The 144,179-nt window shown below is 35.7% G+C and overlaps 2 protein-coding genes across 3 annotated transcripts; both read right to left on the bottom strand.

Moving 5' to 3' along the window:
* Positions 1–16,001: 16,001 nt before the first annotated feature.
* Positions 16,002–18,099, bottom strand: LOC123527527 (G-protein coupled receptor 135-like). Its single transcript, XM_053540710.1, has one exon. The coding sequence runs from the start codon at positions 17,641–17,643 to the stop codon at positions 16,741–16,743; it is 903 nt and encodes a 300-aa protein (XP_053396685.1). The 5' UTR covers positions 17,644–18,099; the 3' UTR covers positions 16,002–16,740.
* A 39,546-nt stretch (positions 18,100–57,645) lies between these two features.
* On the bottom strand, positions 57,646–116,247 carry LOC123552744 (adhesion G-protein coupled receptor G6-like). 2 transcript variants are annotated; one of them, XM_053540708.1, is made up of 30 exons: positions 116,132–116,247; positions 115,771–116,000; positions 114,469–114,540; positions 105,937–106,008; positions 104,970–105,041; positions 104,741–104,812; positions 103,016–103,164; positions 102,559–102,662; positions 98,728–98,917; positions 98,289–98,407; positions 93,214–93,272; positions 88,833–88,990; positions 84,939–85,619; positions 83,482–83,595; positions 73,205–73,346; positions 72,741–72,856; positions 72,191–72,422; positions 71,168–71,339; positions 70,577–70,726; positions 69,843–70,004; positions 66,990–67,127; positions 66,143–66,270; positions 65,232–65,355; positions 64,698–64,842; positions 63,732–63,807; positions 61,363–61,766; positions 61,069–61,125; positions 59,711–59,764; positions 59,087–59,119; positions 57,646–58,651 (listed from the first exon to the last, which is right to left on the bottom strand). In XM_053540708.1, the coding sequence occupies exons 2-30, from the start codon at positions 115,980–115,982 to the stop codon at positions 58,623–58,625; spliced, it is 4,236 nt and encodes a 1,411-aa protein (XP_053396683.1). In that variant the 5' UTR covers positions 115,983–116,000; positions 116,132–116,247; the 3' UTR covers positions 57,646–58,622. The 2 variants fall into 2 exon arrangements, with proteins under 2 accessions (XP_053396683.1, XP_053396684.1); XM_053540709.1 differs by lacking the exons at positions 83,482–83,595; positions 84,939–85,619.
* Between the last annotated feature and the right edge of the window lie 27,932 nt (positions 116,248–144,179).

Raw genomic sequence — 144,179 nt, 5'->3', positions numbered from 1 at the left:
TAAAGCGTCCGCCTCGAGAGCGGGATGTCATGGATTCGATCCCTGGCCGCGTCATACGAAAGACGTAAAAAATGGTACTATCAGCTTCCTCGCTTGGCGATCAGCATTAAGAGGATAGTGCTAGGTCTGGTCAGCCCCGTGTCAGTATAATGTGACTGGGTGGGATATCATGTCACGTGTCAACGGCGTGATATTCCAGTGAGGCATCACTATAAAGTTGCGCATTGTGCTCACTGCTACAAGTAGACACCGTCGTTTATATGACTAAAGAAATGTTGAAAAAGACGTTAAACCCGAACACACACACAAACATACACACACACACACATGATGCGACAGATGGAGTCCTAAAACCTAGTTTAGTGTCTTTACGGAGCCAGGAAATTCGATTCCACAGCATGCAACTGTTTGTTAATATTTATTCCTATCTTCACGTCAATAATCTTAAAATATATCTCACTGAATATATATGCCTATAAAATACAAGTACTCATTGATCATACATGTAACTATCTAGAAAAGCGCGCGTTATTCTACTTTCATTTTCATAACGAGCAAATCAAGGGAATTAATTACATCAAACTTGTTGAAACTACTTTACCATAGGCGTAGGAGCAAGGAAGTGGGGCGGAGGGGGGGGGGGGGGGGGACGGAGGTAGATAGCGCACCCCTCTCTCCAATTCTGTGCTTGAAATAACAGTACAAAAAGGAAACATTTAGATGCACTATTAATATAGGGATTTACTTGATGTGATGTATGTTGCAAAGAAGTAGAACGTTTTTATTTACACAAAATACTTGATGTCAGCAACATCATCAAACTAGTGTAACAGCTTATTAACTGCTGTAACTGCTGGCAGTAGGAGCAGTTAACTGCTGTAACTGTTGGCAGTAGGAGCAGTTGACTGCTACTGCTGTACTGCCAACTTCACGCCAATGATTGATAGAACCAATTGTATACGATGGTGTCGGCCTATTCTGCGCACCTAAGACCAAAAACATCGTTTCATATTTTGACCTCAAATTAAATAAAACAACTTACGGTTACCTGTCATTTTGTTGACTTATTTTCCTTAATATCAAACATGTATTGATTTTCGGATAAGTAGGTCAATTTTAGGGAATTGTGATGACATACCTAGTCTTAGTCACACTTGATTTGTCGGCTAGTTTCTTTTTATGTATTTTTAAGTTAAGAATTTATGAAATACTCAAATCATGTTGATATATATTTCAATGCATCAATAAATGTTTAAATGCCAATCAATATAGATCTAGCTAAGGAAAACAAACTATACCGTGTCCCAGATATTGAAAAGCCGTCATGTTGGATTGTGAATTAAAAGGCATGTCACATTTACTTGATAAACTACGTGAACATTGTACAAATTCTGTTCAATGGAATATTTAAAAAAAAAAAATAATCAAAGGAACATAATTTATGCATTGGTCGGTTGATGCATTTTTTTTAAACTGAATTTCACGTTGTTGACATGGATTTATCGGAGCTTGACTGAACTGTCAAACGTCTTTGAAGGTAAAGTTTTAAAATTTTATAGAAAATAAACGGATTTTTACATAATTTAAGGATAATTAGTCAGTAAATAAGCTTACATGTATTCAGTCAATGTGAAATGACATTTTTTCGACCGTGTAACGCTAAAATTGTAGTCGTCTGATCGCGTTTGATATGTATGATTGTTTGCGGAAATATGCAAATAATGTGCGCAGAATAACCCGACGCGCAGAATAGGCCGAAACGTTGTTTGATCCAGAATTATTTTCATTTGGTATTATCTAAATTACTAAATTATCGGACTGGCAAAATAGATATTGAATACAACGTTATAAGACGTTTGGTTGAAATACGTAGGCCTAATATTTATGGCGTTACGTGCACGATTTTCGTAGTTAATACTCCGCTCTGAGTTCTTTTTGAACTGCTAGTGCTGACAGCAGAAACGAAACCTGCGATATTGTTTTTCAGAGTCTGGCAACTGATACATCCTATAATAGAATTTCTACAGCATTTACAAGTCAGAACAAAGCTGAGCAAAATCTTATTTACTCAGAAACGAAGTCAATATGAGTGAATCATGATTGTCATGAAGACATATATTAAATGTTTTGCTAAATGGCTGCAAAATTCTCAAGGTCCCATTGTACATGCGAACGATGTGGTGATCATAACACTATTTTTTGCATACTTTATTCTTATTATCTGTTAAAAGTTCTAAAATATGATACCAATGATTTTCATCCGAATACATGTAGATACAAAATCACTCGAAACATACTTTACTAGATCTACATGGAATGAGAGTACAGTTTAGGAGAGATGGTGATTAATCATTTTAATTAATACATAAGCTTCAAATTGTTGTCGAAGAAACAGCAATATTAACCAAAGTGTCCGATGAGCAAACTCATTCTCAGATTGCTTCAGAATATATAATCTGGTAAACAGTAGGTTGTTAACAGTGGTGTTAGTACACACGAAACAAAACAGGTTTCAGAATGCCGCCGGTCATATTAAATGACCAAAAGGACGTCATCACTTACAAACCCTTCCCACTTGGAGGTAAGATTACGTGAACTGGATGAAACTCGCTCAACATTACATAAAGGAACAAAAGGAATAATTAAGGCATATTTTATAATAAACTGTAAACGAAAGAATCATTAAAATAATTAATAGACTGTTACAGTTTCTACAAAGACTAAATGTTAGTGGTTTGGCTCGCAACAGTAGATATTAATCAAACACAGATACAACTTTTATTCAAAAACTTAAAATCTAAAACAGTTGAATAATATATGAATACAGCAGGGCTTTCAGCAAATGCAATTGTCCCATTTTTAAACGCGAATATGAGTTTCAGAAAAAACAGGCATGCTACCGTTATTACTGGGTTTGTAGATTTCCTGATCTTTCATCAGCATGCTGAAATTTTCCTGAGTCCGTCTATCAGGTGTTCTATAATAAAAAAGGTAATATTATGATACGAAGCTATTTACAAAAATACTCATACCAGGTTCAATCGAATAATTTAAGTTTAGAGCAAAATTAATGTTGTATTAAATATCTCATTATATTTCGCATACGCGTTATATATGTACACTTACCTAACATATTTTAATATAGCAAGACGGAAACAAATTATTAGTTCCCTACTGGTTAAAAACCAGTTTCGGGGACTATAGGATTGCCCTTTTCCGTCCGTCCGTCCGCAATTTCGTAGGGATTTTAATTGTCTTGACACAATTGTTCCACATGATGATGAAAACAAATGTGCAAAGCTGTAGTTCCTATAGAAAAGGTTGACCTAAAAAAAAATTAACCAACGCCGACAATGAAGTGAAGACAATATCTCGTAGATATTTTTTTTTCTCAAAAATCAGAATAGTTAAAATGTATCTAATTTCAATTTTGATACCATTATGGAAAACACAATGTAATACTTTTTTGCCCCCGGTGTAAAAAATGTAAAACCTAATGCTAAGACAATTCCCTTCAGTATCATTTAGTTTTATGTAGCAAGTGTATGTAATAATCTGAAAATGGAAACGGCTTTTAGAAGTGTTCTTAGACCTTTATGACTGAATATATATGAAAACCAACGACATTAAAGCAATCTGTAAAGCAATCTAATTATTTAATGGAAAATGTTTGTGAAACACTTTAATCAGACAAATCGATGCAGTGATCACAGGAAGACTGGTGTTACAAAATGTTTTTATCAATACATTATTCAACAGTTACAAATGATGTAAACTAGGAGTTTTAATGGAATTTGATAATGCGTCGTTATTTAAAACCTATTTTTAACTATCTGTTATTTAAAACCTATTTTTAACTATCTTACTTATTCAGTTATTACTTTATTCCGTCGCAGATTGTCTTGGCCATTCTCTCAGCCTATGACCCAAATAACACAAGACAGATATAGCTTTGATATAATATTAAAATAGGAGTGAATAACACAAGACAGATATAGCTTTGATATAATATTAAAATAGGAGTGAATCTAAGATTTTTAGAAGAGAGCATACGATAATGAACATTTTATTGGATAAAAAAGTTATGTTTACACTTATCATGTACCTTTGAACAGCAAGAGAAAAACCTTTGTTGCCTTTTAAAGAACGTTGGGGTTATTTTTTAAAGGTAACTCTTCTTGAGTTTACGCGCGCGATCTGACGTCACTTACAAAATAATATAAAAAAAATGGTGTCTTTTGAAAAAGAAGTCGCTAGATGTATGTTATCTCCATGTCAAATATAGTGACAATTTAAAATGCAACGATTTATGTAAAACTTAAGTTCTTCAAACAATTTTCAATTGAAAAAAAGTGTCAGTCAAATTAATTCTCTTTGAAGGAGGAGTCATTAAGTGACATACCAGTAATCCTAACTTAGTAATTATGTAACAGCACTGCAATTGCTTTTAATGTGAAATTCAATATTGCTCTAAAAGGTTTCGTGTGTATTTATGAAACGATCAAACAGGTTTGTATGTATTGATTTGTGAAATACCGTATATATTATGAGCCGCACCATGAGAAAAGCAACACAGTGCATTTGCGACCAGCTTGGATCCAGACCAGCCTGCGCATCCGCGCACTCTGGTCAGGATCCATGCTGTTCGCTAACGGTTTATTATAGAAATTTAGCTGGATAGGGAATGGTTTTGATATGCATTTCTTTAATTGCAATAGGCTTTGAAAGCGAACAGCATGATTCTGACCAGACTGTGCGGATTTTAGCATTTTTCAAATATTAACTGGTTACCTGTTGCAGATAGAGTGAACCAAATTACTCTTTGTCATGTTTTCGAAATTAATTCAAACCTTGCTCCCTCATATATGAGTGATACTTTTTCCCCTGTCAGTGATGTCCATAGTTACTCTACTAGGTTCAGGGTAAAGGTTGGTTCCAACAGTGACAGTGACAACTTTGACGGTCAATGTGATATAGTGTCAGACAGCAAGAGATATGCTATTTCTGTTGTCAAAGGCTTCGGCAAAAAGTCTTTTGCCTATATGGGGTGCACCCTGTGGAACAGTTTGTCTCAATATATCAGAGATTCTAGAACTACCTCTTCTTTTAAATCCAGGGTCAAGGAACATTTTTTAAATTCTATTTAACTTTTACAACATGTGCTATAATTTGTTCAGATAGATAGTCTAGTCATTTAAATGTTTGATTTTTACATGACATGTGCTTTAAACATTTTTAGTATAGACTAGTCATAGCCAAGTCATTTTAATCACGGTTTCACAGCAACTCAGAATAATTCTCATTCATTGATTCTTCCTATGTCATACAACACTACATCTCAAGGACCACAATGGAAATAAGAGTTTATTAAAACTCTCTTTTTGTGTTATCCTTGACATATAATGTTTATTGACATGGCTATATTAATTCATACATTGTTTATTATTTGTTGTATGTATTGATGTCATACTTGCCATGTAATTGGACATTTTATATTGAAATAATTCTATCTATCTATAATACCAAATATTATTGGATTTTCTTGAATAAAAAACTGTATTTTACTGAACCCAGGCATGTTTTAACAGGAGAAAAATCCTGTATAAGCAAGGCAGTTATTACACGATTTTTAATTTTGAAATGCTGTGCCATGGCCGAATTTTATTCTTGCGCAGATTGATTTCTCGTATCTGCTTCTTGTTTCTTCCATAAAACCTCATTTTTGTAGCAATTCAATCCAAAGTATGTTTTGCTGTATTAATAATATCAATCCCACGCACTGCCATCTCCCTTATAGACCATGTGCTTACTCTTCCCTTATAGACCATGTGCTTTCTCCTCCCTTATAGACCACGTGCTTACTCCTCCCTTATAGACCACGTGCTTACTCCTCCCTTATAGACCACGTGCTTTCTCCTCCCTTATAGACCACGTGCTTACTCCTCCCTTATAGACCACGTGCTTACTCCTCCCTTATAGACCATGTGCTTTCTCCTCCCTTATAGACCACGTGCTTACTCCTCCCTTATAGACCACGTGCTTACTCCTCCCTTATAGACCACGTGCTTACTCCTCCCTTAAAGACCATGTGCTTTCTCCTCCCTTATAGACCACGTGCTTACTTACTCCTCCCTTATAGACCACGTGCTTACTTACTCCTCCCTTATAGACCACGTGCTTACTCCTCCCTTATAGACCACGTGCTTACTCCTCCCTTATAGACCACGTGCTTACTCCTCCCTTATAGACCACGTGCTTACTCCTCCCTTATAGACCACGTGCTTACTCCTCCCTTATAGACCATGTGCTTTCTCCTCCCTTATAGACCATGTGCTTACTCGCTTTCTCCCCCTACCCTCTTTCGAATTCAGCGTTAGAAAAAAAGATTTCTGCGATAACCGTGAATGTATAGAACCGCTTTTGTCTCAGTTTTATACTTGCTATGGAAATCAGAGAAAGCATGAAGTCACTTTTATTTCCTGTCCAAATTTCTTAATGTCTGTTTAGATTATTAAAGTCTAAAAGTGTTCTTTCATTAATTCACCTGTCAATTTTTTCATAATTCCAGCTAAATTTCTATAATAACTTGTCCATATTTCAGTTTGGACAGTACCATTAACTTTTAAAAGGGTTGCTTACCAAAAAGATACTAACTGTATGGCGAACGGTGCAGACCATGATCAGACTGCACGGATGTGCAAGCTGATCTTGGTCTGCACTGGTCGCAAAGGTAGAATCACTTACCGCCAGCAGGCTAAGGGTTATGCAGTTAATAAATATTTTGCAAAGCACACAAAGTTCTTTGATTTTAAAGTATAGTTCAAGTGCGTCAGTTTCCAAATTTCTTGTGAAACCTGTGTACATTGCAGGGTTCGTGCTTTGCACTTCTGATGTCATTTCCGTGCTCAACGTAACTAGTAACGCCACGCAAAAGAGCTTCTATGTATCTGAGATATGTAATAATATGACAAACTTAATTTCTAAATGAATGCATCTTTGTATTAAAATTATCAAATATTTTTGTTACATAAAGAAAAGAAAATCAGTGCTACGTTTCTTCTAGACATTTTGAAGTCACGTTAAAAGGGCATTCAAAATTAGTTAAAGGGAATGGTTTTGATATGCATTAAATAACAATTGTCGTTTCATTTGTTAAAGCTCCACAGAATTTACGCACTTGGCTGTAAGATTAGAAGTTATTGACATCATTGTTTTTAGCCACTAAGGGCACTGTATATGAAACAGGAAGTGAATGGCGTGACCTGCTGTGTTGATGCCGACAGATATCTAACACAGCGGTAGAATTTCTGTTATAACAGCATCAGCCTCAGGGTGTGGCGGTTGAGTATTTTTAATTACGAAGTGTCGAGTTGAAATCACAGCTAACAGTCCGGAAGACCGGAAGACAGAAAGGTCAATTGAGAAGATTCTCCAAGATTTTCCATAAATGAGCCGCGCCATGAGATAACCAACGTAGTGCGTTTGCGTCCAGCATGGATCCAGACCAGCCTGCGCATCCGCGTAGTCTGGTCAGGATCCAAGCTGTTCGCTTTTAAAGCCTATTCAAATTGGAGAAACCGTTAGCGAACATCATGGATCCTGACCAATCCGCGCAGTCTGGCGCAGGCTGGTCTGGATCCATGCTGGTCGCAAAACCACTATGTTGGTTTTCTCATGGTGCGGCTCAAATGTTGACAAATACATAAAATACGCACGGTCTGTTGTCTACGCGATAAGAAACAATGAGAAAATGGGAATTATGCACGGTGGAAATTAAATTATCATTTGTACAATTTGCATAGTATTCATTTGCCAAACTGTTTGTTTTAGATAAGAAAAGTGTGATTGAAATAGGCTGGTATGTTTTCCCGTAAGGTACTCTCATATAAATATACCTAGGGATAGGGTATAATATGTAAAATGACATTTACTTTCTAGTCTGGGGCCAGTGGTTGAAATTAAAATAAAAGATATAATAAGACACTTCTAATTAGTGCACAGCCTGAAAGCTCAGATATGATATCGATATTACTCAAATCAAATGAGTTTGGTACATTATAATGGCGTTGGTCGAAAACATTTTACAAATAAATCGGTACCAAATAGGAAAATTACACAGCACAATAACCGGAACAACCCTGAGAATTTATTAAAGCATAAACAACAAGGGGGTCACATAGTTCTTTATGTTTATAAGAAATATGTGTATAGATGTTCAAAGTGGAGGTGGTGGAAGTGTATCAAACACAAACACTTCATATAACTGCAAAAGTTTTTACTCAAATGTTTTTATTACTCAGCGTTCCAAGATGAATCAGTTCCGCAAAAAGATGATGAGCATCGCTTTATAAATAACTTATTTGAACTGATAGAGATTGAGCCAGAGATATTTAAGTACAACAAAAAGTCAATAAAAATACAAAAAAAATGAACATAAAGAAGTATACATGTATATATGCAAATAAGAACTAACTGCACAATAACGAAACTACATGTATAATTAATCAACATAATACATTTTATATAGTATAATATCAAACCCGTACATTAAAGGTAGAACCACAAACAGAATTTCTAATATGTATGAAATTTTGCATACGGTCGTCAAAATATAACCGGTCTTATAGGTCAGATTCTGATCAAGAAATGGTTTTGTTGTAAAAATTGATAAATGATCAGTTACTCCTGTTAGATTTTCGCTGGAGGTTCCTATCCGAGTTACCTAACCAAGAACCTTAAAATTTGAACTAAATAAATATATTTTGTCTCAGGAATATAGGAATTATTGTATTATACCTGTGAAGGATTTACATTGACAAATATGTTTGTTTGTTCGTTTGTTTTGGGGTTAACGCCCTTTTTTCAACAGTATTTCAGTTATGTAACGGCGGGCAGTTAACCTAACCATGAAGTGTTCCTGGATTCTGTATTAGTACAGACCTGTTCTCCGCAAGTAAATGCCAACTTCCCCACATGAATCAGGGGTGGAGGACGCATGATTTCAGACACAATGTCTTTTATCGATTCGTCACGTAGAACATACGCCCTGCCCGGGGATCGAACCACGACCCCGCGTTAGGTACATCTTGCGCTCTCCCTATTGAGCTAAGCGGGCGGGCTACATTGACAAACTTATATTAGCCAAATTTAATTAGAACGCAAGTTTTTAAAATTATTATTACTTCCATTTACCTATCTTGGTCGTGCAACGACTGGATTGGATTGTAAAATAAATGAATTTGGAAGCTACACACTGCTTTAAGAATTGTCTTTTGCTTAAGAAGGTTGTTGACACCAATATATATCAAAAGCAAATGCTTTATTCGGAACGCCATTACATCCGGTTTATCAAACATGCAGAATCTCATCGCAAATTGAAAACTCTTCTTGATCTACAGTGTTTTCTGAACAAAGTTCTACAGTCTAGCCTGAAGTTTTTGTTTATAACCGTGTAGATAATTGGATTAGCCGCATTGTTAAGATAGAACACGTGATTTAACAAGTTTTCGATTAAATATCTCGTTTCAGAGAGATCGCTCCAGTAGCTCGGATTGAGCGTGTAGTAAATACGCATGATAAGAAAAGGCATCCAGGACAAAAAGAACACTGCTGTCACAAAGAATAAAATCTTTGCTGCTTTTAACCTCGACGAAAAATTTCTGTTTTCTGTAACGTTGCAAGTTCTTTCAGAAACCGTTCGATTGACATGTTTGGATTGAAATATGACTTTTGAACTGCTTGCGTGATCAACGTTTGATTTAAATGAAAACAAATGAGCGTTACTCACATTTCACTGTGAGTAAATCAATTATTTACTAATTTCGTGTTCCTATACTACAAAAACAACAACAACAACAGGTTTTAGGTAACAGGCATTAGTATTTGGCAGCATTTCAATCGACATGTATTGGCAGCAAAAATATATATTATATTATATACAAGCGGTACATAAAGCTACTTCTTTGATATTAAGTAGCGAAGTGTCTTTAACACATCAGCACTTGAATGTTATTTTTACGTACATAACTCCATGTATCCGAATAAGAATTGTTCACATTATCCATAAAGGTTATGAATGTTCTGCGTCATTATATAGATCCTGAGGGCGGCAAATGTTCAATAGTAACTGCTTCTCAAACTACTTATTACGTAAAATTCCATTCAAGTTTATTGTTATTTGTTCTGTAGGAGATATAAATAGTAGGAACATGACCAATGCGATGTGTCTGACATCAGTATCTGAAAAAGACTAACTACATATGTTAAATATAATGTCAAAATTAAGCAAAGACACAATATCAAAACGTATGCAGCAGTTCTTTGCAACTGAAAAAGAAACAAACTTCATCATTACTGAAGAGACTGTAGACTTGCTTGATGCTGAAAGAGGGAGGGTGGGAGGGTTAGTATGCAACAAAAACAACTTCGGTGTGTAACTGCCAAATACCTAGCCTCGAGTGATTGACAAAGGCGAAATCCCCAATACATAACGCTATAGAAAATCGCTCAATCGAAACAAAGAAGCGCGAAACTATCAAACCTTGAAAAACATAGACTAGCTTTAAAACCCAAAATAGACTAGCAACCACATACTAGTAACAGCGAAAAACGTAAATAATTTTATTTACTCACATTTCACTGTGAGTAAATCAATTATTTACTAATTTCGTGTTCCTATACTACAAAAACAACAACAACAACAGGTTTTAGGTAACAGGCATTAGTATTTGGCAGCATTTCAATCGAGCAAACAAAGAAGGTAAATGATTTTAATCTAAATATAAACGACTTACTTTATAAGAAGTTACTAAGTTTTTTATAAGTAATTTATAAGATGATGAAAAATAAAAACATGTTAATCGACCGACCAATTTAATCGTTACAAGAGGAAAGCTACTTTAGTGATAAATATTATTTCTATTATTATGGAAAAAAATGATACTTATTGAGTACGTATGTTCTACATTCTCCGCATGGTAGATATGGAAAACGATCTATGCAAAAGATGGAATTTCAGACAACCCCTCATAAAACGAAATGAGACTGAAGATGTGTCATCTAAACCTGTAACAAATGAACATATTTAATCACAAATAAAGCATTCCCTGTTCATTTAACAGTCAACTCGATACTAAGAGACGCCAGAAATCAATCAACGGTTAATGTCAAAGAAAGGCGAATAACACAGATCTGTCAAAGGTCAACGCCATAAACGACACGAACACCGCTCAAAACCGATATCACAGACACGATTTCAATTCAATAGACGGCGAACGCAAAAGGCAACGCAAGTATAATTAACTCAAGTTTCATCGACAAAAGCGACGCTCCCATAATTCAATGATCAACACCATAAACTGCACGATCGCAGTTAAGTCGGTAGTCAACGCCATAAGCGGCACGATCATATTGCAATCGACAGTTACACTACAAACGTCAAGACCACAGTTTAATAAACAGTCAACGCCACAATCACAGTTCAATCAACGGTCAACTCCACAGACTGCACGATCACAGTTAATCGACGGTCAACGCCACAAAAAGCACGATCACAGTTCAGTCAACGTTCTACACCACGAACTGTAGGACCACAGTTCAATCGGGTCGACGTCATTAACAGCGTGACCACAGTATGCCATAGAGGACAGGACCTCAGTTCAATAAAAGGTCAACGCCATAAACAGCACGACCACAGTTTTATCAACGGCCAACGCCACAAAAACGGTACAGCCACAGTTCAATCAACGGTCGACGCCGCAAACTGCACGGCCACATTCAATCAACGGTCGACGCCGCAAAAGGCACGGCCACAGTTCAATCAACGGTCGACGCCACAAAAGGCACGACCACAGAGCAATCAACGGTCAACGCCATAAACGGCACGACCACAGTTCGATCAACGGCCAACGCCACATAACGGCACAGCCACAATTTTATTGATAGTCAGCGCTATAAATGACACGATCACAGTACAGCCCATGATCAACATATAAATCTAAACACTTATCTTTGTTTGTTGAGTCCATCTTCGCATACTCTTTATAAGGTAGAGATACATCTTTAATAAGTAATGATCGATCTTGGAAATTCCTCACAATACACGGTAAATCACAAATCGATCCATCATTGTCCAACACTTGTCCTGCCAAGTGAATCATCTTTAAACTGTATTAATTCCCCGTTGAAATAAATCCAAAGGTACTGATTTGTGTATTGAAATTGAAAAGAGGCTGAATACTTTTAAATCTCACTGAAACAATCATTTTTCTTTGCTATATTAAAGAACACTGCAAACCTAGACTAAAAAATACAAAATTAGTCAATTGATCATTTATTAATCACAAATATATGTACTTGAATATGACATGCTGCTTTATGGGCATACAATTAAAAAGTTAATTGTGCGACAAAAATAAATGCTTATAAAGCATTTCTAAAATGAATCACGATTCAAAGTACACATATGTGTAAGAACGAATATTTCACAAATACTGACTGTACTAAGTTCATAAAGAATTACACACAATTCTTCTGTGCACAACAGAGTTCTGTCCACTTATAACCACCGATCATAACTGTTTCACTGTCTACGAAATTAAAACGTAGAATATCACTGAAACAAGTTCAAAGATTTAAATTTAAGGTTACTGAAAGTCTATCCTGCAATGAGTCTTTAATATAACCGTCTTTTGCGGTTTCAGATCGCCATCTACCATGTCTTTTCCAAAGACGGTCTTTTGTTCCGGAATTTGCACTAAAAGTTGCGCCACCAGAACGAAATGAATGAAGTCCGAATAACTTATGATCTAACCCAAGCTGATTTAGTTTTTCAATAAATAATTCTCTGACTCTAGAATAAGATAATGGCTTATTAGCTTTACGTAATACAAACTGTTTAGTACTACTACAAAACTGAACTGCTCTGAAAAGATACTGACCAGAGCCCTTAATTAAACAAGCTGCACAAAAGTATCTATCCAATAAAGTTACAGGACACGTGATATTTCCTGTCCGTGCCAAAACTACATGCTGACCATCTCTGTATATATCTGTCTTTGATTTTTTCAATTTTGATAGAACAATAATTATCAAAAAATTGAATGTTACATGCTTTTAAATTAAAGCTTCACTGATTCTAAGAAAACCAGCAAATGAAATGACAAAAGTGTAATAAGCCTCAAATCTGCCAGCGTGCAATTTTCAGAAGCGAATTTATTTACTAAAGTCGATAAAATTTCGACAGTTATAGGTTCTTTTTTGATGAGAGGTTTAGAAACTTTCCTCAAGCAGCCTTCTAAACAAAGTTTAAGCCATTCATCAGAAGAAGGATTAGAAATTTCGCCATTAAGTAAATGTGCCCATTTTATAGCGTAGAAAATTGAGTTCAATTTAGATTTGCTGCAAGAAGTATTTGTATTTTGCATAACAGATACTAAATATAAAGCTACCGTGACCGGTGAAGCCGGAAGGGATGAAAATTTACATTTTTTGCACCATGATACGAATTTACTAAAGCAGTTCTTATACTGACATACGGTAGACTTTTCCTTGCTCGATAAAACAGCTTCTTTCACTTCTGAAAACATCCAAGAGGGCAGAGCCGGATTACTACATTTATCCATAACATCATCCCATCTGTTGGATTTAAAAAGTCCTGTTAAAGAAATAAATACAGATAACACAATGCAGCTAATATTTTCACTAAGTAAACATGATACATGTATATAATACAATGGCTAACATTCTCAGTCATAACGCAGTTATCTCCCTTATATGTCACACTCTATCCTGATAACTAATACTTTGCTGGTAAATTTTTCAGAACCAAAAATAGTGTTTTTGAATTTACCTTGAATGTAAATATCAAAACTATTTCTAAAAGCTAAAGTATCTTTAATAAAATCTTTATTTATTGAATTCGGGCCAAACAATAGAGGGAAAAACGGACTAGATGGCCAGTACGGAGCTATCAACGTTCCTTTTGCTCTGCAGAATACTAAATGATTGATAACTTTGGGTATGTAAACTACTGGAGGTACCAACCAATTATTTTCATTTTGCCAGTTTAAAGAAAAGGCATCAACATTTTCTGAAGAAGGGGTCCAGTACAAGGAATTGAACCTTGGTAGTTTGGTATTGTAATCATTTGCGAAACGATCTATAGTGTGTGGGCCAAACATTTGATCAACAAACTGAAAAAATGTATCTGAAACACCATAATCATCATAATCAACCATTTTGCTAAGACTATCAGCAACTGTGTTTTCGTTTCTTCTAATCCACTGTAACTCAAGTGATATGCTATGTGAAATGCATAAAGAATGAATGCCGACAGCTATGTCGTGTAAGTCGAGCTTCATACTACCCTTCTCAAAAATATGTAGACAATTCTGATTATCTGTAAACCAGACCACAGATTTTCCTTTTAACTTATCAATTAAACTTTGCAAGGAATACTTAATAGCCAGCAACTCTCTCGCTGTAGAACTCTGCATTTTTTCATCTTCTGACCAAAAATTTATGGGCAACTGTCTGATTACATTCGACAATGTAAGCTGCACCAGCTGAGCTAGATGCGTCCGAGTACACTAGTACTGAAGGTAGAGGTTCAACAAATAATTTTCTAGCAAACGGTGATTTTAGCTGACGTTGCCAAAAAAGAATCGCCTGAACAACATTGTTTTCTATGACCATTTTCCTGTCCCAAGAATCCCTATTTTCAATGCACCTGTAAAACACTTTAGTCTCAAAAAGAGCGCTACTACCTAACACAGGAGCCATGGAAATGATTTTCCCAGACAACCTCGCTAACTTTCTAGCTGTAGAGCAAGGTAGGTTAGAAATTGTATTATGAATACACTCTAACGTATTTTTAATTCTTCTGTCTGGTATCTTCAGAAAACCTGTTTTTAAATCCCAGACATAACCTACCCATTCTAATACTTGGACGGGTATGAAGACAGACTTTTCAATGTTTATAACAAAACCAGCTTTATACAAAGTTTGTTTAACAAACAAAGCGTCTTTTTGTGCCAGATCGAAGTTTTTGTTTACCCCCAGCCGTCATCAAGAAAAACAACAATTCGTAAACCAGCAGATCTCCAGTATTTGACCAGAGGACGAAGTAATTTTGTAAAAATGAACGGAGCGCTGCTTAAACCAAAAACTAGCACAGAAAAAACGTAATATTTCTTTTTTCCCATTACATTCCAAGAAAAACCTAAGTAAGTATGGTGTATTTGATTAACAGAAAGATGGTGATATCCTGACTTCAGATCAAATTTAAACATATAACCACCAGGGATCAAATACTCCAAAGCAACCTTGTAATCTTCAAACTTTACGTGATCTTTTTTCACATACTGATTTAATACACTAAGGTCTAAAATTAGGCGTTTTTGCCTGAAGAATTTTCAGCTACCGACAGGGGACTGACATTTCTTGGTTTGGAGGAAACCTGGTATATGCAATTTTTAAGAATAAGATCTTGAATAGCAGATTCAACAAAAATTTTGTTTTTTAAAGCAGATTGATTGTTTTTCATCTCAAAAGGAGGTGGGTTTTCTATAAAAGGAATAGTGTAACCATTGTCTATAAAAGTTAAAATTTCAGTACTAGAAGGTTGAATTGTATCTTTCCAAAATGACAAAGATTCTTTCAATCTATCTTTTACAGAAATATCAGAAAGTCTGTCACTATCTTTAAATTCACAAAAAACAGATGATTCATGTAAGTAATCATTATGTTGGTTCAAAATAAATACTTATCATCTGTTGAAAAGTCGTCTGGTTTACTGTTTGGTGGTAAGTTCGGAATTACTTGACTGTGCTGAATCTGAGGTAGCCACTGGTCCCTGTCTGGTATTGCCGACGGGTTCTGGATATCCACTGGCACATCCGTTTGCAAAATGCCCCAATTGCCCGCATCTGTAGCAGACGACTTCACGCTGGAAGTTGCGATCGAAGGTGCGCTTTCCCAAGGGCTGCTTGTCCATGGACGATCTGCTGAACTGCTTTTAAAGGTTGAGGAACGAAAAGTATCAGAAGACATGTTAACAGATTTTTTACTTTCAAGCTTCTTTTTAGCACGCTCCTCTGCGCGCCGGATTTTGCGATCATCATCGGAATTGTCTGCGACATCAAGCTTTTCATATTCTGCGATGGTAGCCCAGCCTGCATCCGAACTATCTGCAATACGGATGACCTTATTCCTGTGGGCAATAGCAGTTTTAAGTTCTTCAGTGAATTTTAGCGCCTTGTCTGCTTGTCTCAAATTAACTGCTCTCTCAATGCTTTCTACATTATCTAACAACGTGATATTGAATTCGTATTGTCTTTTGTTAGCAAAGTTTTTTAAAAGATAAAGAATGATCTTTCTTTACCTTTTTTGCAAATGTGTCCGTCATCCACTCCGCATCTCTTTTCAGGGTGTCGAACTTGTCGTCAAAATAACCTTTCAGCTCATTGAAAATCTCAGATTCTGAATGACGATTTCTATCTGGTGAGCGACGAGAATTTCGGCGTGGTGAATTTTCCTCGGCCGACATTTAGTATGCAACAAAAACAACTTCGGTGTGTAACTGCCAAATACCTAGCCTCGAGTGATTGACAAAGGCGAAATCCCCAATACATAACGCTATAGAAAATCGCTCAATCGAAACAAAGAAGCGCGAAACTATCAAACCTTGAAAAAAATAGACTAGCAACCACATACTAGTAACAGCGAAAAACGTAAATAATTTTATTTATTTTCTCTATTTCTATTGCGGAATACACCATCAAATGATGGTCCATTTTGTTGAGGATTTTGCTGTGCAGACAAGCTGCTTATACCACTACTATTTGGCCCTCTGTTTAGAAATGATGTTTGAGTATCGGTGTTTGAAGATGAAGGTTTTATTCCAGCTAGAACATGAGCATTTGATAATGCCGGTACGACACGCCTGCTCCGATATGCGGTCACAGCCACATTCTTGTATAAACCCGCCAGCAGTATGATCTCAAAAAGAAATCCACACATGATAAATGCCCCAAATGCTGTCAGAAGTGCTGAATTCTGATACTGTTTTCTCAAATGACACTTATAACCAGTAAACGAAGAGCTAAATTCAGATACTTCCGGAGTTGCCCCATAGAATTCTAAGATTGGCAGGCTAATGATCACCGACGCTACTGTCATTGACGCAATTAATTTCACAACGTGTTTGTCAAAAAGAAGAAATTTCACTGGGCGGCAAATTGCTAAATATCTGTCAACAGCAACCAGAAATAACATAAATCCAGACAACGTCAAACTGCAGTGAATAAAATATTCAAAGCATTTGCAAACTCCTGTCCAAGTTTGGTCATAATTGTTGAACAGCTTGAATATGATGTATGGATGCAAAACAACACATGCCGTGAGATCGATGCCAGCTAGATACATGATGAAAATATTGGCCGTTGTTTTGTGACGTCGGTAGGAATACACAACCAACACTAAAACGTTTCCCAATGTTCCAGCAATCATAAATAAACACATCATGATTTCTACCGGAATCATCAGGTTTGCCCACTTCCGGTTGAATTCGTCTGCTGATTCCTTCCAACAGGTGTAATTAGCACGATATTCACATGTAATACTAGTAGTATTTGTTTCCGTCATACTGTCGGGAGACAACGGACTTGGTCAAAAGCTGGAGATGTGATTTGTGTCTTTATGAATGTTCTGTACTTCACTTTGAACTATTTCTTCAGTTTGCACGCTCCATAATTTCCAGACAGGTAAAGCACCACATTATTTCAACTCCCAAACGCTTTCATTCATTCAGTTTTTTCTGTCTATATGAAGAATATATATTAAAGTAGAGTCACATTGAAACCACTCCTGATTAAGCTAGTAAAACGATTTCCATATTATAACGCCATTGTCATTCTAATATCTTTTGTCATTAACCAACAGTTTTTATCGGAATATGATTTGCAATACACAAATAGCATTTATTGCTAGCATTGTATATGTTGATGTTTTAGGCGTGTCTCTGTTATTTGCCTTTTTTTATTTGTTATTATGTCATTTGATATTTAAACTTTCAAATAAATGTCTCTGTACTGAATTCAATTTCAAAGCACCTGGAGTTATTTTCTTGTATTTAAAATCCTGAAAAGAGAAATAGAAGTTTCAGTATATAATACATCTCTCTCAATTAAAACTTTCAATTAATTTCACCATTGTTATTCATTTTAACGGGGTTCTTGCTCGTGCCGTGGGAACTGATGTATCACTTGATTTTACTTCCCCCTTTAGACATTTTGTTTAAACCTACACAGCAATTCTGTCATGCCAGAACAATATCAAAGGACGATAGGTAGGTTCACTTAGGTAATCAAATTTATGTAGATAATAGATGTTTTACAGATAGCTATTTCCTTAGCAACGGGAGTAAATATTCGCGCATGCGCACTCTACGTAGGGCAAAAAGACATGACCGCACAATATAAACTTCGTTAAAGTAATATCGCATTTCAATCTATTTGATCAATAATGAGTCTGTTTTATAGTAAATTACCACCGCAAGACAAAGGAAAATATATGTAGATCATTGCAAACCCACAACTGCCTTGTTCAAAATGAGATACTTTAACCAATGCGCATTATAATTGATGATTTTGGATTCATAATGAACAGTCAATAAACTATTTTTCAGCAATTTTGATCTTTAATCTCGACAAATTTAGGTAAAGAAAAATGAAAAAAAAAAAAGAAGATATTTTCCATGAATTGAAAAAGCTTGTGTTTGATTTCCTAACATATGATCTCACAGAACTTACCACCTGGCGCAATTAGCTTATATGATACTAATAATATAATTAAAAGTCGAAATTGAAAATAAAATGTTCAATTAAGAGAAGTTGAAGTATGGATTTCAATATTTTTTTCAACTGGATTACATATTACATTTTGTAACTCGGTAGAAAATGAAAGTCATGTTTTAATAAATTGTAATATTTATGATGATTTACGTACTAGTCTTTTTCATAAAGCTGTTTCTGTTGAACAGAACTTTTTATATACGTCAGATTTAGATAAGATGAAATTTATTTTTACCAATCATTCATTGATAAGAATTTGTGCCAAAACCTGCCAAAAACCTGCCATAATATTTTAAGTAGGAGAGCATTTTTTTGTGTAAATAATGTCTTTTAATTCTATATTTGTAAATTCGTTATTTTACTGCCTCCCAAGAAGTACTAGCTAATCAGTTCGCCAACTGCGTGCATGTGGCAATATGTTTAATAATAACTGTCTTTTTTAGCATTTTTCCAAATTTCTCTTAATTGTGCATTATCATTTTTTTTAATTCTGTATATTAGTACTATATATAGTTTTAATGAAGATACTCTTTTCTTTTACAATGATCAGCTATTACTGCTTGATTTTATATCATAGAAAACTGTTAATTTTTTTGTTCAGTTGTGATATTTATTCTTAATATAGTCTCTTATAATTCATTATCGGAATGGCACTGTATTTCGGTTAACTTGTTTTAGTATAATTGTTAGTATGATGTACATAATACATTGATGAGACATTAATAAAGATTCAAACTACTAGTATTAATTCAAACTGATGTACCCTTCCCCCAACCACACACGCACATATATAAAGTCCCCATGCTAAATTTAACAAACACGGCCTAAGCCCAGCTTTTGATTTTGTATCCAATTATACCAAAATGGGGATCAGTTCAATCCGTATTCAAAAAGATTATTATCATCTTAAAATTGTTATTTTTATATCAATTGATTCTTTAAATTTTAAAGATTTTATTTGACAATATCAAAGTAGTTTGAATGGTGAATGCAGCGGTCACACTTAATAGAGAGGGCGGGTAGCGGGGAGGGGTGTTCTACACTTACATTCTTTATCTGTTGATAAACGATGTTCTATTTTTTGTGGAATTCAAGTTTATCATAATTATTCTATCAATTAAAGGTTAATGTGACTTCTGTGCACGATACATTTTCGATATGAAAATAATCCAGCATGTAAATATAAGAGATAAAAATTAGAGATATATATTAGGTATTTTCCTTCCATATGTAATTAAAGTCCTTGATTTGATCCAGATCTTACGAACTTAGATGTTTTATAACTAAATTTACATCGTTTAAAAAAGTTCCAAAGTTTTAACACATTATAGATATCACGTTAAATGTTTATTTTTGATTTACAAAACAGCCCCGCCACGTGATATATTGATCCGAGTGCTTTCTTATTATGGCATTATAACATAGATATTCGTTTCTATTGATTTAGAATGTCTGATCACCATCCCCACATTCACATTGATCCATTTCCACCTTTGTAATCCAACGCTTTCCCGTATTTTTCTCACAAAAGAGTTTTTAGGGTTTTAGTGCGCGGATTACAAATAACATTTACTCTTTCACCACTTGTACATAATTTTATCTTATCTTAATCTCTGTTCATTGTACTACATACTGTTTATGCCACTAAGAATTAATTTGTTCATAATACATTATTTTTATTCATGTCTTTCAATTCACTGTATATATTAGGATGATTTTTTCATGATCAACAATTAGGTAAAATTTGTCGTCTTATCGGTAAAATTATCCCCCTTGAAATCACCTGGTAGTGCGATATCGATTTTCATCTGGTTGATATTTTCCAATAGAAACAAAGAAGGAAAAAAAGTTTGAACAAATATTGTTTTAATTAGAATGAACACATAATATTTATTATCCTATTGAAGTGTTCGTCATTCTTTTCTCTTTACAAAGATATAAAAATTATTTATCTAAAATGAAGAATTAATGCTTCCCTTGGCGATTAAAAAACATCACTATCAGTCTCTGTTTACGGCATATAGTTACTGAATAAAATAAGCAAAAACCTGTGATACGTATCTTATTTTTTTCCCTGTAGCCACTTTATTCATATTTTGAGAATATTTATTATCCTATTGAAGTATTCTACAGACAATAAACTTTTTATATATGTTTTTATTTTGAAATTATTTTAATGTCTTCTTGCTTCCCTAGACGTTTAAAAGTTGGTGTTTTTGTATTATTTCTTTATTTGCCGTGTCCGTGGTATTTCCGGACGCGCGCGGAAACGCACGAACTCGCCCGAAGTTTAGCTGCCGATGATACAGAAAATATGATTGTTACAATAGAGTATTAAGTGATAATAACAGTGCGGGAATAATTTCAGTTATGTTAAGGCGAACAATATGTTTTTCAAATGTTCATTACATAGCAAAATTAATTTTGACAAGTTAAAATATGATTAATAACAATAATAACAAACGCATTTCACATCTATTTATAATAACTGAAAATGAAATTGTCAAGTTTGTAAGCACTTTTAAAAAATATTTTTTTTTCCTGCTTTCTATTTTTTAAGATAATAGTAGTTTCATGTACATGTATGTTATGCTCGCCAAATATACATGATTTTGTGTATTTATATTTGTTTTTATGTCTCAGTTTCTTTAATGTAAAATATAAAGAAGATAATATAGTGTTGATCATATTTTCATATACTATGCCAAAGAAGTATAAAACACTTTTTTTATAGCTCTTTGTGCAAAATAAAAGAATAAATAACGTAGTGTCTTCTTTTTTCCGCTCCTTATTTTACATTATTGAAAAACAGAATTAAACCAAGTTGATGACTATATTTGCTGTTGTTGTTTTACCGGTACTTAAAATTGGTGTAAAATAAATCACCTTTCCCACTACGTTTTTACAGGAGATCTCTAATCTATAATCCTTGTTTTTTTATGATCGGCACCTCCCGTGATGCGATAAGCGGAGATAGCCGAACCATAACGATCTAAAAAATATCCGATAGTGATCGATATTTAGCTAGACGGTCGAAGGGAGACAACAAGGTATAGCGTTGATCTCAATAAACAAGGAAAGATAATAGAATCGATTTTTGCCCAATTCTTCAGTATGACATTATTATGTTAGAGGACCATATGTTAGACTGGCTATAGCCAAATATGTTATCCTCTTTAAATAAAGTTATTATTATTATTATTATTATTATTCTGTATAACCTATTCACTTAGTTTACACTTAAACGTAACCGTTATTTCAGTTTGCCAAAGGTTGCGAAATCTAATTTGGAATACATTAACACGTATTTCCCTAATGGATAGAATACATGAAATGTCCATTAATTGAAACAAGTAATGATGCATTGTAACAGAAATTGATCAACACTCGTAATTGACAGAAACTATTGTCAGCCTGGCCAAATAATATTTGAGATCCGGAAGCAATAAATGATGAGAGAATGTATCTAAAGCAAATTGAAAAGGTATGTTTACGACACGCGTTGCTTAGTAAGGGGTTCAAAATATTTCATGAGAATTTTTTTGCGAAAGGAAGTGAATGCTGTATACTTGCTGAGGCTTTCTGGTTCTTCTTAATTTTTTAGCGTAATGCATAATACCGATTTCTTCTTTTACCGTTGAGGCTACAAAGTCACCTGATGCACTAAGCTGTCGGCATGGTTTAAAGAACAACAAAACACAACGAATGAACTAGAATTATAGTTCTTAATGATATATTATTTGATGATATGAAAAAACCGGTAAACAGTATCTATGTAATAGTACCATATGGTGGCTTTAATAATGTACTACACATGTTTACAGTGTAATAGTTAATCGGGATTTGCCGAGTCTAATATTGAAATAACTTGTAGCCCGACCCTTTTGCTTTTCTAATATGTATATCACTGTAAAATATTATATTGTGTTCTGTTCAAAAGACAACCAAATATGGTTCAGTCTATAAGTACACAAATAGGAGATTGTACCGCAACTAAAAAAAAACTGGAAGTTTTTATTATTAAACGCCTGTTTAGATATAACATTTAGTTGTTAATTAAACGTATCAAAGAAATAGTTTATTTAATTATTTAACAAAATAAAATATATTTGGTAATTCAAATCAATATCTAATGATGAAATATGTCAGCGAAATATAGGTATAGTACGACTTTAAGCAAAAATGAAATTCTCATAACTTACGTTTTCTTTATTCTATTTCTGTAACCTTTTTTCAATGCCATTCAGATATAATTACAATGTTATTGCTTTTTAACTGTAGTCAAACTTTGAAATGCAGTCCACTTTTCTCACACAAGAGTTTTTAGATTTGGTGCGCGGATTACAATCATATATATTTATTCTTTAATTAACTACTTGTACATATTTTTATCTTCTGATATTGCCTAGATTTTTTTTCATTGTACTACATACTGTTTATACCACTAAGGATTAATTTGTTCATAATTCTTTAATCTAATTAATGTCTTTCACTTCACGTTCTATGTTATATATTGAGGATATAATTTTTTGAATTTGATTTTTGTTAGATGACCGGGTATAGCAAAATTTTTTTGCATACCAGACGGGGATTTTCGGTATTTTTAGCGGTGCTGGAAAATAAGATGACTCGTGCTGTAAATGACGTATTTCGAACTACATATATGTAGAAGATTTATTACCTGCGGCCTGAAGGCCGCAGGTATATTGGAATGCAACAAGTAGTATAGCACATGGGGAATGGGTGATTTCACGTGACTTTTTACCGATATGCGATTGGCTTATCGCATTTATGGAACGCCGTTTTCGCAATATAGCTAGCACTCTATATGACATATAGAGAAATGTTTGTGACCTGAATTGCTCATTCATTATTTCATATAATCTATTCAAATTTTCAGCGATGATCAATATTGATACCTTGTTGTGCATAAGGGTTTTTATATTGATTGCTCTTCAGTTTCCTAGATTATTGTCCTGTGTTGTCAAGCAAGTCCAGGTGAAGGCATGAATGACATCTGTGAAAGCTCTAGTAAAGTATTTCAATAGTCAAGGAATGCGACCAGTTGAGCTAAATGTTATGTTACACATGAAAGGGAAATATAGTTATTTTTGCTCAAAACAATAACTTTCAGAATTAAGAAATACATAGTTCATATATCTGCTTGTAAATCATGTAGAATGGAGTAATATTTCTTACATTAAAGCGTAATGGTATATTAAAAAATAAAACAAGTACGTTATTCACCCATAATTAAGTTACTATCAACAATTTCTGGTATGTATAACTTCTGGCCGCAGGAAATCTTCCGACTTGTATAGTAATTTATATTTTAGTTCAAAGAACGGAATAAAAATCCAGTACCTTGACAGTTTCTTTTTGTTCCTGATAGTATATTTCTCGATTAAAAAAACAACAACAACAAAAAAAAAAACGTTATTTTATCAAAAAAAATCATAACGTTACGCTGCAACTGATAAAACAAAACCGGAACTAAACATTGTTATTTGTCTTTGTAACGTCATGACGTCCTTCCTGTTTACGGACGTTTGTTTCCAGCGCTTTGTTTAAATATACTGCTATAAGAAATAGTTCTGAAAAGATAGCCGTTTGATTGATTTTTATTTAATTATTAATTCCCATCTGTACCTACAATCAGTGAAAGAATCTTATAGTGTTATCCCCTTTAATTAAACAAAGTTATAATAATATTATCATCATCATATAGTTTAATTTTGAGGTCAGCGATGTTTTTGTACTTTTAATAATGGAACGGTCCGTTATTTAGGTAATATTATTCTGTACGATAGTGGTTCTTATCTAAATGATGTCGATTTCCCTAATTGGCAGACGAGTCTATAAATTGAACTTTCAAACGTCAAAATCAAACTATAGCTGCGAGTAAGACCACTGGTTTACGCATTACATATAATTTTAAGCATTTCACAAAAATATATATATATATATATATATATATATTAAGACGATAGTGCAGATATTTAGATTCTCGAATTGCATACTGAAAAAATAACCAAATAGTGTGAACACGGAAAACTTAAAGCTGCGTTATCTATCCTTATATCTATCTTATTATCCACATGAAGACTAAATGATATATATTTATCCTTCAAAGAAATAAATTTATTATAAGAACGAATGAAAAGTCTGTGAGAACAGTTATAATTATCCTTCTTTATATAACAAATTTAATAAATTTAATAAAATTAAATTTGAAACAGTAAAAAAATACATTAACATAGCTTACCTTTGTTATCCAATAGTCACGGAAGTCAAATGGGTATGACAAAATATTTTCTATTCGTATTTGCTGAAACTATCGCGCTGTCGCGTTGTCATGGAAACCGCTCCAGATATTGCAGAAAATTGGTGGACTACACTCGCGCAATGGTACATTTCGGAATTCAGCCAGTTTAATCTACTTTTTAACGTACTTATTATCCCTGCCAATCAGTTTCATTCGTATTTGCTCAGTTAGTTAAACGGCTACTCACCGACAGATAGAGCGAAATTTTCAGTAAAGTTTGGAATAGAATGTGTATACATGACACTAAAATGATAGATTGACTGGATGTAAGTGATAGTCATTTGTAAAACAGCAAGAAAAATGTTGATTTTCACCATTATTTCAAAAGCGTTATAACTGTTTACTTCCTTCTGCACAATGTTTTTGGAAATTTATTACTAGTAATAGGATACCTTGCAAAATTTATGCCGCACTGGCCACTTTCACAGCAGCCACATTTTATTGACTGAGAGAGGAAATATTTCACCTAAAAATGTAAACGGGTTGCTTTAATCATCATTCTAATATGTTTGTCTCTGTTCAAACACGACTGCGCTAGAATGACGTCTCGTTAACGTGCGGTGACGTCAATGTTTTTGTTGCGACCATGAAAGAGCGCTGCTATATTTTATCTACTGTTTTAGGTTAAAGGCATATTAGAATCGAAATAGTGTATAGCTAAAGAGTGTTTTAACACTATAAATTATTACTTAAATATACCTTGGTCAAATTTGGAATACATAATGTACGGAAGATGATTTCTGCCATTTCGCATTTTCGCCCCGTGATCCCGCCGAGCGAGAATTAACAAGTTTAAATGGCGAGGGCGCGGGGGGAAAACTCACTATTTAGCGGGGGCGCTGAGCGAAAACACGATAATCAGCGGTGTCGCGGGCGAAAAGTTGACATTTAGTAAATCTAATGGCGGTTGAAAGGCGCTTATTATCGTGTTTTCGCCCCTCGCCCCCGCCATTTTAGTTACTATATCTCGACTATTCGCTCCGTAACCCCGACAATTAGCGAGTTTTCGTGCCCCGCTCCGGCCACTGTAATGCTTAAATTTCGCAATTTCGCCCCGCGACCTTGCAAATTAGCGGGTTGTCGCCCCGCATCTCTGCCTTTTTATTATTTTCGACTTTCGCAGCGCGAAATTTTGCATTTTCGCAAATCATTTTTATAAACAATAAAGAGTATTCATAGATCTGACAAAAAATGTAAAATCATGAGACACCTTTGAGCTTTTTCTTTTCGGGTTTAGCGCCGTTTTCTACAGTAGGTCTTTTATTCAACGGTTTCTGGATTCTATACCCTATTATAAGGCAAGATAATCGACGATCCTTTATATATCAATTTCTTGGTTTCATTCGGAGATATTTTGCATATAATGTTAACATGTTAAAACATTAACTATGTGAATATTATACATGCATTTGTGCGTTTAGTCAGGTATAAACCTCATTGCGTCTGCCAAATTTCAAGAACTGTGCTAGCGAATCTTAGATAATTTTCAATAAGTCCTTTAGTTGTCTATACCCGCCACTAACGCACAAAAATATTTACAGAACCTTTCTGTCACAAATAGGAAGTGTATGAAATTAATGATAAATGCCCGACATTCCTGCCTGTTACAACATAGTCAATACGACCTGCTCCTGTTAATTTGTTTACTGGTTTAAGTTTAAAGTAGCCTTATAATGCTGTTTGGGCGGCTGCATTCTTTGTATGTGGCTCTTCTATTTGGGTTTTGTCTTCCTTTTTAAAACCCAATGCAAAATGAATCACATTCGCATGCTGACTCGGGTTTGATATTTATCCTAAAAATAATGATTTTAGTTGTTCCTGCAAGTTTATTTTGAAATTTAGGTTGCCGTAAGAATGCCGCCTTTTTGTTCGAATATACATGTATGTTGTATGTTTAGCACGTGCGGTCTCGCAAAGAAGTGCGTCAATATTATTGTTGTTTATGCGAAAATAATTGTTTTCCTTTTCTTTATTTATACAAATCACATGGTGAGTAAAAATAGTTTTTAATGACTTTGAATATATGACATATTATGTTACTTGTCTAACATTCACACCTAACCTACTCGGATATAGAACTACTGTGAATGTAATGATCACATTACAAGGAAATGTTCGAGAAGAAAGCTTGAAATAGCATTTTCTTTTTAAAGCTCATCGTGCAGTAGGTAGGCGTACAGAACATTTATGTATAATATTCACACGGAGAAAATATTCCGATTCAGGTGACATTTGGCCAATATTTTCCTTATTACGTGTCGGATTTTCTGCACAAAAAGACTGCAATCAGTTCTCAGTACTTTTCTCAAATACTTCATTATCTATAAGGTTGGTCAATGAAAATCAGTTAGGCGAATTACCGAATAGTACGGCGTTCTCGACTGGGAATATATGAATATAAGTGACGAAATGTACAAAGGTATAATATTCTTCGCTTCCTGCCTTCAAGACGCAAGGGTCAGACAAGGAGGTGTTTGAATTTTCCACCGTAACAGATTAACGTTGCACACTCTTCTAAACAGTATAAACAAAATAATACCCCGCTGAAATACTAGACTTTATTCATATAAAACATAAGTTTATTCATAAGGTGTCCAAAATAGGATCATCAACGGCATAACTTTTAAAGGCAAGAGTAGGCAAATTACAAAAATATTGCATGTGTGTCTGATCATTTGCGCCCTAATACCCCAGTCACACATACGGTGCGGAAAGCTACGTCTAGCCACGGATAAAAACGTAGTAATCCGTATCTATCCGTATTGATACGTACCTGAGACGTACCTAAAAGTAGTAGTCCGTATCAATTCGTACCAATCCGTACGCCTCAGGTACGGATCGATACGGGTTACTACGTTTCTATCCGTAGCTAGACGTAGCTATCTGCGCCGTATGTGTGACTGTGGTATAATGGAAGTCTTCCGTAAGACGTAGAATCTATTACCATTTACGGTCCAGGCGTGTGTAACAAAGGAGAGTGACGACCTACCGTTTGGCGACATACATGCGCGAAGAAACAGTTCCATCCTATTTTATCTAAATCTTACATTCTATCACGACCCGATTCATTTTTCCAAATAGGAGCGTAGGCTGAAAATTGTGTATTATCATTTTAACAATACATTTTTCTGACGTCACAATTATTACGCCATAGCTTGAAAAATCCTTGGTAACGTGCTTAGAATCGAATTAATTTTTATAGTTCAACCATCGTTTTTATCCAATGACAAGCGAGGGATTTTCAAAAATGTAACCAACTTATTTTCATATTGTTTCATAACTGAAGCATCTGATCCACTTAATCATGAAGTAGTTCAAAATTAATGAGTATTCATTGTTCCGCCTATTATGGATTTCCCACATTCTAGGAGGCGGAGCAATTACCAAAGCAGGGACTGCATACAAGTAATGTGTCTATGTAATAAACGGACCAAATAGATAAATGAGCTGTGCCATGAGAAAACCAACATAGTGGGTTTGCGACCAGCATGGATCCAGACCAGCCTGCGCATCCGTACAGTCTGGTCAGGATCCATGCTGTTCGCTAACAGTTTCTCTAATTACAATAGGCTTTGAAAGCGAACAGCATGGATCCTGACCAGACGTCTGGCGCGGCTCAAATATTTTAAAGCAAGCTGTACTTTCATAGTTCAAGTTTGACCTTTCTGCACCTTTCACTACCTCTACTGGTCTAAAAATAAACCAGGGTGCACTTAAATTCTACTTTGTCTTGTTTTATTTATACATGTAGCTGCTTGAATTGTACTGTTAGATCATTACGAGTTAAACCTGCATATAATATTTCAATTGAATAAGAACATAAAATTGTGTTCCACAAACTACTCGATAAGACTGATGTATTTATGTTATAAACTAAATTAAAATCCAGCACTGGATCAACCACTGTTTTGCTAAAGGTTGGCACTAAAATGACCTTGTATAAAGTTGTAGTAAACATGTACTTCTCCACCATGAGTGAAGATAAGACTAGCCAATGAATTAACAGAAGGCGTGGTTAGTTTACTTCAGAGAACTTTTTGCAGTTTTGACCTGTCAGTTAAATGAAACGGGGCGTTAAACTATAAGCCGGTTATAGATACACTTACTGAACTTCTAAATGCATTAAGTTTTGCCTTCACTACGCTACGCTCCGTTTCAGCAAACTTAATTGCATTAGAAGTTCAATAAATGATCTATAACCTATACATAGCAAAGCCATTGCGCCCTCTTGAAATTATTACGCCCGACGTATTACTGCCCATCGTGTATAAATAGAGCTCCAACACGGGTTTGCCATAAATTATGTCTTAAGCAAAATCAGTTTGTACGTCACAATTAATACAGCATATTGTCAAACGTCATAGCTGCGCGCTGGAAAAGGAACAATGAAAAGGCGCAATCGTCAAGAACGTAGATCTATAATCCTTATTATCTGTTAGAGTCTTTAAAAGTGATTTCTCTTGAATAAAATCATTGTTTCTTGTGACGAGTGAGGCACAGCGTGTAAACTAAACGACAAATCACATTTTCGGAATGTATTCTTAAATAACCGCAACTATTTACATACCTGAACGCAAGTGCACAGTTAAAGTGCTCTTATTACATGAAATGCCTTAATTTTCTCTTACAAATGTTTTATCAAGTAAAAGCTATAACAGTTTTCTTTTCTTGTAATGTGAGAGTATTTGGTAAATTAGTTGTGAGAGTTTGGAAAATCTCAGTGCTAAATTTAAACGAATGATTGTACTGTTTATCTAATAGTTTTTATTACTTGCGGCCTGAAGGCCACAGGTATATTGGAATGCAACAAGTAGTGTAGCACATGGGGACTGGGTGATTTCATGTGACTTTTTACCGATATGCGATTGGCTTATCACATTTATGGAACGCCGTTTTTGCAATATAGCTGGTACTCTATATGATATAAAGAGAAATATTTGTGACCTGAATTCCTCATTCATTATTTCATATAATTTATTCAATCTTTCAGCAATGATCAATATTGATACCTTGTTGTGCACAAGGGTTTTTGTGTTAATTGCTCTTCAATTTCCTGGATTATGGTCCTGTGTTGTCAAATAAGTCCAGGTGAAGGCATAATTCACATTTGTGAAAGCTCTAGTAAAGTATTTCAATAGTCAAAGAATGTGACCAGTTAAGCTAAAAGTTGATATACATGACAGGGAAATATAGTTATTTTTGCTCAAAACAATAACTTTCAGAATTAGGGAATACGTAGTTCGTAGATCTACTTAGAAATTATGTTGAATGGAGTTATATTTCCTACATTAAAGCGAAATGGTATAATAATAATAATAATAAAAAAAGCAAGTACGTTATTCACCCATAAGATACTGGCAACAATTTCTGGTCTGTATAACTTCTGGCCGCAGGAAATCTTTCGACTTGTTCTTAACGGAATGGATCAAAATACGGGAAGCTAGCGTCGATATATTTGAATCTTATTTTACATGAAATGTGCGGGGGAAAACACATACAGTTTCCTGCCTTGAAAAGGTAAAAACAACCAGGATATATAAAAAACATGTATTTCCAACTATCAAAAATAGAGGCATAAAATTCAGTTTAAAAGACGGAATTACGAAATCTAATTACAATAGTAAGATTTATAGACAAAGTCATAAAATGTAAAAGAAACAAAGTGCGCGCTCCATAACTGCTCCTAGTTTGATATGTCATAGAGAATTGTCTCTTATACGATGCATTTTAATCAACAGTTCCAGCTTTGTAGACATACGTTGAGTTGAATGAAAATGTTTGTGTCTATGCTGAAATAAAATATGAAATTTGAATAAACGATTATGAGTTAAAGACTTCGCCTTCTGAATAGGCATTTAAAAGAATAAGAGGATAAAAATGTCTTACATCGGCGAAAGATTTTTGAAATGTTTCTAGAAACAACTAGAACTGTCACAGGAGTGACGAATACCCCACAATACGGTCTTGTCACAGAGGAATGACAACCATGAGAAAGACATGGCCAAAGGAGGGTGCATTTAAATCGTACTTGACCTGTATTTTACGATGTTACACCTGTGTACCAAAATTTATTTAAATCTGTAAAGCCTTTCGTGAGTTATTGTCCGGCAACTCTGAATTTCGCAAATTTTAAGTTTGAAAGAGGACATAACTACATAATAAATTGGTGGTTTGTAGCCAAAGTCGAACTTTCACTGGCGTGTTTAATGACTCAAATAGCGGATGAATATTGCACAATAGCTTGAGTCTGTGTTAAAAATATCAAATTTGGTCTTCTAGGACCATTCTAGCATGAAGTGCAAGCAAAAAATCCAGGTTGCCAAAATCACCCCAAAACTCGAATTTCTTACAGGTCCCCCCTCCCTGGCGAGAAATGACGATTTTTAAGGGTACAGTTTCTGGCCGTTTCTGTACTTATATGTGAAAGTGGGTGAGTGCTTGGTCTTCTAGGACCATCCTAGCATAAGTGCAAGCAAAAAATCCGGGTTGCCAAAATCACCCCAAAACTCGAATTTCTTACAGGTCCCGACCAGGCGAGAAATGCCGATTTTTAAGGGTACCGTTTCTGGCCGTTTCTGTACTTATACGTGAAAGAGGGTGAATGCTTGGTCTTCTAGGACCATCCTAGCATGAAGTGCAAGCAAAAAATCCGGGTGGCCAAAATCACCCCAAAACCCGAATTTCTTACAGGTCCCGACCTGTCGAGAAATGACGATTTTTAAGGATACCGTTTCTGGCCGTTTCTGTACTTATACGTGAAAGTGGGTGAGTGCTTGGTCTTCTAGGACCATCCTAGCATGCAGTGCAAGCAAAAAATAAAATCTGGGTTGCCAAAATCACCCCAAAACTCGAACTTCTTACAGGTCCCGACCTGGCGAGAAATGCCGATTTTTAAGGGTACCGTTTCTGGCCGTTTCTGTACTTATACGTGAAAGTGGGTTAGTGCTTGGTCTTCTAGGACCATCCTAGCATGAAGTGCAAGCAAAAAATCCGGGTTGCCAAATTCACCCCAAAACTCAAATTTCTTACAGGTCCCGACCCGGCGAGAAACGACGATTTTTAAGAGTACCGTTTCTGGCCGTTTCTGCACATATACGTGAAAGTGGGTGAGTGCTTGGTCTTCTAGGACCATCCTAGCATGAAGTGCAAGCAAAAAATCCGGGTTGCCAAAATCACCCTAGACTGGCATCAGTCGTTAGAGTCATTGAATGTAAAGCACCTAGCACCTGGCCATAAAATCAATCCTCTCTGATACCACTTTCTAAAAAAATTTACAATATCTCTTGCCTCTGTCCTAGAGAGAAAATGTTTTTCTGAGTAAAAATTTAGTGTCAGTGTGAAGAAATTAATATTATTACAGACTATTTGATCTCAACAGACTTTGTAAGTCTAAAATCACCCCAAAACTCCAATTTCTTACAGGTCCCGACCTGGCGAGAAATGCCGATTTTTAAGGGTACAGTTTCTGGCCGTTTCTGTACTTATACGTGAAAGTGGGTGAGTGCTTGGTCTTCTAGGACCATCCTAGCATGAAGTGCAAGCAAAAATCCGGGTTGCCAAAATAACCCCAAAACTCGAATTTTTTACAGGTCCCGACATGGCGAGAAATGCCGATTTTTAAGGGTACCGTTTCTGGCCGTTTCTGTACTTATACGTGAAAGTGGGTGAGTGCTTGGTCTTCTAGGACCATCCTAGCATGAAGTGCAAGCAAAAAATCCGGGTTGCCAAAATCACCCCAAAACTCGAATTTCTTACAGGTCCCGACCAGGCGAGAAATGCCGATGTTTAAGGGTACCGTTTCTGGTCGTTTCTGTACTTATACGTGAAAGTGGGTGAGTGTTTGGTCTTCTAGGACCATCCTAGCATGAAGTGCAAGCAAAAAATCCGGGTTGCCAAAATCACCCCAAAACTTGAATTTCTTACAGGTTCCGACCCGGCAAGAAATGCCGATTTTTAAGAGTACCGTTTCTGGCCGTTTCTGTACTTATACGTGAAAGTGGGTGAGTGCTTGTTCTTTTAGGACCATCCTAGCATGAAGTGTAAGCAAAAAATCCGGGTTGCCAAAATCACCCCAAAACTCGAATTTCTTACAGGTCCCGACCTGGCGAGAAATGCCGATTTTTAAGGGTACTGTTTCTGGCCGTTTCTGTACTTATACGTGAAAGTGGGTGAGTGCTTGACCTTCTAGGACCATCCAAGCATGAAGTGCAAGTTAATTGGTGCTTGGGCATCTAGGACCATCCTAGCATCAATTGCATGCCAAAAACCGGGGTCCGAAATTTCGACCCAAAACTGCTATTTTTCCTGACCCCCCTCGTAGGAAATTTCGCCGATTTGGGAGGGTCCTATTCCCGTCAGTTTCACTGCCTATATCGAAAAGTTAATTGGTGCTTGGGCATCTAGGACCATCCTAGCATCAATTGCATGCCAAAAACCGGGGTCCGAAATTTCGACCCAAAACTGCTATTTTTCCTGACCCCCCTCGTAGGAAATTTCGCCGATTTGGGAGGGTCCTATTCCCGTCAGTTTCACTGCCTATATCGAAAAGTTAATTGGTGCTTGGGCATCTAGGACCATCCTAGCATCAGTTGCATGCCAAAAACCGGGGTCCGAAATTTCGACCCAAAACTGCTATTTTTCCTGACCCCCCTCGTAGGAAATTTCGCCGATTTGGGAGGGTCCTATTCCCGTCAGTTTCACTGCCTATATCGAAAAGTTAATTGGTGCTTGGGCATCTAGGACCATCCTAGCATCAACTGCATGCCAAAAACCGGGGTCCGAAATTTCGACCAAAAACTGCTATTTTTCCTGACCCCCCTCGTAGGAAATTTCGCCGATTTGGGAGGGTCCTATTCCCGTCAGTTTCACTGCCTATATCGAAAAGTTAATTGGTGCTTGGGCATCTAGGACCATCCTAGCATCAGTTGCATGCCAAAAACCGGGGTCCGAAATTTCGACCCAAAACTGCTATTTTTCCTGACCCCCGCGTAGGAAATTTCGCCGATTTGGGAGGGTCCTATTCCCGTCAGTTTCACTGCCTATATCGAAAAGTTAATTGGTGCTTGGGCATCTAGGACCATCCTAGCATCAACTGCATGCCAAAAACCGGGGTCCGAAATTTCGACCCAAAACCGCTGTTTTCCTGACCCCCCTCGTAGGAAATTTTGCCGATTTGGGAGGGTCCTATTCCCGTCAGTTTCACTGCCTATATCGAAAAGTTAATTGGTGCTTGGGCATCTAGGACCATCCTAGCATCAATTGCATGCCAAAAACCGGGGTCCGAAATTTCGACCCAAAACTGCTATTTTTCCTGACCCCCTCGTAGGAAATTTCGCCGATTTGGGAGGGTCCTATTCCCGTCAGTTTCACTGCCTATATCGAAAAGTTAATTGGTGCTTGGGCATCTAGGACCATCCTAGCATCAATTGCATGCCAAAAACCGGGGTCCGAAATTTCGACCCAAAACCGCTATTTTTCCTGACCCCCCTCGTAGGAAATTTCGCCGATTTGGGAGGGTCCTATTCCCGTCAGTTTCACTGCCTATATCGAGAAGTTAATTGGTGCTTGGGCATCTAGGACCATCCTAGCATCAACTGCATGCCAAAAACGGGGTCCGAAATTTCGACCCAAAACTGCTATTTTTCCTGACCCCCCTCGTAGGAAATTTCGCCGATTTGGGAGGGTCCTATTCCCGTCAGTTTCACTGCCTATATCGAGAAGTTAATTGGTGCTTGGGCATCTAGGACCATCCTAGCATCAGTTGCATGCCAAAAACCGGGGTCCGAAATTTCGACCCAAAACTGCTATTTTTCCTGACCCCCCTCGTAGGAAATTTCGCCGATTTGGGAGGGTCCTATTCCCGTCAGTTTCACTGCCTATATCGAGAAGTTAATTGGTGCTTGGGCATCTAGGACCATCCTAGCATCAACTGCATGCCAAAAACCGGGGTCCGAAATTTCGACCCAAAACTGCTATTTTTCCTGACCCCCCTCGTAGGAAATTTCGCCGATTTGGGAGGGTCCTATTCCCGTCAGTTTCACTGCCTATATCGAAAAGTTAATTGGTGCTTGGGCATCTAGGAAAGTGGGTGAGTGCTTGGTCTTCTAGAACCTTCCTAGCATGAAGTGCAAGCAAAAGATCCGGGGTCAATATGAAACTTGCATGCGTACGCACATATGCACACTTACAAACACACAAAATTCAACTCTTCATTCTAAAACATATTTCAGCTTTTTTTTTGCTTTTTCTGAAATATATATTCTATCTAAAGAAATAAGAAAACGAACAGAGACTACCTTTTGTTACATATTTACGAAAACATGAGCGAAACTTATTGCTGATTTCAGCTCAATATGTTAGAAACTTATCGTTAAAGTAGAGTATACTACTTTTATACAAAACTATTAATTTAAGGAGCCAGAGTACCCGGGCCAGTGTTCGTATTTAGCCTAGCTCCGCATGCTCACATGTGTTTGATTCAAACTTCTCAGGTCAGAATACTAACATCAGAATAAAAATTACACGTCAAGATCACGATGTACAGTCGTACTTAATCACTCTCTTAAAAATGGGAAAATCTAACACTGTCCAATGTTTAACCAGATAAAAGAACCAAAAATGTTTGTTTTTTATAACAATTTGCCAACAAAGACACGGATTTTGACTATTTTATATATACTACAACAACAACAATTTGTACCGAAATCGAAGAATGCCTCCAATAGCTGTGATATTGGATTATTGGTTATATTAATTTGTGTGATAGATAAAGCGGGACATGTAAAGCGATGTTACTAAAAGTTGGTAATGAGAAATAAACATGCTTCACATCTTACTATCAAGAAATTATACACAAAAATTTCAAGGGTATTTACTGAATCAAAAATTCAGCAGTGTGTAACACGACATCATTACCTCTGAAATGTTTGTCTCAATGGTCAGCGTTAAATCATGTCTTCCATCAGTGTATACTGAAGCACAACTATCTATATTTTTCTTCTTTTTTTGAATTTAGACAATTGCCGACTTGGCAACATTTTTCCTGTGCTAAGCTGACGTAGAATGTTTATAAAGACATTAGAAGACCGGGATCATTTGATCTGGGTATGTACTCTGTTGGAATAGAAATATTGATGCGAACATTTAACCCAATTAATAAGATGAAATAAATATCAGTTAAGATTATTCCGAGACTGGCTGGATGCTAGTCGAAACACAGAAAAATTTATCTTAATTAAATAAAAACAAAGTCGCCAACTAAACCACAATAAGTTTATTTACTGACAACATAAATTAAAATATTTATGGTATTACATTGTTTGGTATCGTTAGGTCAGTATGTACCGCACAATGATATAAATGCAAGTTCATTTTGTAATTTCTATTTACTTCATGCCACGTTGTATTTATTGCCATTTCCAGATACATAACAGGTGTTAAAATGAAACTATGTAAATGTAAGAACACAATTAAAACTAACCAAAAGAATCTCAGTGTAGAATGAAACAAAGATATGAGCCGCACCACGAGAACAAACATAGTGCGTTTGCGACCAGCATGGATCCAGACGAGCCTGGTCTTCCGCGCAGTCTGGTCAGGATCCATGTTGTTCGCTTTCAAACCCTATTGCAATTAGAGAAACTGTTAGCGAACAGCATGGATCATGACCAGACTGCGCGGATGCGCAGGTTTGTCTGGATCCATGCTGGTCACAAATGTACTATGTTAGTTTTCTCATAGTACGGCTCAAATATTGAAAGAATTCGATGTTTTGTTTTACCTTTATATGACAAAGTAGAATGACAAATCGTTATTTCACTTTTACACTTTATAATTTATAAATAGATGCAAAATATATCATATGCCTAAACGATAACGTGATTTTTACAAACTTAGCACATGGAATTCAACAATTTTGTAACTCACAAAAACTTCATGAAAATCATTCTTATAATACAGGTAATATACAGCTATACTACAAGTTTTCATAAGGACAATTCAGGCCCTTCCCGAATAAAAGTGTTTTTACAACTTCGTCTGTAAACTTTTTCAGTTAATCTCTTTTCAGTATAATTTTAAGAATATAAATGAGTAACTGACTTACACTGCAGAAACAAAGTATGATTGAAATTTACCTAAATACACTTATTTATGTACACATGGCTACATTAATTTAATAAGATTTTAGACATTAAACACATTGTCTTGGCCTAATATATGTCACTGTCAATTTTAAATTTAAATTTTGTACATCTCATATTTTTCGTGCAAGTCGTGCATAATTACCATCATGGAAATACAGTTATTTTGTTGCGCGTCTTAAATGGATATTCGTTTGAAACAATTTTAAAATCACGTGATCCCGAAGAATTTCCGACCGATTACGGAAAAGCGATAAACACGAAAGCAGGACAAAATGACCCCCCAAGTCAGTCTAAGAAAATACAGAAACAATCAATTGTTTCTCTGTACATGTGTTGATTTCAAGGGAATATTGCACGGCTATCGTAATGTTTAGTACTATATTTCAAAATGTGTAGTCTTTTTTTAAGATTTATGTCTATTCATTTGTCTTTATTCATTTGTCTTTATTTTGCATCTTTAAGTGTTTTTATATTTGATTAATATATGAAAGTGGCTTGTCATTGCGTATATAGTATATATTATTGAAATAATTTATTGTATGAAATACTATAAACTAATTTTAAAGTTATACATTATCTACCACATAGCTCAAAAAGTTTAGGGGAAATTGGACAGTAAGTTGCAAAATAACGGAAAAGTACTGAGGTATCACAAACTGGTTCATGTGTAGATAAGAGATTTCTAAAAACGCGACAAAATCTAATTGAAAGGTCTAAAGATTTTTTTATCAATTTTTATATAAAGTATTAATAACATCCGATATATTTTCATTAAAAGTTTTTTTTTTTTTTTTTTTCCTTGTTTTTTTTTTATTATTTGCCTGGAATGTAATCTCGTTCTTTCTAACATCTCTCCTAACCTTTCCCTGATAAATTTCTAAAATGGACTGGTCCAGTATTCAATCTGGGCAGTACCACTTTTTCGAAGGGGGTGTTCACTGAAAATTTACTCACTGAATAGCATCATCAGCCTGGCAGGCTCACCTTGGTCTGCACTGGTCACAAAGGCTTATGCACCTGCTGCCAGCATGCTAAAGGTTATAACTCAAAGTCATTTGATAAAGCGTACACTGTGAATACAAAACAACAAATGAGAATGAAAAGACAAATACAAATACAATAATAGTGTTTCTAAATAGCTTATGGACTTTTGTACAAATACATGAAACTATGATGTCGTTACAAGGAACAACTTAGACTTGACAAAATCAAAGAAAATTAATGAACAATACAGACAGAAGTATTATATTCTATAAAAATAGTTTAGTGTTCGTAACTAAAGCAAACATATTATTTGTTGCTTGTCTTGTAAATTTCATGTTTCTTACTAGTCTGTCTACCCATGCCGGGAAAATGTTTAATTAGCATAAAATATACAACTTTGGATTTTTATATTCCTCGTTTGGTATTAGAGTTGAATGGTCACATTTTCATTATTTGCATTTATTTCTTTTTATTTTGCATTTTTTTTTTTTTGTAATCTTTGCTGTAATGTTTTTATAACTTATTTTTGTCTCTTTTAGTAAATTAGTTTGATAGCACAGTTATACGCTGGACAAAATGGCTGACCCGCCATTTTCTACTTTACCAATATCTAAAAAGTTGCTGTATGTGCCTTTGAAAATAAGCCGTATGTTTGGACCAATACGTTGTTGATAACATATCAAACTTTGAACTCAAAGATATTTTATTCATTAAACTTCCAGGCCCCATTTTTCTGAAGTCACAAAATAATGCATGAAAGTTGTACTTTCTGGAAAACTGACGAATACCATTTATAAGAACTCAGAGGTATAGAATTTGATTCTTTTAGTAAAAATGACTAAATATCTTTCCCCATGTGATGTGACAACGACGTTATTTCTGTTTTTTACTTTTCTAATCATAAAATGAGTAAATTTATAGCATGTGATTTTGTGGAAATTTTGGAAAATTATCAACAGCATATTTTTCTAAAAGTATAAGAAATCAAGAAAATACTTTCAGTTATATTTTAGGATAGGCCTATTGACAAAGTAACAATGGACTGGTTAGCTGTTTTGTTTAGTATATAAAGAGTGAATTTATTTCATAGGATTCGTGGAAAATTAATCATTTATCTAGAATAAATGCTTGATAAAGCATACAACAAAAAAGTAAACAATGAGTGAAATAAACGCGCAAACAAAGTAAACAGTATAGCACACTATTTTTTGGATTTAATTTCAGTATATAGAGGACATTTGTTTTAATGTAAGAAATATGTTTCACAAGTGAACATCAGATGTAATATTTTCACAAGTGGCATAGCAAGTGACATAGCCAGGAGTGAAAAAAAAAACCGGTAACATATAGTGTTCATGAGTGAAATATATTTTCATCTTATATGTAAAACAAGCACATTTCTTTTCTTTTTCTTTTCATCTTTTGACTAAAGTTACCTATTTTATAGTTTCTTACCAGCGAAATTACAATTGATATTTTTTCCATTGTGAAAATGCCAGATATATTTCACTGTAACAGTTCCATCGTTTACTAAAATTCATGTAATAAATTGTTTTATGATTTTCAGAGAAATAAATTACAAAACAGTCTAACGTCTACATTCTTCAGTGAACTCGGGCAAAATTAAGGTAGTGGGCCTGTTATTAAAATCGGCAATTAACGTATCTTTCGTATGTGATTTCGTGATTTTCCGTTTTTATACGGAGAACTATGAGCGCGTTCTGATTGTCATTACGGGTCCACTACCTTAAGACAAATATGAGCCACATCACGAGAAAACCAACATAGTGCATTTTCGACCAGAATGGATCTAGACCAGCTTACGCATCTACGCAGTCACATCATGTGACACAAGGTGTATAACTCTGACACCAACTTTTCATGAATTATGCCCCCTTTTACTTAGAAATTAAGGTTAAAAGTTTGATGCATTTTCACTATATATCATTCTGATTGGCTTAGAGCCAAAGGGAAGTAACCTTTTTATAACTTTTGTACTAAGTTACTTTCCCTTAAATTCCAAGAATTAGTCTATTTTTAGAAATTCTATTTTTAGATTTTCAATATTTTAGATATTTTTCTTACTTTTTTATTATTAGTCCTCTGTAAAAAGTAAAGACATTTTTCTGTGGAAGCATGTGTCGGTAAGACACGTTCTTGTATTCATTTTTAAGGTATCTCTAATATTAGAGATTTTTATATTTACCTCATCCCTCATCCTGGGCACATAATCTAGTATTACTTACATGCGCCACGGAAGCCCAGGATGAAGTACTCCGAGGACGAGTAAACTTTTTTTAAAGTATTAAGTTTTTTTTTACGTTTTATATTTTCTAAGTATTTTTGAAATTTGTTATGGTTACCATTCTGCTGTGACAAAACTGTATGGTGGGGGTATAATTCACTCCTGTGACAGTTCTAGTTCCAATAACCATACGTCCTTTGAATAACACCATTTCACAAACAAGACGCCCGCATTTGTCCTTGATCTCCTGGGCATTAAAATACGACATGACAATATGGAGACACTGTCTCGAGTGCTCCTATTCTTTAATTGTTAAATTCAATCCGTGCTTGTATTATACCAATGCCCACACGAGGTTCTCCTGGGCTTTGTGATTGGCAGAAATATGATAGAAAAGTATCATACTGTAGCTGGTCACACACACTTTGCACCGTTGCTAAGACTTTAGCAATGACACAATGAATTTGGGAGCAGACTTACGCTAAATATAGTGCCAAAACGGACATTTGTTATGAATAATCATATATATATGTGCATAGAAAATAACGGGTTTTTGCCGAATTCGGTACACGGGATTTTTCTTTGCAATCAACACTGGGATGGTCCTAGAAGACCAACGGCTTACTTACATAACGATATAACAATATAATGGCCCATCCACGGGTCTTTTCTCGTTCAGATTCCATTTTCTTTGGTTAAATATCATCTTATGTAAAACGAAGTGAGTACTATCATTTTAAGGAAAATAGTAGGAAATAGCATGGTTAAGTTTTGAAGGGTTGAAATCCTATTAAAATCTCTGCATGATTACTCAAGAAAATCCACTTCACGAAATGACAACTCTAGTCATTTTGGCTCTCCTAAGGGTGGTCTTTATAGACAGGTTTGACTGTATATATTCAAACTACCGCTGAAAACTGATCAAGAACGAGCAGATGAAAGAATGCAGTCACATCGATCGAGTATATAGGGAAAGCCAAAAGTCCGAGGCTAGCAACTTTAGGCTTATATCCTTGAATTGCACTGCTTGTTAAATGATGTAACATACAGTCAAACCCGTCTATAAAGACCACCCTTAGGAGAGCCAAAATTGTGGTCTTTATTCGGAGGTGGTCTTTATTCATAGGTTAAAATAGACTGCAAATATTAAAATGGGAAACAAAACATGTGGTCTTTAGAGCCATGTGGTCTCTGTTCAGAAGTGGTATTTAACGCAGGTTTGACTGTATTTAAGTTTCTAACATCTCGTCCTCCTTTGACAAAAATGATCCATTTAGTCCTAAACAATATTGTTCCAGTTCAGAGCTTATCTGAGATACAAAACTTATCATTTTTACTCATTTGCCAAGAGGCTTCGAGAATCTAGAGAATGGCTATTAAACTGAAAATCATGTTAACGCACTTTGCTAACGCCTTCAACAATGTTGACAACCATAAAATAATATGTAAACTCTATTGGAAGTCCATCCATAAGCATCACAAAATCTCGTTGTTGACGGCTATCCCCCATGCACTGTAACTGTTCTCTTTGCAGTTCCTCATTGTTCAGTACAAGGCCTCTTCTCTTCCTGATTTATCTTAACCATTTACCAATCTGACTTAAGTACTTGATCTTCTAAACGAAGATCTGAGAACGACCCATTCACATACGTCTTCTGTATATTTTGGATTTCCAGTATTGCTATTTTTATTTTAACCAGTCAGACGACTTGTTCGAATGTCAAAGAGTAAGAAAAAAATGCAGTCATTCCAGTGCTCGAACTCGGGACCCCTCGCTTACAAAAGCAAGTGGCCTACCGACCGAGCTAACCGGTTATCTGACACATTGCGAGATAAGAATTGTAAATATCATAAGTCAAGGCTACAGGTAGATTTGCAAAATGTTGTAAGTTAAGCTCTGATTGGCTAGCGAAAGGGTCGTCAGAACGAGGCTATGAATAGGTCGTTCTCAGATCCTATGCGTAGCGTAATAGGAGATGTACTTTAGTCAGATTGACCATTTACCGACTTCATTTAAAGAATCAGTAGATCATTTGTATATAAAATCATTGCGTGTCTTATGCGGCAATGCTACTTGTAACACAAAGTTTGCAAAATGATCTCCCTTTCCTAGAAGCATAGAAAAGGGACTGTTCATGGAAGTTTAACCCTGACGAATATGATGTACTGAAGACTACTTGAAAGAAGTTTGAATAAGGGTATTGACAACTGCACAGTTGTTTTATAACGTAATTATCAATTAATAATACAAAACAAAATACACAGGGTTTCACTTCAAGTAAAAGATCTGTTGGTCAAAGCAAACAAACATTCTAACTGCAACAGTAAAGAACTCACCCAGAATCAGCAAATGAAATGTCAAAACAACAAACGGAATAGTCAAAGAAAATGTATTTATCGTCGTTCTTGTTATTTGAATTAATATTTTCGTACACTGTGCACAGCACAGCTGTACTTCTGGGTATTCATGCGTATTATTGGTTATGTATATAAAGTATTTGTGTAGTTATTGTGGTCATTCGAGGTAAAACAGGTTTACACTGCATCACTCCCCCACCCCACCCCCACCCAAATGGTTATAAAAAGTACGCATACATAATTTCTATTTTTTTTTTGGAGTCATAGCTTCAGACCGTGTTATATTAGCCAACGTTTGACAATAAACGTTGTGAATTAGATATTAAGAGAAACTATCAGAATTTAAGAGGTTTACTGGAACAGATGTTGTGTAACTTGTATCTGATCTCATTGTTTTTATGTGAAATTAACAATTTTTTCATCTGTTTCAGATTAGACATTTATCATTTTGTCTATTGTTTTCTTCAATATTATATTTGGTGAACGCACGTTTTGGAGAGTGTGAAACGATGTACAAACTGTTTGGCGAGTCTATCAACTGTCGATGTTAAATGCCGTCGTTAATGTGTGAATGGCTACAGCCGCAGAGTGAGTGTGTCGGCGATACAGGACATTAGCAGAATTTTTTCTCATGCTTGATGTTATAAGTGCAGAGACACAATATTCACTTGTTGCAAGTGATTTTTTTTTCAGTATCGTCGATTTGTGTGAATGAAATGTATTTATCGATGCAGTTAGTAAATCTGTTGTTTACCACTCGTACAACGTGTTTTTTCCTTTTTTGGTATTTCCATTTTGGATTAGATATCAAATCCAAAAGTTAGTACGATAAATTATTTATGTTTGTCTGAATGAAATGAAAGAAAACATAACAGCATTTAACACCTTTATGGCCGACCAAACTTGCATTTAGCACTACCATCTGATTTTTATCACATACAATTCAATGAGTTTAACTTTCAGCAGACCAGTACGTATGCAACAATTTATATCAAACAAGCAGTATCACCTTAAAATTTTTAACCGTCAATCCCTTAAAAATCGCAATTTCAAAACCTCTATCTCATAATATACTATAAGACAGAGTAGTATCTTGTTGAAATTTATCATACCCCTAAGGAATCTAATATATTTACCGTAAGGAATATAATTATAGATGTATATTTGATTCCGTAATGCTACACCCAGTATGCAAACTCTTTACTTTATTCCAATAACCATACGTCCTTTGAAACACACCGTTTCACAAACAAGACGCCCACATTTGTCCCAATTTAGTCTCCTGTGTATTAAAACACGGCATGACAGTCAAGATGGAACTGTCTTGAGTGCCTTCTCCTGGGCCTTCTGATCAGCAGAAATAATATGATTGAAAGGTATCATACTGAAGCTGGGCACATTCACTTTGAAGCGATACTAAGACTTTTGAAATGACACATTGAATTTAGGAAAAACAATACACTTAATATCGTGCAAAGAAAGACATTTCTTATATATAATATTTATATATGTGCGCATAGAAAATAATGGTTTTCACCCGAATTCGGTACACGAAAATTTTCTTGACAAACAACACTGAGATGTTCCCAGAAGACCAACGGCTTACTTACATTACGATATAACAATATTAAGCCCATCCCAGATTTAATTTGTCTTTAAAGTTCAACGAAGTGCATAATTACATTTAAGGAAAATATAGGAAATGGCGTGTCACAAACTGACCTACGGGCCTCATTGTATCTGTAGTTTGAATACAGGTATTGCATCATCTTTTTGTAAATGTTTGAGTTATTGAGGTAAATGTCAGATTTTTCGCATAAAAGACCTCTCATATTTTTTCTGTATTTCATAACTTAAATTTCCATGTAAATTTTATTAAATAATGTTCAGTAATAAGGAAGTTGATATTTTATAAACTTCAGTAATTTATATTTTAATCCCCAAAAACACTATAACGGGCCTTATTTTGTCCAATTCAAATCCGCACGAAAGTAGTCAGATTTCCCAGCTATATCGTGATTCCCGTGAAAATGTTAATAGTCTGAGTTCACGCATTAATAATTGGCGGGACATAACCCTACAAATAGACTGGACTAGATATGCCTAGTGCACACCATTTTCGACATTAGACGAATTTATATCACATTGATTTTCTTTCTTGGTAGAAATTATGCTCGATCGAGGTAAGAAATTTGTTAGATTTTTGTATAATTTTTGAACTACGATTTTTATTTAGTAAATTTTTGTTTATTCTACAAAATTTTGTAACGTTTACTTTTCGGCACGAAATTTTGGCTTGTTTCGGTGTGTCAGGATAATTTATTAAACTTTTCAGACTTTTGTAAATTATTTCGAAAGAGGAATCTAAAATGTCTCGTTTGTATAATCTGTAAGATTTGTACTGAAATTTGTGTAACATGATAATTGCAAAGTACCCTTTGTCATAAAGACATGTCAAACATTTCGCTGTTAATTATGGAACGCCGATACTGCATTACATTGTATTGTATAAATCTATGTGGCTAGTCTAGTACCATATATGTAATATGATATTGTAATTTGAAATTATTGTGTCTATAGCATATCTAAACAGTGTCCATTTTGTTGTATGGTAGTTGATACACTCATACCAGCTATTGTAAAACGTTTAATTTGCATTTTTTTTTTGTTAATTTGTGGTTGTAAATAATAGCTGCAGTTTATCATTTCCGTATCTATAATTTTTCATCAAAATCTTTCATCTCTTTTTCAATACTTTTGACTTGTAAGTAATTAATTTTAGAAATAATGGAAGTAATAAGTGACGTATTTTAATCACGTGATGTATGGACTTAGTAGCACATTTACTTTGTATAAGTAGCACGTATTATTTACGGGAGCCTACGTAGGTATGGTGTACACAAAGGAGCAGTTTTGCTCCCATGACCAGTATTCCAGACAAATTACAGCACTGTTTCCAAAGTTAAAGGTACCGATAAATGGAAAAAAAAACAGTGGAGCAGGTTGATAGCCATGTGTCATGGTCTATAGAGCAGGTTGATAGACATGTGTTATTGTCTAGATATCCTAGAAAAGAAAAAAGTAAGAAAAACTCACATTTTCAGGTTTGGCCGCCATTTTGGTTCGATGGTAAGGAGTAGATCGAATACCCCCCATGGTATACAGGAAAGGCCAAACAGCCGAGGCTAGCAAATATAGGCATTTATTCTTATATATGCACTGCCTGTTAAATGATTGAACGTATTTTAGTTTCTGACATTCAGTCCTTACCAATATTGTTTCAGTTCAGAGATTATCTGAGAAACAAAACTTATCACTTTTACGCAAGAGGTCTTCGAGAATAGAGAGAATGGCCATCAAACTGACAATCATGTTAATTCATTTTGCTAATCCCTTCAACAAGGTTGACCACCATAAAATAATACATAAACTCAGAGTCCATCCATTAGCATCACAGGGTACAAAGTCATTACTGAAATAAAGATCCTCAAGTGTCGTTGTTGATGGCTGTCCCCCATGCACTATTATAACTGTTCTCTGTGCAGTTACTCATTGTTCAGCAAAAGGCCCCTGTCTCTTCCTGATTTACCTTAACAATTTATCGACTCTATTACAAAAGTAATTATATAAAATCATTGCGTGTCTTATGCGGCAATGCTACTTGTAACAAAAATTCCGCAAAACGATCTCCATTTCCGAATGCATAGAAAAAGGACTGGTCAATGAAGCTTAACCCTGAAAAATATGATGTACTGGAGACTAATTGAAAGGTCTGTTTTCGCACGATATTTAGTGTACTGCTTCTCACTTTTTCAAACGTCATTTAGTAACGGTGCAAAGTGTTTATGCCCAACTGCAGTTTATACTTTTCTATCATATTTCTGCCGATCACAAGCAGAACCCCATGCGTGCATAGGTACGAGGGGTGTTCCAAAAATAATGTCATTTGTGTTTTATTTCGCGGAAATCGTGTCATGTGTACACAAAACCACCTCGTGTCGATAGAATGATCACTGAATCGTAACATAGGTAAATATCGCGCTCACACGTTCACTGACTTTGGTACAGTGTACATTGCTTTATAGCGTATTCATTACACTTGACACAAAATGACTGGGAAAAGAGCTGAAAATGTGCTTAGTTTTAGTTTAAACATATTTATTCCATATATATGTACATATAGTTACATAAGCATATATTACATCTGTATGGACAGGATTAGAACGAAAGACAATGTCTTATAGAGTTCTTCTCCTATGTCTGGTATATTTGTACTTTATTATTTCTACTGCCCTGAGCTTTAAGATTAACGAAATATGGAATATCTGATTGAAAAAAAAAATAAAAATGACCAAAACTCTAACGAAAGAAATTCTTTGCAAAATGTATGAAAGTGACTGAAAGTGGAAAGGAAAGAAAGGAAGAAAAGAGGAAGGGAAAAGCAATGCCTCATTTCCGGTGAGTTGGATATGTTTGAATCAGTTGAGAAATCTCTTGCTGCTTGATATATAAGATTGTACTAATGTAAAAATGAGAGAATTATCTTGATATGAAAGAGCTGGGTCCCCAAATAATAGTGTATCCAGGTTAATATTAAAATTTTGAAGACTGCCAAGCAGAATTGTACGAATGTCATTATAAAACCTGCAGTCGAAGAAAAAGTGAAAGTTTGTCTCAATTTTACCACAGTTGCACAAAGGTGTAGGGGACACGTTTTTCAGAAACAGATGATAGTTGAGAGAACTACATTTTGTACGAAGACGTGTGTGAAGGACCTGTAGTCTTCTAGTACCTACATAGTAGTAGGATGGGACTTTGTTTTTGTCTTTGTTCAGGTAACTTTTAAATGAAGAAAGTGATGCAGATTGTCGAACATTTAGAGGCAGTAAATTCCAGTCCCGAATTACCGAAGGTAAAAATGAATTAAAATAAAGTGTGGTACGAGCTTGAACACCGCGGACATCTTCCGAGTTTCTAAGGTTATATCGGGGCTCATTTGAGTGGGGAACAAGAGAAGAGAGGTAGTCGGGTGTCTGATTATTAACCATTTTATAAAAGAGAATTAGTTTATGCTTATACCTTCTTTCTGCAAGGGATTCCCATTTTGTTTCGTTCTTTAAGTTTTCTAAAGAGACAAGTTTTGTAGCTCCAGTCGAGATGCGGGCGCATTCGTTCTGAATTTTGTCAAGTTGGTCCATTTCATATAGAGTACAATTACTCCAGACAACATCAGCATATTCAAGAATTGGCCTTATAAAAGAGGTATATATGACCTCGAGTGATCTACGATCAAGAGAGAACTTTAGTTTACGCATAATATTGACTCTCTTCCATGCCTTACTCGTGATGTAGTCGATATGAGAATGCCAACTGCAATCATTTGAAAGGAAGATACCAAGATGTTTATGTTCAGGTACCTCGAGAATCTGCTGACCATACATAAACAGTGCAGGGTGTTGTTGTTGGCTGATTTTACGGGAGATAAGGACAGACTCCGATTTGGAAGGGTTGAATGTTACTAACCATTTTTCCGCCCAGGATGAAATTTTGTGAATGTCACTTTGAAGAAGATTGGCAGCCACATTTGGTTTATCAACGACAATATACAGACTAGTATCGTCAGCAAATAAGTTAACTGATGAATCAATCTCAACAACAATATCATTTATAAACACGAGAAATAGAAGAGGACCCAAGATGGATCCTTGAGGAACACCTGCTCCCACAGACACCCAAGAAGATAAAGTGCCAGGAAGAACAACGCGTTGACGTCGGTTTGAAAGATAATCCGATATCCAGGAGAGAAGAGAGCCACTTATACCTGCGTGTACGAGTTTTGATAGAAGGCCCTTGTGCCATACTTTGTCAAAGGCTTTACTTATGTCAAAAAATACAGTACGTACTTCAAGTCCATCATCCAGTGCTTTAGAAAATGTGTTATATATGTAGGTTAATTGATTCACAGTGGAGTCACCCGGTATAAAACCAGACTGGGCAGGTGTGAGGTATTGAATATCTCTCAAATGATTGAAAATATATTTAAAGATAAGACGTTCAAAAACCTTTTCGATAGTATTCAAAAGAGAAATAGGACGGTAGTTACTTGGTAGTGAAGCATCACCTTTTTTGTAAACAGCACAGACATGAGCTTCTTTCCATTTATTTGGGACTTTGCTACTTTGTAAAGATGCATTGAAAAGATCACAAAGAGGACGTGAAAGCTCATAAGATGCTTCATGAAGAATTCGATTATTAATGCCATCTGGTCCTGCAGCCTTGTCGACATTAAGAGACTTCAACACTTCCTTTATTTCACCTGGGTTAAGAGATATTTCAGAGAGAAGAGACTGAGACATAGGAGGGCCGAGATCGGGTACTTCACGGTTGTCATCTTCAATGAAGGTCTGCTTTTGAAAATAGTCATTCAGAAGATTCGCCTTATCAGTGTCAGAGAAAGTAGGCTGTTGGGTAATTGGATGTTGTAAGGGAGGTATTGTATTACTTGATTGTGTAGATATAAATGATTTTAGAGTCTTCCACCAGTCCTTTGAGGAAAAGGATCCATCTTTGAGCTTGACTGCGAGTTTAGAAAAATATTCATTTTTGGATTCGCGAATAAGAAGATTGGTCCTGTTTCGAAGAGTTCTAAATTTTTGCCATTGGTATGCTGACTGTGTCTTCTTTGCCTTTCGATATGCCCTTTTTCGACTGCGTATGTTCCTCTTGATGGTGTTGGTAATCCATGGCTGGTCATTTGGTCTCACTGTAATTTTGCTAGTAGGTATATTTTGTTTTGCTAGTGATAGAATTATGGAGGAAACGTTTGAAGCATATTTGTTGATGTCTACGTCAACACAAGTAGTCCAGTTGAAGTTGGAGATGTCAGAGCGTAATTGGTCATAATTACCCTGATCATATTTCCAGATTTGTCGATCAAAGCATTTTTGCTTTGGTTTTTTGAATTTAAGTACTCCATAAACAGGACAATGATAGCGCTGGTCCTGTTCAAGAAAATGATCGCCAACACCAGAAATTAGAATATTGTTAGTATTGGAGACCATTATAAGATCAAGTACAGACACTGATACTTCGGTAAAATGTGTAGGTTCATCAATCACCTGTTGAAGGTTGAACTGCTCTGTAATAGAAAGAATTTTGCGATTCGAAGATGAGTTGAGGACATTGTAGTTGAAGTCACCAGTAATGATAATGTCATTTATATTAGAGTCAACTGCTAGCCCTATAGAGTCCTCGATGAGGTCATTATATATTGCATCAGAGTTTGGTGGACGATAAAAAACTCCAAAAAGAACATGTTTGTTATTACAAAGGATTACTTCGATCCAGACACATTCAAGACGATTAAGTTCCAAGTCAGGCCTTCTCTTATAATGAAGACTGTCTTTGACATAGACTATGACCCCACCATGTGAATCACCTAAACGATCACGGCGTTCCGGTTTGTGATAATTTGAAAATATTAAGTCTCCTGATGGAATTGTATCGTTAAGCCATGTCTCAGTGAAGGCAAGAATATCAAATTCATTTAGTTCAGTATATAGAATATCAACTTTGTGAATTAGACTCTGAACATTCAGATGGACAAAGGAAAGGTTGTTTGATATATCGATAATTTCTGACAATGTAGTGGAGTGAGATGAGCTTGTTGATTGAGATCTTGAGCTAGGCCCAGGATTCTTGTGAACATCACCCGCTTTCAACAAGAGGATTATTAACCATAAAGAGAATTCAAGTACAAACAGAGCTATAAGAGAGTTGCATGTCCAACGCACATTTTTGATAAAGTGCTTACCTGGCGACTGGATTCTTTGTGGGTGTTTAATACAGCTAGAAACACAACCTGAAGCTATTACTGAACATAAAATTGAAAGTATTAGCGCTGGTGAAAAGTGGATAAAGAAGAGAACCGCAACGTGGGTTGCAACCGGAAACAATCCTCTATATCTGTATACTGGCATGACGGTTATGTTTGGATGATACTTAATCATGTTATAGAACAGATAGAGAGCAAAAATCTATCAATCTCCGTCATTGCCAGAAAATGGGTTGCAAGAAAAGCATTGAAGCAATGGTATTTTGAGGCTGAGACATTACTAAGTTGAGGTGTGAGATTATCAGTAAGCAGTAAGAAGAGAAGAAAGAAAGACACATATTCGAAGAAGATCATTGGAGATATATGTGGTGGAGTGTTTAGCAAAAAGTAGGAATAGGATGTGTTAAGGTTACAAATAAGTAGATACGTAGTTTATAGCATATAAATGCATTATTGACTTAAAGATTGTTGTATTCGCATACAAAGCAAAATCAGAAACACGCTTATTGATGCATAGAAACAAATAGATAAGCCATGGGGCTATTGACATAGTTATACTTCCAAACAATAAAGTAGACAAAATTGATAGTGATACTCGTACAGTTAATATGTGTACTAATAAGCTCTTGGCAGTGGTAATAATCAGCTGTGTACAAGAGAGAAAAGCTCTATTAAAACATTTTACACAAATCATACGAGCATTAACACTTAAAGCTGACAAGATATAAACATATGTTCGGTTTGTGAGTTAATTACACAAAGGACACATTTAAATTTTCAGTCGAAAAGTCGTATATAAATCGATCGAAAATGAAAAATATTGTTTGCAGGATAAACATCATGTTCAGTTTATGTGACTAATAACGCTAAGGATAGATAGTCAAAAAGTCGTATATAAATCGTTCGAAAATGAAAAATATTTTTGCAGGATAAACATCGTGTTCAGTTTATGTGACTAATAACGCTGAAGACACGTCAAAATATTCCACTTTTGCAAGTGGTACCTTTAAATAGTAGACACCTAGTTTTGACAGTGAGCAATCAACATGTTTCAATATGAGATTATGTTGACAGATTCATAAGTCAGATCAATGTTAAAGATAATGACATAATGTTCAAAATAGATAATTTTGTCACAATATGAACATATTTTCAAAATGTTGACCCATATTTCAAAGACTTTACCAAAGTATACACGTAGGCGATTCCTAGAATGGGCTTACAGCATGTAATCAATACAGTTAAAGAATATACATAATATTGACACAATATAAAATTCTTATTGCGAAAATAGCTCATAAGTATTTGACAAATTACACATATACTTCAATAAAGTTAAAACATATTTACAAAGAGACTACAGAGAATTACCTACTGATGAGGACATTTACGTACGTAGGCAACAACAACAACAATAACAACAAATGTTACATGTTCTAAGATTATATCAGTTTTTTGTTTTTGTTTCTTTTTGTATTTTAGTCACAGAATAGATAGAGTAGTATTCAATAACTAACTTTATAGAACTTGAAAAAAAACGTTCAAGAACTCAATAATATGTATATAGTTATGATATTAGAAAAAGCAGTTTAACTTTAGACTATTTGCGTACATTTACACTCCAAATTAAAAGTATGCGTACTACACATCTGATATCATTTCTGAATTTAATATGCAAGGATCAGATAATCCATGAATATGTTATGGTACGACAATCATTGTTAAAACGAAATGTATCAGCAATATACGCATCTAACATGCATGATGTTTAATGCAGCTATTACTCAATGTTCCAAGATCAAAGGCGTTATTACGAGACATTTTAACTTGATAAGACTAAAAGTGATTTATTCCAACGACAAGCATTCAAATTGTCAACGTAATTTATAAAGATACAACCTTTAAAAGGTATGCGTAGTTTTCTTTGGACATACTTACGAAGTTTATGTATATGAATCAAATTTAAATCATATGACATGACACAAAAATTTCAAAATAAAATCTTGACTTATACAGTATATTTGAAATAATCCTACGAAACATTTATACAATTTATACTAACTTATTTAGGTCAATAATTGTAACTCTCCGACAGACAAATGCAATTTAATACTTTTGCACGTGAAATACGAGATATGTCAACTGTACACAATTATCAAACCTGAGCAGAAGTATACAGTGCTACAAAAGTTTGTCAGACATTAATGTCGCAAGAATTAAATCAGTCATCACAAGTGTAGGAGTAGAAAGGATCAAGGTCACCTCTGCAATTTATTTTGTGCACACTTGTCTTTCTGTTTTTGGAAGCTTTGATGACTATATTTCCATTTGTCGACCAAGCACCAACAATGTTTTTATTTTTAACTAGCTGTCGTGCTTCGTACAGAAGACTGGCTCGGTATTTTGTGAGATCTTCATTCACAAATTGGCCTTTATAACCTTTTGATTTGAGCAATACCCGATTCCGATAAAATAAATCTCGAGGTCGTCGAGACACAAACTTCACCAGTATATCGCGAGGCTTTCCTGATACTTTCGACTTGCCGACTCTATGGGAAACAGAAATATCCTGCAGAGATAAAGGTGACCCGACCGCGGATGCCATGTTCATGATATGCGTGTCAGTATTTTCATCTTTTGATTCAACGATCCCGGAGATCCTTAAAAATGTGCTTGAAATTAGGGCCTACATAAAAGGCAGGTCGCTACTCGGCATGAAGCTTGTAGATATTCACCCTGAGGTGTGCGACATTTGTGGAGAGGTTCAAATGTCTCACAGGACTATTTGTAGGTGGGTAGCTAAATTTAGGACCGGACAGCAGCAACTCAGAGATGCTGCTCGCACAGATCGTCCTGCAACAACTACGTCGAAAGGTAACATCGAAAAAATCCTCAATTTGCTAAAAAAGGATGCCCGATTCACCGTAAGGCAATTGGCCCGACTGACAAACTTGTCGTTAGCACGAGTTCATGGAATTTTGAAGAAACACCTAAAACTTAGAAAAATAAATGCAAGATGGGTACCCCATTTGTTAACAGATGAACAAAAGAGGACCCGTGTAACAATGGCAAAAAAACTTCTGAACATGTACCTAAAATACAGCAAATAGGTTTTTGATAATATAGTTACTGGTAATGAAACCTGGGTTTATTATTTTGAACCAAAGCGGAAGTATTCCAACCGAATTTGGGTCACCAAATATGCGAGACGCCCAAGTATTGCCAAACGAATACGAACGGTGAAGAAGGTTTTGTATGTATTTTTTTCACTCATAAGGGTCCAATCATTCAAAGTCCGGTACCAAAAGGCAGTACGGTCATAGGAAAATTCTATAAAAAAAAGTTGTTCTAAGAAAATTGAAGAACTACTACAAAAGTCGCCGCCCCAAAACAGGACTTAAGTACCTCCGACTTTTGCATGATAATGCACCCGCTCACAAGGCACGCATTGTGGCCGAGTTTTTGGAGTCAGAGGTTACCGTCCTTCCACACCCTCCGTTTTCGCCAGACCTGGACCCCTGCGACTATTTTCTGTTTCCCAAACTTAAATATCATCTGTCTAGAAAGAGATACAAATCGAGAAATGCCCTTGGATCTGCTGTTTATCAGTATCTGATGGGTGTTCCCATAGAAGAGTATGAACAATGCTTCCAAAAGAGGATTGACCGGCTCAAAAGGTGTATTCAGGCTGACGGAGAGTATTTTGGAGGGCAGAGCAAGTTAAAAAGATCAGAACATTTTTACAGTATAGGAGAACCGATGCAAGTGACATTACTTTTGGAACACCCCTCGTATAATACAAGGACGGATTGAACTTAACAAGAAAAAGAATAGGAGCACTCCAGACAGTGACTCCATATTGTCATGTCGTATTTTAATGCGCAGTCCTGAGATCAAAATAGGACAAATATGGGCGTCTTGTTTGTGAAACGGTGTTATTCAAAGGGTGTATGGTTACTGGAACAAAAAGTTTGCACACTGGATGTGCCATTACGGAATCAAATATACTAGATTCCATGCGGCAAATATATGTGATTCCTTATGGGGTATGATAAATCTCAACAAGATACTATTCTATCTTAGAGAATAATACAAGAGAGACAGGTTACGAACCTGCAATTTTCAAGTGATTATCAGTTAATGTTTTTTAAGGTGATACCGCTTGTTTGATTATAGTTGTTGCATACGTATCGGTCTGCTGAAAGTTATACTCATTGAAATGTATGTATGTGACGAATGTCAGATGGTAGTGCTGAATTCATGTTTTGGTTTGTCATAAAGGTGTTATATGCTCTTCCTTTTACTTTTCCATTTGTTGTTTGACATTTCTCTTGCTGATTCTGGGTGAGTTCTTTACTTTTGCAGTTATGATGTGTTTTTTTTCTTTGACCAACTAAGATCTTTACTTTGTATTTTGTTCATTCTATTAATTCAATAATTATGTTATGAAATATCTGTGCAATATTGCAAGTACCTTTATTCTTAAATTTCTTTCAAGCAGTTTCTAGCACATCATTTTTTTTTTTTTGGATTAAACTTCATTGAGCAGTCCTTTTTCTATGCTTCTAGGAAATGGAGATCATTTTGCAGAATTTGTGTTACAAGTAGCATTGCCACATAAGACACGCACATTGATTATTGCTCAATAGTTTGGGGAAGCACAGTCAATAAAAACATACAGAAAATTATAAGATTGCAAAAATGTGCATGTAGGATCATAATTATTAGGATCAAATTTCTCAGAGTTCACTCAAGCTCTCAATTTTCTCAACGGTTTGATCAGCGTCTGTTTTACCAGAGCGCATGTTTTATGTTCCAAAGCGCATAGTTCATTACCAAACTGCCTATGTGAAATGTACAAACAAAAATGAAGGACAAATGATACATCACAAACACGTACAAAATTTGTATGTACCTAGAACCTAAATCACAATCAACATTTTTCAGAAATAACTTATTTATTCAGGTCCAATTGATTCAATATTTTACCTATCGATGTTAACTCGTCTAGCTCACTACAGATTTTTAATCAGTGTAGCAACTGGATGGCTATGCCATAAAATGAACGTTAAAGTGATTTCGAAATTAAATTGATTTGTATTTACGTTATTTTATTTTTCATATTGTACTTATGGTGATACTTGTCGTTATTTTTTTGTGTTAACTATATTTGGTTATATTTTTATGTGTGTGTTTTATAAAAGGGTCCCATGGAAGATTAGCGTCAACTAAAATAGTTACCCTTTATAAGTATAGAACTTACGTACTTTCTTTACTTATTCTCTTACTTACTTACTTACTTACAGAGTGAGAAAGAAGCAGAAATTCAGAAATTTTTAGTACTACCCACAATTATGTCCAAGAAAGGCATCTCAGAATAACCCATAGTGTAACGTTCTCCACTATAAGTTACGTAATGTACAAAAGCATTATCATGTACTTCACTTCCTGCCAAAGATTGCTTTTTTACAAGACTCGGGGGTCAGAAAAATAAACACATTTCCTGAAAAAAATGAAAGACGGGTCTGAAGTTTTCAATAATTCATCTTTACGTTTTTCAAGATATGTCCAAAATATCGTTGGACTGTGAATGGATGACTGGCATGTAAAGGACACAAGGCTATTTTGTTATTAACATATAGTTCAAGTAACAGTATGATATCTTCTTAACTCGTTTAGTCCGCTTTTCAAAAACAATTTTCATCAAATATGCTCGACAATGTAATAAATATATATATTTCAATGTTTCACCAAAGCATACTTTGTGCATTTATGTCCATATTATACCCTCTGTATATAATTAACATCTTCAAGTATGGAATTTTGAATATTATTCTGCACTTTCTTCGAAACAATATAGACAAATATAAAAATACTAATATCCCGCTTATATAAGCTCTAACATTTGTTGCAAAACTAGTACTGTATTCAACAAAAATATAATTAAGGCAAGTACGAGGTATCGGGACACAAAATTAATGTATTCAATAGTATTAAATAGGTAAACGTGTTTGAAGTCGTATCACCAACAGCGTAACTTTTAAGGGCAGGAGTAGGTTAGTTGCAACCTTCTGTTTATATGTACAGGATTTAGGGAAAAAACATCGCAGCATCAAATGGAAAAAAAATTTAACCGTGTTAAATATTTTTGTATCGTGTTCTCTTTTGATAAATTTCTTTAATACCCCAGTCACACATACGGCGCGTATAGCTACGTCTAGCCACGGTTGGAAACGTAGTTATCCGTATCGATCCGTACCTGAGTCATACGGATTACTACTTTAATGTACGGCTCAGGTACGGATCGATGCGGATTACTACGTTTCTATCCGTGGCTGGACGTAGCTGTCCGCGCCGTATGTGTGACTGGGGTATAAAATTTAGATGATCTATGGTAAGATGTTGTGAAAGCCTTACATAGTTTACGAAAGTAGTAACACTATTGTATGTTGTGAAAGCCTTAAGTAGTTTATGAAAACGGTAACACTGTAATGTATTGCGCATGGTGATAAACATATTTCTAAAATGTAAATCCCTCTAACCAAGCTCTTGCAAAATGAAATAGTTTAGGTAATATATACACCGTGTAATGTTGGATGGGAACGTCTCCATTTAGGTGGGGGTAACTGACAATCTCAAAGTTGAAATTATCGCTTTTATCGTTTCTTTTTTTCTGAATTACCAATAACATTTTGTTTTTAAAGGTAATGTTTTACACTTGTTCAGTTTTTTTCTTTTGAAGAATGTGTTTTGAAAATGAACGTTGTCCATCATGGTCCCCTGTGATTCCATCAGAAGCTTCAATATTGTCAAACTTCGGTCGCTGCGGACAAACTTATCACGGAATCTAGTTCATAACAGTATGAATCAGCAATGCATGGAAATATTCACAACTGAGATACATATTACTTTTCTACAAGCTTTATTTTGCCAGTCTGGATAAGTATGTTATCAAACATTAAATCACGACCGGATTTATTTTCCAATTATACAAAAAGACTGTATATAACTTTTGTTATTATGACAACAAATTCACAATTTGTTTACGTTACAATTAATTCAACCACCAATAGCCGCGCATTGGAAAAGACAAAAAGATGCACATGTTTGACAGATATCGCTAATGTCCTTTATCATCTTTAGAATTTGAAATCTCAAACAATGACTTTATTTTTAAGAGATTTATTGTTTCTTGTTTAGAAACATATTATCATATCACGAGGCACGGCATGTTAATTTCAATTCAACGATATATCGCTGTTTCTTCAATAACCTCAACTCTTTACGTACCTGAACGCAGGTGTACAATATTTGTTACACTGAATTTCAGAATAAATTGTTCTTATTATATCAAAAGCAAAATAATTAGCTTTGATTTTCTCATGTAGTTGTTTTGCCAATTATAGCCAGGTGAATTTTTAATATGAGAGTGTATCTTAATGTTCTAAGAGATTGAGAAATAATTTTGATGATAAACGGATACTTGTTGTTTTCGCTTAGACGTTTTTGAAAATAAATTAATACCAGAAGGTAGCATCGATATATATAAACGATTTTTTGGAAATGTGTGAGTAAAAACCGATTTTCTTGCCTTGAACTGATAATAAATACGGGATATTAAAAAAGAACTATTTATTTATCTCTTTTTGAAAATATGTATTTAGGTTTTAAGTATAGGCAATTCAGTTAAAACATGTACTGATGAAATTAGGAAATCTGTTTACACTAGTAAGATTTATAGACAAAGTCATAATATGTAAAAGGCAAAGTGCGTGCTCCACAGCTGCTCCTTTGTCAGTGTACATAGTTTGATATGTCATAGTGATGTCTCTTAAACGATCAATTTTAATCCACAGATCCCGCTTCGTAGATATATGTTGGGCTAAACGAATGAAGATGGTTGTGACCTTGCTGAAAATAAGAAACAATATCGCAGTATGAAAATAGAGTTAAAGACTTCACCTCCTGGAAAGGTAAGTATACTGAGTTTGTATTTTGTAGACATAACACGCAACACATCAGAAAATATATGCGGTAATGTGAAAGATTTTTTGGAAATGTGTTCAGAAACAAAACTATGGAAGATGACTGCCCATAGCTTCAAGATATTTTGTAAGGTATATATAAAATAGTGGCTTGAGTCCGTACATGTGTATAATAATTTTTTCGACTGAGTAAATTGAGTTAATCTCTATTCATTCATTTTTTCTTTTAAAAATACTTATATAAACAAAAAAGAAAAGAGATTAAAAATCATGTTTAACTTGTTACGTGCCACGTGTATAGTTCAATTAAAAAGTACTTAAAAAAAATTAAAACAGATTATATAAACTTCATGTAACTTACTTGTGACCTGGACCTGCCAGTTTCCACGGAATGCTGTAAAATATTTATGCAAGTTCAAAGATATTTCCAGTTTGCAAAAATATACGAATATGTGAGACAATACATACACAAATATCACATAACATACAATTGAGCCGCATCATGAGAAAACCAACATAGTGCATTTGCGTCCGGCATGGATCCAGACCAGCCTGCGCATCCGCGCAGTCTGGTCAGGATCCATGCTGTTCGCTAACGGTTTCTCTAATTGCATTAGGCTTTGAAAGCGAACAGCATGGATCCTGACCAGACAGCGCGGATGCGCAGGCTGGTCTGGATCTATGCTGGTCGCAAACGCACTACCGGTATGTTGGTTTTCCCACGGTGCGGCTCAATTATCTGTATAGATGTGAGAAAATGATGATGTTTCTCACAGTTTCCATAAAAAAAATCAACATTCGAATTCATAATTTGTAATGCTCCACCTTATATTTTGTAAACCTGATTATTTGCACAGGCATAGTCAATCCTGATACTCTTTTTCAATGTACCATGGTAATAAATTCCAATAACGAGATTTTTTTCACTCTAAATCAAGAACTTATTATAAATATAATAATAATAAATTCACTTGTTCGTCGTTACCTGTATTATTTGGACCTGTGTTCCCTGTTGGCTTCTTGTCCTCGTTTGATTCATCTGAAAAAAAGATAGACAAGATTAAATTTTACCCTGCTAAATTTCTAAAATGGACTGGTCCATCATTCAATTTGGGCAATACCATTTATTATTCGAAGGGGTGTTCAATGAAAATTTACTGACTGAATAGCGAACAGTGCAGACTGATCTTGGTCTGCTCTGGTCGCAAAGGCAGAATCAATTACCGCCAGCAGGCTAAATATTAATGATTATTGTTGTTTTTTACAGTTACTGTAATGGACACTTCTTCATACGCGCGTTTAAAATAGGACAAAGATAGACATTTGATTTTAAAAAAATGGTTTGCCTGTTGAGAATACATGACTTGTAGAGTTGGGGTATTATAACCCACACCATAATGAAACAGAATATTTCGAAACATCGGCAAAGCTTTGAAAATATTTCTGTCGAATTTAGACCTAGTTAGTACTGGAGATATGAATCCTTTTGTAAAAATGAACAACGAAAATACTGTCAGTTTAGGGTAGACTGTAAACATGGAAAAAAAAGAATAAAATACATAAGGCTCAACAGTCCTTTGTCACATTTGGCTATGCTGTTATTTATGCAGGGGAATTAGTAGATGGCAATTAAGATAATGTGTGAAAAGTGGCTCTGTTTATAGGTAAGTATGACATGTTAACATGCGTTTGTTGTTTTCCATAAACCATTTGAGAGTATCAGATACTTACTTCAGATCGGTCAACTGAAATATACCACCATCTTATTTAAGAACATGTGGGCATTGAAACAGAATTAATTCGTCAAGTTAAGTCTTATATCTCCGAAAATGATACATGTTTTAAGAAAATTTTGTATTTTCCGAATATTCTGGAATTATTCTGTATTTGGTTTAGAATTATAGATACTTTTTTGTCCATTGTTTCGGTCCAGACTGTATTTGATGGGAGATCAGACCTTTCAGTATGTAGGGATCTAGATCGACAGTCCATGTGGCTTATAACTCATTACATTATGAGCAGCAATGTTCTTGTATGCACGAATTTATGAATGTTATTCATGAAAAAAATCGATCATCTATGCGCACATCGTTACAGTTCATGATAATTATAACACTGACAACCATATATATGACCGGTACAGACAACAGGTATGTTCGCGTGTCGAGATTGATACACACACAATATGGGCACAGACATGAGGGAAAGTTTACCAAGCCTTTGAGTTCATTCATGTAAGTTAGTTACAGCCCGTTATAGTCCACAGGTGACTTGTGATTAAAGAGAAGGGGAAACGATGGACAAACTGTATAATAATAATTTATACAAATTACTAGTTCTTACCCCTGGTATTCAAATGCATCTTCGTTGTTTTATTTGAGTCAAATGTACTGGAATCGCCTGAAATATAAACATCCAGTTACGTAATTGACGAGAAGTATAAATTTTTACAATAAAATATGTATTCATGAACTTCTGTCCATTCCCGAAATATATATATGTTTCAAATTACATACTAAGTGACACCAACAATTGTAGAAAGAAGAATGATAACATGAACAAAGTAAAGTACTTCTATAAAATTAATATAGTATGTTCTTGCTACACCTATATATATATACTGTACAAACATTTTACCTTTACTTTGTGTATTTGTTGATATATTCTTCTGGTATGGTGATTTCAGGCATGGTAACGCTTTTCTCCAACACTGTTGGGCTTCTTTCTTCATTAAGCAGTAGAATATAAATATAAAAAAGCCCTGCAGCGAATTCAATACCGCAAATAGATAATGGAACACAATTCCAAAGTCATCGAAAGCAAGAATTGCAAATGCCCATGTCAGTCCAAGCAAAACAACTAAACTGATTGCTCCGCGCAGGCGCACGGCTGTGCTTGATTTATCAGTTTTGGTTAATTTTTTGTTGCTCCTCTTCACAATCATGCGTATCACCAATGCATATGTTATGGTATTGACGATAAGCAGCAAGCAAACTGGTCCAAGGAACGCGGCATAGAATGGTACCCGGTCCAACCAGCATCTGTGTAAGATAAAGACAACGGGAATGAAAGTGACTTTCACACTCATAAATGAGTGCAGCCCATGTGGGCGTACCATGTACGGCATTAAGCTCTAGTATCCGACAATAGGGGTACAATAGCCGCATGGGGAAGGGTGCTATTATGGCTGTTCGTTTCTTATTTTCCTGATTTGTGCATTCTTTTTCTCTGACCACCACCTCCACAATATCAGTTATATACTATTTTCAATAAAAGGTATTTCGTCTGATTTTCAATAATAAGATGTGAAACTCCGTTTGTCACAAATCTAAACAAAAACAGCTTTAATCTTTGATTGCAAATATATAATTAATAAAGACAATTGTAAAAAAGATTAGAAAACAGCATGAAAGTGTAATTTTTGTCAAAACTTAACATTCGCCTGCTTCACAAGATAAGCATTAATAATCACTACGGTATAATATAAATATGACTGGATTTTAAGTAACTATGCAAAAACGTTATACCGTGATGTTTGTAATTATGGAAGTCTTAACACCATGAGGAAATACGGTAACCAACCTTAAACTATATTATAAAAGACACATGATATAACTATGTTGCAAAGATAAAATGGACAAAGCTTCAATAAGCATTAATTTGCTTTCAGCGTAATCCTCTTCATTTTTGTTGTGTACAGTATTTTTTCATGTAGCCGTATATAGACGAACAAAATATGTTTAAACCAAATGTATATGTCAACCTTTGCGAACAGTATAATTATATGCAATTCACAGTAGAGGTCGTTCGTAACATTTTACCGAAAGCTACAATCACACTGCCCCGGATGGGCTTGCGGATGAGTTCTGGATAGCATCCGTAACGCATCCGTAGAACTCCTAGCTCACTCGTAAGGCATCCGATGTATCCGTTTAGGAATCGGCGACATCCGGGGGCAAGGGTACAAAGTTTTGAACATGCTCAAAATTTTGCAACGGAAAATATATCCGTTAGAAATCCGTAATAAATCCGTTATAGTTCTGAAAAGATCGGAACAGATCTTAAATGATCGTAACAGTCCGGAAGACAATCACTGTGGTGGAAACACGCGAGCTATTACGGCTTTATTCTGGTTCTAAAAAGGTTAATTAAGGTTCTATTACTATTGATTTAGGGATTTATAACGTAACAAATTTGCCAAACCCATTTTTCCTTACACATCCGTAGCAATCCGGGAATGGGAATTCGGAACTCACCCACAAGCCCATCCGGGACAGTGTGATTCTAGCTTTATTCAGAATAGCATACGGATTGTTGTTCACTTTCTCTTTGATAGGTTACTGTAAATTGTACACTTATATGAACATTTTTAATCGACCTCAGAGAATACAACATCGATGTTTACGTGACACAGCACAGCATTACTTTAAGAAAGCTACTTCATATTTTAACCGATGATATTGTGGAGATTATTTTTTACCTGGTGGTAATTCAGTGAAAGATACTTTGATCTCACACAGAAACAAAACAAATATCCTCTACAATATCTAGCATGTTCAGCAGTTAAGCAAACCTGCATGCTCTAAGGTGCCACTTTCTTATTGTACAGACATTTTATTCAGTCTTTCGATAGCGATAATAAAGTTGAAACCATGAAAAATTGATTGTATCGAAAAATTACAGCTCTACATTTGCTTAACTGTCTATGATAACCCGAACATTTACTTTTGTGCTTTATGAAACTAAATGTACAATAAATATGATGATGGAATCTAGACGACTTTAAACATCATATGGCGAGCACGTCATAGTTTGCTTGTTATGCTTTGTAATGTCAGGACAGAACATAACAGAAAAAATGCTTAGCAGTGCGAGTACGTAAAAACCGACACTCAGTCACCGTACCTTAACTGTTGTCGTGCAATGCAACTCATTTAAACAATTGAGATGATGTTTTTCAAAATACAATAAAAATTGTTTAAACAATGCGGAATAACAATGCTTACATTCCACCCGGTTGCAAACCATAATTTTCAGTTTTATTTATTCCAAGCGTTACGACTACCACAACAAATGGAATACCTGAAAACACAAAAAAAACATGTTTGGAAATATCTATTGAAAATTAAAGCTTGCAATATTAGAGGACGTATAATACTTTTTTCAACATATGCTCAGAACGATGTGGTGTTCATGAAGACGCATTTTATGTCGTACGTGTCAAATATTTTACCCATTCAAAAAGCGCTTTTCAGTTAAATATGTGTCATGTTTCTGTCATTAGACTTGCATTATTTGAAGAAAGCGCTTTTCAGTTTAATAAAGTGCCATGAGCATGTCAACAGACTTACTCTATCAGTACAAATCACTTTTCATACCAGTACCCTGCGGCTGGACACATAGCCGCCGTTTTGACTGGCCGCCGTGATTTCTCATATATGAAATTCTTTAAAATATAGTCACCAAATAACCCACAAATTTCGATTTAAATTCTTCTTTAAAATTATCGAAAATGTACCGACGATATTAAAAAACTGAAAAGGTATTTTCAACCAATGGAAGTGGATTGAATCCGGCTTGGCAATAAAGACAAACTCTGCGAGAATATGTAAAGAACGAGATTCCCGGCGTGTTCGGGCGTTTTCACTGCTAAGCCGGATTCAATCCACTTCTGTTTGTTCAAAACAATGAGAGCTACACTGTCACAGTTTTAATATCATCGGCAAATTCTGAATAATTATAAATGTAAAAAATTTAAAAAAGGAGAAATAACGGTCAAATCATGGACGGCTTTGTGTCCAGCCTCAGAGTACCTGTACTATTTACTAGAAGATGTTTCATGTACGTGTCAATATATTTTCTCAATCATAAGCGCTTTTCAGTTTAAAATGTGCCATGTACGGGTCAATTTACTTACATTAATAGAACAATTCTGTTGGTGTGCCATGCCATGTACGTGTTAATATACTTACCCCATCCGAACAAAGCGCTTTTCAGTTGGAAATGTGCCACGTACGTGTCAAATACTTTCACAAGTGCCAGATACATGTAGAACGCTTCGACCGCCATCCAACACATCGCGGTTAAAAGGAAGTAGTGTAACAGGATAGCAACGATCTAAAACATAATCAAGTATATTTTTATCAAGGTCCTAAGTCGGTAAAATACAAATATTTTGTTTAAGTGTAGTACAGTCTGCATTTGGGAGAAGATATGCAAATAAGCAGGACAAAATCTTTTAAGGAAAAAGACTGATGAAGAAAATAAATATGAATGACTAAACAATGATGCATGTGTCGCAATATAAACAACCAGGAAATATATCAGTATGAACTGAAGAATTACTAAGTTCAGAACATTAAATTCATGTTCATATTCTTCTGATCAGAAAGCACATGAATCTAAGAAACAGATATAAAACAACAAACTAAAATAACATTATCACAAGGTTCATTACATTAGTACTTATAGTCACTGAATATACAATGTTGTCAAGATACATTTACCTTGCAACCTGCGTCACTTTTTCCTGAATATTCCTGGACACCAATCAAGAAAACTATGTCAACAAAACCAATCGACAAACAAAGATTCATGAGTATTTTAGATGGGTTGTCACGTCTTAGCTTTCTGAAATGACACAATGAAAGAAAAAGTATAAAGGTTGCATTAGTCAGTTTATTTTGTCTATGATATGAATGGGTTTATAAGCGATAATACACCGAACTCATTCGCAGAACACAATGTTAAAGAAACCAATAATCATTATATAACAGTCCACAATATACTTTTGAGTGCTAATATAGGTTTAGGAGTGCTAATAACCGTGAAAGGTACATTATTGCCATTTAATAAATTGTTTATCATATACTTAAACAAGGAACGATTATTCGTTTACATTACCGGTTATTTTTTCCGCATCCGGTTATTGGCCTACGCTGACCCATGCAATTTCGTTACTGTTTATAAAATGAATATGATGATGATCGACATACTCTATTGTAGTAAGTAACAAAGTTTCAATTCAATTATATACGTTAATATTATTTGTTTAGACAATTTCTGAATTAAGCTAACTTAACAATGTGACTGTTATTATAAACTAAATATCGACATACACTATTGGAGTAAGAAAAAAATGTTTCAGTTTCATAAAATACGTTTAACTTAGTATGTTTCTTTTTCAGACAATTACCCGAATTTTAGGTAAGTTAATAATGTGATTCTTATTATAACATTGCCATAGTAGTAAGTAATACAGTTTCAATTAAATTAGATACGTTAAAATTGTTTTGTCTTCACAACGGGAGTTGATAATGGGATTGTTATTTCAAACAGCGACATGTACTGTTGTAGCAAATAATAAAGTTTCAATTAAATTAGATATGTTGACATATGTTTATTTTTAGACATTTACCTGAATTTCAGATAAGTTAATAATGTAATAATAACGCCGAGTAAAGAAAGTCCGCATCCCACATAAGAAATAATGGAGAGTGCCACACTGTTGGCTTTGCTTAGTCCGCCGCCGGTGCTGTAAACATCCTGTTAGAATAGAAATATTACAAAATATGTGAGATCCGTTAGAAGCATAGAGCACCACCAAAAAACCTAATAGCAGACTCGGCCTGATCGAGTCTAATCATAAGAGGTAATAAAATGTGCAAAATCCCACACGCTCTCTAGCACTTTTAATAAGGACCAGAAAATATAACAATACTGATTCCAAGTACCGGAAGACTTTTTACAGCCGCTACAAGGCACTTAAAGACCAATCCTAGATGTTTTGTTTTAATGCATTGACTTGCAAAACGACGTGGTCGTGTTTTTTATTGTACCATATTAATAACGTTTTAATCCTCATAGACTGTAAGTATACTTAGAAACATTCATTTAAAAAAGAAAAACGAAATAAGCCATTAGAAAGATTACTAGAAACTTGAGTTTGATGCAAACACATTTACTTTGGAAAGCAATTTGAACATGTTTCGGCAGAAAAATACTGTTCTTGGAACCTTTTATTTAATCATTTTGGTTATCTTATAATAATGGATAAACAATGTATATTTTCTATTACATTTCTATCAATTGTTTAATAAACAAACCTCTATTCGCACAGTTGTGTATGATCCCACTGCATATTATGCGAAGTATTTTTTTATTTATGTAGGGTTTTTTTATAAACATCTGCAAAGATCTAACTTAAGTAAGCTACATTGTTCAATATTCTACAGATTATGTACACAATATTTTAGATAGTTTACCATGAGAAGAGCAAAATTTGTGAGATGATCACAATGACACACAGTATAGTCGTCAGTGGTTTGGTTAACTGCACAACCGTCAGCAGACCAGCTTTTTGTAGCTACATCCCAATACACACATGATACATTTTCACCTGCCTGGATAAAATTTACAAGACATAATCAAAAGGATACAAAAATATATAAAACTCACGTATCGTATAAAATGATATACATATGTTGCGTAAATACTACAATATTTATTTTACAAAATAGGCAACGTACATCTATATAAATTGTATACAATGTATTAACGTACCTTTTATAGAAATTTAGAAACAAAAACTGCATTCTCTATCTCTAAAATTAATGTATAATTAATAAATATCTAAGTATTCAATGGCTTGAATATCAAAAAATAAATTCTTAAAAAGATAAGGTGAAAATCCTGAAATTTATACTTTTAACTGACTGCCTCTTTGATTTGATTTAATTTACCCTGAATCTGTAATTAAATGTCCTGGGACTAAATATATTTCTTTTTGACCTATTTATCTATGATTTATTTAGATAATAAGAATTAACTCGATGGGTTTTAGACATGTTTGTGCAATGAAGTTATGTCGACGCTGTAACTTCGTGCCGTAATTATAAAATGTATAATCTCAATTGGAATCATAGAACAAATCGAAGGAAAAGTAAAATAATTATAGCAGACTCGGTATGAGCGCCCATGTGTACACTGCTGTGGATTGAAGTCTTGTTACGTGCATGGCTTTTCCTGGTTTTAAGTTTTTAGGAGTAAAAATGCACAAAAATGCAACCGATTGCCACTATCGTTTGACAAGATCTCATTGACAGTTGATTATTTTTCAGCTGACATTAATTTTGATAAACCAATGCCATAACTTTTTGAGGAAAAAAACCCCCTGAAAATGTGGAGCATAAATCATGCCTAATGTTACATGCTTTTATTTTTTTGTAAATAACACTAGAGGGAATGAACAGGAAAATCGCTTAGAAATGCTTTGTATCTTCCTTCATTTGCAAACCAGTAACGAGTATTTGTAGGCATTATAACTGAAAATACAAACTTCAAGTAGGAGCTATCTATATTAAATATATGTGAAGCTAACTGCATCAAAATAAAAGGACTGAAAAAATTATTAAAATACCATTTCCTGAAAAGAGTTATTTGAGCTGAAAAAAAAAAATGATCCCGGATGAAATATTTGGAAAAAAATGGAGACAACTCCGCAAAGACTTTATGCTAGGCTTGGGTGACTACTGACCTAGAACCTCATGCTATTTGTCCTAGTATTATTGCATAGGTTATAATATCTATTTTTGACATTCTAATGGAATTACGTTTTGCAGTAATAAAGCGAAACAAAGTGAAGGCAATATCTTAATTCATTAGAAGGCCTATAAGTGATCTATAATCTATTTATAAATTAATATGTAAAGATGTAGGTAACCATTAGCAACATGCCATAAATGCCAATAAATGATCTGCGTACTGGATTGAAAGTAAGACAAAAATTTGAAAATATCTGGCCGCTAATTGAAAGTCTGGATACTAAACTATAGGATAGCTTATTTGTTTCCCAGTGGAGCTCACTGGCAGAGTGGTCAAGGTCGTTCACTTGTAGTGTAGAATGCTTTCACGTTGGAGAGCAATCAAACTGGAAGGCTTATGACTTTAATATTTTTAACGTCTGGTTGGTACAAAATTACCATTAATGTAGCCAGAGCATTGCTACAACCTGTTGGAATAAATGCTAAGTAATTTTCCATGATTTATGTTGTATAGTTTGATATAGTCTACGTCTTTAAACAAACAAGATATATATATATTCAATGACCGGTTGCTAGGTATTTCTCTATAGGGAAGACCTGTCCTCGTATTGATAAGTTGTTGTACGTCATAAAGCTGTTTATCGAAATAATCACGATATGGTGTTCGCAAGGTTAAAACAACAGCTTACTAAATACAAATGAAACCTGAAAATGTAGGTTGTCAAGTATGTAACTTGAAAGCTACTTTCTGGACTGTCAAAGACAAATTTGACCTAAGAGTAGTGGTACAGTAATAATACTTCATTCATGTTTTCAGAAACCAGTTAAACTCCAACAAAAGGGAAAAGCTTTTTCATTTCCTTCTCAAATATCTCACGAAAGTGAAATCAAATTACTTTGGAGGTTATAAAAATCACATTACGACTATTGTCACGTTGCTTTACCGTACACTAATTTATTTCATTTAGCTTTCCCTTAGTGCGAAAACGTGTCTTTTACCTTTTCATTTAAGTGCATAAACGCTAGTCTTGCGTTGAACTGACGACATGAGGTAAAAATGTTTTAAATATATAATAAAAGGTTTTATTATTTACTGTAAAAATTGGTTGGTACAATTTTACTCGACACGACACGCAACATGCAATCAAAAATAATTTCAAAAACCACGTCAGTAGACATTTATCACAATTTCATTTTATATTTGCTTCCGTCTGCTTTTTTTTTTTAATGTTGCTAATAATGAAAATGTAACTGGAAATATCCAAACGTCATTCATTTTTTTGCACTTGCCCAGATAGTCGGCTAACCTTCGCAAGAACTACCAGAATAGATTTACCGGAAGCACAAAGCACAGCAAATAAGTCAGAGCCATACAAAATGTACATCGCAAAGTAGGCCCGCATAACAAAACCGGTCAATAGTACTTATTTTTGAACATGACCGATGCAGGTCATTGCAATTGAACCAAGATTTACATTTAAGTGATAAAATGAAATACAGATCATATTAGATGGACATGTGATGTACTTTAAATGATGCAATATGATACTAGTCTTTGAAGGATGTGTGACTTACATCAAAGTGATGCAATGTGACGACCACTGGGAATGACAGGTCTTTGATTTGTACTGATGGCACATTAGCCGCTATAACATTACTGTTAATCTTCCTTTCTGCAGGGATGACATCACCATCATCGCTGGGGAGTAACTTCGTCTCGTTGGACTGAGTTATTGACTAAACAAATTAAAAAAAAAGAACTTTAATGATAGCTACAAAGTAAGAAATACTCACACGATAATAAGATCATACAGAAAAGTAATGTCCGAACGTTTTACTATTTCTTTTAACATTTTGGGAGAAAATTGTTTCGGAGTGATTTTATCACAAAACTAATATTAAAACTGACCACCTTGGAATGGCATGTGACATAAACGCCACTGGGGGATTTAAACTGGTCTTCGATGCATCGAATCTTACTATCAATCCTTATTTAATCCTGCACATTAAACAAAGGTCAGATGCTAGGTTTTCTTTAGTGTTGATTGATTACATTTAAAATACCGATCTCATTTCATATTACTTTGCTGTATAAAACGCTGAAAGATTTAGGACATTTTGTTGTTCGAAATTGCTATAACTACTTTAAGTCAGTTATAACATAGAAATATTTCATTCACTTAACATAATCACAAGTCATTAAATGTGTATATAAATTGCATATTGTGCTAACATGTCATTATGATTTCTTACCCGCACATTTGAATAATTACATATCCAATACTATGTATTGTACGTTAATTACTTACTGAAAACAGTTTAGGATCCCTAAACACTGACATTGTCATCTTGTCTATGGACCTTTTCTGCCTGTTCGTCAAAGAATCAAAGATAGACCTCGGCAAAATGATTCCTGAATGGCCAGATGCAGTGTACCCCTCCGCTTTTGTATACGCTAACTTTGAACAAAAAAGTCTTAAATTAAATGAAAGAAATACATTTTAAAGAATCCGTACGTGTTACTTAAAAATATTAATAACAATGGAATAGTGATGCTGAATATATCAACAACCAAAACAAGATGAATGATGATGATAATTATATTAAAAGCAAACAATACAAGAGAAATGCGGAAGTTGCATAAAAGTTAATAACCTGCAAGATCGCTTGAAAAAGTATTCTGTTAAACAATTCAATCTTTTTATGGAATGTTTTTGAAAATGTTCATCGATGTCCACCATTAAAGCAGTGACTTTTTTGTTTCAGAGTTATCTTACTCGGTGATGTGGAAATACCCTGAGAAAAATTAGTAAGTTCTAAATTATCTTCGTATATATTGTTACGCCATGCTTAAAATGTTCATAACTAGATAGTAAATGAAGATAACAATTACTACAAACCTCTGTTTCAGTGAGGGTTTGTTTTCCTTTGTTTATATATGACATGGCTAGTCCATCAAAACTTGACACACTGACACCAGATACGATACCTGCGATGTTGTCTTTCACAGATTTATAATCGCCATTGGTAACAGATACACCGTCCAGTAGTGTTTCTACTGCATTTACAAGCCTTGCAAAACAAACAAAAAACTGATTTAGAGATACAATGGCTTAGTGTTGCATCAAATAAAAGATGGACATCATCATTCTTAATCTTATTTGGATTACTTCATTATGACAAACTTATTTCTAAATTTCATAATAGATAGATCTAATAATTTTAATAGATCATGACAGATACGACTTTTCTAAAATCACACGTTACATACTTTTACGTCTGGAATATTTATTGCTGAGTAAATAACAAAAACTAATTTTGATATATTCTCACATTTCTTTAAAAAGAAAACCTGTATTTTTTATTGAATTACTATGAATACTCAACTCTCAGTTTTTTACATGTTGAACTCACTATGTGTTAATACGACGAAAGAAGAAAATGTAAGTTCACTTAAAAATCATCAATAATTTTTAACCTTAGAGGGAAAACAAATGATTTATTTAGATGGGTTTTTTTTAATATGACACCGTGAGTGCCGTTTGTACAATGTAATTTCAATTAAGGTAATTCTCCATTCACATGCTGGCGCATGCGAAAATAGTTAAAAGAAGAAGAAACAATTATGGTAATTATTCCTACCGGTGATTCATACTTACACTGAAGCTGTACAGAACAAGCACATTCCCATATCGTAGAAGATTCTGATAGAAGATTCTTTTATGGCAGCTTGTAACAAAATCTGATACCACAGTATTGTTATACTTACAGTTTATGTCTTAGTTATTTCATATGTCATAGAAGTTTGCTATAATTTCTTTTAGTGGCATAAATACTTGCAATTTAACGATATGGTGATGGCTTGTGGATTTGTGACTGGGTAGACCCTGACTGATTAAAAACAACAAAATTAACCACTTTACCTATTTGATGAGTCAGACTCATCTTCAGACTGCCTCAGAATGCCTGGTGTAATAAACAGTAGATTATTAACGGTTTCAATAGTGTTGGTAATCGTATCAAATGACGCACGAGACAAATCAGTTTTTAAAATGCCGTCGATGATTCTAACTGACCAAATGACGTCATCACTAACAAACTCTTCCCAGTTGGAGGTAAGGTTACTTAAACTTGACGAGACTTGCTCAACATTACCTAAAAAGACAATAATATCACGATTTGAATAAGAATAATTGACTGCAACAATTTCTATATAATGGCATTTAATTGAAACACAGAAGTTATAATTCACTGTTAACGCAACATGAATTTATTACATCTGCTTTGAGGACTTCTACCTAGCCCTTTTAAAATATGTAAATCATTAAGATTTATCCCATTTATGTAATTTGTATCAATTTATGTCTAAGCCTTATCAATGTAAACCAGAAGGAAAATTGGCAGTTAGCTGACTGTCTGCTTTTGGAAAGTGGCAGGTTGCGGTTTAACTGTAATGTGCATCTAAACACTTACCGTTATTTATATCTGACTCGGCCAAATTATGTAATTCTCGTGAACTCTCGTCAGCATGTGGGCAATCAGATAGCAGTGGTGTTTTCCAAAGTCCAGAGTTGTCCGCCTGTTTTTCACTGTATAGAAAAATGTTAAAAAATTTCATGAAACGATTCTTTGTCATTTTTTTTTTTGCTAAAAGATTGAAGATCAAATTTAGAATTGCATGTAAATTCGGAGACTGAAAACGTTTCATATATTATATAATTTCATATACATCACACTTAAACACTTATTATTTATTATAAGATATGTGAGAAAATATCTTTAGACTCAAAGAGCTTACTTCATACACTTACTTCAAATCAACTTGAAATGCTAGTGATTCTAATGTTGACAAATTTGTACAAACCAAGCGATCATTGACTTTGTCAAATGCTAAAGTACCGAGTAGTGTAGAATGACTGCTAGCAAAAAGGTCATACCAGATTCTGGAGGCATATTTTGCAGTCTGGGCTCCAGAAAGTTGATATGGACATTGAATGAAGGCTACAGTTCCGGGTTTAGTTGTTGGCCAACTAAACTGGCCGTAGGTTGAACTCTCTGTAGTTTCTGATGGGCACGGTGCTGAAAATTACACATTGTGGCGCCGTTAAATTTCGCATCATCGTTACATGTCGCAACAACCGTTAAATGTCACACGGTTAACGCAATATGTAGCAACCATCGCTAAATGGCGCAAAATCATCAGCCGCTATGTTTCGCACTTTTAACGCTATATGTCTCAAGAATTTGCGCACCATTATATGTCGCAAAACCAACACTAAATGTTCCACTACCTATCTAAAACTGAGACATATATGAACAATTCATTGTGAATATTTTTATTTTATTTTAAGTAATACACGACACTTGAATCTTCAATAGTAAAATAATGTGGTGGTAGCTTTACGCCCAGCGAAGTCATACTCATACATTCTTAATTTATTTGTTGGTGCTAGGATATTTATATAAGGTCAAACCCAACGGAAAAAATCTCCTTTTGGGGACTGAAAATGCTGGTCTTCGTGAAAAGGTGGTCTTTCAAGACAGGTAAAGTGTGACCTTTGTAAGCAGGTTTTATGTATTTGGAGGTTGTCTACAGCACGGGTCCGGCTGTATTTGTTAATGGGAAGAAGCTACATATGTTCCGTTGATATTCAATATCTCAACCATTTTTTTAGCAGTGGAAGTTGTTTAAGAGAGTTCATCACTTCTTAAGACACACTAAATTACCAAGTAATATAACAAAAAACAAAACAAGATTATGTGAGATAAGGCCGTGACCTTATTATATTTTTTATACAAATTATGGTATATTGTAAATATATAACATGGTATATACAAAAATATTGAGAAAATATGAAAGACAAAGCTCCAGCTAAGATGCATGGAAGCAACATAGCAGCACGAAGGTGCAGAAAATTATGTTAATATGCGCAGAGAATACTATACCTATCAGGATATTGTAGTTTCTAGTTATTCTCACTAATGAGAAACAAGGCGAAGATGCTTTCAGAGATGTCCATGACATGAGATGATAACTATATATATGATTGTATATACCTGTGTTAAGCAGCCAGTCAAGGGAGCAGCATAGTCTGGCTGCTAAAGACAGGTAGGCTGCTTAAGAGAGGTGACAGCTCATTTAGTTCGAATTCCTGTAAAAGTAAAAATTATAAAGCAAAGTGCGAAGAAAGCTAAGAAAGCCGCTCGATTTCTTATTGATTTGTATAAGAAAATTGTTTTGTCATTTATTTATAATACATGTACATGTAAAGGCAATACAATACGAGCACAGTACGGATGCTAGGGAAGGGCGGTATAACAGAAACTGTTATAACATATTAACAAGAGGGCCAAGATGGCCCTAGGTCGCTCACCTGAGTAACATACCATAACAGTGTAAATATGTTTAACTAGTGATTGCATACAGACAAATATTCTAACCAATTTTCATTAAGATTGGACCAGAAAACGTGGCCTGTTGAGTGTTAACAAGCATTTTCTTTGATTTGAGAAGGTGACCTAGTTTTTTTACCCCACATGACCCAGATTCGAACTTGTCCAAGTTTTCATTAAAACAAAGTTTCGGAAAGATTGGAGTAAAAAAGTGTATATAAGCTTTTCCTTTCATTTGACCTAGAGATCTAGTTTTTGACCCCACGGGACCCAGTTTAAAATCATCCAAGTTTTATGAAGATAGAATCATAAATGTGCCCCCTACAGTGAAAACAACCTTATTCTTTGATTTGACCCGGTGACCTAATTTAAACATCAAATGTCCCAGAAAAAAAATCATCCGATTATTTCATGCAGACAAACATTCTTACCATGTTTAATGCGTGACATCAAATGAACAAGAGCGTAAACAAGCTTTTTCCTTTTATTGGACCTGGTGTCCTAGTTTTTGACCCCATATGACCCAGTTTCAAACCTGGCCTAGCAATTATCAAGATATATATTCGGACCAAGTTTCATGAAGATATGGTCATAAATGTGACCTCAAGAGTGTTGTCGCAAAGCCACTATGTTGGTTTTCTCATGGCGCGGCTCATATGTAGTTTAACGTCATCTAATATTCTCAAAAGAAAAAGAGAGAAAAAGAAAACGAAAAAAAAATAAACAAAATGCACAAAAATGGAAGGAAAAGATGAAATAAAAGTACTAGTATGTTGAATTAATAGTAATTTTGAAATATTTTAGCAAGGTACCCATAAAGGTGACAGTATACAATACTGAATAAGAAACTATTCACTATAGAGTAAAAGGGAAGGGGGAAGAAATATAGAGAAAAAGCTCAGCTGCCCCAAACCACTCATAGCTTATATACTTAACAGTCTTGTTGTCTGGAGAGAGAGAGACTTGTCAGAATAGAGTTAAAGTCAAGTAAACCTATGGCTCCCAAGGATGAATTGTTGGACAGCTGTGAAGATTTGTCTGTTGTCAGTATCAGACAGTGAAGTATCACCATAAAGCAAGGTGTTAACAGCGATAGACTGGGTGATATATTTCTTACGAGAACATTAAATTTACTTGTATAGTACTTATTGCTGGTGCATAATAATTTATAGATGCATGAGTATCACAGCTTGCTAGAACCGTTTTGATAGTGGGCTACGTAAGAAATATATTTCAGAAATTACTTTGAAATAGGGCTAGTGTTTTCACACAGGAAGATTTTGAAGTTTCCAGTTAACAAATAAGGATTGCTAATGACAGTGTGTGTGTGTGGGTGTGTGTGTGTGTGTGTGTGTGTGTGTGTGTGTGTGAGGGGGGCGGGACAAAGGAATCTAAGAAGCAATACAAAGAATGGTAAACTAATTTCCTTTGTATATTTGGCGGGGGTGGGCATATGAGTTGGGGTCGAAATGGAGGAGTAAGGAGAGATAATCAAGGCAGAGAGGATAAGGATGATGTTGGTATTAAAATATACTTCCAAGAAACAAAGAGTGCAGAAATCAAGATGCCCGCTCGATCTGAAATAATGCACGGGGCCACATAGGATGTTCCTCCGCCATTTAAGTTGGATATAATAGTTGTCTTATGACCTTAATCTTCAAACAAAGATATGATAATATACACGATTATCTTTAAGTCTCTAGTGTGCACTCCTTTGTATGAACAGACGTTATCAAGATCGGTACAATTCGCGTTACTTGCATGTGCATTTATTTGCGCTTAATAGTCTTTCAAGAAATTTGGGGGTCGATCCAAGGCCTTTTATGTCGCATATATCATACATTTTCCTATTAGAAAAATATATCTATAATCTTGAACCAGACTTTACTGAAATTAGTCACTCAGACTATGCTGAGCCTGTCTAGGTTAGCCTATGACTTGGAAAGAAGATCACTCGTTGTATATATATCGCATCGTATGGGGGAGTTGATCTTAATACAAATGTTTATTTTTATTTTTATAACACCTACAACAAAGAACGGTAGTAAGTTTAGGACACATACTTACTTTTCTTATCAAAATTATATCCAGCGATCGAAACAAGATGTCATGCAATCGAAATAAGATATCCTGAGCTCGAAATAAGATGTCATGCGATCGAAAGTATAAGTCGCACATTTGATATAAGATGTCGTATGGTCAAGATATTAGATGTCGAGCGATCGAAATAAGATATCGTGAACTCAATATAATATGTTGTGCGATCGAGGTAATAAGCCGTGCATTCGATGTAAGATGTTGTATGGTCGAAATAAGATGTCTAGCGATGGAGATAAGATACCATGCACTCGAGATAAGATGTTTGCTCTCAAGTTTAGATGTCGTGCGATCTAAATAAGATGCTACGCACTCGTTATAAAATTCCAAGTACTCTCGCGATAAGATGTCGTACACCGGACATAAGATCTAGACCTAGATCGATTACCTGAGTTTTACAGATTAACATGTAAATATGAAACAAGTTCCGTCTTATAACACCCGTGTTCAATTAACAGCTAAGAGTAGAATGCATTCTGAAATCCAACAAGCTCTTTAGACAAAAAGCTGTTCAAAGTATACAGTGCACACATATAAATTCAATTAATAAGTCCGTCCAAGGCGGAGCCAACTTTTGGTAAAAATATACATTATGCCAAACTGCTTTGTTTGAAACTGTTTATTCAATTTTAGAATGATTGCAAACTATATATGCTCTTTGTTCTTTGTATGCTGTTTATTGCATTTTGATATGGTTAACACCATCACCGTAACTTACTTTCTCTAAATGTTTTGGCAAAACAATTTAACACAAAAGAGTTTTCATGGGACTGTTCACGCTGTATGATTTGTGAAAAGTGATGACCGTGGCTTGTTAGAACATGTCGTGTAGTAATATTTATCTTAGTGCTGAAACTCAGGTGATCAGTCTAGGACCATCATGTCCCATATTTTTGAGAAGAAAAAAGATATCTCGAGGGCTCGACAAAATACCACTATATAAGAAGACATGTAATGCATTTCTTTACTTATAAAAAGAGTTTACTTTTTGTTCAGAACCAATGTTCATCTACATAACACGGGAGGCACGACAAGCAACATTAATGCCACTGGATCCAAACAGGACTTCATACGATGCAGAAGTTAAAACTTTAAATAATTTCAGCGCATGGAGTTGGCAGTGGGCTAGACATTAGGCATTTGCATACACATTCAAAAATCGAGGCGAATACCTATCTGTATAGACATTAGACATTCGTATAAACACTGAAGAGTGAAGGCGTATGCCTATTTGTATAGACATTAGACTTTTGAATAGACATTCATAGCATTTCCTGCGGATGCATATCTGTATAGACATTAGACATTCGTATAGACAAAGTCACATTTCCAAAAGCTATACGAATGCCTATCTGTATAAATATTAGATACGCGTAAATGAAAAATAATTGTTACGAATGCATTTCTGTATAGACATTCGGATAGCCATTCATAAAATTGCTCCGTTTGCCTCCATTTTTGGATGTCTATAGATACGATTGCAAAATATTTGTACAGATTTACATTCACCTCGTTTTTTGAATGTCTATACGGATGTCTAAACCACTACCACCTTATTTAAGTTTTGTGACGAGTACCGCGTCAAGGCTCAATCCCGTAAATATCCAATCAATAGCGTATGTACAGCGCAGGACCACTGAAAAGCAACCATATAGTTCGGAACAGTATGTCATTCCTAAGCCCTGTCCATAATTCATACAATAAATCAGTAGACAGATTCTTGCGAAATTTAGCGTTAAAGGTGTGACATATAGCGGGAGATGATTTTGCGACATTTAGCATGGTTGCGACATATCACGTCAGCCTTGCGACATTTAACGGTGGTTGCGACATCTAACGGTGGTACGACATTTAACGGTGGTTGCGACATTTAACGGTGGTGCGGCATTTAACGGTGGTTGCGACATTTAACGGTGGTGCGGCATTTAACGGTGATTGCGACATTTAACGGTGCCGCACGCATATTTTTCGTGTTATAACAACTGCAGAATTCCTAGGGATTGGTAAGTGCCCGAGCACGGTAGAGAGAGGGTATCATCGTATCCAGAGGGATTCTGAAGATGTTATAACAGCACGTGAACGCGAGAATCTCTCTGTTAAATCTCCCCCGAAAACTGACAAGAACAGCAGTTTTATGCTAGACTACGGATTCAATGTAGTAACGTTGTATTTAACACAAAACTTTGGTCGAACTGATTTTGCTTACAATATGTATTATCCGATTTGTCAAACACTTTGCAGGAACTCTGACAATAGGTAACAAGGTACAGTTACCTGCCCTTCGTTACCCAACTAAAGGAAGTGTATCCGAGAGAAAAGAGGTCCCTCATTTCATGATGGATTTGATTGTAAATAGATATTCTGAGCTTCTGAAAGTAGCCAAATTTTATAGATCTGATGTAAATGAAGTGAAAGGGGTAAAAAAAATCTGGAAAATCATGGTTTCTTGTGCAAATGACTGTCTGCGGATTTGTACAAAAAGTAGGCTGGACCGCTTCACTTTGTAAAAATGCAATACAGTATTCATTCTGACAGATGTGAGGAGAAAAGTAGCTGGTCAACAGGTCACTTCAAAGTGATTTTTGTGTTTCTCTTGGATAGATTTCTAAAGAGAAGGTATTTGCATTTGTCTTCAGAACATTGTGTCAAAGCCTTGCATTGATATATTTGTATGTAACCCTATGGGAAATTAATTGTACTTTGGGGCCTGATATGATGGAAACTGTCAGAAAGTAAATTGTCAATATTTTTGTCATTTTTCATTATACAAGGCTAAAGTTTTGACAGTAAATGGCTGGTAAGCATAGAAATCTGGTAAATATTTAGATTAATCATTACATTTGCTGAAATTGCTTCAGTTTCGGTGAAAAGTATACATGTACTTGAAAAATGTGAAAAATCCTACTTTCAGTTTACATATTTCTGGATATAATTTCTAATTTTGCGGGTTTTCATGCATGAAATGCATTTTTATAAGTTCTTTGTTTGAAACCGGTATGCGTAAAACAGAATGGGGTATTACAAATGCCGCGATGTGATATTTTCTTGAGTTTTTAGAAATTTGAGCTGCGGCCGAGGAAATCTGACCTAAAGTCAGATATGTATTTTTTCTATTCTTGTTTACATTAAATTGCTCATTTGGTCACTTGAATTTACACAGTACACACAGTCTGAATAGAAAAATATGTGTAATCATGATATGTGCAAGAAAAATCAGTTCAAGGACTTGAAAATTGAGCAGATTAGGCCTGAAATTGGCATATTTTAACTGATTTTGAAGGAAAACAGGCAGATTTTCACACACTAGACTTGCATATTGGTTTCCTCAATGCTTAATTGAGCATAAATCATGATATCTGAGGTCCTGGATTGTATATTTACTTATTTTGTTGGATTTCTTACACTTTTAGTACCTAAAAACCTGAAATGAGAGCGCTCGGACAATGTGAAGTTTGTCGCATAGACGGGGATTGACCGCCTTTGTACATATATGTCTACAGCTTCTCAGATTTGACCGAAGACAATTGTTCGGTGTTGTGAATAGGCAATCTGACTAAAGTACATATCCTATTACGCTACGCATAGGATCTGAGAACGACCTATTCATTGCCTCGTTCTGACGACCCTTTCGCTAGCCAATCAGAGTCTAACTTACAACATCTTGCAAATCTACCTGTAGCCTTGACTTTTGATATTTACAATTCTTATGTCATAATGTATCAGATAGCCGGTTAGATCAGTCGATAGGCCACTTGCTTTGTAAGCGAGGGGTCCTGGGTTCGAGCCCTGGAATAACTGCACATTTTTCTTACTCTTTGACATTCGAACATGTCGTCTGATTGGATAAAATAAAAATAGCAATACTGGAAATCCAAAATATACAGAAGACGAATGTGAATGGGTCGTTCTCAGATCTTCGTTTAGAAGATCAAGTACTTTAGTCAGATTGTGTGAATAGGTAAATAATTCCTTTTTAGATGCTTTTAATTTAGATCAGGTACTTTCTGAGATTTTGTAAAATTTAATAGACTTCGTTTAATTGCACCCGCAAGCGAAAAAAAAGCTAGAAAATAGAAATGTACTGGAATAACATTATCTCAGCCAGTTTTGCCATAATGACTACTTTGTACACCATGTGTGGTAGTGAGATCACATTCATAATCAGTTACCATGAAATTGGACAGGAATTTGTACACGGTAGTTGATGCAGTAAGCTGTATTCCCAGTGTGAATACTCAGTTCAGATTGTAGCCAATTTTATCTGAAAACAGTAAACATTGTTTCAGATCTAGCAGTCAGTAAAGCAAGGAGACTGGACAGACTGCTTTGTGATTGATAGTTTTGTTATTCAGATTGTTTGTTATGACACATTTTACATGTATAAGACTTGAATTTGAGGTTTTATATTACATTATCATGTGATTATGACAGTTTCAGTATGGGGAAAGGAGATTGTGATATAAATATCCATAGAAAAGTTGCTTTGATGGGCACTTCTTTTGCATTTCTCACTTTCTTTGCAGTCAGATTGTTTTGAAATTATAGTTTGCACATACATACAATCATGTAAACTGATTAAGTATTCTTTCTAAGAAATTATGACTAGCTTGACTCATATTTCAGATGTTGTTCGGCCGCAGGCCTTCCAGTCACACCGAAGATCCTGGTTCGATCACACGAAGGGTCACTTCCATTGATATTATTCACCGGAAAAATTAGGAGCACCAGTTGTAGTTTCTCAGGTTGATATTTATTAAGGTTTTTGCAGAAATTTAGCCAGTTTGGAACATCATTCAGCAGGCAGTGTTGACTCTAAAATCATTCTTTATAGAGATAGGGGCTGTTTTTGTCAGAAAGCTCAGCTGTGATACACAATGTAAGATTTTGTGTAGTGTAAATGGTCATGGTGTGTATGTTTCATGTAGAGAGTGCACTGAATGCCAATAAACTGTAAGATTTGAGTGAAATATTAATTCCAGAAAGACTCATAAGCTTTTAAGTAAGCTCACATATTGGACTTTTCAGAGCTGTTTGGCTCATTTTACCTAGGGTAGCCATAAATGAATGATCACTGAAAAGTATATGACACATATATGTACAAAAGCTATTCATTCTCATATTTGCCACATACTGGGCTGCTTTAAAAGGGCAAATTTGACAGCTACAGAATTTTTCTTAGTTCACATTTTACTTTTTCGTGTGAGTAGACTATGCGTTTTGACGTGCTTTTTGTAATATGAATAGTTTTCCTTAAAATTGGAACAGTGATATTGTAATCAGACTTGAAGTGGCTCTTAATTTGGATAGATGTATAATAAGGAAACATGCTGTTTTTTATTTTGGGTGAAAATCTCATCAAACAAAAAAGTTATAGTATTTTGCGTTTTTTTTCATCTGAAAAGTATGCGAAATTTTTTTGGCTCAGATTTGACCGATACCATGTGTAACATTGGAAGCAGTCAAATTTTAGTGCATAGCTCAACAAATGTGTAACTTTCAGATTTAATTTGCTATACATCTGAGATTGTACTGGTAAAATATTTTTTAGTTTGAAGAGACAAATAGGTCTAAATAGGTAACAAGGTACAGTTACCTGCCCTTCGTTACCCAACTAAAGGAAGTGTATCCGAGAGAAAAGAGGTCCCTCATTTCATGATGGATTTGATTGTAAATAGATATTCTGAGCTTCTGAAAGTAGCCAAATTTTATAGATCTGATGTAAATGAAGTGAAAGGGGTAAAAAAAATCTGGAAAATCATGGTTTCTTGTGCAAATGACTGTCTGCGGATTTGTACAAAAAGTAGGCTGGACCGCTTCACTTTGTAAAAATGCAATACAGTATTCATTCTGACAGATGTGAGGAGAAAAGTAGCTGGTCAACAGGTCACTTCAAAGTGATTTTTGTGTTTCTCTTGGATAGATTTCTAAAGAGAAGGTATTTGCATTTGTCTTCAGAACATTGTGTCAAAGCCTTGCATTGATATATTTGTATGTAACCCTATGGGAAATTAATTGTACTTTGGGGCCAGATATGATATAATAAGGTTATTATAATAGCAATTTGATCTGGGATGCGGTATTCGGCTCAAGTGAATTTTGCAGTTGTGCACGTTTTTCATAGAACTGTGTAAGGTCATACATAATTAACGAAAGTAGTCCGGCAACATGCAATACAAAAGTTACAATACGTCTTTTTTCTGCCTGTTCGTATTTACTTGTGAAATACATTTTTGATAAAATTCATTTAGGTATATGATGAAATATAATATCTAAATAAAGAAGATATTCAGTGTTTCAGAGAAAATGCTGATAAATATATGCGTTTAACTTATTTAACTCGTTGAATCAAAATGATAAAACGCTCGACGGAGCGTGCATTTTGTATTTCTATTCGACTGATTTTAAATTGGTATGTTTAGCATGAAGAGACATTCTTTTAATATTCTCTATTTATTCCGTACTTCTTTTCTAGTATCAGAATTCTATTTTTATATGATTCAATATCTTTGAGAATTTAGATCAGTTAATTTAGATATTAACTTCCATTATTTATACTAGTAAACTATTTCATTTAGCAGTCTTAAAGAACCGTTGAAATAGAAAAATAATCTTATTTATATTTCACTTAAAATCACCTTGGTTTGCAACTTGCTAAAAACGAAGATTATCGTAAACTTTTTTTTCCGTTTTGACATAAAAATAAATCACGTGATGTTCTTATAACCTGTGTTGCACGTGGTACCACTCCATCCGGAAGCGCAGGAACACGTGAAGCTGTTCTGTCCATTTGTGCACTGGGCACCGTTTTTGCACGGGTTGCTTGCACATTCGTTGATATCTGAAAGAACATAGAGAATCTTTAAAAAAAAATCAAACAATATCTTTATTGCACGTGTAATTTGATAACCTCGTCAGTCATTAAGTTTCTTTATGGAGGGGGTCAATTAAAAAAACAACTATGAATTATGTTTATTGTTAATACTGTTTTTTTTCCTTCTGAATAATAAGTTAAATAAAATTCTGAATCTTTTCTTTTGACTTACATTCTATTGTAGCTTTTGTTTTGAATCATTTAATTTGCATTCAGTTCGATAAAAAAATTCATTGTTCCCATGCCATCGACTGTCGAGTCTTTTTTCAGAATAGTAACAACGTTGTATGCTAATTTTACAATTTTGTTAATTTCTTGAAAATCATATTAACTATTTTAATCAAATTTATCAAAACTATTAATTAGCGCTTTATATATCTAGAAACAAATATTTGAAAATAATCCACTGTACGTAGTCATCTGATTATCGCATTATGCATTTTCTCAAAGCCTTCAAATTATTTTGCAGCCATCTACGACCATAATATAAACTGTTCAAATCCGTTCCAGTTCCGATTAAAGGTTCAAGTATGTCTAATTAAAAGTGTAGTCAATTTCTGAAGAATAAAAATTTAAAATTAAAAAGTGTAACATACTCAAGGAAACTAGAACTGAAACTGATTTGTTCAAAAACATAACTTATCTCGGTATTAATTAACATATAGTTTATGCAATTGCTTCGTACATGTACAAGTTTTTTCCAAAACTTGTTTTAAAGTAATTTCAAAGCTTTGACGTTTAGTATTATGCATAGACTGTTAGAAATGTTTCTAACGATTACCTTCTTTTGATATTAATGCCAACTTTAAAGGTTCATAGTTTCTGAAAGCCATATTAATTGTCATGAACGTAATTTATTCTTACTTCTTGTTAAATCCTATTCAGGATAATTGTTTGATTTAACAGAATATTATTAAATTCATTGTATTAGATTACCTCTGTTTATGATTATAACTGTATAAGTTAATGTGCAGTTTGACAAGTAGCTTTTTTAACACATAATTATGGTAATATCCATTTGGATGCGTCTCCACTTGCGATGGTGTATATGAACGATAAATAGGAGAATCCGTGGCCGGGTGGTTAAGGACGACGGCTTGCACCTCGCTGACACTGGTACAAAACCTCGCTTGGGTGTTGATTTCTTCGTTGGGAAAACTAGAAGTATTTGGATTTTAACAAGTTTCAAAGAATTCCAGTTCCCTGTTTCATTTAAATCTGTTTATGTTTATTATGTTTGCTACGATCATACAGTACTTGGGAAACTATACCTACTTTGCAAGCTTAAAAATGTTATAATTTTTACTTACTGAATCTTAGGCCAATGGTGACGCCAACTACATCTGGGAAACTAGTAGAAGTTTGGTAACCTCCACAACCACCAAAATGAATTTCAAATTGGTCTGTGAAAAAGGCATCTGGAATATAATCACGGCTGTTCGCCGCGCTCGCATAATCGTACCAAACGTGAAGAAGATCCGTCTTGCCGTGGGAGTAGTTTCTGTAAGCCTTATCTTGGCTGTTGTATAACAGGGAGAAATAACTGTTTGGGTTACCGTCACAATTTTTGAAAGTATAGTCTGTTCCCTGGACTTTCCAGCCTTGTGTATCATGGTAGTGATCCACTCCGGCCTTGGGTACGAAACCGACGTATAGATAAGGGGTCATGTGGCCATTTCGCATTTCGTTGTATCCAGTGTGTGAGTTGTACAATACGCCGAGATTTTTGCTCGAGTACCGCGAGATTTGTGCCGCCGTAGCGTCATACTGACTTCCGTTTTGACGCTTGTGACGTATTAACACTTCTGTTTTCTCTGTGAATAGCTGTGCTAGGTTAGGATCAACACTAATATCAGCGGCGATGAATGTATAACCATAGCCACTTTTAAATAAGCAGTAAACTGTGAATGTTTCGCCGTTTGCGTTCGCAAAGGTGTACGGTCCGCTAGGTGGCGGAGAGGTCGCACTGGTGTACACATCTGAACAGGTCTCTGAGAATATGGGTTACATGTATAATCAACTACGAAAAGTCAAAATTGTTTCAGGAAAAATATAATGTAAATATATCAAAGACTTTCTTTTGCAGTTATAATTCTAAATGAACCTATATACCTGAAATAAATGATTAAATACACAGTGTCAATTTTCTATATCAAAACTCTTACGTATGTGGAGAAGTTGTCAGTAAAAAATGACAATTATAATAAACTTGAAAGTTCAATAGAAAAAAAATAATTAGCTTTAAGCCCGACTGAAATCATTTTCAGACAGTATTGTATACTTTCTCGAGGGTAGCAGATTTAACATGTAAAAGTTGTACGAACAATTATCGATATTCTAACTGCTGGCGTTTATAGAAACAATAGGGTCTTGTTGGCCCTACATCACTCACCTTGTTTCACACCTTGCTTGGACAGTTTTGACAGAGGGTCACAAACAGAGCCAGTATTTTCGGACGGGAAGTCTCAGTTAAGTAAAAATGGGTTGGTAATGACATTGTGTGCTTGTGGAGGTGTGGGAGGGGTGTAAGAGTGGGGAAGTGGGTGAATAATGACCCAGAAATCTAAGATATAATACCCACAATTAGTGAAAAAGGTTAATTTTTGGAATCGGGTGTCCGCTGGGGTGTTAGCATTAATGTGCCGGGGCAGGGTTCAGAACATATGAGACATATGGACGGGGAGTATAATGTGATACTTAGAGACAATTTCAAGAAACTTAAAACAAAAATAGAAATATCGCTCGTGCCTGAAATAATGTACGGAGTGGCACATGGGATCTGACTCCTCAATCAAAACTGGCTAATCGCCTTATTCCCTTAACTGTAGCGTTCGAAGAAAAAGAATAGAACCCATGATCAATTAATAGCTCTAAGATGACTTGCTGTCGAGATAAGACGTCATGCGGTCGAGATAATATGTCGAGCGCCCTAGATAATTCTATTCTTTGACAACAAAGTTATAATAGTCCTAGATCGATCAACTTTATTTCACAGATTAAAGTAGGTTTGAAACAAGTCTCGTTTACAACCGGCCATTCATAAGCGTGAGCAGTCTAAGTTAAATATTCAACTAGCATATTGTTTTGCCAATTATAAAGAAACAAGACCTGTCACTATTAGTGACAAATGCCCCCGAAGCGTGCCCAAGAATGCTACAGTGCAAAATAAACCAAAATTCTTAAATAATAACCTTGACCCGAGAGACTCGGATGTGCATGACAAGTCATCTCATTATAGGGAACATTTATGCCAAGTAATTTTAAAATCGCTTCATCCCTTCATCAACAGGATAGTTAAGGACCGGACAACAGACCATGTTAACCTTGAACCTCTAAGTGTGACCTTGACCTTAGAGCTCTGTCGTCTTGTTATGGTGAACATTTAAGTTAAGTAATTTCAAAATCCCTTGATGAACGGCTTTGTTATGAATCGGACATGAAAACAGACCCTGTTAACCTTTGACTTCTAAGAGTGACCTTGACCCTGAAGCTAGGGGTTTGGGTCTTGCGCATGAACACAGCGTATCATTATGGTAAACATGTATGCAAAGTTATTTCATAATCCATTCATGGATGGCCGAGTTGTGGACTGGACACGAAACCGACCCTGTTAACCTTTGACTTTTCAGTGTCACCTAGAAATGGAGCTAGGGGCCTGGGTCTTACGCATGACACATTGTTTTATTATGGTGAACATTTATGCCATGTTATTTCAAAATCCCTTTATGAATGTCAGCGTTACAACACGTACAAAAATTTACTCGGACACACAGACGCACAGACTCACGCACGCACACACACACACGGCGGACAGTGCGATTTTATTATGCCAACCTCCGGATGCATAAAATAGCTATGTTCATTAAACGACTGCAGTTTTCATGTAGTCTGAAACTGAACAAGCTATTTAGTCCAGTTTTTTCTTTTTCTTTATTCATATAAAAATAATAAGCCCGTCCATCGCGGAAAAACTAAAACAATTTTCAAATTGGTGGAAAAACACATTCTGCCAAAGTACTTATCAAATGAGAATTTTTAAAAACAATAATTAGATATTTTTTCTTTCTGCGCTGTTAAAGGTATTTTGTTATAATTATAAAACATTATGTTTTAATATCTGTCCAGGTGATCGATCTAGAACCATCATGACCCTTTTGATTTGTTTTATTATCTCGAGCTCTCGACATCTAATCTCGAGCGCTCGACATCTTATCTCGAATGCAAGACATCTTATACCGAGTGCACGACATGTTATTCCGGTGCAAGGCATTTATCTTGAGCGCCCGACATAATATCTAAAAATATATACGTGTCCTAAACATACCACCATAAAAAAAGGACATGTAACGCATTTTAACGTACAGAAATGGTTTGACTTTCTGCGATTATTCATGACTCGTGTTCATTAACATTTGAAAATTTGACTTAGTATTTCCAAAATCATATTTGTTGATTTTGAACAGATTTTACCAAAGTATATGTGAAGACATGATTTGCTATGTCAGGCATCTGCGATAAATATATAATAAAGGATGCCTGAAAATAAACATTTATAATTTAGCGTCTACTTCTACATTCTGACGGGCTTCTTTAATGACAATACGACACAAAGTGTCGCATTTCTGTGCCCATCTACTCTCCATGTCACATGAACAGAAAAGGACTCCATAGGATTTCGAAGTTAATACCTAAAATAGTGTTAATAATGTGCGACATTTGGCGTTGGAGTTGCGACATATTTCTTGCGATATTAAGCGTAAAAGGTGCGACATATAGCGGCAGATGATTTTGCGACATATAGCAGTAGTTGCGACATTTAGCGGTGTAGGGACATTTAACGGTGCCACACTGCTATATAGATATTTTACGTGTTAAGCTTGTTACAGTTATTTGGCGACTGGAAAATTCAGAATACACCCATAATATACACAGTTTTAAATGTATTATAGTTGCAGGCAACAGATACTTACTCCAAGTCGTCTAATCATAGGAGTTGCATTTATGATAGTTTGAACAAGTTAAGCGAAAATTCACTGCGTTAACGCAAGTAAATACCAGTGAAAAGGACGTTGTAATTTTAAATTTCAACTGATAGTTAATAATAAATTGAGTTAGGGAATAAGAAATTGTACTACCATATCCACTAGAAATATCGCAACACTGAAGAAAATGTTTTAAGTGACTGGATATGATTTTTTTCTTACCTGTATTACTTGTTTCGAAAACTTGGACAGTTTTAACTCGAACACCGTTAACAGTTCTGCGACTCAGTGCCGACGCTATGGCGTCCATTACATCCGCTTTTGTGTTATACCAGATTGTAGCACACAAGACTCGAAAGGCTATGGTCACATCCGGACTCCTTTAATTTCAAACAATTTAAAATGTTAAATAAAAAAATTAAAATGGCGTAGTCATATGTTATGCCTTTTTAATTAAGTAAATATGCCCATTACTTCTACATACGTGTTTTGTGTACACATTGTACTATTAAACTGCGGGCAAAAACATATGTAAAATATAAAAATGTCTGTAGCTGTTTCTACTATTTTACATTTGCTTCCGTATGCATCAGTATGTCAGTGATGATTTCAGTTTGTCTAGTTCAGTATCGGTGTATGAAAAGTTCTAATCTGCAAAACTAAACGCAATTTTCACAAGGACTCCCGTCTTGTGAAAAATAATATTGATATTATACTTATTCATACATGTACATAGTAAATATGGATGTATGTTCAACGCAACCATATGTATACATTATTGTGTTCAACTGTTTAAACTAAACATTTAGTGTATGAAATGTGTAGAGAGATAGCTATCAAAACAGATCCTGCCTTTGCGACCAGTGCAGACCCATGATCAGCCTGCACATCCACACCCATGCAGGCTGATAATGGTCTGTACTGTTCGCTATTCAGTCAGTACATTTTCAGCGAACACCCCGGTACTGCCCAAATTGAAAGATGGACCGTCCATTTAAGAAATTTAGCAGGGTATAGACCAAAGAAACACAATACAGCACATCATTTTTGTCCTAGGTCTTTAAACGTATTTAGGCTTTTCGATGTTGTCTCCTCAGCGTCATTTTGCTTTAGGTAATAATTATAAGAAAATGTATTTTGATCTTTTAAACGACAATTATCTTTATTTTATTAACACTAAGGTAACCGAATGTGAATTAAACAGTATCTGATTAATGGAAAATGATTACAAAACACTTTCACCAGACAAATCGAGGAGTGGAGTTTTATCGTAAAAATCTAACTGTGGGTATTAATTGACTGTTTCCATGGAAATGTTGAAGAGAACACTCACTAGAATAGAAACTGTTCTTTTTTAACTACGTCACTTATGTAATGATGTAAGTGCCTACGTTGCTTGTATCAGGAAACGTTGTAATTAAAACAATAAGCATCCTTCAAAGGTACTTTTTTACAGCTCATTTACACAGATTTTCGTGTAAACTGTATAAATGACATTGAGAAAAACAGAAGGAAAAGCGGAAATTAATATTTATAAGCATGTTAATTTTTCACTTTTATCAAAAAACGTCTCAGGCAATTAACTTATTTCAATAAATTAAAATGGTATTGAAATTTGAAGATTATTAAATGGTTTTAAAAAATTAAGGTTAGACATCTAGCCGAATTTGATAAACAACTACAGTAATGTAATGTAAAGATGATTTTGAATTGAAACGTAAAAATGACCTTGACTGGTAATGTAAAAATGATTTTGACTAGTAATGTAAAGATGAATAGAAATGTAAAGATGACTTTGAATAGTAATATAAAGATGACTTTGAACAGTAAGGTAAAGATGACTTTGACTAGTAATATACACATGACTTTGAATAGAAGTGTAAAGATGACTGTGAAAAGTAATATAAAGATGACTTTGAACAGTAATGTTAAGATGACTTTGAATATAATTCTAAAGATGATTTTGAATAGTAATGTAAAGATGACTATGAACAGAAATATAAAGATGACTCTGAATAGTAAAGATGACTTTGACTAGTAATATAAAGATAACTTTGAAAAGCAATATCAAGATGACGTTTGAGTTCCTGAATAAAACCATGTTGTTCTAACGATTTTATGTGAAGGAGAAGTACATTAATTTGTCTTTACAAATAAATCATGGTCATCTCACTATTTATTGAAAAATCTCACTATTTATTGAAAATATTTTTAGCGATGGAACATTTACACTGGAATCATTTTCTTTTTTATTGAATCGCTGAAAAAAATACAATAAAAGAGTCTAAAGCTGCATGGTTTTACTCATCGTAACAAGTGTTAACATTTATAAAGGTTCAATATTACTCTGCTACTTAAAAGCATGATAAGTACTTAGAAGAACAATCGTAAGTGATGACCCTATATAGTTCACCTGTTAAACTTGGTTTTGGAATCATCCTGATAAATATTCAGACCAATTTTCATGAAGATAGGGTCATAAATGTGACCTCTACAGTGTTAACAAGCTTTTCCTTTGATTTGAGTGGTGACCTAGTTTTAAATCTCACATAACCAAGTTTCAAACTTGGCCTAGGAATCATCAAGATAAATATTCAGACCAAGTTTCATGAAGATAGGGTCATAAGTGTGGCCTCAAGTATGTTAATGAGCTTTTCCTTTGATTTGAATGGATGACCTAGTTTTTGACCCCACATGACCAAGTTTTGAACTTGGACTAGAGATGTACAGGATATAATTGTGACTTTAGTTGTGTGTAAGTGTGGTTAAAATCGATTGTGAAATGTCACTTTTATCGTGTTCACAAGATAGAAATTAACACATTTTTGGCTCTTCCATTGGTCAATCAGGGGCCGTAACTACGGAACTAATGACTGGATCTGATGAAGTCTTCATGGAATCCAAGATCTATTGTTGTTACAGATATTTTGCAAGTTTATATCAAATCAAACCATAGATAAAGTCTCTATATGGCTGCAAAGGCCAAAATAGCAAACTCTGGAACCTATGATGGGATCAAGCAAGTTTTCGTAAGTAACCGATATATTATGTCAATACAAGTTGTGTGCAAGTTTGATTAAAATTGATTTCAAACTGTGGTGTCTATCGTGTTCACAAGAAATAGTAGCTGGACGACGGACGAAGGGCGATCACAAAAGAAGGGATATATTATTGATTAGAATGGAAGAAGAAAAAAAAACACTAATATTTAGCAAATCATTTCAGCGGCAGTAAATGTATGGAGTGACCCCGATGTCAAAAAGTCTTGCAATGTTTCAATGTATCTTGACATGAACACATTACATTTTTTTTTTGTATTTTATGATACCAAGTATAGCAATGGCCAATCATCTTCAAACGAATTTTAATGGAAAAAATGTCTGAGACATAAAGGCTGTCATTTGTAAATGGACTTATCACGTTATATAACAATAACTTTAATCAGATAATTGAGCCGCACCATGAGAAAACCAACATAGTGCATTTGCGATCAGCATAGATCCAGACCAGTCTGGTCAGGATCCATGCTGTTCGCTTTCAAAACCTATTGCAATTAGAGAAACCGTTAGCGAACAACATGGATCCTGACCAGACTGCGCGGATGCGCAGGCTGGTCTGGATCCATGCTGGTCGCAAATGCACAATGTTGGTTTTCTCATGGTGCGGCTCAATTATAAAAATAACACTCTGAGCGTTTCCAAGACCTTCTGCTATCCAATTTTGCTGTAAAAGGTGTCTAGTGTATTTCACCCCACGTTACGTGACATACATTTCAGCTCAAAACAAAAATGAGGTATCACTGATTTGAACTAGGAATAGTTGGCGGTTACATGCATTTACTGATATAGTTTAAGCGCATTTATTTTCTGCAATTCATAAAGCATTTAAAGAAATTCCAGAATTGGGCAGAAAGCTGTGTTATATTCTTTTCTCTCATTATTACCATTTATTTAAAAGTAAACTGAGCAACTTACAATGATAATAGTAATGATAATAATAGTAATGATAACAAGAGCTGTCCGTAAGACAGCACGCTCGACTTTTCTCAGTGCTTGACTCTGAATTAGAGCTTTGCCGGTAAAAACTTTAACAAAAAAAACTTAAGTTAAAACTTTAACAAAACAGTTAAAAGGGCCATAACTCTCTCAAACTTCAAACCAGAGTTATGGGGATTGTTTCTCCAGATGCAAATTTTAACAGCAGATAAGTGTTTTAAGTTTTAAGTCAAAAGATTTGATAGTAACACAGACATTTGACTTTATCAAAAATTTAACAAAAAAATCTAAGTTAAAAAGGGGCATAACTCTGGCAAAATTCAAATCTGGGTTATTGAGATTGTTTCTTCTGGTATAGACTTTGATAGTATATAACCAATTTAAGTTTCAAGTCAATAGCTTTGATAGTAACAGAGATATTTGACTTTATCAAAAACTTAAACCAACGGTGACGGTGATGCTGACGCCGTCGCCGGGGCGAGTATAAATGCTCTACTTTTTCTTCGAAAAGTCGCGCTAAAAAAAAGATGGTAATAATAATCAAAGGAAAATATGAAAGAGTACTCATCTAGAGCAGATGGATTTACAAAGCGTATAAAATTCTTTACCGTAAGTCGACAAAGTTCACTCTATACGCCGCTTTCTGGTTCCGTATATAGTTACTGACCTGAAAATTGGATTATTGAAACAGAATTAAAAATGATATACTATCATATTCTAGCATTTCGTCTGCGATGGTAAAATTCAACAACAACACGTGAATATTTTTAGCATTTCATCTGAGCATGTATAAATACGGCAAAGAATACTGGTACCATGTATCACTTTTCTAAGAAATTTTGGGTATCATACAGTGAATAGAAATTACATACATTTGTACCTCCATTTCTTTTTTCTCGCCATTTTCCAAAAAAAGGTACTTTAATGTGTCAGTTTTAATGCACCATTTCCGTAATAAGGTTTTCCTTGATGTGCTCCATAAATAAAACAATACAAAAGAACTCCAAGTGTGGTTATCAGAAGCTTTTTATTTTTCGGCGACGCCGTCTAAATTCGTTTTCGTTACCTATGCCACGTGACTTCAGTTTGCAAATCAAAGTACTTGATAACGCATTATAGATAATTTATCAAAATGGAAGATTTATGTAACACTCTGCCTGATTGGACGAGAGTGTCAATTTCTTTCACTCTGTTGATTGTGCTACGCTGGGTGAAATGTAGACAAAGTGTTTATCCTAAACGACGCTGTTCACAGTTTTAAAGCTAACTTTGGCTCAGTATATTTAGCAAGAATGTTGATATATCTCAAAATAATAAGTAAGTTTAATAAATATGATAAAAACCTGTTCAAATACCAACATATATCAAATTAAAGAAAGAGCTGAATACGGTCTGCGTATCACATGAATAAGGGTGTGATAAGAGTCTTTTATGTAGAGAAGTGCTTTTTAAAAGATTTTCCTTGTTACAATTGTCGTCTGTATATGAAAAGGTTTCTTGCTTTTTGACTTATTCAGATTGCATATTAAAATGAGTATTTGTTTGCTTTGATATATTTGTTATAAATTATTTAACTGATTTATTATATGTGAATATTTTTCTTTAGTATGGTATGCAAATATTGAACTCAGTTGAAATCTGTTTTATTATATACCGTATATGCTATGTAATGACTGAATCTCATTACTCTGAAATGAAGGTACGCTGCATAAGTTTATCTATGTGATATGACTACGGTCAAGCTTTGCTTATGAAACAGAAATATTGAAATAATTACAATTGTATGTTTTGCTTGACCTTCACATTTTTGTAGGTGTGACGTCATTGTCCAAAGATTCATGAATAGCGAATATGCATTTGTTAAAGCGGGATCAGTTGGCCTATTTTAGAAATAAATAAAAATAATAAATAAATAAATCCTTTAATTGATTTTTTCTCAAGTATTCTAATCAAACTTGATTTGTAGCATCTTTATTAGGCCCGCAGCCAACTTTGTTCAGCTGGGACATTTAACCCCTTTTAGGGGCTGCTAGAGCTAAAACTAGAAATGCCTTTATACAGCGTCTCATGAACAGCTTGGTGGATCTTTGTCATACTTGGTCTGGAGCATCATTATAAGGTCCTCTTCCAAATTTATTTATATAGGAACTTGGTCCCTATTATGGACCACATTAGCTAAAAATAGATATGCCTTTCTTCGCATTAACCACTAAAATGTAATGGATTTTTATCAAACTCGATGTGTAACAATATCGTAAGGTCTCCTGCTATTTTGTTACAAATGGGGATAGGGACCAATTTAGCTAAACATATAAACACGTTTAATGACCTCTTCTCATGAACCGCTTCATGAATCTTCATCAAACTACTGCTGTAATTCGTCTAAGGATAAACGAAACAAAACTGCAACCCTACGAAACCTTTGCGAAAAATTAAAAGATAACCATTTAAATTGTTAAAGTGCGATATTTAGTTTTGCAATTTGAAAAATGTTAGATGAAAGATGAATGTTAGATGAAAAATTCATAAACTTCTTTCCTTATTACAATTCGCCGACCATCATTTTTAATGATATTTCTTGTTCAAAATACATTTGATTTTTTTTTTTCAATTTATCACTAAACCCGATTTGATGGGGGCATTTTCCATTTCAAATTCCGGTCAATTTGTGAACATCAAAAAGTTTGGCTTCACTTATTGATAGGTTATTTAAAAAAAATAGAATATCTCAATTAATGCTTTGAATTCATTAATCAGAAATATGTTAAACTATGTACATTTTGCACTTAAATATCTTATCTAAAAAAATATAATATCCTGGTCAAATATAGTCTACTGACTATATATATGTATATTCAAAAACTATGTCCTATGATAACCTATAATATCTAATAATAAAAAAAAATCCTGGGTTGAAGCCATAACTGAATATCTGACTTTTTTTTTCAATTTTCTCTTTTTAACATTTCGTTCCCTCTCTGGTCATATTTATTATGTCAAAAATTAAAAGGTCATGCTGTAAATACTTTTTGTGATATTTACCTGGGCTGGTATTCATAAAGCTCCTAAGGGAAAATTTTCCCTAAGGCACTTACTTAAGGAAAAGTTTCAAAGCATTTTGTGGACAATCGTCGAGATAGTTTGAATGATTAACAATATTGTCACATACAGTCTGGCATAGTAATGAAGATTATCAATAAATTTTATAAAGTCTACACTTCTTTTGTGCTATGTTGTTCAAGAAATTTTACAAAGTTAAGGATTTTCCTAAGTTTTCTTCTTAGGAGCTTTATGAATACGGGCCCAGAACTCAAACCAGCTTATACGTATATTACAAAAGGATGAGGACTAGATATGAATAAAAAACAAAACTTAAAGACTATGTTTACTCCAAGGAGCCAATCACATTCGAGAACCAGCTTTTGTATATTTTTGTATATTCTCTTGATTAAAGGTACAAAAGACCAGTTACATAGCGTTAGGTCCCTATCATAAATGCATGCTTTATCTTTTTTACATTGATAGATATCGGAGTATTTCAACTATTTAAGACAAAAGGCATGTTTTAAAATTGTATGTAGTTTCTGAATTCAATAATTTTTAATCTATCTTCGTTGTGCAACCAATATTGGGAAAGACGAGAGGGGAGGGGAGGGGAGGGGAGAGTGAGGGTCAACTGTAATAGTTTTATCAAACTTTCATATAACTGAAAGTCCAACTAAATATTATTATCTTACATTTTTATCATACTTTATGCAAAGTATGTTTAAAATCACATTTATACTCGTGATGAAATAACTCATGGTTTTGAAACCTGGGTATGAAAACACCGCCGGTGAAAATCTATCTTGAATGTATGAAGCGCTGTCACACCTCAAAATGGTAGCAACGCATTTTGGTATTCACTTCCAAAATTCGGCCGAGTTTTGGTTGCGACAAAATGCGTTGCAAGGATACATACATATGATGTGTTAAGGATCGTGGAATGGAACGTATTTTGGTAGTTTCTTTTCTACATCAGGGACTGTGCTCATTTTTACATTACGCACAAAAGATAGAGATAAAAGGAGGGATTGTCTCCTATAAAAATGGTGGGGGAGGGGGTTCGGAGTTTCCCACCCGAGATATAGTTTTCGTATAAAAACAACCAAAATGTAGATTCCTGAGCGTGTGAAAGGGGCATCAAACGACACTTCCTATGCAATAACATTGTATTGTTTTGTCGGAAGGACAGACCATTGAGATTTTTTTTAAGCAAGAAAATGTTGAATTCTGTAAAACGAATTATAAATGTGGGAATGGTACGTGGGTCCTCCATCTAAATGCTTTTTTAAATGTCCCACATAAACATAAATGGTGAATTCTGTGCGTGTTTTAGGGGTCTTAGATAAATATTTCCGGCGAAAAAGATTTTTTCTCTTTAAATGTGAGGGTTTCGAGAGTACACCACAGACACCTTTGAATCACAAAGTAAAAGAATGGCAAAATGTGGGCGTGGGCTTACTCGAATAATTTTCCCAAAACTAAATTCTCGGTCGTTAGATTTAGATTTTTATTTTGGTGTATACATGAGAGTAGTATTTTAAAGTCCTCCCCGGATAACGCACGGAAATGGTGGGTTCAATGTGTTTAGATGTACAGTGTAGTATATTTCTATATATATAGTCAAACCTGTCTATAAAGACCACCCTTGGGAGAGCCAAAATGTGGTCTTTATTTGGAGGTGGTCTTTATTCACAGATTAAAATATACTGTTAATGTTAAAATGGGAAACAAAACATGTGGTCTTTAGAGACAGGTGGTCTCTGTGGAGAGGTGATCTTTAACACAGGTTTGACTGTATATGTATATCATTTACTCAGAAACAAAGCTTCCTCTGCAATAAGGTATACAATGTTACGTGTCTTATTATTTATCTACATATGTAAATGCGAAATTAAAATGATTTTCTCTAAATATTTATCGCAGATTTTGGCTTTTTTTCTTCATTTGTATACGACGTATTATGTGAACATTTGCGGAGGGTGGGCGGGCGGCTCCAAAAGTTGTTCGCTCTCTAACTTGAGCAGTTCTTATCCAATGTTCACCACATTTCCGTTTTGCGTAGGATGAGTACATATCCAATGCATTTTGCTACCACATTTTTGTAAATTACCAAATTGCATTGAGTGAACACATTTTAGTAGTGACTACCACAACTCGGCCGAACTTTGGTAGTGACTACCAAAATGCGTTGCTACCATTTTGAGGTGCAATGGGCACAAATAAGTATATATCATCGTATGTTTAAACTTTGAAAAGTACGTTTACCGAAATCTGATTAATCTATTTAAGTTTTATATTTATCGCAAAAAAATAAATAACTAAAATTTTACAATAAAAAAAGTTATGACCTATCTGGTAATTTTACATAAAGCCATATAAGATATCATAGTGCTTTCGATACAAGCCAACCATTTTATATATAAATACATTCAAATGAGCCACACCATGAGAAAACCAGTCTGGTAAGGATCCGTGCTGTTCGCTTTCAAAGCCTATTGCAATTAGAGAAACCGTTAGTGAACAGCAAGGATCCTGACCAGACTTCGCGGATGCGTAGGCTGGTCTGGATCCATGTTGGTCGCAAAGCCACTATGTTGGTATTCTCATGGCGCGGCTCAATTCAATGTAATTCAAGTACCTCATTTTCCAAATTCCTTGTGAAACTTTTGTAAGCTGCCGAATTCGTGTCTCGCAGTTGTGACGTCATCACCTGATTTAACGTAACCAATAACGTCACGTAAAACTGCCTCGTGGTATCTGATAAAGAAAATAAATGAAATATTATTATACATTCATGCGAGTGGTTAAGGATGGCGACTTCGGGTCACTTGCCTCCAGACTCTGTGCATTCGAAATTTTGGTCGGGATTACGTGAGTCATCCATCCATCTGGCTTTTATGGAAGGTCGTTGGATCTGACCCAGGTGCCCGCTCGTGCACAGAATAATGTAATAAGGGCCGCCAGGGGTCTACATTTACAACGTCGCCATATTAATAGGAACTATAATAATTATTGTGTCATCAAACGTTGATGATGAACTGTAATAAATTAAAAGAGTTTTTAAAATAAAATCTTACTGGTCTCGTCACGTGAGTTTGAGAGTTTGTCAGGATTACAGAAATAACACGTGGTTCCGGTTCCGGTACCGTTCAAGCATGTTTCTCGGTTACGCTGTTCTTGATATAGGCATGAGGTATAGTCAATACAGCCTCCAGACACACTCAGATGACCCGGATAGTAGTAGTGCATCTGGTTGTAGCACACCGACTGAAACAGTAAGTAAGTACGTTAGTAAGTAAGTACTCGAGCATGTACGTACACGAGTAAATAGGTAGGTAGATCTACCGTACAAAATTTTAGGTAAGTAGGTAGGATAGTCGGGTAGGTAAGTAACACTTTCAAGTCCGTGTTTAAGGAAGTACGAGCGCTCTTTTAAGGGTATCCTCCATTCTGAAAAATGTTTCTTCAAATATTTCTTTCTAGCAAATTTTATACCAAAACTTAATGCTAAATAATTACTATATGGCTAATTACGTACCATTTAACGATTCTACGAAAATGCGAAAATGTTTTTGTTCACCCTTATTTTTGGCTGGCATTTGCCTAAAATTCATTGGTCAGTAATGTAAACAAAACAAAGAAGAGATATTTGTTTTCAAAATTAAACCTTTACTGCACCGACAGTATTTCATCATACATTTTGGCATGAAACCAATGCCATCAATGTTAACACGGTGTCATATCATTCACGGGAAATGTACTCTAATCTAGTACAAATACTATTGCTAAACTTCTTGATCTATATTTTCTTCTCTTCCTTTTGGTATAGCTTTGATAATTTTGTATACACTATAATTTTATAATTAAATTCTGCGGGAAAAGCAACTGATAATGTTTTACTTAACATATGAGTCGAGGACCGCATTTGAAATGCTACTTTCATGGGTTATCCTTGGTATAAAATCAGCAGGGAATATTTACGTAACAGAATCAAACTTGAAATAACTTTTATATAAATTTTGTTTATTATTATTAAACCATTGTCAATTTTTATCACTTTTATTAAAACTATCTATTCGTGGTTTTTATTTATGTTATGTAATACTATTTAAATGTAAGTCACATGTCAGTTTTAGGAAAGTTTATCTTACAAGCCTATCTTACGTAATGCAACAGAGCTACTTGTATTTTTAAATTCTATACACAGTCTTATACCAGAATAAAATGTATATGAAATCTATCTATCTCTAACCTATACCAGAGCAAAAGCATTACTTCTGTCGGAGAACATCAGGTGTAGCGTTTATAAAAGAAATCCTGTAGCAAATCAGGTAAAAGGAGGTTTTCGTAGCTAGATTGTTTTTGTTTTTTTTTCATTTTTGGCATAAATTTTTCAAAAATGAGCTAGAAATGCCATTTTCCCTGGGACTTTTCGACCAAAAATGTTAATTTTTCTTCATAATGTCCGAACATTTTCAAATTTAATAAACCTGGCTTACCTAAACGAATTCTAGATGTAAAGTTTACCTTTCAAGAATATGAAATATTAGTAATGATAGAACCGACTGAAATATCATTCTGCTTTGTGCTTTTTCTATTTGAAGCTCAGACATGGATTGCACTTGTGAAGATCATAAAAGTCTGGTGTTCCAACAAGAAATTAAATTGCACATTATATTCTCATGGCAATACCTGATTTGCTGTTTACTGAGTGGCAACCTTGATCGAATTTCCTTATTCTGCACAATAATTGCATTTAAACCTAATTCTTCTTCCTAAATAACTTTGTCATTTGCAGAATGTTAATTTAAGTACCTGTCGACCATTGTCTGAAGCCATTTACTTAGAACAGCCTGTAGTGCTTTATGCGTACAAGGAAATGCCTTTTATAATTGTTTTAACATCGTGGGGATTATATTCGTTAGATGATTAATAGTATTGATATTGAAGTAATAAAGTCATTTTAGTCGCATACTTCTGTTAAACTTTACATAAGGCTGTAAATTTTATGTTAAAAACAGATGCAATAGCTGTCCAAATTGAGGTAATGCATGATTAAATATGGGTAGAAAACCACCAATTTTAATACTGCAAATGAACTTTTACATTTAGAGCCAAAAAGAAAGATAATAAAAAACAATGTCCACTATGTTAATCAGCGTTCAGACTTTTGTCAAATATATATGCGAATACAATAACCGGAAATAGAATTTACCAAAAAATCAGTACGATTTGTGTTAATAATGAGAAATGTGACAGCCACACTATTGAAGGCATCATGAGCTTTTTAACCACTCAGTGACATATACTTCTTTGTCTTGATTATTTTTGTAAATGTTATTTAGTAGCGAGTGAAAATGTTCCTGAACTCGTTAAAACAGGTCAACCGTGTTGTTGTACTTTTAAAATAAACCGGCCCGGTTAATAGGTTAGTTAGGGCTACGATATGTATAATATAATAACTGTACTTTGCCATCGAAATATTTCTATAAAATGCTTCTTCCCCATGCTTCTTCCCCTTCCGTTTGGATCCGTCAATGTTTACAAACACGTTTGTTTATTTTGGACTGTACTGTAATTGGATATTTTGATTTTTGTGAGATTTTTTTTAGTAAACACTTACCTAAAATGGACACCGTTTGCTCCTTTTCTATCTAATGGAAATGTGTTAGTTAATGTGAGCTTCAAAGTTAGATTTTGGCTAATTGTCTATCATAACAATGTTACAAGTATCCGTTATTTGTGTGATGTCAGTATTTGTACATACAAGCAGTTTAATTTGTTCTGTTGAGGTAATAACCTGGATAACATGAAACTTTTCCAATGGCTAGATAACAAATTAATATGACTGTGACATTGTACAGAAAACTGTCTACATAAGCAAGTGAATGTGGCTGGCAGAAATATGCTGCCATAAGTCACAAAGGGATTCGGATTCAGTATTATTATTAAGATATGTAGATTTTAAATCATCTTGGTCCGTATATCTATTACATAGACTGATAGTACTGAATAGATCAATAGAGCAGGGAAAGAATTCATATCCCTTGAGAAGCGAAAGTATAGGGATGCAAAACACTTCTAGCACCAAGTTATACAACTTTATGTTTCTACGCGTTAATTGTATGACAGTCATTATTTTAATTATTTCAGTATATCTTTGTATTTTTATGTTCTTATTAATTTTCATATAAAACGTAGTTCTTAATAGCCAGCCGGAACTAATGTTGCATCATGTTTTTATTTACCTTGTTCAACAGCATGTTTCCATTTTTATTATGTCTCTCTTAACTGTGCATTTCAAACTGAACTACACTACACAATTTAATATGTAAATTTAAAAGCTTTAAGATTTAATAATTTAGGCATGCAGTTTATATGAACAATTCTTAGAGGGATACATTTGTTACATATGAAGGCTCATTTTGTTACTAGGCGGTCTGGGTTGGAAGTTGAATAATTTGTACCCAAATAAACTACACAACCTCTAGGATGGTTCATATATGAGGGCTGAGCTCATTAGAAGCAACATTTTCGACCGCGTCTTGGCTGTTAACTATGCATTATTTGATCAAAAGAAAAAGGCCAATGTAAATTCTAAACAGATGGTTTAAACCTTTTTATGAGCAGAAATGTTCAGTTCTGGTAATTTAGGGAAAAGTTCTTTAGGGCAAAGTTCTGGTAATTTAGGGAAAAGTTCTGGTAATTTAGGGAAAAGTTCCGGTAATTTAGGGAATTTCAATTTTTAAGTAGACTTATTTGCAAATAAATCCCATCAATCTTTAATTTCGCACATAGAACATAAAATACATTTTACTTACCGGCTCCACAGACAGGACTAAATTGGTTCCTGTGAAACGTTTAACTTTATAACAAAAGATATCTTCGCTCAGAACATAAAAACTCACATTTGGACCACTGCAGTTTGTAACAGTCTGGTTCCTACAGTCTCTTACTCCAACAGCGTTTGAACACTGGTAACAGGATGTGGACGGAACAAAAAGAGTTTCACCTGCAAACAGTAATAATAACACACTAATAAGTTAGTGGTAAATCTAGACTCGATTATGAATATTTTAAATTGATTTTGCTAACTGCCTTTCCCGTAGATTTACTGACAAAAATGTTATTACATAATGATATACATTCATTTAATGTAGCAAATGAAATATTTCGTTGCGGCATACTTCAATCAAACTAGCTCTTCAACCTTGCAAAGTCACAACTAAGATCCGTCACTCAAGAACGGACACATTGTGCATAGATGAAAATAATAGTTCTTTCGTTTCGAATATCTATAATGCATCTACAAGAAACTTTGTTGAAACAGACCGTTCCTTTTACTCTGACAGTGTATATACTTACCTGATGTACATATGGTACTAGCTGGTTGCTGTAAAGTGGAAGTACTGCAAGGCTTATTTTGTACCGTCAATGAAGACTTTCTAATCTCGAAAAATTCGTGCAGAAGGTATTCTTCACAGCCGCAAGTTAGCTGGTTGCTTTCAAGGTTACTATGAAATTAAACAAATATATTCATACAGATGTTTGATATAATTATAAGTATTCTAAATTTGAACTGATTCTTTTCATCATTGTTTATAATATCATATTTGCACACGTGACAAATGATTCTACATGTACGTTTGTATATTTAAGTTTTTCTTAGGGAGAACATTTTTAATGTAAAAAAAATGATGATATTAGTATATTGGCATATAATGTTAATAATGTACAAACTGTTCTCACTCTTTTGTCATGATCACAATATGATTCTTCACAATGTAATTAGTCAGACAGACAGATAGACAGATACTTTTATCTACAATCAGGTTCTACAGCATGTATACATGAGAACAACATGATTTATTATATTAACAAATGTGGGTGTATAGACATAGCAATACTGAAACAAACATTTACATAGTATATATATATATATATATATATATATATATATATATATATATATATATGGGGACAGTTTGTAGTTTTAAATAGGTTATAATTCTAGTTTCTATATGATGGACAATACAGTTAACGCGGTACACATTCACAAGGGTGATACTGACCTTGAATTTATCGACTATTTCAGCGGAAAACCCCATGTGCGGGGGTGTTTACGGTCTCAACAACGTCATATTGACAGTGACAAACAGAGTCCATACAATGTGTTGATAATTTTTTTAACAGTGATAACGATTTGGCACCTCAACAAAGGTAGTTACAAAATGCCCTACTGACTACTGAGGTAAGATATGCAGCATGTCTTTATCTATACTCATAATGCATTACTTGAACAACAATGACTTTCATTTTATGTCTTGTGGCCCGGTGTCCTAATGGAAATATAACTGACTGTAAATCCATTTGTTCGGGATTCGAATGCCAGTCCTAGTACTCGAACATTCTGAAATGCTCTCGTGTGACAATAAGAAAAGCGGGCTACGCATGTAACGGTGCTCCAAACCGGACACGCGAATGAACCAGTCTTTCTATCCAATTAGACCTAGGCTAGTTAGTCAGATCTGATATGCCTCTATCTTAAATTTCTTGATCTACCTCTTGTCAGCTAGAGAGAATTTGTCGCATTGACCGTGACTGCCTTTGTCCGTATATATGTATGATTAGCACCTTTGAACTTAGTGCTATAATAATTTTGTTATATTTCGTATAATACATCATTCAGACAACAAAAAGATTTCAAGAATATGAATATTATTTTGCACTTAAATTGACATCACCAACATCATTTTCTGTCGTAACTCTGAAAACACATGGGTTCAGATTCTTGTTGTGTTCGTTTAGTCTCAGTTGGCTTTAGATTAATAAAAAGCGTTGTTAATTCGTGTCGAACCACATGTTCGTCAAGTATATGGGTGGTGTAACAGCTAATTTCTTTCTATCTACTAAGGGACTGATAACCTGGAACCTGTATGCTAACGTGGAACCAGTTATTTCACATGTCCCGTAAACAATAACCATGCAGCTAGTGCCGGTAACTTGGAACGAGCAGTAACCCAAACAAATGAATTAAGTTATAAAATACCTCTATTTTCGTTTTTTAAGTCCAGGGTCTGAAATACTTACATTAAATATACACTCGGCAGCGTGATGAAAGCATATCTGTTGATTGTTTTTATCTTGTTGTTTGATAAATCGCTGAAAAAAAACAACAAAAATGCTTTATGTCATGAAAGTAACACACTATCAAATATGCAAAATATGCAAGAAAAGAAATATAGTCATACGTACAAATTTCATTGTTTTCCCTTTAACAACTGTCAGCATTTCAGTATTTTACTATAGTCATACTCACAGAACTTCCAAAGCTGGTAAATGGCTGAAAACACCTCTTTCTATCGCTGTCAGCTGGTTGCTTGTTAATATTCTAAAACAGACACGCAATAGGTATTCGTAATAATTTTGAAGTGAAGTAAATGAGTGCAGAATCTTAAAATAGACAACTAATAATTTGACCCATATTGGACCATTTTTCCCGAAATCACATTTTCATACGCGTGAATAAAATGATTCTGATTGTAACAAATGTGCATGGGATCTCATTTTTTCACACAACACAGTCAAATATTAGTTTATAAATCCGGTAATTTGCAAACTCTTGTTTGGTACCATTTATTCATGTGTCACAGGCAGACGGAAGGAAGGAATGACGGATAAATTTCGAAGGCAAACATTAAAACTTAAATATCTGGTTCTCAGGACGATGATGATGATGATGATGATGATTCCAAAAATTTGATGCCGAACTAAAAGGCAGGGTCAGAATTTGTGCCAATTGTTTACCCTATTTTTGAAAAGCATATATATCACTTTGAAATTGGGAAGAATAAGATTCCATTCTTTACAATTGTGTGAAAATGCAACATGGGAAATATATGGTTCTAAAAACCGTAAATATTCATTGGCTACACGGCACGAGTATTTCTGCAGCGGAAATATTTTTGCGACTTTTCAGAGCATTATTTCTACGCGAAAGACCGACAACTTCTTCTGTCGATGAATTTACTTTATAGGCGCTAACTCTTATCAATGATATCAAAGTTTTTCATACTGAAAGGTTTTGAGCCGCTTTTCAAAATTTTACAAAGTTATGTTAAAACATTTGCTAACATGTGTATATAACTATGATTATTTGCTAAATACATTTAAATGTTTTGTGTGATTTTTCTATATCTAACCAAATATTACTAATTATTAGCTACATAAACTCTATAGTTACTATTGAGCAGGCTGTCGGTATAACCGACACCCTATGTACTTACAACTGGGTCAGTTTCATCAGTCCATTGAAGCTTCCAGGCTCTATCTGGTATATCAAATTGGCTTGGAGATACCTGCAATAAAAAACAATATATATTGAATTATATTCATGAAAATTGTTTACATCTAAAAAAGTTGTACGTTCGCTGACCATAGAGTAGAGTAATCAAGTAGGTCTTACAATGTACTGAAATGTTGTCTAAAATTCTACACAATGGCCTTATGAGGGTAGCATTTTGTCGCCAGGGTATGGTGGCTGATTTCTGCCATTTCATTATGTTCTTGTCTGTCGAGTTGTTGTGCTACTTTGTCGTTCTTGCTTGTTGGTGCCTCTTGAATGCGCAAACATTCCATCATCAGCCGCCGCCAATCCTTGGATGTATCGTTGCAAGTTTTTGTATTTGATAAACTATTAAATACCAGACATCATATCAATAGTTCGCCTGACATATTCCTTGTGAAGAATTAATGTCTACGAGGCAACCATGATAAAAATATACTGTTATAAGAGATATGTCGGTTACGTGAGAACACGGGTTTTTCATAACAGTGAAAAGAAATAAATCTGTTTTACACAAATATCTTGTCTTCGAGGCCACGCACGTGCAAGACGACATTTTGTAGGTTTTTTGGATTCGCAAAGTTTTGCCTTTCTTTGTTAAAAGCGTGTCACAATTCTTGGACACTCGCTGTTTTTGAAATAAAGATATATGACGTAATTCCAGACTGGAATCTCCTCGCAGCGTATAAAGTTCTTCAAATCTTTATAACATGTCAATCATAGGTTCCAATGTTACGTACCAGACTGCTAGAAACGGACATATGGAGGCTCTCTGGAGTGGATGCAGACCTAATAGGAAGTGTGATGGATTCAGACCTGGTAGAAAGTGGGGCGGATTCAGACTGGGATGGATGCAGACCTGGTAGGAAGTGGGGTGGATGCAGACCTGGTAGGAAGTGGGGTGGATGCAGACCTGGTAGGAAGTGGGGTGGATTCAGACCTGGTAAGAAGTGGGGTGGATTCAGACCTGGTAGGAAGTGGGGTGGATGCAGACCTGGTAGGAAGTGGGGTGGATGCAGACCTGGTAGAAAGTCGGGTGGATGCAGACCTGGTAGGAAGTGGGGTGGATGCAGACCTGGTAGGAAGTGTGGTGGATGCAGACCTGGTAGGAAGTGGAGTGGATTCAGACCTGGTAGGAAGTAGAGTGGATGCAGACCTGGTAGGAAGTGGGGTGGATTCAGACCTGGTAGAAAGTGGGGCGGATTCAGACTGGGATGGATGCAGACCTGGTAGGAAGTGGGGTGGATGCAGACCTGGTAGGAAGTGGGGTGGATGCAGACCTGGTAAGAAGTGGGGTGGATTCAGACCTGGTAGGAAGTGGGGTGGATGCAGACCTGGTAGGAAGTGGGGTGGATGCAGACCTGGTAGAAAGTCGGGTGGATGCAGACCTGGTAGGAAGGTGGGTGGATGCAGACCTGGTAGGAAGTGTGGTGGATGCAGACCTGGTAGGAAGTGGAGTGGATTCAGACCTGGTAGGAAGTAGAGTGGATGCAGACCTGGTAGGAAATGGGGTGGATGCAGACCTGGTAGGAAGTGTGGTGGATGCAGACCTGGTAGGAAGTGGAGTGGATTCAGACCTGGTAGGAAGTAGAGTGGATGCAGACCTGGTAGGAAGTGGGGTGGATGCAGACCTAGTAGGAAGTCGGGTGGATGCAGACCTGGTAGGAAGTGGAGTGGATGCAGACCTAGTAGGAAGTCGGGTGGATGCAGACCTGGTAGGAAGTGGGGTGGATGCAGACCTAGTAGGAAGTGGGGTGGATGCAGACCTGGTAGGAAGTGGGGTGGATGCAGACCTGGTAGGAAGTTGGGTGGATGCAGACCTGGTAGGAAGTGTGGTGGATGCAGACCTGGTAGGAAGTAGAGTGGATGCAGACCCGGTAGGAAGTGGGGTGGATGCAGACTTGGTAGGAAGTGGAGTGGATGCAGACCTGGTAGGAAGTGGGGTGGATGCAGACCTTGTAGGAAATGGGGTATATGCAGACCTGGTAGGAAATGGGGTGGATGCAGACTTGGTAGGAAGTGGAGTGGATGCAGACCTGGTAGGAAGTGGGGTGGATGCAGACCTTGTAGGAAATGGGGTGGATGCAGACCTGGTAGGAAATGGGGTGGATGCAGACCCGGTAGGAAGTGGGGTGGATGCAGACCCGGTAGGAAGTGGGGTGGATGCAGACCCGGTAGGAGTGGGGTGGATGCAGACCTGGTAGGAAGTGGGGTGGATGCAGACCTGGTAGGAAGTGGGTTGGATGCAGACTTGGTAGAAAGTGGGGTGGATGCAGACCTGGTAGGAAGTGGGGTGGATGCAGACGTGGTAGAAAGTGGGGTGGATGCAGACCTGGTAGGAAGTGGGGTGGATGGTGGATGCAGACCTGGTAGGAAGTGGGGTGGATGCAGACCTGGTAGAAAGTGGGGTGGATGCAGACCTGGTAGGAAGTGGGGTGGATGCAGACCTGGTAGGAAGTGGGGTGGATGCAGACCTGGTAGGAAGTTGGGTGGATGCAGACCTGGTAGGAAGTGGGTTGGATGCAGACTTGGTAGAAAGTGGGGTGGATGCAGACCTGGTAGGAAGTGGGGTGGATGCAGACGTGGTAGAAAGTGGGGTGGATGCAGACCTGGTAGGAAGTGGGGTGGATGGTGGATGCAGACCTGGTAGGAAGTGGGGTGGATGCAGACCTGGTAGGAAGTTGGGTGGATGCAGACCTGGTAGGAAGTGGGTTGGATGCAGACTTGGTAGAAAGTGGGGTGGATGCAGACCTGGTAGGAAATGGGGTGGATGCAGACCTGGTAGGAAGTGTGGGGATGCAGACCTGGTACGAAGTGGAGTGGATGCAGACCTAAAAGAAAGTGGGGTGGATGCAGACCTGGTAGGAAGTGGGGTGGATGCAGACCTGGTAGGAAGTGGGGTGGATGCAGACCTGGTAGGAAGGGGTGGATGCAGACTGGTAGGAAGTGGGGTGGATGCAGACCTGGTAGGAAGTGGGGTGGATGCAGACCTGGTAGGAAGTGGGGTGGATGCAGACCTGGTAGGAAGTGGGGTGGAAAGTGGGGTGGATGCAGACCTTGTAGGAGGTTTGGTGGATGCAGACCTGGTAGGAAGTGGGGTGGATGCAGACCTTGTAGGAGGTTTGGTGGATGCAGACCTGGTAGGAAGTGGGGTGGATGCAGACCTGGTAGGAAGTGGGGTGGATGCAGACCTGGTAGAAAGTCGGGTGGATGCAGAACTGGTAGGAAGTGGGGTGGATGCAGACCTGGTAGGAAGTGGGGTAGATGCAGACCTGGTAGGAAGTGTGGTGGATGCAGACCTAGTAGGAAGTGGGGTGGATGCAGACCTGGTAGGATGTGTGGTGGATGCAGACCTGGAAGGAAGTGTGGTGGATGCAGACCTGGTAGGAAGTGGAGTGGATGCAGACCTGGTAGGAAGTGGGGTGGATGCAGACTTGGTAGGAAGTGGGGTGGATGCAGACCTGGTAGGAAATGGGGTGGATGCAGACCTGGTAGGAAGTGTGGGGATGCAGACCTGGTACGAAGTGGAGTGGATGCAGACCTAAAAGAAAGTGGGGTGGATGCAGACCTGGTAGGAAGTGGGGTGGATGCAGACCTGGTAGGAAGTGGGGTGGATGCAGACCTGGTAGGAAGGGGTGGATGCAGACTGGTAGGAAGTGGGGTGGATGCAGACCTGGTAGGAAGTGGGGTGGATGCAGACCTGGTAGGAAGTGGGGTGGATGCAGACCTGATAGATGCAGACCTGGTAGGAAGTGGGTGGATGCAGACCTGGAAGGAAGTGGGGTGGATGCAGACCTGGTAGGAAGTGGGGTGGATGCAGACCTGGTAGGAAGTGGGGTGGATGCAGACCTGGTAGGAAGTGGGGTGGAAAGTGGGGTGGATGCAGACCTTGTAGGAGGTTTGGTGGATGCAGACCTGGTAGGAAGTGGGGTGAATGCAGACCTTGTAGGAGGTTTGGTGGATGCAGACCTGGTAGGAAGTGGGGTGGATGCAGACCTGGTAGGAAGTGGGGTGGATGCAGACCTGGTAGGAAGTCGGGTGGATGCAGAACTGGTAGGAAGTGGGGTGGATGCAGACCTGGTAGGAAGTGGGGTAGATGCAGACCTGGTAGGAAGTGTGGTGGATGCAGACCTAGTAGGAAGTTGGGTGGATGCAGACCTGGTAGGATGTGTGGTGGATGCAGACCTGGAAGGAAGTGTGGTGGATGCAGACCTGGTAGGAAGTGGAGTGGATGCAGACCTGGTAGGAAGTGGGGTGGATGCAGACTTGGTAGGAAGTTGGGTGGATGCAGACCTGGTAGGAAGTGGGGTGGATGCAGACCTGGTAGGATGTGTGGTGGATGCAGACCTGGAAGGAAGTGTGGAGGATGCAGACCTGGTAGGGAGTAGAGTGGATGCAGACCTGGTAGGAAGTGGAGTGGATGCAGACCTGGTAGGAAGTGGGGTGGATGCAGACTTGGTAGGAAGTGGGGTGGATGCAGACCTGGTAGGAAGTGGGGTGGATGCAGACCTGGTAGGATGTGTGGTGGATGCAGACCTGGAAGGAAGTGTGGTGGATGCAGACCTGGTAGGAAGTAGAGTGGATGCAGACCTGGTAGGAAGTGGGGTGGATGCAGACTTGGTAGGAAGTTGGGTGGATGCAGACCTGGTAGGAAGTGGGGTGGATGCAGACCTGGTAGGAAGTTGGGTGGATGCAGACCTGGTAGGAAGTGTGGTGGATGCAGACCTGGTAGGAAGTAGAGTGGATGCAGACCCGGTAGGAAGTGGGGTGGATGCAGACTTGGTAGGAAGTGGAGTGGATGCAGACCCGGTAGGAAGTGGGGTGGATGCAGACCTTGTAGGAAATGGGGTATATGCAGACCTGGTAGGAAATGGGGTGGATGCAGACTTGGTAGGATGTGGAGTGGATGCAGACCTGGTAGGAAGTGGGGTGGATGCAGACCTTGTAGGAAATGGGGTAGATGCAGACCTGGTAGGAAATGGGGTGGATGCAGACCCGGTAGGATGTGGGGTGGATGCAGACCCGGTAGGAGTGGGGTGGATGCAGACCTGGTAGGAAGTTGGGTGGATGCAGACCTGGTAGGAAGTGGGTAGGATGCAGACTTGGTAGAAAGTGTTGTGGATGCAGACCTGGTAGGAAGTGGGGTGGATGCAGACGTGGTAGAAAGTGGGGTGGATGCAGACCTGGTAGGAAGTGGGGTGGATGGTGGATGCAGACCTGGTAGGAAGTGGGGTGGATGCAGACCTGGTAGGAAGTGTGGGGATGCAGACCTGGTAGGAAGTGGAGTGGATGCAGACCTGGTAGAAAGTGGAGTGGATGCAGACCTGGTAGGAAGTGGGGTGGATGCAGACCTGGTAGGAAGTGGGGTGGATGCAGACCTGGTAGGAAGTGGGGTGGATGCAGACCTGGTAGGAAGTGGGGTGGAAAGTGGGGTGGATGCAGACCTTGTAGGAGGTTTGGTGGATGCAGACCTGGTAGGAAGTGGGGTGGATGCAGACCTGGTAGGAAGTGTGGTGGATGCAGACCTGGTAGAAAGTCGGGTGGATGCAGAACTGGTAGGAAGTGGGGTGGATGCAGACCTGGTAGGAAGTGGGGTAGATGCAGACCTGGTAGGAAGTGTGGTGGATGCAGACCTGGTAGGAAGTGGGGTGGATGCAGACCTGCTAGGATGTGTGGAGGATGCAGACCTGGAAGGAAGTGTGGTGGATGCAGACCTGGTAGGAAGTGGAGTGGATGCAGACCTGGTAGGAAGTGGGGTGGATGCAGTCCTGATAGGAAGTGGGGTGGATTCAGACCTGGTAGGATTCAGACCTGGTAGGAAGTGGGGTGGATGCAGACCTAGTAGGAAGTCGGGTGGATGCAGACCTGGTAGGAAGTGGGGTGGATTCAGACCTGGAAGGAAATGGGATGGATGCAGACCTGGTAGGAATTGTGGTGGTTCAGACCTGGTAGGGTTCAGACCTGGTAGGAAGTGGAGTGGATGCAGACCTGGTAGGAAGCGGGGTGGATGCAGACCTGGTAGGAAGTGGGGTGGATGCAGACCTGCTAGGATGTGTGGAGGATGCAGACCTGGAAGGAAGTGTGGTGGATGCAGACCTGGTAGGAAGTGGAGTGGATGCAGACCTGGTAGGAAGTGGGGTGGATGCAGTCCTGATAGGAAGTGGGGTGGATTCAGACCTGGTAGGATTCAGACCTGGTAGGAAGTGGGGTGGATGCAGACCTAGTAGGAAGTCGGGTGGATGCAGACCTGGTAGGAAGTGGGGTGGATTCAGACCTGGAAGGAAATGGGATGGATGCAGACCTGGTAGGAATTGTGGTGGTTCAGACCTGGTAGGATTCAGACCTGGTAGGAAGTGGAGTGGATGCAGACCTGGTAGGAAGCGGGGTGGATGCAGACCTGGTAGGAAGTGGGGTGGAGTCAGACCTGGTAGGATTCAGACCTGGTAGGAATTGGGGTGGATGCAGACCTGGTAGTAAGTGGGGTGGATGAAGATCTGGTAGGAAGTGGGGTTTAACAGGTCTATCAAAGGTGTTGAATAATGATTTTGTTTTTGTTCGTTCATAGAAAGGCTTTGTCTGACTTCTGGTGCCGGTGTTTCTGTTTGTTTTTTGGTTTTGTTTCCGTACTGTGGCAGTGAATCTTATGTCCTGTGAGAAGTCAAGGTCCACTTTAGGTCACACTATATACTGAATAACATCAGGAGTCGGGTGTGTAGTCTTAGGCTGTCAAGAGGTTCTCACTCTAAGTCCCAAATTACTTTTTGTGACACACCTCGGGTTTTACCCTGGAGACCATGTTTTGCTCTGCCTAACCGTTGGACAGAACTTTGAATGCTTAGCACCGCCCCCTCCCATCACACACACTCACGCCACCTGGAATACTGTCTCAAAGAGTTAGGGCAAAGAATCCTTACTCCTCATACTCTCCAAGCGGGCAGAGCGATCCTTCATTGTCCAAACTCCCGTAAACCTATTTGTTGTTATTGCCTATTTTTATCTGTCAATTATATAAAATAAAGTAATCTCAGGTGTGTCTTTCGGTTATATAACAGATGACTAATGTTTGATATCGTCTTGCAATGGTTGTTTGTTTGTTTTGGGTTTAACGCCGTTTTTCAACAGTATTTCAGTCATGTAACGGAGGGCAGTTAACCTAACCAGTGTTCCTGGATTCTGTACCAGTACAGACCTGTTCTCCGCAAGTAACTGCCAACTTCCCCACATGAATCAGAGGTGGAGGTCTAATGATTTCAGACACAATGTCGTTTATCAAATAGTCACGGAGAACATATGCCCCACCCGAGGATCGAACTCGCGACCTCTACCTCCTGAGCTAAGCGGGCGGGTTACTCTTGCACTATACAAGTGCATTAATCTACTGTTTACGTTCAGGTTTAACAGTATATCACAAAACAACAGAAATTTTGAGTAAACGAAAAACATCTTGCCAAACAACTTATGTGTCCAATACTTGTTTTACTGTTCTGTCCCATAGAATTGGATACTTAAAATATTCTAAAGGAGTTGTCCCCCTTTAAAGAAGAATGTCATTTGTAAAGAAATAAATGTAAACACTTGTCAAAAACGATGTTTTACTAGTTATGTTAAGTTTAAACACTACATTGTTGCAAATGCATCAAAACGAAGACAAATAACAGCTTTTTAAAAATGGATTTTTAAGGCGCTGAACTGTCCAGAAGTGTGGCCCGTTCATGCAGAATTCAATAAAGATATGAGTAAATTGACATTGGTTTTGTAGAATAATATGCATGTTTTATAATTATGCTGTTAAATTTTCATATAAAGCAATGCTTTCTTCCTATGATGTTCAAACTTTTTTCTCTGAACCATGGACCTAGCTCTTCACATCACCCAGGTATTAATAAATTTTGGAAAGAAAACAATCGTCTAAAATGTCAAGATGAATAGTCAAGTGCGAGTGCAGTGAAAATGACCATTGGTATACAATTTATTGAACATTGCAATAAATCCTAATAAATAACAAAGTATTGTGCAAAGGGAATAAACCATTTCGAATAAAAACAATAAAATAATCTACATTACTAATATCTACTTTATAATTTCTCAGTAACATATGAGCCGTGCTATGGGAAAACCAACATAGTGGGTTTGCGACCAGCATGGATCCAGACCAGCTTGCGCATCCGCGCAGTCTGGTCAGGATCCATGCTGTTCGCTTTTAAAGCCTTCTGGAATTGGAGAAACTTTTAGCGAACAGCATGGATCCTGACCAGACTGCGCGGATGCGCAGGCTGGTCTGGATCCATGCTGGTCGCAAACCCACTATGTTGGTTTTCTCATGGCACAGCTCATATATACATTCTATGCAAAACTTGGAAATGAAACTGTTGAAAATATTCACCCCGACTGTGGGCGAGTAGGTTTAAGAAGTAATTTTACCCGATCTTATTTATCAAAAGATAATAGGTAAGGGTAGATTTCTCATACTTACAGTATTGAAAGCTTGCGAAGATTGTTTAGTGGACCAATGTAAACGTTGTATATCTTATTGTTCGACAGATTTCTGAAAATACAATATTTACGGTTGTACATGTCGGGTATCTATATATTGATTACATGAAAAAAATACATCTTTTCTTTTGTCAGTCACGTGTGCATTTAATATTGAGTTTTCGGTTACCATAATATGCATGTATGATCTATATCTAACTCCATGTAACAAACCATTCTATATATGAATAATAATATTTTCAACATATTGTATTAAAACTACAAAATGTTAAAAAATGTTGCTAAAATGCGACTGACCAAATTTTAAGCCAATATTCACTTGCGAAACCAATTAGACACCTTTGCACAGAATTCTTCTTTGGTCATGCCAAATAAAGATATTCTGGTAAACATGATTCCTTTTTAACTACATCATACAGCTAAAAAAAGAATGTGAGACACGTCTTAGAAAAAAAAATGTTTTAATCGACTGTTGTAGTTGACTGTGTCCTTGTAATTACAATATAATTATACAAATGTAATGGCGGACCGAGTTATGTTTCAAAAGCCAGTAACTATTTAAAAGATGCTTTAATTCAACCGCTGATACATTCAGCTTTTAATTGAATAAGCACTTCAGTAGTACTCGCATTTAGCAATTAACATTTGACAATTACCGCTTGCCTGTCAATATTCGATATTAAGCATTTGGCAAGTAGCATTATGCATTAACTATTTGTCATTCAGCATTTGGTTATTAGAATGGCACCTACGTATTTCAAAGGTAACGAGTGAAAATAACATTTTAAGCAAATAACAAGTTTTTCCTGTTGCTATAGACTTTTAAACACATCGATAGTTGAGGAAACTATTGGTAATTTTACTCAACCGCTTTATCAAAATCACTCTTGAGAAAATAATCGCATTCCGTCATCATCAAAAGTTATATTATTACTAATTCATAACTCTTAACTCAAAAGTCACATGTCATTATTCAAAAGTCAAAAATTCAGCGACAAAATATGAAAGGTCCCACCGGCCTTCCATTCATTATAATGTAAGTTCTTATTAACCCTTATCATGCTAAACACGATTGATTTGCCTTTGTGACCAGTGAAGATCATGATCAGCTTGCACATCCGTGAAGTCTGATCATGATCTCCACTGTTCGCCATTCAGTCAGTATCTTTTTGGTAAGCACCCCTTTTAACAGTTAATGGTACTGTCCAAATTGAAAGATGGACAAGTTCATAATAGAAATTTAGCATGGTAAGGATTAAAAAAGTATATAATGTGAACTTACAACGTCGTTGCTGTTGATTTATAACCTCTAGGGACGTAGCCAATTTTCCTCGCCCTACAGTCGTATGTTAATGATGATGGCGTCTTCGTGCAGTTACACAGAGCGCCCCCTGGAAATGACGACGAGCAGACGTCAACTTGTGACGTTACCGCGCAGAACGAACAGACGAAGAGAAATCCAAATGTCAGTGTTCGGAGTTTGAATTGATCCATTTTAGTAGCTGTAATGTCCTGAAAAATACCAAGTGGCATTTTTGAAATACTAGTTTATCACAACGTATACAGTACAATAACTTTATACTCCCCATCCTAATTCGAACTTGTCATTTATACTTTATATACATATTAGTGTAAGTACTTACGGATTATATCTTTCTTCCGCCTAAGGAGTGTTACGATGACAATATATCTTATATATTTATATTCTTCAAGGGTGTTCTTAACGAAATCAGTTTTACATCTACTACCCACTACATCTACTACCCACTACATCTACTGCCCACGTAATACAGACCATGTGCACTACATATTTAGTTACATGAAGAAATAATATTAAATGTTTAAATTGCACGTGATGCTTTCAAAGTAGACTAGCCACTAGACTGATAATAAAGAATTTGTCACAAAATTTCAACTCTTTTTTTTCATATTTCTTTTATTTTATGTAATATCTATTTTAGAGATTTTCGCAGAGTACTTATTGTAATATTATGATATTGGATAGGATGTAGGCTGACCATATTCACAATTTTACAAAATTAATAAAAAAAAAAGAAGATATGATAGACTAGGAGCTAGTCTACTATCAAAGCTTAATTAGATTTAGCTGACAATCTTTTTAATGAATGACAGTTTATATTCAGTACCACGAGTTTTTAACAGTCATACACCTACGACTATTCTATATATCATACTACAATTATATATGAATTAATAAAACTAGGGAATTCACACACATCTTTTTTTCAATAGATATTAATATATTAATGACTGATATCAAATTTTAAAGAAGTATCATAAATCAAAATCAAGTTATAAAACCAACTGAAAAGAAGTTTAATCTAAAACTGACACCTTGCTCAAGATCATGTTGTGGTGTACCTTACTAGTTCCTATCGTTACTGAACAAATATACATAAATACAACCGAACAAAATCAAATTGAAACACAAGAGAGCGAATGAAACGGTCCACTGACAGCAGTGTCTGACTAATGGTCCAGTGGCAATACAGTATTATTTGACAACACAGTCTCACTACGAAACTAGGGGTCATGTGTTCCATCTCCCGTTCCTTTCACTATCCTCTTTTTTTAAAATTTGCTTACAGACTTCTAGAGGAGACGTCTGTATGCGTTACGCAAACTGCCATCGTCCGTTTTTTGCATATTTAGCGTACTTGTAGCATGCATAAAATTTATAAATCTCGAAGAAACGCTGCCGAAGTTTTTATACCATATTATCCTGTAGTCTTACAATTTAGGAGAGTTCTTTATCTCTTATAATAATTGTGTTTATATTGGACGGTTTTCATATCATTATAATAATGTAAATGAACACGTATTAATATGAGCCGTGCCATGGGAAAACCAACATACTGGGTATGCGACCAGCATGGATCCAGACCAGCCTGCGCATCCGCGCAGTCTGGTCAGGATCCATGCTGTTCGCTAATAGTTTCTCCAATTCCAATAGGCTTTAAAAGCGAACAGCATGGAGCCTGACCAGACTGCGCGGATGCGCAGGCTGGTCTGGATCCATGCTGGTCGCATACCCACTATGTTGGTTTTCTCATGGCACGGCTCAATTATACTGGTGTGCTTATGTTAATTACAATAAACATGTAAATGAACACATGTTAATTTCCTAGTGAGCTTATCCCATTAGCAATAGACATTAAATGAAGCCGTGTAAAATAACCTGGTGAACTTTCAGCAATACAAATATATATGTAAATGAACACATGTAAATATTTTAGTAAGCTTCTATCAATAGAAATATATTATTACGGAAATGGTCACATGTTAATAGCCTGGTGAGCTGGTCTTAACAGCAAAAGTGCATGTAGATGAACGCATGTTTATATCAAGGCGAACATCTCTCAGCAGAACATATACTGGTGTACAGCTTCTCTCAATAGAAATATTCATGTAAATGAGCACATCTTAACATCCTGTTGAGCTTTTGATTTTATCTTATTGCGGCACATTTTGCAAAAAAACTTCTTGAAATTTCAAATTATTAACCCATATTAAATGAATGCCTTTTTTTCTCGAACTTCTGTTACCCCGAAAGTCCGTAACTGGTTAAACATAGTACTCATATTCGAGATTCACCGGCATTTATTCGCTACAGCTAGTGTTTACATTAAATACGTTGAGAAAATATTGGCAAATTTGCATAATGTACTTATTGTCCAATATACAACACTATTAAGAGGTCGTTTAAAGACTGGATTATAAACTTCATAAAGTTGAATCATAAAATAAATATTGTAAACATTGTTTTCCTTCTCTTACCATAACATAAAGGTCAAATGAAGTCTATTTAAGAAAATAAGATGTTGACATATTTTTCAACATTTCGCTATTTACATCTATACAGTAGAGTAAGATTATGAATTTTCACGTCAAAAGTGGTGTTTTTGCAGGACGACGTCCGATTTTAACCCTAGTATACATTGATATATATAACACGCGGACAAAATAAAAACCTACTAATTTTGCTGTAACACAATACAATGTTGATCCGTTCATACATACTTGTAACACTGTCAACCCTTCGTGACGTAAACAGATTAAAACACTCATATGACAAATAATGATATCAAATTTTAATTAGATATTACATGGCAATATAGCACGCACAATATGCAACACTTTCTACCCTTCGTTACATACGGATTAAGATACTCAAATGACAAATAATGGTATAAAATTTTAATTAGATATTACATGGCAAAATAACACGCATAATATCTGCTCTTCGGACTAAAACGTAGTATGTTGTTTATTTGATTTTATTTTTGTCTTTTTGTGGGGGATGGAGGGAGGGTTGAAGTCACGCTATAATGTTGACGTTAAGGTCAACATCTGTACGGAAACCGTAGAGTTTCACTTGCAGGAGAAATACTTTTACACCCTATGCCTTGTTGTGGTACCTGGGTTAAACCTAGTCTCACTGTGCCTTGAGATACAGTCGTCCTATACAGGTCTATCTCTTTCTAATGTGTTTATAAGTTTATTTATATTCGCGACCGGTAACCCATATGGGCGACTCCTCCAGGAGACAATCAATAATGTTATAGAAGGGGGATACAGAAGACGCTCCAATGCCAAAAGATTTACTGGTTCTTTAGCGTGCCAAGTGTGAAGCACCGATACATATGGGACTCTTATCCAAATGTTAGAAATGTTTAGTTGGAGAAGCGGCGGCTCAAAGTCACGAGCTCTGGTTTCGTAGTCAAACAGTGTTACCAGTGGACCACTGTGTCCGCTCTTTTCTGTATAGACCTAATGTCTATGTTTACAAAGGTAACAAGTGTTTTTCTCACATAACAAATGTACGTGACACGGCTACGGTAAACTACTATAACAAATGTACGTGACACGGCTACGGTAAACTACTATAACAAATGTACGTGACACGGCTACGGTAAAATACTAGCCTGTCAGGTGTATAAGATGAAATACTCGATATCAACTCAGTTTTTAAATTCCCTAATTTTCTTCCTTCGCGCTGGTATGAATATGAAAGCTAAAATTTTATACTCTTTACCAGATTTATGTAGTATCTTGTCATGATAAATACGTTCAAATTTGCTTTACATATAAAGACACCCAGGCTGCCAATGTCATTATCTAGCTACCAGTACAGACATACAGCGAGCTGAACAGACTGACAGACCAACAGAAAGCACGTCTGACTTACAAAGCCTAGCTCTTTGCGTATATCTCTTTGAGATAGCCAGCCTGTTTTTTTAAAGTACCCATTAAACATCGAAGCCAGCCTCTTAGTTGGATGGGAGAAAGTTAAGAGCATTTCAGAAATGTTCAGTACATGAACAGATTGAAGACAATAGTAAATATTCCTTGCCGAAGTATTGCTTGATAAGTTGTAACGTCGAATATCAAATTTTTGTCTTTTAACAATTGATTTCATGCTGATTGTGAAACGAAATAAGTCCTACAACTTACATTAAGCACTTCCGACATTACAACTCAATCCTGATGGAATCCTTTGCCACGAAGACATTTTCATAAGGAGCGTGAAGCTATAGAGTTTCTGGTTATGCGGCCTGGGGAAAGTAGCCTTGAATTCCTGTACGCGAAGAGGGCCGAGTGTGCTAACCCTGATATCTTATATTTTAACCGATATTTTTTATTCAAATCATGAATAAAAACATAGGTGTAGAATTACTGAATGTTTAAATTAAGTCACGTTTTTTCCTTTCATGAATATTTTTTGCTGTATAATGTTATCACATTATACTGAAATCGGAGCAAAAATATGACACGCTAGTTTCCCACTACAAAATGGACTATTGTCATAAATCGTCGCCCCCGTTCAGTATTTCATATCTTTTATCTTTCGCTAGCCTTATCTGAACCTGAATTGAAGATGAAAGCGTTTTTGAAACGCAGTTCTTTTCCCACTCTGCAGATTTTGTTACTGGTAAAACATGCAATTTCCAATGCCCTCAGCCTATTACTCAGCTACCTTTCCCGTCAAGCCAAATTTAAGCACATAATTTAGCCGCGTCATGAGAAAACCAACATCGTGCGTTTGCGACCTGCATGGAGGCAGGCCAGTCTGCGCATCCGCGCAGTCTGGTCAGGATCCATGCTGTTCGCTTTCAAAGCCTATTGCAATTAGAGAAACTGTTAGCGAACACTATGGATCCTGACCAGACTGCGCGGATGCACTATGTTGGTTTTCTCCTGGCGCGGCTCATATATATACCTAATGCAACGCTAGACTATTTTAAACACACTATAAATCATTCAAAAGGATATATACAATTTAAACAAGAAAGTGATCCTCGATTTTCAGATATTTCAAAAGTTGATGAAAACATGTGAAATAATTTTATAGCATTTATGTCTCATCTAAAAGAAAATGATGTCACGTATTCAACAGTCCTTAGTGCAGCTACATAAATTGTTTTGAGTTACCAATATTTATAGACACTTTTCGTCATTTTATGCGCACAAACACATTAACTGAACTTTCATCTTCACAATTCCTTTTTTAAAGCGTCCTATTACATATTATTTATTAATTGTCTTTCAAAATTAAAAAGACTAATACAAATGTTTTGTGATAAAGGACTTCTCCAAAGCGGCTTTTCGATGTTTTGATGTTGGAGAAAATGGCCGTGCTGTCGGCAATTATATGTAAACTGTAACTGAAATTTTCATACTTTGTACGGCATTTTCATTAAATTAGACAGCAATGCGATACAAACAAGTGATCTTACTTGTTGTTACTAGTGTTCGAAATTTCCAAAGATTAGGGATTATTTTCTTATTTAAATCTGATATACCCACTTAAGATAACTATGACACTGTATACACAAACTTCGTCGGGAACCTCAAAGTGTTTATTAGTGTAAGTTCAATAAGTGCGATTTTATGTGTTTTCATGTCTTCAGTCATGTACATGTACATTTATCCGGCCTCCATCCGCTGTATGTTAAATCTGGATCTTGGACATTCAATACATTTGTCCTCTACTGGCTTTTGATATAAACAGAATTTCACTTTTTTTTTCTTCCATTGGCTTTTGATGTTAACTGAATTTTCACATTTTTTCTTCCGCTGGCGTTTGATGTTAACTGATTTTTCACATTTTTCTTCTACTGGCTTTTTATGTGAACTGATTTTTCACATTTTTTCTTCCGCTGGCGTTTGATGTAAACTGATTTTGCACATTTTTCTTCTACTGGCTTTTGATGTAAACTGACTTTTGTATTGCTGTATATTGGCTTTTGATATAAACTGATTTTTCACATTTTCTTCCACTGGCTTTTGATGTTAACTGATTTTTCACATTTTTCTTCTATACTGGCTTTTGGCATGAACTGATTTTTTTTTTGCATTTGTCCTAGATAAGCTTTTGATATAAACTGATTATTGCATTTTTCTATTGGCTTTTGATATAATTTACTTTTTGCAGTACCCTTCATAAAAAATGTTTCCAAATGTGTTAGTACAATGTAATGCTTTAAAAGTACATTCAGTAATTGGTAGGATATATAATTACGTAGTTAGAATTTTCTTCCATCTACTTTTAACGTATGCATTTTTACGACTGAATGAATATAATATTATATCCTTGAACGTTGATTTACTTCTCATTTTCATAACAATACTTGCACTGCAGCTCTGCTGCATAGGGTACACATACGTCTATCAGTATGAGCTAATCAAAAGATGGCCAATTTCCATAAATAAGTCATCAATAAATTGATGGATAGAATGACTAAGCACAATTTGAATGAAATATAAAACCATATAATAAATTACATCAACAAAATATGATTACGAAATTACGAGCAACTGAGCTACATAAGATATATGTATTTCACACCATTTACTTTCATATTTATTTTATGTTAAAATTGGAGATGCAGCGTATTCCATTGCCTTTCGCGCACTGGTCCAGTCAAGCGTGTCTGCTACGGTTTTGCTTGGTTGCAGTTCTATGCTTCTGTTGTATTTTCTTAAAGATTTACTATCTATCACAACATACTTTAGCCGTAAAAAGCCTCGCCGTACTTGTTATCTTTAATTGTAATTTAGGATTGATGTGTCCATTCAATGTAAAAGAATAATAAGAAATCCACTTAAGTGTGAGATGAGCTGTATGTATTTCATTATCTAAAATGGGTAAACAAAACAACCAACAACACCTGTGAGCTACAAAGAGAAAATCGCCATCATCAAGGCACTAACGAGACCAAGGATAGAGGAAGGTTCTTTTCATCTCCTTGGTCGGTCTGAACAAGTGATGTTGGCTTTGCTTACGGCACAACATGCTAAATGCTCACATTTACAAGAAATACAGACTGGCACCATCACCAACCTGTCAATGTGGTGAGGAAGATCAGATTACGCAGCACATATTCCAGAGATGTAAAAGGCATGACCCGGAGCGAGCTGCGACTTGGCCGATAGATACCTCAATCCACCAGAAACTGTATGGAGACATTGAGGATCTGCGGCAAAGAGGCTACAGGTCTGACAGTGTAGTGGCGTACGAAGAAGAAGAAGAAGAAGAAGAAGAAGAAATCTCAAGTTTGAAAACGCGTTTCGTATTTTAAATACTTCTACAGGCAAACTTACATTATCATTATCTTTCATACACATGTACTCAATCAAGCAAAGTCTGATATTGTTTTTCTTGGTTTGAAAGATCGTCTTGATGAATTGCATACTTTTAATTATCAAGGGAGAACATGTTAAAGCGTATGTTCATAATGTTGTGTCAAGGCATAGTAGGTTAAAAAGCATTAGTATGTTGTATCTAGATAAAATGAGCCGTGCCATGAGAAAACCAACATAGTGGGTTTGCGACCAGCATCGATCCAGACCAGCCTGCGCATCCGCGCAGTCTGGTCAGGATCCATGCTGTTCGCTTTCAAAGACTATTGTTATTAGAGAAACCATGCTGGTCGCAAACCCACTATGTTGGTTTTCTCATGGCACGGCTCAAATGTCTGTATTTTGTAAAGATTATTGCTGTTTCAAGGCATTGTAGCTTACATCAAGGCATACAATTTGAAAAGAATGTCTTGTATAAAGGCGTAGTAGTTAATAGTGCAATGTGTATGTTGCAACAAAGTATAAAGCTTATATCATTATTAGGTTGTAACCAAGGTGAATTGTCTTATAGCATATGTTTTATCAAGACATAAAAATATAGCGTGTATGTTGTACAATGTATCAAGGAATAACATTTTATAACTTGTCTTGTTTCAAGGTATTTGACAAAATACTATTATAGATATAAGGCAGCGAATTATTTAACTTATAACCTGCTCAATTCTAAAATGGACTGGTCCGTCATTAAGTTTAGACAGTACCACTAATGATTCAAAGGGGTGTTCACTGAAAATTTACTGACAACGAACAGTGCAGACCATGATCAGCCTGCATGGATGTGCAGGTTGATCATGATCTACACTGGTCGCAAAGGCAGAATCAAACCCGTCTAGTATGATAAGGGTTAATCGTCAAAGAATAAGCCTTTTTATTGATCCCAACGCTATATAGATAAAAAGAAGGGTATCAAAATCAAATTAAGTTGATTGTAATAAATTAGTTTTATCAATCCATGTGTTTACTCATCCCCTTTTTGTCTCCGTGGATTTTGTCTGTGCATACCTCTCAAATGCCCAATAATCTATAGTTATAGTCTACTTAAAGTGGGTTGTTACCATGTAACATCTAACGTCCATGCTTTGTTTTGAAGCATTAATGAGCCGCGCCATGAGAAAACCAGCATAGTACGTTTGCGATCAGCATGGATCAAAACCAGCCTGCGCATACGCGAAGTCTGGTCAGGATCAATGCTGTTCGCTTTCAAAGCCTATCGCAATTAGAGAAACCGTTAGCGAACAGTCTGGTAGTCTGGATCCATGCTGGTCGCAAACGCACTATGTTGGTTTTCTCATGGCACGGCTCATTTTATTCTAAAGCTAATATTAAGGAGTGTATGACTTTGATTTGCGACTTTAGAAATGAACAAAAATAGTGTTGTTTTTTTTTATCCAAAACAAATACATGTTAAAGATAAAAACAGTGATTTTTAATTTATAAAAATTCTTTTTATACAATTCTTTTTATACATACCAGTTCAGGTGCTTCACTGCATGCTCGTAAAATCCACACACACTAACAAATGAGTGGTTAACAATAAATATATGCTATTTCATGCACTAGTTGTTTTTTTTCTCAATAAACAGTCATAAAATACTAATTTAAATAATCATCTAAAATTTGAACTTTTAAACCCAAAACATCACATGCACTTGTTGGCGGTCCATCGTAAATAATCGTACCCAGAATACTGTGACAAATCCTTCTTTTCAGTTTTGATCCAACCTTGTATAAAAAGTTTGAGCGTTTAATGTGTCATTTTCTTTATTCCGTTTCATATAACCTTATACCCTGGGTAAATAAAACCACCCGACCTGTATCGTGTGTACACACACTAGGTTTAATAAGACTTTCGAAATATCATAACCGTAGAAAACTTTATTTTCACTTAATTTTATCGAAAACCGTATTAAACAACAAATATCTATCTGGGGTATTTGATGATATTATAAATACGAAATAAAATTAATTTCTCGTGTGGTTAAGAGGGGATAAAATTATGGTTACTTGCATAGTTTAGTGTGTATTTATTTACTGTATACAGTCGATCTATTGACTTTTGAACGGTCATCAAAGTATTAACAAACCGCCAATCGATTAAAATAAAATTACTCTATACGTTAATCGTAAAACCTGTACATAAATGACCATTTCACACGAATACTTTGTTCAAATACTAATCACGAAATGGCATACCTTCATAATTATGTTCAGGCCTAAAATGCTAATTATATCATCATACACTCTTATCCGAAAATCAATCAAAATTAGATAAATATTTATTTTGAAAATATGTGACCTTTTGTCCAAAATCATATTAGACCAGGAAAAAAATATACATATGACTTGGATATATTTTTACTTTAACCGCAAATGAATAGAAAAGGAAACATTTAAATGTTTCGGTTCCGATGTTTAATGTCACAAGAAAGCGATCACCAGTCAAACTAAAAAAACAACAACAAGTATATGCTATTTAATTCAGATAAATAAATAGTAAGATTATGGAAGTTCTTCCAGTTTTCCTTTTATACCCATAACTTACCCTTTTGTGCACTACTCTAACATCAACTTTGTTCATTTCTTGCCTGAATTTGCTAGTAATTCTCTTGCACCCAGGCCGTATTTGAAACCAAACTGTGTGACTTTGTTTGTTCTTGGTTTAACGCAGTTTTTCAACAGTATTTCAGTTATGTAACGGCGGGTAGTTCACCTAACCAGTGTTCCTGGATTCTGTACCAGTACAAACCTGTTCTCCGCAAGTAACTGCCATCTTCCCCCACATGAATCAGAGATGGAAGACGAATGATTTCAGACACCATGTTTTTATCAAATCGTCACGGAAAACATATGCCCCGTCCGGGGATCGAACTCACAACCCCGCGATTCGTAGATCCGTAACTCTCCCTATTGAGCTAATTAAGCGGGCGGGCCGCCCGACTATCAATATAGCGACAAACGTTCTGTCAAAATAACGGAATTAAGGTAACAAAATTCATCTAATAGCAAGGTAAAAGACGATCTGCAAATGACCAAACTTACAGACTTTTGTAAAACTGGCACATTCTATGGAACATATTTCGTGGTCTTTTCTTTTCCCATTTATTTGCGTTAAACAAACTGTAATCCTTTTAGACAGATAATCTAATATCACTTGATGTAAAATGACATTTCTTCTTTGGTAAATAAAACAAATATATCAAATTTCAGAAAATAGGCAATTACCAATATATTTACGTGGATTGGAGGCTATTTAGGCAATATTCAAACGTCAGAAGTGTGTAATCAGTGTTTGCCATCGAGGGTTTTCGTGTTATCAAGTTTCTCTTTACGCACTATTCAGTGCTTATCATTTTGGTGGTAATATTTTGAAGTGTTATTTAAACAATGTGAACAAGAGATCCTTCCCTTCACATCAAAGATGAAAATGAGATTCATTTTTATCAAGTCAATAACCTACGTTTATGTTATACATTGTTAAAGATACACTTTTCAAGTTACATAGAAAACCAAGGTTGTTTAGTGTCAGGATACGAGTTATATGACCCAGAGAAGTGCCTACGCCTTTAGTATCTTGAACAATGAAATGGGTCCAATCGCTAAGGTGACTATGTCTTAGACTAGCTGAAAAACGAAATAGAATGTCCTTTGTTAAAACGTATAGCTGGTGAAACCAAATATCTCATATATAAAATTTTCCTCTAGCTATCTTGCTTAAATGATTCGTGTACCAATGATTCGTAGATGATTTTTTCAATTACGAGCTAGATATTATCACGGATCAGGCAAAAATTATTAAAGGTATTAACTATCAACCTTCAACACAAAATCAGCAGCTTAAACTCCTATAGGCTGGATATACTATACTTGACTGGTCTTTGTGTCGGAGTTCCCGTCAGACAATGTCTTTGAACAACAACCTACGAGTCCTATCGCATAGATGCTCAGCCTATGTTCTCTTAATTTAAGCTGCAACTCAATAAGATTGCCCTGACTCCTGGATGCTCAGTGCCTATATGCTATCAATTATAGAATTCAACCATATAGGTATAACCCTGATGCCTTGGCTGTACTTCGCTAATTACGCTGAACTTCGTCTGTAAGCTGGAACTCTCCTACTTTCTCAGTAGATCACCAAAGTCTATGTCTCTGCCTCAGCTTTCCGATGCTCAGCCTATATTTGCTATCGTCTATAGCATTCAACTACCCTTAAGGTAACACGCCTATGCGCTGGCCCTAAAGCTCGAAACCTTGTTGAAATTCTGCACCTCTGCTTTAGTCTATGAACTTCAAACATCTTCTTTTTAATAACTTATCCGCCCTGACAGAGTAGTTGCAATACCTTCCTTATCAAGGTACTGGGATAAATTATTAGTTGTATCCTCGTTGTGTCTTCTTCGATCGCTGGATACAGAATGATCTCTCTTTTTTGTCTGGTTTAACGTCGCACCGACACAATTCAGGTCATATGGCGACATTCCAGCTTTGATGGTGGAGGAAGACCCCAGGTACCTCTCCGTGCATCATTTCATCACGAGCGGGCACCTGGGTAGAACCAACGACCTTCCGTAAGCCAGCTGGATAGCTTCCTCACATGCAGAATTCAACGCCCACGTAGGCCCCAATGATCTCTTTGTCATCCGCCTACCTATTTGTACCTTAGCAGACATGAGCTTTGATTGGTGCTATTTATAGAACTTGTTTCTGATTTGTCCAAAATCGAACATAGTATTTTACAAGGAGTACCTGCTCTAACAAATAGTTGGTTCCCTTTAACTATTGTATATGATATAACGTGTGATGCTGGGATTCAGCTATCACTGTAATTAACCCAAATCGTCCATAAATGACCCAAATCCTATTATTTACAGCAATTCAAGTATAGTTATAGCATGAAAAGGGCGTCAAGCACTATCCGTGCTTATGTGTAACGTTATCAATATATCAAATATACAAACTATTCTGACAGTTAGTACTTAAGTCTTGCAGATTTGTCAATAGTTCAGGTACTAAAAAGAAAATGCGTTAAAGACAAGGTAGTAGGAGAATGTGTGCAAGGTGTATGGCATGTATAAAGTTTCGAGGTACTAAGTCAAAATATGGCGCCATATAATGCATCTTCCTTTGTTACATATATTTGTCAATGCTGCCATGTTACCACCTTACATACCTTTGCCTCTACATGATATCCATTATAGTTACATCGTCCCCTCTTCTTCAGACTAAGATATTCATCTTGCTTTCAGTCACACTGCAGTGTGACTTATTATAGTTTCTGTGATATCGGCTTCTAGTAAATACATCTTGCCTTTTCCATGCGTCTAGAATAAACTTGAAAAGAAATATATTTCATTAAACAGCACTGGACCACCGCGCAACATAACAAACTGTTATAACGTCTTTGTTTTACTTAAATTATTAATGATAGGAAACAAAATTAATGTGGTTACAGAACTGGGAAAGTGCCACGAACTATGGTGCGTACTTGTAGACTTAGCGATGTGTTTTTAAAAAAATTTTGCATTTTGGCTATGGTAATTATTAACTTCTCAAATTCTTGTTCATTGGCAATCTCTTTGTGCTAAAAGACAGAAAAGCACGAATTCTTCCAGTAAATTCAGTAACCGTACACATACTATGCTTTAGAACTATACTTCTGGTAACAAGGTATCATCAGAAATATTTTGATGTACACTCTTACTTCTACACAATAACAGTCTGATTTTTCTTATTAGAAAATAACTTTACAAAAACTTAAAACCTGATACCCACACAACGCTCATTTTATTTGTTCTGTTCCCTATTCGATCACGCCAGCACCGGTACACAAATGGCGCGAGTAAACCTATGCGGGAATCTTACATCGGTGTCGAATTCGTTTGATTTACAATAATTATTCGAAGAAAAAATATATAAATACTTTGTTTGCTTTGGTAAAAAGAACAAAACAGTATTCTTGACCCATCTTTAGTAATGTTTGGCGTTACTCTGTCCATCACAACTATAGGTGCCTAACCACTGCAACAACATTTCTCGGCGGATTTTACAAAACGTTGTCGAAGGAAAGAAAATCACTCGAAACGAGTTTATGTTATGGTGAATTCAATATAACTTAATTTCAAATTTAATATTATTTATATTTTTCAAGTTTGTAATATTCAACTCTTCTATGAACGGAAATGTATATTCTATGTAGTTATATAACTATAAATGTATTAAGCTAGAGTCACACTGCCCCGGATGGGCTTGCGCATGAGTTCCGGATTGCTCCGGATGAGTAAGAATAAAAATGGGTTTTACGAATTTAAAACCGTTATAAATCTCTAATGCAATCGTAACAGAACCTTAATTAACCTTATTACAACCGGAATAAAACTGTAATAGCTCGTATTTTTTGACCACGGTGATTGTCTTCCGGACTGTTATGATCTTTTAAGATCTGTTACGGTCTTTTCAGAACTGGGATTTATTACGGATTCCTTACGAATATATTATCCGTGGCAATATGTTGAGCATGTTCAAAACTTTGCACCCTTGCCTCCGGATTCCCCCGATTTCTGAACGGATACACCGGATGACTAACGAATGAGTTAGGAGTTCTACGGATGCGTTACGGATGCTATCCAGAACTCACCCGCAAGCCAATCCGGGACAGTTTCATTCTAGCTTTAAAACGCTTCCTTTTGGCAGTGTCCAGTGTAGCAGAATAGTGTTAGAAATATTTCGTAATCTTTTCTGATTCATTTTAAGGGTATATCTCAAAGACCTTTTAGAAATATTTCGTAAGCATTTCTGATTCACTTAAAGGGTGTATCTCTAAGACTTTTAGAGACTTAATATGAACCGTGCCGATGATAGCCTTTGGCTGCCTAGTTTATCAATAATCATTTATATAGTACTCTTTTCATGCCCATGTACACGTTCAACAGTGCTTTCAAAAGTAAAACGAGAACCAACCAGAAACACTGCCTCTTTGTATTTACAAAAGATAAAAAAAGATGCATGATTAAACAACATAAGCATATACACATATTAGAATTTAACATGCCTGCTAAGTTATGTAATCATTTGTTTTTCCGGCAAATCAGAATAGTAGTACCTTTCGTACAAATATCAATGCACTGCAGACATATCTGCTTGCAAAGACCACCTTTGGTCAAGTTGAAAATATGTTGTTATTTGTAGGAGTTCCATCATCAAAGGTTAAGCTGATATACGGCAAATGAATCTAGTGGTCTTTTGAGCCAAGATGTTTCTGTTCATGCGTAGTTGGTTTATACACCATGTTCACCCCCCCCCCCCCAACTCCCACTCCCAACCTTTCTACCCCCTACCCCTTCCTCACACTTTCTATAATTTGCATAAAATTAAAATGTCCTTGTTGGATTTTTGAAGCAACCTGTCTATAATTTTTTTCCGTTACAGCTTCTTTTTTGTTGTCTGGTTCGCGAAAATAACACCCAAAACATAACAACAGAGCATCAAAACTAAATAAACGTATCAAAGAAAATGAAAATTTATCCTATATACATGAGACAATTTTAACGATAAACATGTTTAAAGTCAACTCGATTGCAAGAGAAACAAATACAGCCATAGTCACAAATGGTTTCGTATTTTTATCTAGCAGTCTACACAATCTTCTAAAGAACACAAGCGCTTTTATCACCGTGAATATTGCCAAATAGCCCAGGATACTACAGATGTTGTTCCGTTCTTCAGTAAATGAAAGTATTTAAATGACAGAAGGTTTAATACAATAGGTCTCAGATAGTGGAATGATACACCACCTTTGGGTATTAGGCAGTCTGAATCCTGAAATGTTTTTTTTTTTTTTTTTTTTTTTTTTTTTTAATTGAATTATTTTATTTAACAGGTGTTTGTGAATAGGTTTAACCTATCGTTGTTTGCGGGTCTGTGACAGCTATACTTTTGTGCTCATCCTTTGGTATTTATTTGGATTTAAGTACTCTTTTTTTAGTTTTTACGTAATATCGACATTTTGATTGCATTTTGTGGTTATTCATATGCACCGTAATGGCAAATTTTATGTTTTAAAAGCTATTGTACAACGCCATTGAACATATACCTGTATCAAAATAGACTTTTAATCAAATAAAGAGTTCCGGTTTAAGAGTTTTTAAGGGGGTGTAACCAACTTATTAATATCTGTCTACTCGTTTTTATATTATTATTACTATTGGAAGGTAACAATTGTTTTGTGAGCTTGATGTGTGTTTTTGTTGAAATATCAATCTTTGATAGGCAGTTTTTGTCTTGAGTAGATTTTCCTACAATAGGGGATTTGAGAAATTGTCTCGCATTAAAAAAAAATTGTTTTAACGTTTCCATATGATGTTTCCAGATGAGACTGAATAAATATGAAATATGTTTTTTGTTGGTGTTGTTTTCGCTAGAATCAAGCGTCGAGGATGTAGCAGGTGTTTCAAGAGTTTGTCCTTCACCGATTTCTCGTTTTAACGACATCTGGTAAACATGCTGAGCAATTTCAAGGATAAATCGAAAACAATAAAAGAAGCTAATGTAACGACATCTTTCAATTTCGATTTGTTTATACACCGTCGAAGAAACATTAAACATTACTGTAACATGAGATATCTTATTTTTATTGGCCTCTTTTGTAAATGTACTTCTGGGAATACAATAAGCATAGAAACTCTCAAGATTTATACTTTTAATTTGACAGAAGTTTCCCTCAACATTTAACCGACTTTAAGAATGCTAGTAAACATGTAAGAATGAGACACAATATCGTTGTCATCTCACTTAGGTTAAGTACCCCTAAATGTTCAGGTGTAAAACTATTAATTTACTATAGCCTCACAGTTAGAGCTTTTACAAGATAACAATGCTCTATTTTCCGCGCTCGCTAAGATATGATACTTCTTCATAATAGGGATACATGCATTTCACCTAGACGTTACCAGTAGAAAGCGACGTAATAATGCTTGCTGTGACTTTTTCCGGCCGCAGGCCGGTATTGAATTAACCTTTACTTTCTGAATGTTATTTAACAGCTGATTAAAACTGTACATTTTGAGGTTTTCGAACAGACAATATTTTCATAAGGAGTGTGCATGTGCTCTGAGCTGTATTGTTAGACAGTATAATCCGTTGTAAGACTCCTGTGAAAATAGCTTACGTCATAAACCTGAATCCCCTCGGTAGTGAAACTGCGGCAACCTGCCAGCTATGTTACTCTGATACGTAGTGTGATCTCCCGTAAACGATTTACAGTCAACTCGTCCCCTAGTCAACTCGTCCCCCAGTCCCCTCGTGACCATTTTGGTAATTTCGTATCCCTTGATGATTTCAAATTGGTCATTTCGTCCCCTCCTTTTCAGTCTTATTTTCTTGTCAAAGTTTCCTAGATTATGATTATTATAAGTATGATGTAAACTATGTGTTCTGTAAAATATGTTCTACATTAAAATCATGAAAAATTTACATTAAAAAACTACCGATCGTATGTAAAAGTGCAGAGTGCATGCACGTTTCGTAGCTTTAAGTGTGCATTGGCTAGTGCGGCAGTGTATCTATTTTAAAGATACTTCTTGTTTCATACATGCAGTTATCGTAATATTCGCAACCGTTCTTGTCAACGTCAATCTTGGTGAACGACAGTATCGCATAACAGCACTTCATTTCGTTTCTTATTAATTGATTTTAAGAGACATCGGCATACGTTTAGGTTGTATGGTGACTGTTCAGGTTTTGAAGGTGGAGATACACACAAAGTATCACTCGTGGCATTATTTCAGACACTGGCGGGCGTCTAGGTAGAACCACTGTGACTGACCATCTGTTAGCCAGCCCGATTGCTTCCTCACATAAACTGGCAAGTATACTCTTCTACGGTGATACAAATATTGAAAAAGGAAGTAGATGAAGATAATCATATAACAATGATGATAACGATGATTATGTTTCACCAGGTTTCGAACCAACAGCAGTGGGGAGAAGCAATAATCGGAGCAAAACTGACCAGAGATCATTGTGGAATTATATTCGCTTTGAATTTCGCCATTTTTGTTTAAATAAACACATTTTTTGCCGCCGAATATTCCATCAATAAAAAACATGTCATATATATACACATGTACATAGTTTTATTTCACTCGTGTCAGGTTCGTGGGCGTATCTTTCGCCATCAGATATAAAGAGCAATCCATTTCGTACCAGAGGGCCGAACAGTATAAAAAACAACATTAAACATTTGTTTAGAAGTCGGTTTTTGAAGTTATATATTATGAACTCCAATGCAATGTAGGGATGTGCAATTTAAACATATATTTCCCATTAGCGAAGGAAAGAAACCAAAATACCCTTGTGTAACCTACACTACTGGAGTTACTTCCCATAGCGCAGCAGTAGAATAAACTGAACACACATTTCATTGTGATGCTCTAGTTTAAAACAATGCAGACTGACTTAACTTGTAGAAAGTGTACCTTAAATGAAACTGTAAATGACAGTTCAACTAGGACTACTTTTACAAATATCTTACCTTTAGATGCCAATATTGACCATATTCAATATTTTGTTTTCAATTTAAGGCAGTATTGCACGTTTGGATCAAACCTTTTTCTACATTGTAGAATCAAAATTGATTAAACGCTGATTTTTCAAAACTTTAGAATATATAATATAAAAAGATGGGGTCGTGTGCTTGATTTTTTGCTTGAAGTTTTCATAATTATGGGAGTCTATGTGAAAATCTCAAAATCGATCATTATCGCAATCAGAATTTTTATCACAAAGAAGATTTTAACGAAACTTTTTCGAGTAATAAATAATTGTATCATCTATAATGTGGTGAAATAAATTGTAGATCATTATGTGATTGTTTTGAGATATTTGCCCATGAATAAAGAATTCCGCACATTCCAAGCTAAATTTAAGACATTATTTTGGAATCATTTAACATTAAACTTCCAATATCATTGGTTATCTTTAGAAAAATAGTAACTTTTCCTTTTTAATCAATATACTCACGGGTTAACATTTATTCATAAACCATATGCCGAGTCCGGGCTTTATTCTAAATTATCATGAAAAACATCGTTACTTCCGGTTAATCAAACGTGTAGAATTTCCTTAGGGGTTTGTCTTTTATACCTATGAATTTCAAATTTCTCTTAACCAAAACTGTCTGAATTTAAATATATTGTACCAAACAAACCGATTCTGCTCTTATTTCAATGACCGAAACTTGGTTAGATAGTACAATTAGTGACGGCGAAATTCACTTGGATAAATATTGTCAGTAAGATATAAGCAATCAACTGTTCCAAAAATGGTCCCAGATATTATTGACCAGATTAAGTAAAGATATTTCTACTTGAACAAGTTCAAAATGATGGTACTAAAGAAGATTATATAATGTTTTGTTAACCAAGATCCAATTTGATAAAGTTAGAAAAGTGAAGTTCGAATATGTTTTTAAATATGTCTCAATAAGATATAAAGCCTATTGGATATGAAAACAAACAGAATTTAGGTTCAAATATTGTAAATTATTTTTTATAGTGAAAATTGTTTACAGTCTGCACGGTTTGTAACTAAAGGGAGGTAAATTTGCAGGTACCTATAGCTTTATGATTTGAAGGGTTATTTTTCTTTCTTTGTTTAAAACGTTCCTCAAAGGGTAGACATAGTACTAGAGATCAATCAGTGACACAAATAATAATCCTTCCCTGCATTAACCTGTACACCTGTATGACACCAGTTAATAGGAAGAATTAAGTAACTGTATGGTTAAAAACTTAGTGATAAGTCATTTCATTGTAATTTCAAATTTCATGGTAAATGCTGAAGAGTTTTTTTACTTGTTTTTATATAAGATGTGTGATATGGTAGAAATATCATTATATCTAAATTTCAGTTTAAACAGTGGATCTGAATTTATTTTATCAGACTTAAAACATTTTTTAATAATGTCAAACTATAATCATGTATTTGACTCTTTTTTTTTTGCATTGAGTTAAGTTCTTCCTGCAATAATCCAGGTATAATTGGGAATTGAATATTGATCAATGACTTGATAGGTAGGACTATTTGCAAGAAGGAATACAGGGAAATTAAATAAAATATTTAAGAAAATCTTAAACAACATGCTTCAAAATGATTAAATGAAGATTTGTGTATTATAGTCCGTCTTAAATATTATATTTAAACAACCAAATTCAATTTTCTAATTGCTTTTCATAATTTAAAATTTTAGGTTCTATCCCTACAAAGGGTATTGTATTTATGTTGTACATTTGATTAGGCGTTAATAAAGTTTTGACTTGACTTGACTTGACTCTTACTGTTATCGCAGTTTGTTAAGTGACATTGTGCCATGATATGCCCGTTAAATTATGTTGCGGTCAGACAGTAGAAATGTAAATACACAAAACAGCGCTCATCGGAGTTAAGAAGCCGAATGAAACGTAGAGAAAGTTTAGAAAACATAATATTAAAATCATGATAAATTTGAATAGTTCTTGAGGTGTCATATAAGTCGATAATACTAATTAAAGCACAACAATTTGTTTCATCAAATAATATCATGACTGCTGGACCGTATTTCACTAGATCATGTTTTTCGTACGATCATATTCTTCACATTAAGAATGGGATCTCATTTTCCACACAATAAAGTCCCATATTTCTCATTTCCTGTGAAAGTGATCGATGCAGATTTTGATGTGTTCATATTGTCAGAAGCCAAACAAAAATAATATATATACCATTCAAATTAACGGTTGCTAATGATGTTGATGATATCATAAATAGTTTAGTTTATTGGTTTTATATAGGTCTCATTCATGTATAAAACCAACGTTGACGTTTACAATAAAAACATTAAGACAACATATACATGACCAATCTATAAAGATTTATAGGAGACTAGAACATGCACATTTTATGATTTTGCATGTGGTTTCGAAAAACAATATACATGCATAAACTGCATAGAAGAAATCAATCAATCCTTTAGCATTATGACCGAATTTCAGAAATATGGTGTCTCCCAAAACATTGGAATTAGACAGCCTGTTGAGAACGTTCAGAATCAGCTAAAAATCTACCAATTAAAACAGGCAACCTAAAATTTCGTTGTCTCATTCGTGTATAAAGCCAACTCTGACAATTACAATAAACAAGAGCTGTCCGTAAGACAGCTCGCTCGACTTTTCTCAGTGCTTGACTATGAATTATAGCTTTGCCAGTAAAAACTTTATTAAACTTTAACAACAACAAAAAAAAAAATATATAAAAGAATTCTAAGTTAAAAAGGGACATAACTCTGTCAAAATTCAGACCAGAGTTATGGGTATGGTTTATCCTGGTGCAGACTTTGATAGTAAATAATTATTTTAAATTTCCAGGTCAAAATACGTCGCAACATTAAAAGGCACGGACAAAATCTCTTAAAATGAGATTTTTTTGATGACTCTCTTTCAAACAGAGACATAATTATTTCGCATTTAAAAATGTCAAGAAATGGATAAATTTCTTCTTAAATGTGTGAAAACTATCACCTGGGAAATCGGGTCCAACAGTATCATATTTTCCATGTCTTTCAGGTAGTTTGCTTTTGTTCTGTTTTCTTGAGACGGTCACAGAATGCGAGTTCGTTCTTCTGATTTGGAGGAGGAAGAATAATAACTCTAAACGAGTATTTTGCTCACTCTTCCATATATTTCCAACAGTTGATGCTGTAGGGTATAGAGCCTGATACTTACCAAAATTATAAATATAATACCTAAAAACGAACAATAGCACAAGTTACAATAACTGAACAGACGTTTGTAAAGGGAGTGAACTCTAAGAGAAGCTAGGGCGTACATTGATGGGGGCAGTACGTTTGGGGTTGGAAACAGATACAGCTAAACATACTATGGATTACATTGTATTTTTAATGCTACAAGATGAGGTTGTTAAGGAAGAAACAAGACGCAGATGCCAAATATCAGTGTGCGTAAAAATACATACATATATCCCTGGCAAAGCATTTCAAAAATAAAAATCGGATATTAACTGCACGTGAATTGCCTTGTTTGCACACGATTTTTCTCCCGTTAAAACATGGGCGGATCCAGTGAAAAAAGTAGTTTTTATGCAAGAATATATATCTAACACAATTACAATTATTAATTATTTTCAATCAGTTAACCAGGTAAAATGTAAACGATTTTTGATAGCGACGACTCAGGGTAAAAAACGAAGCTAAACATGATGTCATTCATCCGTTAATGTGCCCAGTTTCGTTTATATTGTCCACTTCCGGTTATATGGCCAGGGTTACAGGATTCTGGCCTGTGCAGTTTCGTTACATGAAATATCTCTTAAACTAGCGGCTTGGTCATTGTATGTCAAGTAATTACTGATATTATTACCTACAAGATTTCCCAAAGCTCATTATTATGTTGCGAAATTTAGTGTTCGACTTTAGTTAAGCTGCGAGCTTTAAGTGGTCATGAAGTCTAATTTAGGGAGAAAAACACATCCATTTAAAGTAAAACAGTAATTGCCAATTCATTTGAAAGAGATTTGCTGCCATTATCTCAGCTGTATAGCTGTATTGGTTGTTATCGCGCATTTCAAAATGATCTTATTGCCAGATAGAAATAATCATTTTTTTGCATATTCAGTTGCATTTTTCCTGTAGCAATAGCTAATTTTTATTCATCAGAGGTTCTACCTAAAATTGTTACAGCTCTATTATGATCAGTAATGACCATGGTAAAAGTATGACAAAAGTCATGTTAGATGTACATCATAAAATTTACCCTATTCAGGTCCGGTTGCAGGAGTTTTAGAAATACATAGCTGCCACTCTTGCCATTTTTCGTGAAATAATGCTAATATTACAACTAATTGCTGGTACATTGTTAAATCAAATGCATTCCCTGTTTTTTCAGCAAGACGTTAAAAGATGGTATCATATGATTTTCCACTACCGTATATTAAACATTGTTAATATTGTAGACTAGTTTCCTGCTAAGAAGTACAAAAAGGGTAGCCATTTTTAATTGGAACAATTAAAGGACAGGGAAGTTCGTATTGAAGTTTACAGTTCTCAAAAGTAGCGAAAGAAACTCACTGTAGCCACCGTATCTAAAATACAAAACCAAATAACTTAAACAGATGATGAAAATCATGTTTTAAATACCAGACATGCAGTTTAGACACCAATCCAGATATTCACATTATAATTATTCACGCACGCTATGAATTCAAGTATGCACTAACCCCCATGCCCCTTTCTCGAGGCATATCGTATCTAGTCTCCATTTGGAGTGATTGCTTCGAAACAACTGCTAAGATTAATTTCAGCATTGATACAGGCATCAACATGATCGTGGATAACGCACACAAAATGAAATTTCGTTGTGCTACTAGTAATAAGTGACATTGCCATAGTTGCCATTCTATTATTTTTACGATTGAAACTCTCAGTAAGGTTTTACACTAACTGTTCTGAGGCGGTGCTCGTTTTGTCTCTTTTTATATTTTTTTTATGATTTAAACTCTCAGAAGAGTTTATACACTAACCGTTCTGAGTCGTTACCCGTTTTGTCTCTTTTTCTATTTTTTTTTACGATTGAAACTCTCAGCAGGGTTTTACACTCACCGTTCTGAGGCGGTGCCCGTTTTGTCTCTTTTTATGCCCCCGAAGGAAGGCATATTAGTTTTCAACTGTCCGTCCGTCCGTTCGTTCGTTCGTTCGTCACAACGTAAACTTTTTGCATGAAGGCACTTTACTCGCAAACCACTGCACCCAGGACCTTCAAACTTCACATGCTGATAGTACTTATTGAGTACACCACCCTTACTGAATTTGGGGTTACCAGGTCAAAGGTCAAGGTCATAGGGGCCAACGTTAACTTTTTACATGAACGCACTTTACTCGCAAATCACTGTACCAAGGACCTTCAGTCTTCACCTGCTGATAGTACTTATTGAGTATATTACTCTTACTGACATTGGGGTCACCAGGTCAAAGGTCAAGGTCACAGGGGCCAATGTTAACTTTTTGCATGAAGGCACTTTACTCGCGAACCATTGCACCCAGGACCTTCAAACTTCACATGCTGATAGTACTTATTGAGTACACCATCCCTATTGACTTTGGGGTCATCCGGTCAAAGGTCAAGGTCCCAACGTTAACTTTTTGCATGAAGGCACTTTACTCGCGAACCACTTCACCCAGGACCTTAAAACTTCACATGCTGATAGTACTTAATGAGTACACCACCCATACTGACTTTGGGGTCACCAGGTCAAAGGTCAAGGTCACCAGGTCAAAGGTCAAGGTGCTGCGGGGGCATCTGTCACCATTAGTGACAGTTCTTGTTCTACCTTTTTTACGGTTTAAACTCTCCGCAGGGTTTTACACTAACCGTTCTGAGGCGGTGCCCGTTTTGTCTCTTTTTCTACTTTTTTACGATTTAAACTCTCAGCAGGGTTTTACGCTAACCGTTCTGAGGCGGTGCCCGTTTTGTCTCTTTTTCTATTTTTTTTTTTTTACAATTTAAACTCTCAGCAGGGGTTTGCACTAACCGTTCTGAGGCAGTGCCTGTTTTGTCTATTTTTTTTATTATTTTTTTTTTTTTACAATTTAATCTCTCAGCCGGGTTTTACAATAACCGTTCTGAGGCGGTGCCCGTTTTGTCTCTTTTTCTAATTTTTTTTACGATTTAAACTCTCAGCAGGGTTTTACACTAACCGTTTTGAGGCGGTGCCCGTTTTGTCTCTTTTTCTAATTTTTTTTACCATTTAAACTCTCAGAAGGGTTTTACACTAACCATTCTGAGGCGGTGCCCGTTTTGTCTCTTTTTCTAATATTTAACGATTTAAACTCTCAGAAGGGTTTTACACTAACCATTCTGAGGCGGTGCCCGTTTTGTCTCTTTTTCTAATTTTTTACCATTTAAACTCTCAGAAGGGTTTTACACTAACCATTCTGAGGCGGTGCCCGTTTTGTCTCTTTTTCTATTTTTGACGATTTAAACTCTCAGCAGGGTTTTACATTAACCGTTTTGAGGCGGTGCCCGTTTTGTCTCTTTTTCTAATTTTTTACCATTTAAACTCTCAGAAGGGTTTTACACTAACCATTCTGAGGTGGTGCCCGTTTTGTCTCTTTTTCATTCCCCCGCCAAAGGCGAAGGGGATATTAGAAATGCTCTCCGTCCGTGCGTGCGTCCGTCCGTCCGTGCGTCCGCAACGATCTTTGTCCGGAGCATAATTCCAAAAGTACTGGAGGGATTTTCTTCAAACTTCATACACTGATAGAACATATTGGGAGGAAGTGCAGTGTGCAAGAACAATAACTCTACCTTGCCTATTTTTTGAGTTATTCCCCTTTAGCATATTTTCTTAAGACATTTTGTCCGGAGCATAACCCCAAAAGTACTAGAGGGATTTTCTTCAAACTTCATACACTGATAGAACACATTGGGAGGAAGTGCAACGTGCAAGAACAATAACTCTACCTTGCCTATTTTTTTAGTTATTCCCCTTTATCATATTTTCTTCAAACATTTTGTCCTGAGCATAACCCCAAAAGTACTGGAGGGATTTTCTTCAAACTTCATACACTGATAGAACACATTGGGAGGAAGTGCAACGTGCAAGAACAATAACTCTACCTTGCCTATTTTTTGAGTTATTCCCCTTTATCATATTTTCTTAAAACATTTTGTCCGGAGCATAACCCCAAAAGTACTGGAGGGATTTTCTTCAAACTTCATACACTGATAGAACACATTGGGAGGAAGTGCAGTGTGCAAGAACAATAACTCTACCTTGCCTATTTTTTGAGTTATTCCCCTTTATCATATTTTCTTAAAAAATTTTGTCCGGAGAATAACTCCAAAAGTACTGGAGGTGTATTTTGACCAATCTCTACCTGATAAAGATTTTTGTATGGACTTGCAATTTTTTTTTTTTTTAAAGATTAACTTCCCTTAGTTGTTACTATAAATAACTTATATTGTAACATTTTTATAATTGACTCTAGGGAAAAAACAATACCACTTTTCTGTGGTACAACATAGATGTTACTCTCCAATTTATTATATATAAGGTATCTCTACCTGGTAAGGAGTTATTTTGTGGACTTTAAAAAGCAAAAGACTTACAATGATTACTAAACAACCACAAAATTAACATTCCATTTGCAAATACAGCTGCTAGAGTAAAGAAATTTGCTGCGACGGGCATATATTGTGACATTCTGGCACTCTTGTTCCCTGTTAGCTTTCCATTCCGTCTTTTTACAGTAGCCATATAGAAAAACATCATAGCTATACTGTTCATGAAAATTAATAAAATTTAGCAACTACCTCACTACTGACTTATTCTTTTTTCCACATCTTAAAACCCCTGATGCGGACCAAAACTAAACGGTTCTTCAAAGCTTTCCCCAAAATTAATACTTTCAGACACTAACTTGCCAGGAACTTTAGCCTTCAATTATAATATGCCTGGCGGGGGGATTAGCCATGTGTAACATAGCTCTTGTTCTATTTTAAAATATTTTAACTCTCAATGGTATTCTTTTTCTATTTTTGTCCTCACCGTCTTACTTTGGACTAGTATTTTCGTTACGTGCATACTGAACGACTGGAGAAAATAATTAAAAGACTTTGCTGACTATCGGTAGTTACATTTCATTACACCATAATTGAAAAAATGTGTATTTGAGAGACAGAAAGAACTAAAAATTCAAATCTAATACTTTCAGAACAAGAAATTGAACACTATATATCTACAAAATAATTTGCTCTGCTCAGACTGGTTGAATTCTAGTTCTAAACTTATCTTTACTGTAATAAGCGACCTTTGAGGAGATTGGATTTTTAAATGCTGGTCATGTCAGTATCGTTAAACTTTGTCCCTATAAGCATACGCGTTGTTCAGACTTCACATTTGTTTACCAAGAAATAACACACACCTCTCTCTTACACAGATGATATCAGCTTTCGAAATTTTTCTCATTTCATCTGTGAGACAGTATAGTCGATATATGATTCCAAGTATGATACCGCTGTGAGATATCACATTACACTTAGTTCAATAAAGAAGAAATCGGTCAACTTTAAGGTTATCAATGAACAGACTCGAGGTCTGCCATTATTTTTCTTGGTTACTTCCAAAGCATCTTGTTACAGATTTTTAAAATTATTTTTGAATGATCAGTTGATAATATAATTCATTTGCTAATAAGACCAAATTCTTCATCTAAAAATGTTAGTGTTTTACTTACATGTTCATGTACTTACTAAGTCTTGCAATTGATTAATATATAGCACTTAATTTATCTAAAAAAAACCTTGATATAATTCAATACCCTTTTGGGAGGGTTCATGCTTACTCTCGAAGAATTCATAATCAAAGTTAGTAGGAAAGATGTAGAATTTGATCTTATGAAAAGTATAGCCCGATTGTCGCGTATAACCCTTTGTCGCAATGCAAAATCTCAGGAGTTAATATCTGAAGGATTCAGAGCATCGTGCATCGGTCATCCTGTTGTAAAGTGGAGTGGTGCAAAAGGAAGGTGTGTTTTCTTTGCGCCTGACTTTATGACTTTGTTTTTTAAGAAAGATTGCTTCTTTAAATATTTGTATTAAGAAGTTAAGAGTGATGGCGTGCAATGTGAAAAACATCATTATGAACATTTCGCTTTCAGTTTTAGATAAAAGATCGAAAGGTATGAAGTCTACGATGTATTTTGTAGTTCTTTGAAAACAAATACATTTTTTTATGAGAAAGCTGATAATTATTGCACACTGAAGTGGGACACACGCACTTAAATGTAGCTAGCAAATCAAGGTCATTAAATAAATAACGAGAAATAGAATGGAAAATAGACTTTTGTTCATAGTGCAATTAAATGACAATACTGGTGAAGCATCATAGCAAATTAGAGTATAACTAAACCATCCAAGTTGTAGATAAAGTTTTGTGGGCATTCATTCAGATTGCAAAGATGAAAGAGGAAGGCAATGTTCAGCTGCAGCTATCACATCATAGAAATTTGGTAATTTCTGCACTTCTCAGGTATTCCTTGTATTTAAAGTTCCTTTCAGATTTTAGATACATTGCATAGTGCTTTTCACTTGCCTCAGGGATCTGGGGTGTTTGTGGAGTTACAAGACTTCTCACTGAATTAAACTTTTTATTACTGTATCGTTACCACGCAAGATATAAATACGCTGCAGCAATTTGTACGTGCTACATTAATGATATGGCGAAAGAATGTTCTTTCATATTAGTTTATAACGGAAGAAAATTTATATATGATTAATATATTTGAAACGTGTGTATTTGCATAGATAGATTACTGAACTGACAGTCTTGCTGATACGCTGCAACTCTGTTACTTTGTTTCACTATAAGACACATAATGTTTTCTTCTTAACAAACAGAAGATCTTCCAAAGAATTTTTTAATATATTTCATTATTATGTTGTCTGCAATGTAGATCTAATTATGTCCCCCATACCTGGTTGCTTTTGCAAAAATGGGCTTTAAATAACATGTTACGAACTGAAAAATCAACACATTTTATTTTCTAAGTGCAGGAGTATAAAAGACACCTTTTAGTCCACGGAAATCCTCTAAATTTTCAGTCATGAAAGGTAACAATAATCAGTTACTACATTTTATTTACTAGTGGCATGCTCAACAATTTCCTCTCTTCCGAAAACCTCATTAAAAAATAAAAAATACAATTTGCCTTTTCCTTTTTTGTGGTTACTAATGGCATTGTCCGCATTTAACGACAATTCCACGGATAAAGTTGATGTTGCGGCTATTAACCGCTAAACAAATGGTCACAAACAAAGGTTAGATATAGAAATAGATATGGTGTGACTGTTAACATGATCTGGCAATTCTGAGGTTAATTAGGCACATTTGCATACAAAACATCAACTTGAAGGAGTGCGTAGGATGCAACTGGACCACCATTTCCCCGCGAAGAAGATTTAATACACCATCGTCCTAACGTAT

Source organism: Mercenaria mercenaria, chromosome 4 (genome assembly GCF_021730395.1).
Source record: "Mercenaria mercenaria strain notata chromosome 4, MADL_Memer_1, whole genome shotgun sequence".
NCBI classification, from domain to species: domain Eukaryota; kingdom Metazoa; phylum Mollusca; class Bivalvia; order Venerida; family Veneridae; genus Mercenaria; species Mercenaria mercenaria.
This window is presented reverse-complemented; position numbering and strand designations above follow the sequence as displayed.

What these genes read in the sequence shown, in the direction of transcription:
- LOC123527527 (XM_053540710.1), bottom strand. Translation starts at nt 17,643, where the DNA reads ATGACGGAAACAAATACTACTAGTATTACATGTGAATATCGTGCTAAT.
- LOC123552744 (XM_053540708.1), bottom strand. Translation starts at nt 115,982, where the DNA reads ATGGATCAATTCAAACTCCGAACACTGACATTTGGATTTCTCTTCGTC. An exon ending in CAAGGAATTTGGAAAATGAG is followed by an intron (nt 93,273 to 98,288) that starts GTACTTGAATTA and finishes TCCAATTTTCAG; the next exon opens with GTCAGTAACTATATACGGAA. An exon ending in GATGCATTTGAATACCAGGG is followed by an intron (nt 59,765 to 61,068) that starts GTAAGAACTAGT and finishes TCTTTTTTTCAG; the next exon opens with ATGAATCAAACGAGGACAAG.